The sequence below is a fragment of the Cryptomeria japonica genome, chromosome 10 (genome assembly GCF_030272615.1).
Source record: "Cryptomeria japonica chromosome 10, Sugi_1.0, whole genome shotgun sequence".
Lineage (NCBI taxonomy): Eukaryota > Viridiplantae > Streptophyta > Pinopsida > Cupressales > Cupressaceae > Cryptomeria > Cryptomeria japonica.
In genome coordinates this window covers 669,776,457-669,920,635 of record NC_081414.1, presented here as the reverse complement: position 1 = coordinate 669,920,635, position 144,179 = coordinate 669,776,457, and positions in this window count along the sequence as shown.

Genomic DNA, 144,179 nt, shown 5'->3' with positions numbered 1-144,179 from the left:
TGAACTGATGAGGCAGAAAGAAGTCTTAGAAGGAGAACTAGACACTACAAATCAACATAAAGAAAAATTCAAGAAAAGCTTAGAGGAACTTGGTAACTTGCTGAAGAATCAAAAACCTAAAGGTGACACTTCTGGAATTGGCTTTGAAGTTGGTGAAAGCTCCGGTACTGCAAACACTCAGGATCATAGAAAACTGGTAAGGCAACCTAATGCTTATAAATTCAATGGAAAATGCTTTAACTGTAATAAGTATGGTCATAGAGAAAATGAATGTAGATCTAAAAATTATCAGAATATCAACACACCCACCGGTCAATGTTCAAAATGCAACAAAGTTGGTCACAACTCTGAAAATTGCAAAATGAATGTGAGATGTTATGTTTGTGGAAGATTTGGACATTTATCTAATCAATACATAACACAAACCGGCATAGGTTATGGGAAAGCTATTCAGAAAAATAATGTGACTTGTTATGCATGTAACAAGATTGGGCATATTGCAAAATTCTATAGAAGTAAAGGATCATCGGAACACAACAAAGGTCCTAGTTTGAAAGGAAAAGAAAAAGTTTAAGAGGTTAAGCAAGAATTCTCAAAGCAATGGATTAGAAAGTCAGACCTAAATATTGTTGGGAATACTCCTCCACCGGTAGAACCAATCATCACTCCACTGGTAGGACCGAGTAGTGCTTCACTGGTAGGACAGAGTAATACTCCATCGACAGGAAGCTCTTCATCAAATTGAAGAAAATTTTCTTGAGGGTTTGACAATCAATGAGACATATGCTATAATTCCCTCGGTAAATGGTGAGAAGTTGGAAATTACTTCTATACCGGTAGACAATGTTAAGTGACTACTTAACCAGCATACATTAAATGTGGTAGTTGGCAGTTCGACATTATAAATTTGTGGTTTTGGCTCCATTTCATTTCACCGATATTTCAAACATTCGAAGAGCGTGAAATTTGTAGAGCGAAGGCATTTCGAGCAAAGAGGCAAAGCACTTCAGAAATCAATCCATCCAAAGGCAGAAAAAGGTATTTATCATGGCATCCTCCTCTGCACATGAATTCATAGAAAACCCTACAGTAGTCAAGGTTATAAAATGCCCTAGGCCCGTATTTCAACTAGTTCCCAAGGTAGCTAAGAAAGATGACAATGTAGGTGCTTTTTCCCAAATTCCAAAAGGAGTTGTTTTTGCAGAAGATCCCAGAATATACACCCATTGCAACATAGAGGAATTAGGAGATGGAGAAATTAAAAACAAGTATAAGATTGTTATATGTAACAATTCCAAAAATGTAAAACCTGAACATAAAATTGTTGAAACCCTAGGATTCACTAAAATCCTCTACATTCTTGAATTTCCCTAGGAAGTGATTAGGATAGTTTTAAGCAAGGTACATGGTTCATTATTTTGGCTTGATTCAATTCACAAAATTACAAAGGAAGCTGTGAAAGTAGTAACAGGGTTACCTTCCACTGGTAACAGACCAAACAAGACTAAGAAGGTCTCTAATGACCTTGTAATGAACTTAACTGGTGCAACATCAGACAGAAGGTCTTTGAGGGTTAATGATGTGACCGATATAAATGTGAGATTTGTTAGCATGATTTTAGGTTACAAAGAAACTCATGCAAACAGACTTAACTCAATTTCCAGTTTATGCATTAAGAGTGCTTATGACATGGTTAAAGACAATGTGAAAATTGATGTATGTGAATGGTTAAAAGATGAGTTGATTGATAACTTAGGAAAAATCAAGAAGGATAAGAAAGGAACATTCAAATTTGGAAATCTACTTGTATGCTTGATGCTACACACAACTAAATAGGTTCCCGGTATTGGCCATAAGAACCTTGGATTTGATATACCAGTAGGAAAACAGTTAACAGACCTATTCAACAACATGGGTGAAAACAAAGAAAAGAATATTCATGACTATTTTCAAGCACTAAAGGTTAGGATGAAGAAAAGGGTCAGACTATCACAGGAAATTGTTAACAAATACAAGGATGATATATGTTTTATAATAAAAAAAGGATGAGATATGGATGGAAGCAGTCATCCCAAGAACAATTTGGGTAACAAAGATGGGTTATAAGACCAATGATCATATCATTGAGACTTATGCTAAAGCACTTCTAGAAGCACCAAATGAACCTAAGGAAGAAGTATTTGGTAGTGCTGAGACCATAGAAAAACAAATTCAATCTAAGAAGATAGTGAAATAGGTTGAAGTAGTTGTGAGAAGAGGTTATAGATAGGCTAAGGCTACTAGAGAAGATATACTGAAACAGACCGGTATCACTGAGGATGAGTTAGGAACTCTATAGCCTGAGACTCACCTATCACTAGTAGCTACTTCTTTGGAGAATGATATGCCTGCAACTTTCAAAAGAGTTGTAAGTAAAAGGGATCCTTCACCGACATCCACACCCTCACCTAGAAGGACTAGACAAAAACAACAGGCAGTGAGGTCTCTGGTTAGAAAGACAACACCAAAGAAAAAGTTGACACCAAAGAAGAAGAAGACTAAGCAAAACATGGCCCCTCTTGACAAATTGATAAATGAAATCACAGAAGAAGGGAAACTCAAGAACATAGGAAAGGTCTATGACACATTGTTAGTAGATGAAAAAGAACAAGTTAAAAACAATGTCATTTTGCACATGGACATCTATAAGAAGTTCTTGATGGAAGTGATAGATGATCTACCAGATGAATTGTTCAAAAGAGTGGAAGCAAGAAGACAAGCTATTGTAGAGCTTGATAAGAAAATCAAAATTGAAAAGTTACTTGTTGTTTACCTAGTAAACTCACCTAAGGAGATAGATGACTTAATTGCACAAGCCAAACGATCAGTATTCTCTACTGCACAATGGCATATTGCATTAATGGTTGGAAGAGTGAATGAAGTAACAGAGGAAACAGAAAATGCATGGGACACATTCCTTGTTGAGAAAGAAAAACAAGAAGAGTACAGGAACCCCAAACCATTAAAGGTATACTAGAAGGAGAAGGACAAAGGAAAAGGAAAGGTTGGTGGACCTCCGAGCATCAAAGTAAAAGACAACTTACTCCCACCACCTCCAATTACATCACCAGTAACAACTACTAAAGATCAACCGACAGATGAGAGAATAGACATAAAGGATACAAATCCTAACCCTGAGGTACTATACACAGTTGATGTTGATACACAAAAGGTCAACATTATGATAGACAAAGATACAACCGACAAGCAGATATGGCTAGTGAGCCACCGGCAACTGACAACATTGACAATACTTAAGGAAAAGCTGAAGTTGATAACATAGAGCAACAAGTAGAGACTCAAACTAAAACAGAGCAACAAACAGAGAGACAAGCAGAGCAACAGGCTTCGGAATAGGAACAGATTCATGTGGAAACAGTGCCACTGGCAATAGGAGAAGATAAAAAACAATTGCTTAAGGAAATGGAAACACAGACTGACCTACCAGAGGTCACTACAAGCTTGGTTACTTCCCCCATCAACGGAATTCAGAATGTTGGTTCCTCCTCAACAAGCTACAAATCAACAAATGTAACTGAATTACTTTTGTCCTCCATCAAAAGGATAACAAATTGTAGTTGATAGGCTTATAAAGCTATAGATGATACAATCCCAATTTTGAAGATGATAGCTCCTAACTGTAACATAGACAATAAGGATTCTTTAATCCAACTTAACACTTTTTGTAAATACATCACTGAGAACACAGTGACTGTTCAACAAATAAAGGAAGAGGCATTGAAGGATAAGTTAGAAATTGAAAAGCAAAAATTCTTTGAAGATCAGATAAAGAAGTGTACTAGGAAATTTGACACACTTCTATTGGAACTATGTAACTTATTGAAGGAATTTAAAACTCTGTACAAAGATACTTGCAAGACAAACTTTTTGACAGTAGACATAGATAAGAAAATGAGCAAGGTACAGGATGAAATCAATAAAATTGCTGATAATTTTGTTAACTCACCTGATACATTATTAGTTTTTGAACAAAGGATAAGAATTTTTGAGGCAGAACTACTTAAGTTAGAAAGAGAAAAGGAGAGAATAGTAAATAAGGCAAAGAATTTGAGACTAAGGCTAAGTTCAAGATTGGACTATCTAGCATCATTACGGAAGGAAATATCTGAGGCACTGGTATAGGGATAGAGAACACCGACAGAGCATATGCAACACCTCACCGGTATAGTTCAAAGAACAGAGATAGACATAAAGGACAACAAGAAGTTTATGAAAAGTATAAACTTAATTTTGGCAGATCTTTTTCAAATTGTAACCACACAGTTACAAGGTTGAGACTACAACTCTACTGACACCTTGACAACCTTTGTCATTGATGCCAAAGGGGGAGTAGTAGTATGAGAAAATAACCGGCAAAAGAGTTATCTGTTCAGGGGGATTCTTATATTTTTGGTAACATATTTTTGGAAACATTTTTGGATTACAAGTTTTGGATACACTTTTGAATTTTCTCATGAGTGTTGCCATCAATGCCAAAGAGGGACATTGTTGGCATATGCACACTCCAATGTGACATTGTAGATGATTGAAGGTTTTGTCATTGATGGCAACCTTACAATCCTATGGCATCGGCAAGGCATTACACCGACACTAGCAAGATCAAACTCTACACCAGCACTCAGACCACTTTCACCAGTAAAGAAAGGAAGCATACCGACACAAAGGCCGATAGGATTTTTGTTATATTATATTTTGTTTATTATTGTAAAATCTTTGTAAGCCGACTTGGCATCATTGTAAAATGACTCTTATATAAGAGAGATCATTGTAGAACATTTGAAAGCAAGAAAGTGGAATATATTAGGTGAAATAAGGCAGACCTATTATGCGAATTATAGGTTAAGGGTTTATGTAAGAAGTAGAGCAGAAACCGGTACTGGATCCGACATTATAGATGCTATTCTGAAGTAGTACAAGATACTGGATTTGTATAATCCTTTTGTAAGTTAGTGAGACTTCCCATTTTGTATTTGAGCAGTGAGCTCTAGGTAGTTGGCCTTCTTGCATGTGCAGGCCCCTCTTGTAGCAATAATATTCTCTTATTGGCCAGTAAGTGAATATTGTGGGTCACAAATCCCACCGAGGTTTTTCCCACACCGTGTTTCCTTGTTTAATCCTTGTGTCATGGTGTGCTTTTCATGTGGATGCTTTTAATTTTGTTTATTGCATTATTTCTTGCATACCGGTACATTGTTATAATATGTTCGACATGTTTTAAGTTAAAAAATTCAATTCACCAGTTAGATACTGATTCACCCCCCCTCTCAGTATCTGTGGGAATCCTAACAATAAATATGGTCATAACTCAGACAATTGCAGAATGAATGTGAAATGCTATGCTTGTGGTAGATTTGGACATCTATCTAATCAATGCAAAACTCAAACCGGGCAAGGTTATGGAAAAGCTATGCAAAGAAACAATATAACTTGTTATGCATGTAACAAGATTGGGCATATTGCAAAATTTTGCAAAAAGCAAGAATGTACCGAAAAACAATAAAGGATCTAATGACAAAGGCAAGGAAAAGGTAAATGAAATCAAGCAAGAATTCACTAAATAATGGGTCAAGAAGAGAGATAAGAGAAATGTTGAATCTATCTCTGCACCGACAAAATAGAGCAATCCTGCACCGACATGAGATTCTTCATCTAACTAAGGAATAATCCTTAGGGGTAAGGTAACTAATTGAAGATCATGCATTTTACCCTCAGATGGTGGTAAGAAGTCATAATTCTTCTTTACCTACGGATATGTTGAGTATTCACTTAACCGACAAAGCAGTTATTGTGGTTGTAAGTTAACTTTTTGGTTATAAAGCACTGTTATTTCTCATTTCGACTTACCAAGCATTCAAGTATTCAAAGAGCATAGAAGTTGAGCACTAACATTCAAGAAGCAAAGCAACAAGATTTTCTAGGGCATCCAAGGTTTTCAGTTAAAAGGTATTCATCTTACGAAATGGCTTCCTCATCTTTCATTCTTGAATTCATTGCAAACCCTACTATTGTGGAAAATATCGAGCGTCCTAGACCAGTCTTTAAAATAATCCCTAAGATAGCTAAGTTGGATGACTCCATTGGTGCATTTTCAAAAATCCCAAAGGGAGTTGCATTTGCTGAAGACCCTAGGGCATACATTCACTATAACATTGAAGATTTAGGGTCTGAGGATTTAAAGAACATGTTCATGAATATTATCACTGATAAACAAGGTGTAGTCAAACTGGAACACAAGATTGTGGAAGATTTAGGGTTCATAGACATCCTTCAAATTCTTGAATTTTCATATGAGATTGTCCGTTATGTTTTTAGCAGAGTTCACGGTGAATTTCTATGGCTAGATTCAATTTTCAAAATCACTAAGGAAGTGATTAAGGCTATTACTAGTTTACCTTCTACCGACACTAGGCCTGAGAAGAAAATAAAATTCCAAACAAAGAGGTTATGAACTTAACCGGCACAACATCAGATAACAGATCACTTAGGGTCAGCGATATAACTGTTAACAATGTCAAATATGCAAGTATGGTTATTTGATATAAAGTTGCTCATACTAATAGGCTGAATTTTGTTTCAAGTCTATGCATTCATAGTGCCTATGAGATGATAATGAACAATGCACAAATTGATATTTGTGAGTGGTTGAAAGATGAACTGATAGAAAATTTGGATAAGATTAAAGGTGATAAGAAGGGAACTTTCAAATTTGGCAATTTACTTGTATGTTTAATGCTATATTTCTCAAAGGAGATTCCTAGTATAGGCCACAAAGACTTTGCCTATGATATTTCCATTGGAAAATAGATAAAGGAGGCAATTACCGGCATGGGCTCAGATGGTGACAAGCAAGTAAAAGGATATTTCAAAGATTTTCAAGCAAAAATGAGACAAAGGGAAAGAACCCCTCAAAGCATTGTTGACAAAAATGACAAACATATATGCTTTGTAATTAAGAGAGATGAAGTATGGATGGAGGCAGTTAGACCTAGAACTGTCTGGGTAACTAAGATGGGTTATGAAGTGGATTCACACATCTTGGAATCTTATACCAAGATACTCCTAGATGCTCCACTAGAATCGACTAAAAAGATCTTTGGCAATGCTGAAACTATTGAGAAAGATGTTGAAATTCAGAAGCAGAGGAAGAAAAGAGACAAAATAATAAAAGATGCTTCAAAGTTTGTTGAAGTTGTTACAAAGGGATTGTTAAAACTTGACTTGATTTGTGGTGTTGCTACACAAGAAAGAAAATTAGAACAACAACCGGTAGCACATATTTCTCCTATTGCTACCTCATCCGATTCTGATAGTGATAAGGCTGCTGATTTCAAAAGGGTGGATAGGAAGAAGAAGAGAAAATCCTCACCAACACCTACTCCATCATCAAAGAAATCAAGGACTCTAAGAAAGAAATGATAGGCTGTGAGAGAGCCTAGTGGTCCCAAGAAGAAAGTCACATAGAAGAAACCGGAACAAAAGGAACCTGATGCACTTTCACCAAAAGATCTTATCAATGAAATAACTCAGAATGGCAATCTTGGAAATGTTAGTAAGTTCTATCATTCGTTTAAAGATTCTGATAAGGATACCATTGAGGAGAGTATAATTTTGTATCTAGATATATATAAGAAGGTTCTTATTGAAGTTATAGATGTTCTCCAAAATGATTTATATCTGAGACTTGAAGCCAAGAGAATGTCTACTATGGAACTAGATAAGAAATTGAAGGTTGAAGCATTATTAGCGATTCATCTTGTTAAATCTAAGAAAGAAATAGATGATTTAATAGCTAAAGCTAACATGATTGTTTTTGCAAGTGGCCACCAACAAGTTAGCCTCTTGGCCGACAGAATAAAAAAGATAGTAGATGAAACATCAGATAAGTGGGACATATTCTTTGTTGAGAAAGAGAAAAGGGAAGAAAAAGATAAACAAAAAGTTGACAAATCCTTCACTAAGGTATATCAAAAATAAAATAAGGGTAAGAGTAAGGTTAGCAGTGTTCTTGATTTCACAGTAAAAGATAACTTACCTCCATCAACACAAGATACCCCACCGGTAGTAGCAAAGGCACTGATAGAAATGAAAAATCAGCCTAAGGAGAAGTTAGAGGAAGTGAAAATAGATGATGTTGAGCCAAGGTCAAACATTCTATTCACAATGAATGTTGACACTCAGGACATGAATATTGTAATGGATAAGGAAATTGATGAGGAGAAGAAATCTGAATTTATAAATATTGAAACTGTCAACTCACCGGTCAAGACTGTTGAGACTCAGCTGAATATTGAGATACCAACAGAACAAGGATAGACAAAATCTGAACCTATAGAGAATAAGAGTGAGAATAAGGAAGAGAAAGTGAATAAGGAAGTGATTAAGGTGGTTGAACAGGTATTTGGAGAAGAGAAGAGAATTATTGCAGAACCTAGCACTTCTCCCAGTACTTCTACTATGGATTTCAGACTGACAACTGTCACCAAAGTACTTTTGGATTCTATTAAGAAAATAACTGAATGCAATGCCTTATCATTTAAGGCTATTAATGAATGCCTACCGATTTTGTAAATGATTGCTCCAATGTGCAAGGTAGATCACATTGTTGGTTTAATAGGTGAATTGGACACATTGTCCAAATTCATTTCTTCTAACATTCAGACAGTAGATAAAATAAATGAGGAAACTATTCAAGAAAGAGTTAATAAGGAAAAGGAAGATTTCTTTGACAAAACAATAAAGGATTGTATAGAACAAATTGATTCATTGATACCAACATTGAATTCCACCATTTTGGAATACAAGGAATTGTACTAGGAAGCCTACAAACCTCATCATTTAATAGAAGACATTGATGAAAAAATTAAGAAAACTCAGAAAGAGATTGATGACATTGCAGATAATATGATTGGTTCTTCAGAACTAACATCAGTTTTGGATCAAGAGATGGATATTCATAACAAGAAAATTGAAAATTTGGAAAGAGAGAAAGCAAGATTGAAGATGAAAACACAGGAGTTGAAGACTAAACTTGGTCCTAGATTGGATAATCTACTAACACACCAGAATGCACTATCCAAAGCAACTATTCAAGGAAAAATATCATCAGAGCAATAGATGAATTATCTCACTGGGATGATCAGGTAGACAAAGACACTAATTTTCGATAGTAAAAAGTTTTTGTAGAGTCTTAACCTGGTTTTGGTAGATATTTTTTAGATTGTACATAACCGACTATAGGTATCTAAGTAATTTTTGAATTTTTGAGACTTTTGATATCCTTTGTCATTGTTGTCAAAAGGGGGAGTGGTATATTGAGAAAAATGTACACACTAAGGCATGGTGACAAGTGAATAGAAGGAGATCATTTGCTCACAGGAGCACTTTCAGTTTTGGATATCAGTTTTGATTTTTCTCATGAGTGTTGCCATCAATGCCAAAGGAGGAGATTGTTGGCATTATACACTCAGATGAGAATGGTAGATGTTGTCATTGATGGCAACAAGGTTCATTGTGGCAAAAAAGTTGAAAGGTTCAACATGGTTCATAGGTTATACCGGCAATAGACTTCACCTACTGGCATCGTCATCCAGTTTACACCAGCTGTAGTTTACAAAGGAAAAAGATTATACCGACAGTCTAAGCCAACTTGGCAATAATATTGTTTGTAATGTAAATCATACTTGTATGGCCGGCATGATGTATTGTAAGGACTCATATATGTATGAGATCTTGTAGGTCATTTTAAAGGTAAGTAATGTAAGTAGGTATGTGTGTATGTAAGCGGTATATGTGATAAGATAGGGATATGATACCGGATAATTGTATATGCACTTTGATATATTTATTTTGAGAGCGAATAAGAAGTAGAGTAGAGCAAAGACTATTCTATGAAAGCAGAATCATTTATCGAAAAGGTTTTTGGCAGAGGTATCAGACAGAGCTTAAACCGGTACTAAATCCAACATTACAGATGCTATTTTGAAGCAGTACATTGTTATTGGATTTAACCATCCAATTGTGTAGTTAGTGGGACTCCATTTTGTTGTTGAGTAGTGAGCTTTAGGTAGTTGGCCTTCCTGCATGTGCAAGCCCCTATTGTACTGAGTAATATTTATTCATATTGGCCAGTGAGTACATATTGTGGGTCACAAATCCCATCGAGGTTTTTCCCCTATCGGGTTTCCTCGCCAAAAATATATGTGTTATGTTGTGCATTGATGTTGACTCTTTTATTTTTCTTTACTGCATTATTATTTACTTATCGGTATATTAATTTCAGTTATAAAGTTGCAAGCAAGTTTAAATATTTCATCTATCATTGCTGTGAGATGAGTCTATCACTGTTTTGTATAGACTAGTCCTGGAGAGTAAGTTTGATAGAGAAGCGAGCCCATTCGACAAGCTTAAGACAATTACAGAGCATATTATAAAGGATTTTCAATACTTGCAGCAGATATCAAACCGAGAAGCACTGGAGAAGTTCACACAGGCAAAAAGAGCTACATTTAATCAAGTGATTGAGTCTGAGAGGAAGAATATTGATGAAAATTTAAAACTAATAGACAATTCTTTAAAGCAGTGTACAAATATTTACAAAGTATGTTGTAACACAGATGTACTTATAGTTAACTTGGATAAGAGGATTAAGGAATCCCAGGAGAAAATTGCAAGTATATCTAGTTCTTTTGATGGATTGAATTCATTGACTACATCCATTGATGGTCAGATTTTGGTTTTGGAAGCCTAAATTTTTGTTCTTGAGAAATAAAAAGACAAAATCATAAGAAGAGCCATAAGTCTTAGAGGTTTGGTGAGTCCCCAATTGGATTCACTCAGTGTACATAAGAAAGAGTGTATGGATAAGGTTGGTAAGCCCACACTGGCAAAGTTAAATGAAAAAGTCATTTGCCCATATGATAAATGGACTTGCATCTATTTTTGATTGTTGGCATATGTACAGAGTATGTTGACATGATGATATTGTATGTTGTCATTGATGTCATTGATGTCAATATGATGAAGAGTGAACTAGTATATTGAAGTAAGCACTTGCAAGAGAACCGGTATATGTGAAAATGTGAAGCGGTATGGCTGTCCAAGTGAACCGGTATGTTAAAATGTGAACCAGTATATGTGAAAAAGTGAAGCAGTATGTTTGTCCAAATGAACTGGTATGTTGGAATGTGAACTGGTATATGGAATGTTTTGTATCAAGGTTTCATATGGTATGACTACCAGTTGGTAGTCTAAGCTTTAGAGTTTTCGGTTGAAGTGTTCTATGCCTGTGTGATTCAATTGATGACATCATGTGATGAGTTAGCATTGTAATGAAGAATAGATTGTGTTGCCACGTTAGCCTTGTGTGTGTGAAGGATATTGCATGAAGGAGATTGATCCTATCTACCTCGGGAATGTGCAAAGTCTTTGTAAACGGTGGAGAATGCGTGATGGGTTATCAGCCTCCAAGAAGCGGTGAAGAACGAATGTTGGAGAACATCATGAGATCTGTTCAAGGCTGTTATAATCAATGAAATGTGATCAATGGTTAGGATTGAACCGACTGAATTACTTCACCTAAATGTTTAGGGTTTAGGGTTTATGCTATCGACCTATCTGTTTCCTATAAGGTCGATGTTGTTTTTCATGTTGAGGTTGTTGGAAAATGTTGTGTGTGTATCTAAGTGCAAAGATACGTGGTTCTTGCCAGACCAGATAATAGAATAGATACCTGCAGAGTGTGAGTGCAAAAGGAAGGAACTAAAGCGGATTTGCATTAGCATTGAGTGTTGTTACTAGATCATTGTAATACCTGTTGATCTCTAACCACTTCAATAGTTGGAAAATCCCTTAACAGGGTAGCTTTAACCAGCTTGTTGTAAATCCTTTAATAGGGTAACTCAAAATCACTGAGTTCTAAAAATCCTCTAACAAGGCGATCTTTAATAGGGTTTAACCCTTAACCGGGTATTTTAGCCATCCCTTAACCGGGTGATCCCTAGCAAGATCTGTTCCTAACAGAACCTATTGTAAAGTCTTTAACTAGACTAGGCTCCTAACAGAGCAGACTTCAAAAGGGTTCAAAGAACAACTTGTGGGTATTCATCCCCACCGTGGTTTTTCCCAGTTGGGTTTCCACATGAAAAATATGTGTGTTATGTGTGATACTTTTCATGTGATGCTTTGTTATTCTCTGTCAAGCCATAAAGCATGTTGAGCCAGTAAGTCTTTACATTTCTGTTAAAGTAATACTAGTGTATGTATATGGGTGAAGAGGAAATAAGATGTTAGATTGTGTGGAAAGCTGAGTTACCGGTTTATGTCTTTCACTATGTTTAACTGGTAGTAATCTAGTTTAGACTGGTATTATTGCTTGCCAGTCAAGTGCAGGGTTTTTAGTCAAACCGGTTCAAGGAAAAGTGTTTTTCTCAGTACTGATTCACCCCCCCCCCCTCTCAATACCTGTTTGGTTCTAACTATTCATCATTGATTCATCAATTGGTATCAGAGCATCTTCCAGGTCCTCTATGTTGTAAGATTAACCGTTTGAGGTAAAGATCCTACTCTAATGATGAAGAGGGAAGGTCCAAATTTCAACAAAGACAACTTTAAAATATGGAAAGATAGAATAAAGATATACATCAGAAGCATGGGTGCTCAATATTGGAGCTATGTTGAGAATGCTTATGTTATCCCTACCGGTACTCTCACCGATGATCAAAAGAGAGAGACTCGGGAGAATGGGCAAGTCATGAAAGCCCTAGTTAGTAGTTTATCTGACATTGAGTTTATTGATGTTCAGGAGAAAGAGAATCCCAAAGAAGTATGGGATGCCCTTGAGAATATCTATGGTGGTGATGAGCATGTGAAACAAGATAAGGAAGAAAGCCTTAGGGGAAAGTTCGAAGACATGGAGATGGTTGAAGGAGAGACCATTCAACAATATGGAATAAGAATCAAAACTATTGTTGGATATATCAAGAGCGCGAGTGGTAAAATGGAAGATTCCACTATTGTTAGCAAAGTTTTGAGATCCTTATTACTGGTCTATGCTATAAGGGTTGCTACTATTCAGGAGTTGAGGTTTGTAGATAAGACAAAGGTATCCCTAGAATCCATCATTGCAAAGTTAATAGCTTATGAGCTAAATAATTATGGTGGTAGTATTCAGAAGACTGAATCATCCTTCAGAGCATCTGTTGCACCATCTAGGAAAGCCAAAGAATCTAGTACCAGTGGTGAACTAAGACAAAGTAGAGAGATGGATGATGAGGAGATCTTGAGGGAATTTGAAGCTCTTCTTGCCAAGAGACTTCCCAAGGGAACCGGTAAATAAAGAGGTAATATTCCTTTGAAATGCTTTTCTTGTAACCAGATAGGGCACATTGTTGTAAACTGCCCTAATGGTGACAACAAGGATAAACCAGAGAGGTTCAAGAAGTTCAAAGGAGAAAACCAGAGAAACTATTTTGTAGAAGTTGTTGAAGGTGTCACTGATGAGGAATCAGAAGATGAAGAAAATGAAGATATTGTGTTTGTAGCGGTCAAGGAAGATGTGTCAGACAAGAAGGCTCTTGTCTCCTGCTTTGATAATTCCAATGAGTGGATTATTGATAGTGGTTGTTCTCTCCATATGACTAATGATCAGAGTAAGTTTCTATCTCTGGAAGAGTATGGTGGTGGTGTGGTTCATTTTGGTAATGATGCACCATGTATGGTAAAAGGCAGAGGGTCCATCTCTTTGAATAGAAGAAGCAGTGCTGACAATGTGTATTGGGTAGAAGGTCTCAGGCACAAGCTTTTGAGTGTTGCTCAACTGAATGATAATGGACTCACTCTGGAATTCATAAATGGAGTGTGCAAAATCAAAGGAAAGAATGGTGAACTAATGGCTACTCGTATGCAGACCAAAGGAAACCTATTTCAGCTAAATGCTAATGTTAGTACATGTCCTATGGCTAAGTTTGAGGATAGCTAGATATGGCATAGGAGACTCTGCCATGTAAAATTTGACAATATTGTGAAGGCCAGTAAAATCAAGGCAGATAGAGGATTGCCTATCCTGAGAAAACCAAAAAATCCTTTGTGTAGAGAGTGTCAACTGGAGAAAATGTCTTCCTCAACCTTCAAAGGTAAACCTTTCACTGCAGACAATTTACTTGATCTTATGCATACTGATTTGTGTGGTCCTATAAAAACTAGGAGTGTGCAGGGAGATAGGTATTTTATGAATCTTACTGATGATTTATCAAGGATGATGTGGGTCACATTCTTTAAGGACAAATCTGAAGCTTTTGGAAAGTTCAAAGCCTTCAGAGCACTTGTAGAAAAAGAAAGTGGTAAGAGGATTAAGTGCTTAAGAACTAATTAAGGAGGAGAATTCACTTCTGGTGAATTCAACAAATACTATGAAGAGAATGGCATCAAGAGGCAATTGTCCACCCCCTAGACTCCATAGTAGAATGGCCTAGCAGAAAGAAACAACCAGACTGTGGCTGAAGCAGCTAGAACTATGTTGATCCAAGGAAAGGTTGCTCACACCTTTTGGAGAGAAGCGGCGAGCACTGCAATCTACACAATGATCTGGGTACTCATAAAAAAGAGTAAGGATAAAACACCTTATGAGTATTGGACCGGTAAGACACCAGTGGTAAGCTACTTTAGAGTGTTTGGTAGTAGATCTTATATCAAGAGGAGTGAACATCAGAGCAAGTTTGATGCTAAATGTGATGAGGGAATATTCCTAGGATATTCCACAAAGAGAAAAGCTCTCAAATGTTTCAATAATAGGACTCAGAGAATTGCTGAAAGCATCAATGTTAGAGTTGATGAAACCTCTGAGAAATCTGAGGAAACCAACAGTGAGCAAGTAGGAGATGAACCGGTAGTAACCTTCTAGGAACCGGTTGCAAAATAACCAAGCACCAGTAACAGTGCTCCTACACTGGTGGATGCTGATTCATATGAAGACGAGGATGAAGAAGAAAAGCAAGATGAAACAACTAAGATCATTCCTAGGTATGTAAAGCCGAATTAGGATTGAAAGCAGATCATAGGAGACAAGGATGCAGGAATTCTTACAAGAAGAAAGATCAGAGAAAACTCTTGCATGATCTCTGAATTTGAGCCTAAAACATTCAGAGAGGCACATAAAGATGAAGACTAGATCAAGGCAATGGAAGAGGAACTTGACTAGATAGAAAAGAATGGTACATGGTCTTTGGTATCCAGACTGGAGCATAAAAATGTCATTAGCACCAAATGGGTTTTCAAAAATAAGCTGAATGAAGATGGCTCAGTGGTTAGAAACAAATCCAGATTGGTGTGTAAAGGAGATACCCAAGAAGAAGGAGAAGACTATGGAGAAAGCTTTGCTCCAGTAGCTAGATTGGAAGGAGTTCGTATGCTTCTTGCATATGTAAAATTCAAGGGATTCAAAGTATATCAAATGGATGTAAATTCTGCATTCCTGAATGGAAAACTAGAAGCGGAGGTGTATATAGAGAAACCAGATGGGTTTGCCCTATCAAAAGATAGTGACATGGTGTGTAGGCTACATAAGGCCTTATATGGACTAAAGTAGGAACCTAGAGCATGGTATGAACGCTTGCACTCCCATCTTGTGAAGATTGGATTTGAGAGAACAAGTGAGGATAGTAATATTTACCTGAAGTCAGAAGGAGATCAGATTATGATCTGTGAGGTATTTGTTGATGACATAATCTTTAGAGGAGATGACAAGATGAGTCATGATTCTGCAGATGAGATGAAAAAGGAGTTTGAGATGTCACTTATAGGGGAGATTAAGTTCTTCATTGGACTACAAATTCAACAAATGAAAGATGGAATCTGTTGGTATTTTGGTATGGTTTTGTCATTGATGTCAACACCTACTAAAAGCACTTTGGAGATCCAGCAAACATTCATCGACAAGCAAGTAACTATTGCACAATTACTGGTATATGGTACACCGACATGATATAATGATCACCGATAGCTGGTATGGCATGGAAGACATTTGGAAATGTCAAAGACATCGTGTGGACATCTTATCTTGGAGAAGTAATCATTGGTATTCATATTTGCATATTTGCTTTTACCGACAAATAGGTCCAGGGTTACCTAGGGTTACATTGGCAGGTTTATCTTTTCCAGATCAGCATGGTACACTATGGAAATGATTAATTAATGTTGTAAATTCATTAAGCTGACATGTTCAATCGGTTATTGCATCAGATATTATATTGTTTGTAAAATGTTTTATTGTAATATCTTGTAGAGCCGACCTACTAAAATTGGTCTTAGGTTATGGTATAAATGTAAGATCTTAATTGTAAGATCAAGTGTGGAAAGTGAAGAAGGTATATTGTGAAGGGATATGCGAGATTAAGCAGAGCTATACATGAAGACATCATTTGAAGGTGAAGTTAGGGTTTTGTGAAGGCATATCAACATTACATCGGTACTGAATCTAGCTTATGAAGATGCTATTTCAAGCAGTACATTCTTATTGGATTTAACCATCCAAATTATAGTCAGTGTGACTCCCATTTGTGTTTGAGCAGTGAGCTCTAGGTGCTTGGCCTTTCTGCATGTGCAGAACCCATTTATGTACACTTACTATCTGCAGTAGTATCATCTGATTGTGGGTAAGGTTTCCCACCTTGGTTTTTCCCCTTACAGGGTTTCCATGTACAAATATTGGTGTTATGTGTTGTGGATGATTTTATGTTTTGATTTCATGTATTAATCTTTACCGGTATTGCATTTATCTGTTAAATCTATCCACCAGTATAACAGACTGTCTCATCGGTATTAAAGCAGTAATTGATTAAGTTGTTTTTGGTTTAAAGTTTTAGACAAATGAATAACCCCCCCGCTCTTAGTTGTCCCTGGGACCTAACAATTGGTACCAGAGCCAAGTCCTCTTTTGTAGAAGTTTAACAACTTGAGGAGATCCATTGTCTACTAATTATTTTAGGAAGGATAGTCCTAAACTTGATGGAACCAACTATGGGATATGGAAGATCAGAATGGAGACACATCTGAATTGCATTGGAAAGGAAATCTAGGATGTTACAAAGAATGGTTATATTGCTGCTACTCCAGGTCAGCCTACTCCAGCTAACTTGACTAAAGATGAAGAAAATGATTGCAAAGCAAGAGAAGCACTTTTGAGCGCATTATTAGATCAACAGATCATGGGACTATCAGATAGGTGTACTGCTAAAGCTATTTGGGATCATTTGGAAACATTGAATGAAGGAGATTCCACAGTCAAAATTGCAAAACTTGAAAGCTTCTGGGTTAGGCATGAAAATCTGAAAATGGAATAAGATGAAAGAATCTCTGCTTTTATGGAAAGAGTAAATGAAATTGTTATGGGTATAAAATGTTGTGGAGGAACTCTAAGCGAAGATGAAATTGTTTCAAATTTTTTAAGAGGATTGCCACCGGCATACAAAATGAAGGTTACTGCTATAAATGAATTAAGAACAATGCCTAATACATCAGTAACTAGGGATACACTGATTGGAAAACTTTCAGCCTTTGAAATTGAGGAATTTGGTCCTGTTGCTACTATAAAGACAGATTTAGCCTTCAAAGCGTCAACATCATCTGCATCATCATTTGACAAATCTGATTGGAAAGCCTTTTATGCAAGAGAACTTGAAGAAAGCAGGAAAGAACTTGAAGAACTTGAAGAACTTGAAGCACTATTTGCAAGAAAAATGCCTAAAGGTCCAGTTGGAAGTAAGTATGAAGGTAAAGCACCCCTTAAATGTTTTAACTACAATAAAATTAGTCATATGGCTTCAAGATGCCCTGATAGACATGCTAGACTAAGAGAAGAAGCCAGAAGGACATACAAACCTAACCGTAAATATCAAAGATACAAATTCAAGAAAAATAAGGACAAATCTTGTTATATAGCTGATGAAGGAGTGACTAATGATTCTGAAGAAGATCCGGCAAACAATGGATGGGTTTTTGTTGCTATAACAGAAGATCAACCGGCACCTGCAGTGCAACAGGTAGAACAAGCCTTGGCAGCTAAAATTGAGGTAAAAGATGAATGGATAATTGACTCTGGATGCTCACATCATATGATAGGTGATAAAGCTTGGTAAGATTTGGAGATGACAAAGCTTGTCAAATTAGAGGTAAGGGTTCAGTATCTCTTGATGGTAAACATAACACTGACAATGTCCACTATGTTGAAGGTTTAAAGCATAATCTTTTGAGTGTTGGTCAATTAGTAGAGAAAGGATTTCAGTTACAATTTAAGAATGGAAAATGCAAAATCATGAACAGAACTGGCTTAGAAATTGCAACCAGTAATCAGACTAGAGGTAATATCTTTCATTTGAATAACAGTGAAAAGTCATGCTTGATTGCACATATAGATGAAAGTTGGTTATGGCATAAGAGACTCTGTCATGTAAACTTTGATTGCATTGTAAAGATTAGTACTACTAAGGTAGTTAGAGACTTACCTAAGGTTGTCAAACCTCAAAATACAATATGTAAGGAATGTCAATTTAGAAAACAGGTTAGAGCTAGCTTCAAAAGCATTCCTGAAAAATCAAATAATGCTCTTGATTTAATTCACACTGATTTATGTTGTTCAGCTAGAACCAAAAGCTTAAAAGGTGATAGATATTTCATGCTAATCATTGATGACTATTCTAGAATGTGTTGGGTTACTTTTCTCAGAGAAAAATCTGAAGCACTTGAAAAATTTAAACTGTTCAAAGCAATGGTTGAAAATGAAACCGGTAAGAAAATTAAGTGCTTAAGATCAAATCAAGGAGGAGAATTCACATCTAAAGAGTTTAATACATTCAGTCAAGTGAATGGAATCAGAAGACAGCTATCAGCACCCTGGACACCTTAGCAAAATGGAGTTGTCGAAAGGAAAAACAAAACTATCTTGGATGCAGCAAGAAGTATGATATCAGAAGCAAATTTACCACATGTGTATTGGAGAGAAGCAGTCAGTACAACGGTCTATACATTCAACAAAGTTCACATCAAAGGTGAAACCGGTAAGACCCCTCATGAACTATGGTTTGGTATTACTCCTACTCTTAAATATTTCAAAATATTTGGAAGCAAATGTTACATTAGAAGAGATGAGTATATTGGGAAATTTGATGCTAGAAGTGATGAAAGTATATTTCTTGGTTATTCATCTAAGAGTAAAACATATAGATGTTTTAATAAGAGATTACAGAAAATTGTTGAAAGTACAAATGTAAAGATTGATGAACAATTCAGAGGAACTTCAAGGTACATAGATTCTGAATCGGCAATAGAAATTCTAATAAATGAACCTACACTGAATCCACTGGTATAGAGTGAAGATCTAGGTACAACAGTATCATCTGAAAATTCCACTGTGACTGAAGAACAACAACAAACAAAGACACCCCGGTATATAAAGCTGAAGATCAGATAATTGGAAATAAATACAAAGGAGTTATGATAAGAGGAAGATTGGAAAATGAAGAGGTATGTCTTATTTCTCAAATTGAACCATCATCAGTTAATGAGTCATGTGAAGATAAGTATTTGACTAAAGCTATGGAAGAAGAATTAGAACAAATTGAGAAAAACAATATTTGGACATTAGTTCCCCGGCCTAAAGATAAAAATACAATTGGAACCAAAAGGGTATTCAGAAACAAACTTAATGAAGATGGTAAAGTTATCAGAAATAAAGCAAGACTAGTGTGTAATGGATATTCTCAGAAAGAAGGAATTTATTACAATGAAACCTTTGCACCGGTAGCTAGAATTGAGGTAGTTAGATTATTTTTGGCTTTTGCAGCACAAAAGAACTACAAAGTATATCAGATGGATATTAAATGTGCATTTTTGAATGGAAATCTTGAAGAGGAAGTCTATATTGAACAACCTGATGGATTTTATTTGACAGATAACAATGATATGGTTTGCATGTTAAGGAAAGCTTTATATGGATTAAAGAAAGCTCCAAGAGCTTGGTATGCAAGATTGGATAAGTATCTTTTAAAAATTGGTTTTTCTAAAGGTAATGTTGACAGTAACACATACTATAAAGTGACTAATGATGACATCTTGGCTATTGAATTTTTTGTTGATGATATAGTTTTTGGAGGAGAAGATGGATTGTGTAAAGAATTTTCTATCAAAATGCAACAAGAATTTGAAATGTCTATGATTGGTGAAGTAAGATTCTTCTTAGGATTGCAGATTTCACAGACTGAAAAAGGTATATTCTTGAGTCAATCAAAATACTTAAAGGAGTTACTCAAGAAATTTGGGATGGAAAACTCTAAACTAGTAAGCACATCTATGACTACAAATGACAAACTATCTTTAAGAGATGAATCTACACCAGTTAATCCAACAAGGTACAAATCTATGGTAGGAGGTTTACTATATTTAACACAAACAAGACCTGATATCATGAATACAGTATGTATTGTTTCAAGATTTTAGATTAATCCCAGAGAAAATCATGAATCAACAATAAAAAAGATTTTCCGGTACTTACAAGGCACCCCAAATCCTGGGTTAAGGTACCCTAAAAATGAAAACTTTGAATTATGTGCATACACAGATGCAAATTGGGTAGAAGACATTAATGACAGAAAAAGCACCACTGGAGGAGCATTTTTTCTTGGAAATAGATTAGTTTCTTGGTTAAGTAAGAAACAAAGCTGTACATCATTATCAACAGCAGAATCAGAATATGTTGCAGCAACAACTAACTGTACACAGGTAATTTGGATTAAATAAATGTTGAAAGACCTAAAGGTAGAATGCAAAGAACCTATAACTATATATTGTGATAACACAACAGTAATTGATATATCTAAGAATCCGGTATTACATTCTAAAACAAAACATGTCTCTATCAAACTGAATTTTCTAAGGGAAAAAGTTGAAGCAAAAGAAATACAACTGGTTTATGTGAATACTAAAGAACAACTTGCAGATATTTTCACTAAACCTTTGCCTAAGGAGACCTTTGAATATCTTAGAGAACAGCTTGGGGTCATATCCCCACCGGTAGATACTTAGAGAGTTGATGTCTGTCATCAACCGATAGAATTAACATAGATATATTCTTACTCTGGCTTTGATGAGGAAGCTACTTCTCAGGGGGAGTAGTAGGTATAGTGAAATTGGTTGGTATTTTGTATAAAATAATTGGTATGTTACAAATTTGGCATTTGATGTCAAAGGGGGAGAGATATCTATGAAAAAACAAACACATTATCTTTTGAGGAAAGATTGGTATGGAAAAACTCTGGAAGTCACATGCTGCTCCCAAGGGGAGAAATTGTTATTTAGGAGAGAATTTGATTTCTAGTTATGATCTTTTTGGAGATTGTTTTTTTTGGGTACTTGGCATTTCTATTTTGGCATTCTGAGGGTTTTTCCATCTTGTGTTTCCATAAATGCCAAAGGGGGAGATTGTTGCTATTTTGGTATGGTTTTGTCATTGATGTTAACACCTACTAAAAGCACTTTGGAGATCCAACAAACATTCACAGGCAAGCAAGTAACAATTGCACAGTTACTGGTATATGGTACACAGATAGGATATAATGATCACCGGCACTTGATATGGCATGGAAGACATTTGGAAATGTCGAAGACATCGTGTGGACATCTTATCTTGGAGAAGTAATCATTGGTATATTCATATTTGCATATTTTCTTTTACCGACAAATAGGTCCAGGGTTACCTAGGGTTACACCGACAGGTTTATCTTTTCCAAATCAGCATGGCATGCTATGGAAATGATTAATTAATGTTGTAAATGCATTAAGCCAATATGTTCAATCGGTTATCGCATCAGATATTATATTGTTTGTAAAATGTTTTATTGTAATATCTTGTAGAGTCGACCTACTAAAAATGGTCTTAGGTTATGGTATAAATCTAAGATCTTAATTGTAAGATGAAGTGTTGAATGCGAAGAAGGTATATTGTGAAGGGATATGCAAGATTAAGCATAGCTATACACAAAGACATCATTTGAAGGTGAAGTAAGGGTTTTGTGAAGGCATATCAGCATTACACCGGTACTGAATCCAGCATATGAAGATGCTATTTCAAGCAGTACATTCTTATTGGATTTAACCATCCAAATTGTAGTCAGTGTGACTCCCATTTGTGTTTGAGCAGTGAGCTCTAGGTGCTTGACCTTTCTGCATGTGCAGACCCCATTTATGTACACTTACTATCTGCAGTAATATCATCTAAGTGTGGGTAACGTTTCCCACCGTGGTTTTTCCCCTTACAGGTGATAGTTCTGATACTTAATATTAAGTACAGATGCCAAGCTAATAAGATGAGAGGGGGGGTGAATCATACAACCTTAATCTTCCATAAAAAGAATAGATTCAACCTCGGTAACATATACTTAAGTAATATAACCAAAATTGCTAAACATGCAAACTCAAAAGCATATAAACATCATAAAACTCATAACACCAGATTTAAAGTGGAAACCCAAATAGGCAAAAACCACTGTGGGATTTCAGACCCACTAAGAAATATACTCTTCTAGACTATGCTCGGTTAAAAGCAAATCCTATAAAAGATTACAAACACATTGTTAGATGTGACCCGGTTAAGGGATTTCTCTCAGATCTGTTAGGATCTTCACATTGTTAGAGGTGACCTTGTTAAAGGATTTCAAACACTCAATCAGAATGTCACCTTGCTAGAGGTTTTTACAAATAAGACTGTTAAGTCCACTCGGTTAAGAGATTTTTTGTCACTTCACAAAATAACAATAATAAAAATCTATCTGCAACTTCACATCTAAAATGATAAAGCAGATTCTTATTTGCTCAATACAATCTAGGACTTATCTTGTCTATCTGCTGGGCTCTATACTCTATTAATCAAACAGGTTTTCAAGCTTCTGTGCTCGGTAATTACTATGTAGCATCCATGTGCATACAATGGCCCGCATACATTGTTTATCAACAATTCCTTATTTATAAACAATTGCTAACCACTTAATCTCCTTGATCACATTTCCCATAATCAATCATAGCAATTAGATCTTCAAACTTGACTAGGTTCAATGTATCCTTCGATCTGAAAATGTTTTACCCCACCTTGGAACTTGCATACATTTCTTGGAACTTGTACTAGGGTATTGCGGTTCAATCTACGTTGTAGATCTTCCTGCCGATTTTCCTTTGCCATAGATTCTTTAAGAAACTTCATGCACGCGTACCAATCATTTAATCAGTTCCAGCTCAACAGCTTCCTTCATTAAATAATGCTGTTATTCATTCAATGCATTCTGTTATTACTCGGTTGCAGCACGGTAAATACTAAACTTCACTTGGTAGACATTATGCCTTCATTAACCGATAGCGATAACCTTAGGGTTTACCGACCAGGTTCCTTAGGGTTTACCGACTAGGTTCTTTTCTCGGTAACATAGTATAGTATTAACCTTACAATTAAAAACATATGTAGGATATCAAAACAATCTAAACATCATGATCTCATCATTGTCTAACTTGGTAATACTTGCCCATTGAAAAACTTGTTCCTCCCCTTATTCATCACATTCTTTCTGTATCTTTTACCGATATCTTTGTACTCACCAAATCATACTTCTTAAGATATGCCAACATCATATTGAATTAGAAAATCAATTTCTTGACATCAATGACAAAATAATAATATTAAGACAGTAAACATCCTTAATCAGTTATATCCATAATCATCAACAACCTTCTCAATATCCTTATTGAAATGCCAACAATCTCCCTTTGACTATTATAATGCCAACAATCTCCCCCTTTGGCATTGATGGCAAAACCAATTGATTTGACCTAATTGATTCAGATTGCTGTGATTTTGAAATGCTGAAATGCTCTCCCCCTGTCATCAATCTTCTCCCCCATACATTAGTTTTCTCCTCTTTTCTTCAGTCTTCTCCCCCTTTGACAATGCCAAAAAGTAAAGAACGAAAACATAATTTCTTCCTATATGAAGTGATTTCCTGCTGTTGTGTGTCAACTTAGTCTCGGTCAGAGCATATTGTCTTCAATTCCTATTCCTTATTATTGTTTCCTGCACACCTTTAGAAAACATCCTAAAGTGTGTAAATCAACATCAACTCCTAAAAGACATTCTGCAGAGTCATTGAATTGATGCTTTCATCGAACTCGGTCAGTGAATGGAAGATAGGGGTAGGACCCCTAACTTACTTCTGAGATACTCAAAAGTGTCCCTTGGGAGTGGCTTGGTGAAAATATCTACTATTTGTTCCTTTGTGCTAACATACTCCAACACCACTTTCTTCTCTTAAGCTTCTTCTCTAAGATAATGATATTTGATAGAGATGTGCTTTGTCTTAGAGTGCACAACAAGATTCTTTGAAATATTAATGGCACTGGTATTGTCATAGAATATAGTTACTGGCTCGGTAACTTTCTCATTTATACCATCCAATAGTTGTTTGATGCATGCAATATTAGTACAATTCAATGCTGCAGCAACGTATTCAGCTCCTGCTGTCGACTATGAAACCCATCCTTGTTTCTCACTAAGCCAACTCACTAGTCTTTCTCCGAAAAAGAAGGCTCCTCCACTTGTGCTTTTCTTGTCATCAATGTTGCTTGCCCAATCAGCATCAGTATAAACTTTTAAATCAAAATTATTTCCTTTCTGATATACAAAGCCATAATCCTTAGTGCCTTTCAAGTATCTAAAAATTCTCTTGTTTGCTATCATGTGTGTTTCCTTGGGATCTGCAGAGAATCTTGCAACTATACCTACTACATGTGCTATGTATGGTCTATTGTGAACAACATATTGTAGCTTTCGAATCATGGATTGGTAAAGTGTCTCATCAACAGATGCAGATTCATCATTCTTTGATAATATATAGTTGGTAGTCATAGGAGTACTTACTGGTTTTGAATCCTCCATTCCAAATTTCTTCAAGATTTCCTTTATGTATTTCGATTGAGTAATGAAAATCTCATCTTTCATTTGCAGTATTCGTAAACTTATAAAATACTTTATCTCACCAATTAATGACATCTCAAATTCTTTGCTCATTTCATTTCCAAAGTTCTTGCATAGAGAGTCATTTCCACAAAATATAATATCATCAACAAATATGGCTAAGATCAGTATTCCATTTTCATCATTCTTTATGTACATATTGTTGTTTTCACTTGTCCTTATAAAACCAATCTTGATTAAATAAGAGTGCAATATTTCATACCATGCTCTAGGTTCTTGTTTCAAACCATATAAAGCTTTGTTCAATTTAAATACTTGATCTTTATTCTTGTCTTCAACAAATCCTTTAGGTTGTTCAATAAAAACTTCTTCTTCTAATATACCATTCAGAAATGCAGATTTGACATCCATGTGATATACCTTGAAATTTTTGTAAGCAACATATGCCAACAATGTTCTTACTCCTTCAAGTCTTGCCACAGGTGCAAAAGTTTCACCATAATCAATTCCCTCTTCTTGGGAATAACCTTTGCAAACTAGTCTTGCTTTATTTCTAATGACCTCACCTTTTTCATTTAGCTTATTTTTGAAAATCCACTTTGTACCGATTACATTTTTGTCCTTCAGTCTTGGGACCAGTGTCCATGTGTCATTCTTCTTGATTTGATCAATCTCTTCTGTCATAGCATTTATCCAATCTTCACTGTTAAATGCCTATTTCACTATCCTTGGTTCAAATTCAGATATCAGACATGTGTTCTGTCTTAGTTTGTTCCTTGTCATCACTGGATCATCCTTATCTCCTATAATCTGACTTGATGCATGATGTCTTCTAACATACTTGGCTAATATAGGCTCGGCAGGCTCTGTATGATCTTCTTCATCACTTGGTAACTAGATATTCTCTTCATTTTGTTCAACAGTTCTCTCGGTAAGACTTGTTGGTTGAACATAGACAAATTCATCATAATCTTCTGGTTCCTTGGAATTTCCTTCATCATTTCTTTCTGTAAATTCTTCAATTTTCACATTTTCACTTTCTACTATTTTGTTGGATGATTTGATCAGACATTTAAATGCTTTGCTTCTAGAGGAATAACCTAGAAATGTTCCTTCTTCACTTTTCTGATCAAACTTTCCATTTCTATCATCTTTGTATACATAGCATCTACTTCCAAAGATTTTGAAGTAACTTACATTAGGTTTCTTGTCATACAAGATTTCATATGGTGTCTTCAAAGTTCCTTTCTTCAGTTGTACTTGGTTCAGGGTGTAAACTGCTGTACTTATTGCTTCTCTCCAAAATGTTTGTGGCACTTTCTTTTCAATCATTAGGGTTCTGGCACAATCCATAATAGATCTATTTCTTCTCTCAGCTATCCCATTTTGTTGTGGAGTTCTCAGTGTAGAGACTTGTCTTTCAATACCATGATCATTGCAGAATAAGTTGAACTCATCAGATGTGAACTAACCTCCTCTATCAGATCTAAGACATTTTAGTTGTCTTGTTGTTTCATTTTCAGCTCTTGCCTTGTACCATTTAAACATTTGAAAAGCTTCTGATTTTTCTTTTAAAAACATAACTGACATCATCCTTGAGTAATCATCCACAAATAATATGAAATATTTGTCACCATAATAGCAGTGAACTTTCATAAGACCACAAAGATTAGTGTGCACAAGATCTAAAATTCCCTTAGAAGTGTAGGACTTACTTATAAAGCTTGATCTTGTCATCTTACCCATCTGGCATCCTTGACACATAGCATTCTTAGGCTTTTCCAAACTTGGTAGACCTCTTACTCGGTGCTTCTTAGTTATTTTGATCAGATTATCAAAATTTACATGACAAAACCTTTTATGTCATAACCAGGTATCATCTATCTTTGCATACAAACACTTGTTCTAAGTTGAGTCAAGGTGAAATGTGTTACCTTTTGTTTGTGTCCCGGTAACAGCTAACCTTCCATGCTTGTCATGAACTTTGACAACTCCTTTCTGAAATTCTATTTGGTAACCTGTGTTGTTTAGCTGTAATACACTCAAGAAATTGTATTTCAAACCTTCAACCCAATAAACATCATTGCATTTTTCATTGTCAAGAAGTGTTATAGATACTTTACCTTTTACTGGACATGGTGCATCATTACCAAATTTTACATAGCCTCCATCATAATCTTCTAATGTAACAAATTTGTGTTTATCACCTGTCATGTGATGTGAGCATCCACTATCTATGATCCAAGAACCATTAGTATTTATGTGAGATATTAGGGCTTTTACTTCATACCTTTCTTCATCTAATCCATCTTTCATAGCCACATAAACTACTTCCTCTGTATTAGTTTCATCTAAATTATCATCATTGGATTCCTCATCAGCTATTAGGCATGACTTTCTATCTCTTCTTTTGAAATCTCGGTGTCCCCTATAATGATTATCTTTCTGTCTGTCATCTCGGTAATCTCTCTTTTCAGTAGATTCTTTGTCAGGACAGTTAGAAGCCATATGCCCTATCTTATCACAATTGAAACATTTCAAAGGTAGTTTTCCTTTATACTTACCTTTGCCTCTCGGTAACCTTCTGGCTAATAGTGCTTCAAACACTTCTTGCTTTCTGATTTCCTCATACAGTTTGTGTACTTCTTCCATGTTCTTGCAAAATCTTTCACTTTCTCCAATGTGATCCTCTTTAGTGTACTTACTCATTCTATCATTGTAATCATCAGATTCACCAAGATGAAAAGAACTAAATGCAGATTCAACTTTATTTACCGAAGACCCACTGTTATCAAAATTACTTAACTGAAATGCATGTAGGTTACCAATAGTAGCATCCAAAGAAACTCGCATATTGGGTAAAAACCTCAATTCATTGATTGCAGAGACTCGGATTGCATAAGCTGGTAGAAGGGTTCTTAATAACTTACTTGTTATATCCTTTTCTTCAATAGTTCCACCTGCTCCTTTGATTTGATTGACAATCTCTTTTAGTCTTGTACTATACTGGGTTATGTTCTCACCTTCATTCATCCTCATAGATTCAAGTTGTCCTCTTAGACTATCCATTTTTTTTCTTTGAACATTTTCATCACTGCCATACACAAATATGAGCTTGTCCCGCATTGCCTTTGCATCATTGCAACCTTCTAGATCATTAAACTCTAAGTCATTCAATGCAGATGTTATTTCAATCATTGCTTGGATATGTTCTTGCTTTGCCTTTATCTCTTCCATTGTCAATGGATAGGTGCTTGGTGTAATGAAATCATTCTCCAGATAATATACATCATATCCTCCAACTCTTGATAGGTGCAGCTTAACCCTTTTCTGCCATGTAGAGAAACTTGACTTGTTCAACTTCGGTGTATCCCTCTTATACATCTTTGGATCTTTGCCTCAAGTACCTTTAAGCTTTTCTTCCAGAGTCCAAAGCTCTGATACCAATTGATAGTTCTCATACTTAATGTTAAGTACAAATGCCAAGCTAATAAGATGAGAGGCGGGGGGGGGGGGTGAATCATACAACCTTAATCTTCCATAAAAACAACAGTTTCAACCTCGGTAACATATACTTCAGTAATATAACCAAAACTGCTAAACATGCAAACTCAAAAGCATATAAACATCATAAAACTCATAACACCAGATTTAACGTGGAAACCCAAATAGGGAAAAACCACTGTGGGATTTCGGACCCACTAAGAAATATACTCTTCTAGAGTATGCTCGGTTAAAAGAAAATCCTATTAAAGATTACAAACACATTGGTAGATGTGACCTGGTTAAGGGATTTCCCTCAGATCTGTTAGGATCTTCACCTTGTTAGAGGTGACCTTGTTAAAGGATTTCAAACACTCAATAAGAATGTCACCTTGCTAGAGGGTTTTACAAATAAGACTGTTAAGACCACTCGGTTAAGAGATTTTCTGTCACTTCACAAAACAACAGTAATAAAAATCTATCTGCAACTTCACATCTAAAATGCTAAAGCAGATTCTTATTTGTTCAATACAATCTAGGACTTATCTTGTCCATCTATTGGGCTCTATACTCTGTTAATCAAATAGGTCTTCAAGCTTCTGTGCTCGGTAATTACTATGTAGCATCCCTGTGCATACACTTGCCCGCATACATTGTTTATCAATAATTCCTTATTTATAAAAAATTGCTAACTGCTTAATCTCCTTGATCACATTTCCTATGATCAATCATAGCCATCAGATCTTCAAACTTGACTAGGTTCAATGTATCCTTCGATCTGAAAATGTTTTACCCCACCTTGGAACTTGCATACATTTCTTGGAACTTTAGCTAGGGTATTGCGGTTCAATCTATGTTGTAGATCTTCCTGCGGATTTTCCTTTGCCATAGATTCTTTAACAAACTTCATGCATGACATACCAATCATTTAATCAGTTCTAGCTCATCAGCTTCCTTCATCAAATAATGCTTTTATTCATTCAATGCATTCTATTATTACTCAGTTGCAACTCGGTAAATACTAAACTTCACTCGGTAGACATTCTGCCTTCATTAACTGATAGCGATAACCTTAGGGCTTACCGACTAGGTTCCTTAGGGCTTACCGACTAGGTTCCTTAGGGTTTACCGACTAGGTTCTTTGCTCGGTAATATAGTATAGTATTAACCTTACAATTAACAACATATGTAGGATATCAAAACAATCTAAACATCATGATCTCATCATTGTCTAACTTGGTAATACTTGCCCATTGAAAAACTTATTCCTCCCCTTATTCATCACATTCTTTCTGTGTCTTTTATTGACATCTTTATACTCACCAAATCATACTTCTTAAGATATGGCAACATCATACTGAATTAGAAAATAAATTTCTTGACATCAATGACAAAATAATAATATTAAGACAATAAACATCCTTAATCATCAACAACCTTCTCAATATCCTTATTGAAATGCCAACAATCTCCCCCTTTGGCATTGATGAAAAAACCAATTGATTTGACCTAATTGATTCGGATTGCTGTGATTCTAAAATGCTAAAATGCTCTCCCCCTGTCATCAATCTTCTCCCCCATACATTAGTTTTCTCTTCTTTTCTTCAGTCTTCTCCCCCTTTGACAACAATGCCAAAAACTAAAGAACGAAAACATAATTTCTTCCTGTATGAAGTGATTTCTTGCTGTTATGTGTCAACTTAGTCTCGGTCAAAGCATTTTGTCTTCAATTCTTGTTCCCTGTTATTGTTTCTTGTACAGCTTTAGAAAACATCCTAAAGTGTGTAAATCAACATCAACTCCTGAAAGATATTCTGTAGAGTCATCGAATTGATGATTTCACCGAAAACGGTCAGTGAATGGAAGATAGGGGTAGGACCCCTAACTTACTTCTAAGATACTCAAAAGTGTCCCTTGGCAGTGGCTTGGTGAAGATATCTGCTATTTGTTCCTTTGTGCTAACATACTCCAACACCACTTTCTTCTCTTGAGCTTCTTCTCTAAGATAATGATATTTGATAGAGATGTGCTTTGTCTTAGAGTGCATAACAGGATTCTTTGAAATGTTAATGACTCTAGTATTGTCACAGAATATAGTTACTGGCTCGATAACTTTCTCATTTATACCATCCAATAGTTGTTTGATCCATGCTATATTAGTATAATTCAATGCTGCAGCAGCATATTCAGATTCTGCTGTCAACTGTGAAACACATCCTTGTTTCTCGCTAAGCCAACTCACTAGTCTTTCTCCTAAAAAGAAAGCTCCTCCACTTGTGCTTTTCCTTGTCATCAATGTTGCCTGCCCAATCAACATCAGTATAAACTTTTAAATCAAAATCATTTCCTTTCTGATATAGTAAGCCATAATCCTCAGTGCCTTTCAAGTATCTGAAAATTCTCTTGATTGCTATCATGTGTGTTTCCTTGGGATCTGCAGAGAATCTTGCAACTATACCTACTGCATGTGCTATGTCTGGTCTGTTGTGAACAACATATTGTATCTTTCCAATCATGGATCAGTAAAGTGTCTCATCAACAGATGCAGATTCATCATTCCTTGATAATTTACAGTTGGTAGTGATAGAAGTACTTACTGGTTTTGAATCCTCCATTCCAAATTTCTTCAAGATTTCCTTTATGTATTTCGATTGAGTAATGAAAATCTCATCTTTCATTTGTAGTATTTGTAAACCTATAAAATACTTTATCTCACCAATTAATGACATCTCAAATTCTTTGCTCATTTCATTTCCAAAGTTCTTGCATAGAGAGTCATTTCCACAAAATATAATATCATCAACAAATATGGCTGATATCAGTATTCCATTTTCATCATTCTTCATGTACATATTGTTGTTTTCACTTGTCCTTATAAGACCAATCTTGATTAAATAAGAGTGCAATCTTTCATACCATGCTCTAGGTGCTTGTTTCAAACCATATAAAGCTTTGTTCAATTTACATACCTGATCTTTATTCTTGTCTTCAACAAATCCTTTAGGTTGTTCAATAAAAACTTCTTCTTCTAATATACCATTCAGAAATGCAGATTTGACATCCATTTGATATACCTTGAAATTTTTGTAAGTAGCATATGCCAATAATGTTCTTACTCCTTCAAGTCTTGCCACAGCTACAAAAGTCTCACCATAATCAATTCCCTCTTCTTGGGCATAACCTTTGCAAACTAGTCTTGCTTTATTTCTAATGACCTCACCTTTTTCATTCAGCTTGTTTCTAAAAGTCCACATTGTACCGATTGCATTTTTGTCCTTCGATCTTGGGACCAGTGTCCATGTGTTATTCTTCTTGATTTGATCAATCTCTTCTGTCATAGCATTTATCCAATCTTCACTGTTAAATGCCTATTTCACTATCCTCGGTTCAAATTCAGATATCAGACATGTGTTCTGTCTTAGTTTGTTCCTTGTCATCACTGGATCATCCTTATCTCCTATAATCTGACTTGATGCATGATGTCTTCTGACATACTTGGCTAATACAAGCTCGGTAGGCTTTGCATGATCTTCTTCGTCAGTCGGTAACTAGATATTCTCTTCATTTTGTTCAACAGTCCTCTTGGTAAGACTTGTCAGTTGAACATAGACAAATTCATCATAATCTTCTGGTTCCTTGGAATTTCCTTCATCATTTCTTTCTGTAAATTCATCAATTTTCACATTTGCACTTTCTACTATTTTTTTAGATGATTTGATCAGACATTTAAATGCTTTGCTTCTAGAGGAATAACCTAGAAATGTTTCTTCTTCACTTTTCTAATCAAACTTTCCATTTCTATAATCTTTGTGTACATAGCATCTACTTCCAAAGATTTTGAAGTAACTTACATTAGGTTTCTTGTCATACCAGATTTCATATGGTGTCTTCAAAGTTCCTTTCTTCAGTTGTACTCGGTTCAGGGTGTAAACTGTTGTGCTTATTGCTTCTTTCCAAAATATTTGTGGCACTTTCTTTTCAATCATCAGGGTTCTGGCACAATCCACAATAGATCTGTTTCTTCTCTCAGCTATCCCATTTTGTTGTGGAGTTCGCGGTGCATAGACTTGTCTTTCAATACCATGATCATTGTAGAATAAGTTGAACTCATCAAATGTGAACTCACCTCCTCTATCAGATCTAAGACATTTCAGTTGTCTTGTTGTTTCATTTTCAACTCTTGCCTTGTACCATTTAAACATTTGAAAAGCTTCTGATTTTTCTTTTAAAAACATAACTGACATCATCCTTGAGTAATCATCCACAAATAATATGAAATATTTATCACCATAATAACTGTGAACTTTCATAGGACCACAAAGATCAGTGTGCACAAGATCTAAAATTCCCTTATAAGTTTAGGACTTACTTGTAAAGCTTGATCTTGTCATCTTACCCATCTGACATCCTCGACACATAGCATTCTCAGGCTTTTCCAAACTCGGTAGACCTCTTACTCAGTGCTTCTTACTTATTTTGATCAGATTATCAAAATTTACATGACAAAACCTTTTATGCCATAACCATGTATCATCTATCTTTGCATACAAACACTTGTTCCGAGTTGAGTAAAGGTGAAATGTGTTACCTTTTGTTTGTATCCCGGTAGCATCTAACTTTCCATGCTTGTCATGAACTTTGACAATTCCTTTATGAAATTCTATTCGGTAACCTATGCTACACTCAACAAATTGTATTTCAAACCTTCAACCCAATAAACATCATTGCATTTTACACTGTCAAGAAGTGTTATAGATCCTTTACCTTTTATCGGACATGGTGCATCATTACCAAATATTACATAGCCTCCATCATAATCTTCTAATGTAACAAATTTGTGTTTATCACCTGTCATGTGATGTGAGCATCCACTATCTATGATCCAAGAATCATTAGTATTTATGTGAGATATTAGGGCTTTTTCTTCATACCTTTCTTCATCTGATCCATCTTTGATAGCCACATAAACTACTTCCTTTGTATCGGTTTCATTTGATTTATCATCATTGGATTCCTCATCAGCCATTAGGCATGACTTTCTATCTCTTCTTCTAAAATCTCGGTGTCCCCTGTAATGATTATCTTTCTGTCTGTCATCTCGATAATCTATCTTTTGAGTAGATTCTTTATGAGGATAGTTAGAAGCCATATGTCCTATCTTATCACAATTGAAACATTTCAAAGGTAGTTTTCCTTTATACTTACCTTTGCCTCTCGGTAACCTTCTGGCTAATAGTACTTCAAACTCTTCTTGCTTTCTGATTTCCTCATACAGTTTGTGTACTTCTTCCATGTTCTTGTGAAATCTTTTACTTGCTCCACTGTGATCCCCTTTAGTGTACTTACTCATTCTATCATTGTGATCATCAAATTCACCAAGATGAAAAGAACTAAATGCAGATTCAACTTTATTTATAGAAGACCCACTGTTATCAAAATTACTTAACTCAAATGCATGTAGCTTACCAATAGTAGCATCCAAAGAAACTGACATATTGGGTACAAACCTCAATTCATTGATTGTAGAGACTCGGATTGCATAAGCTGGTAGAAGGGTTCTTAACAACTTACTTGTTATATCCTTTTCTTCAATAGTTCCACCTGCTCCTTTGATTTGATTGACAATCTCTTTTAGTCTTGTACTGTACTGGGTTATGTTCTCACCTTCATTCATCCTCATAGATTCAAGTTGTCCTCTTAGACTATCCACTTTTGCTCTTTGAACATGTTCATCATCGCCATACACAGATATGAGCTTGTCCCACATTTCCTTTGCATCATTGCAGCCTTCTAGATCATTAAACTCCGAGTCAGTCAATGCAGATGTTATTTCAATCATCGCTTGGATATGTTCTTGCTTTGCCTTTATCTCTTCCATTGTCAATGGATAGGTGCTCAGTGTAATGAAATCATTCTCCAGATAATATACAACATATTCTCCAACTCCTGATAGGTGCAACTTCATCCTTTTCTGCCATGTTGAGAAACTTGACCTGTTTAGCTTCGGTGCATCCCTCTTATACATCTTCAGATCTTTGCCTCAAGTACCTTTAAATTTTTCTTCCAAAGTCCAAAGCTTTGATACCAATTGATAGTTCTGATAATTAATATTAAGTATAGATGCCAATCTAATAAGATGAGAGGGGGGGTGGTGAATCATACAACCTTATTCTTCCATAAAAACAACAGATTCAATCTCGGTAACATATACTTCAGTAATATAACCAAAACTGCTAAACATGCAAACTCAAAAGCATATAAATATCATAAAACTCATAACACTAGATTTAACGTGGAAACCCAAATAGGGAAAAACCACTGTGGGATTTTGGACCCACTAAGAAATATACTCTTCTAGGGTATGCTCGGTTAAAAGAAAATCCTATTAAAGATTACAAACACATTGCTAGATGTGACCCGGTTAAGGGATTTCCCTCAGATCTGTTAGGATCTTCACCTTGTTAAAGGATTTCAAACACTCAATCAGAATGTCACCTTGCTGGAGGGTTTTACAAATAAGACTGTTAAGTCCACTCGGTTAAGATATTTTCTATCACTTCACAAAATAATAATAATAAAAATCTATCTGTAACTTCACATCTAAAATGCTAAAGCAGATTCTTATTTTCTCAATACAATCTAGGACTTATCTTTGTTAGGCCCAATATGGAAAGCTAATGTACTGAGAGGGGAGGGGTGAATCACTACTCCAAAACTTTTCTTCAATAATAACTTTACTGTTATGCATAAACCGAATAGTGCAGTAACATAATATAAAGATAAAACAAATAGATAACAATCATACATGATTCACTCCATAACACATATATTTTGGTTATGCAGAAACTCTTGGTTGCAGAGAAAAACTGTGGTGGGGATGGCACCCACAACTTCACTACTGCAATAATAAAGAGTGCTCGATTAGAGCTACATGTTTAGCTATTTCTGATACCTTACCCTGTTAGGAGTAACAAGATCTGTTAGATCTACCTTGCTAAAGGATTTCACAACACTTCATCTAAATGTTGCACCTGGTTAGAGGCTTTATAATTTATAGACTTGATTAGAGTCTTTTACCCTATTAAAGGTTTCTCTTACAACTTCAAAATATTACAATAAAATCATTATAAATATATGCAACTTTACATCTGGAATGTTATAGCAGATTCTATGTGCTTAGAATAAGTTACCTTGCTTATAGCATACCTCGGTAACCCATATAGTAACTTGGTAAACCCTTCTGTTTACTCTGTTCTTTAACTATTCTCTAAAAACCTTCTTGGTGACCTCTGCATCTCTATAACAGTCTTCTTACACTCATGCACACGCACACTTTTTAATTCTTAACTCATGCTGTATAAATAGATCTCTTATGATGGTGATCCATTCATTTCTTTGATCTTACAAATATGATTTATCGAGTGAATAACCATGAAAATTATTTCATTGGTTAGATGACCTCAAAATCATACACAATCTTTAAGTGCAATATCCAATGTGATAACGGTTAGATGTGCCTTGATCTTGTAACACGTTTTCATATGTATTTCCAGGTTCAATAAATCTAGTAACACGTTTCACTCAGTGTATATCAAATCAGTGTGTCATCTTTTCTGCTCGGTAGACATGAAATGATACTCAGTAGACAACTTGGTGTATACTACGTTTTGAGACTACTTTCTTCAATAATGACTAGACTGTGCATACTGACTGAATGTCTCGGTAGAGATAACCAACTAGAGTATATAGAATAACTTTGACATGAAATTAATGGCAACTTGATAAGTAGTAACAATCTCCCCTTTTGACATTAGTTGAGATGTTTGACAAAAACTACTTTCAAAGTTATAACTCAATAATCTATATACTTGCAAAATTTGACTATGTTGATAGTATATACAATAGTCAATAATATAATATATCTAGATATACTCCCCTTATCGATATACTGTACAAAACTCTGATTTTGCATGCTTGGTGATCTGTTCCATGTGCTTTGCTTCCTGTACTTTATACTACTCGGTGCACTGCTCTTGGATACTCTGCTTGCTCTGCTCGGTATACTCCCCCTGTATACTATACTCCTTTTGTTTGATACTTTGAATACTATATCACTCCTCTAATACTATAACATATTACTCCCCCTTTTTGGCAAACATCAAAACTTAATTACCATTTGGGGGTGGTAACTGGTCAAAAATGGATTTGTACTTGGTTTGAGCTTTGGTGAGAGCGACAGAGAGTGCATTCTTTACACTGTCCATTAAAGAATTATGTGCTTGAATATCAACCAATAATGATATTAAGCCATCTAGAGTGCTTCCTTCTTGTGTAGTAGATAAGGAGGTGGCTCGGTTGATCTGTTCTTGGACGGATGAAAGATGAGGAAGGAATAATGTGTGAAGTGTCATTATGCCCATCCGGATCTTGTGTTCTTCATTTCTTAGGTCCAATTGTTGAGCCATGAGCTGTTGTAGCTTTGTATAAAAATTCTGAATTGAATTTGGCTCTGTGGTCAACTTGCTTGAGAGATCGGTGATCTCTTTCTCAATTGCCTCTATTTTATTCTTAATGTCTTTAATGAATAAAGAAAATGTGCAGAGTTTCTGAAATAATTAAAGAATGTGCTTGAGTTGAGGAGTCAACTTAGCAATAAATTTGACAAGTTTAACTTTGCCAATAGCTATAGCTTTCTGTACCTCTTCTATCATTTTTGCAGTGAGCTCTTTGTCTTTTAGTTTTCTCAAATACTCTGATGCATCTACTCTAGATGTCTCCATCTTTGTTAGGACTTCATCCAGTTGAATGTGGATGGCTGCATCTGTTGATACTGTAGCTTTAGGTAGCATATCTATTAAGAGTGCTTTCACCTTCTGAAGTACTTTATTTTTCTTTTGAATGGCCATTTGCTTCTCTTGTTTGGCCTTTTCTTTGCATAGTTCACCAAAATCAATGCATGCTTGCCCCTTCAATTTTGATATGTCTACATTGGGCAGCACTATTGGTTTTGACAAATCAACTTTAAAACTATGCTTTTTCATTTTCTTTTCTTTATCTTTCACTGATGGAACTAAGACAAGGGCTTGTGAGGCTTGATGACCCTCGGTAGGTTGCTCAGTAGAGGCAACACTTTGATCGGTTTCTTTAGCCTCTGTAGAGTCCTTTGGTGTCTCGGTACTCAGTGTCTCAGTTTCAACATTCGTAGTGTTAGAAGGTGCTTGAGATGTCTATTCTTGAGTAGTACCTTCTCCTGTTGTAGACTTGTGACCTTCGGTGCCTTCCTCTGTGTCATGAGGGGTTTCAGTTGAGACAGGTTACCTGATCGGTGGATAAGGCTGAACTTGTTCCAAGACTGATTCACTAGATACAAGTTTTACATATGCATTGCCTTCTATCATTTCTTGTTCCGGTGCCTTTGTATCCATGACATCTTCATCTATTTGAATGGTGTCAGCAGGGTCTTTCTCGGTAACATCAAGATCTTGCTTGGTGACATCAACAATTTCAAGTGTAGCTTGCTCACTGGCATCCTTGACTTTAAATATTTCCTGCCACTTTGCTTTTGTCTCATTTTCAACTTCAATATACAGCCCATTCATCAGTTTTAAAGCTCTCTGCTTGACAAGAAACTTTGAATTGTAGGTTGTCAGATGTTCCTTTATTTCAGCTACTGACATGTCAAGAAAGAGATGAACTGGACTTCTCTCTCTGATCTATTTCTCTGAGTCCATTGCATACTTCCACCTATTATCAATATGCAAGTAAAGTTCATTTGGAAGTGACTTAGCTAGTTCCAATGGAGCTAACCGGAATTTTAAAAGTGTGCAGATGACAGCTTCTTCAATTTGTCTCTTCTCATCATTATTCCTGGTTTCATACTTGACATATCTGAATGATCCAAATCCTCCATATTCTTTCAAATTAGCACATAATTTTTCAACACTATGTATATTTACCTTCTTGCTCTTGACAATCTGGAATTTGCTTGCATCCTCTGATTCGGTATCACTAGACTCTTTTGCCAAAATGAGTCTCTGAGTAGATTTCTTGTATGTCTTTGTTACCTTGGGAGCAGTAACACTTTTTGTTTTCTTACTCGGTGAGGCTGCAGATGCTCTTGTGTTAGGTCGCTTTGGAGGTGGAGTCGGTGAGGCCTTTAATGTGTCCTATTTCTTTCTCTTCAACACTTTTCCCTTAGGCAATTCAGTGCTTAGTGTTATTGCTGCCTCTTGGGCTTCAGATTCCTCTTCGGTAATGGTAATGGTGCCTTTGACAGGTGTAGAGGAAGAGTCTTCTCCAAATTTCTCTGACAATGCCTTTATCATTTTTGTTGCCTTTCTTGTAGCTTTGGGTACTATAATGCTCATTTTTACCATTTCCTTTACTTCCTCACAGGTTCCATACCTTAGCTCAGTAGCATGCGTCGGTAATGTAAGAAATGCATCAATTTGCTGTTGTGTGATCTCAAAGTCAATCTCGTAACCCATTGGTGACAAAGATTGAGTCCTCGGTTCCACAACATTCACATAACAGTAATCGGTGTCAACTTCAAAACATATATCATTTTTGTATTTCTCCACTAGCTGGGGCAGAATCCTATATCTGTTATGCATTTTCTCCTAAAATTTACTGAAGTAGTCATCCATAATATTATTGAAATTATCACCTAACTTCTTGATGAAGTCATTTATCTGATGGGTGATTGGTCGGTGTAGTTCCCAAACAACTTTACCGACTGATGGAAAGAATTTTTCAAAATAGAAAAACATGCATACCAGTAATGATCCAAACTTTAGTGTATTAGCCAAGTTGTTTCTTCGGCTTCCTGATGGTATTCAGATTTTCAAATAGGTTCTTCAACAACACCTCACATAGGTCAATTTTCATTCCCTTTGTCACAATTTTGTAGGCTAGGTCTACTGCTACACAGGGTACACTATTTTCCCTTGCCGATTGGAAGAAACAATAGCCCATTACTATTATGGCAAATTTTAGTTCTTCATGAGTGACATTATTCAATTTCAATCCTCTACAATCTGATTCCACTCCGGTTAAACTAATCAATTCTTTCTGTGATATCATCTTTTGGGCTCGGGCATGATCATAAATGGGGTAACAGGTAATCAGATGATTGATTTCCTTGGTAATCTTAAATGGTTGCTCTTCTAGCCACATGAAATCATCGTGAACTCTTCTTAGAACAAACTTAACCCACTGGGGTTTGAACACATGGGGATAGGTTAGGGCTTCAGTTAATCACTTGATCTTGATGTGTTCATACTTGCTATTCAATTTACCATCTATGCACAACTCATCATAGGTGTCTCTGATTTCAACATGATCAAGTTCTTCAACACGACATTTGGTGAAGAATCTCACATCATCGACTAACAACACCCTTTCCGGGATGAGTGAAAAGGCGGTTTTGTCATTCGGTGTAAGGCCTTCCCCAAACCAAGATTTGATTAACTTAGTTGACCATGTTTGAAACTACTAATAAATGCTATATAATACAATAGAATGGACTGTATTAGACCGATAGATTTGTGAGAAAAGAAATTGAACCAAGTTATAGAGTTATTTCACCTGGTGGTATATATTTTCATGTGTTATGAATTTGAAATCCTAAAAGATCCATTGATTGGATAATCTCGATTTAATGTATGTCATCTATGTCTGGATTTAGAACTTATATGATTCCATGATTTGGATAACATTGATGAATGTTGATGCTTCATTTATATGCTTTATGATATAGAACTCAATATGATTCTAGAATAGGATAAATTTGAGATGATATATGCCACTATTGGATTTGCAAGACTTTACTACGATGATAGAAATAGGATGTATGTGTATGTATGGATCAAAATTATGAGATTATGATAATTCCTTATGTGGATTTATTTGGATATAAGATATATTGATTTGTTCAAATGTAAATTGTATGCAGAGTGTTTGATGTGTATTCTAATTCATGTGTTTTAATGTTATATGAGGTTATTTAAAATTACTAATGTGTAATTGAGTTGCGCAGGAAAGATTATCCATGTGACCATGGAAATATTGTGGAGAACCAAGCCTAGATCTATGTACATTCGTAAAACCAGGGTTTGTCTATTTGGAGAGACAACACCCCGTTTGTATCATATTTTATTCATGAAAGTGATTGTTGCATGAATGTTAAATTGAATTTTGTGTAATTGTGTAAATCCAACAAGAGACAAGATTTCATGTATGATTTTGTAAAAGTATTTTCTTTGTGTCACTTGACACATGTTGATTTATGTTTGAGTTTTTAAATTTGTCTCTTGAAGGGAGTTGTTTAACTATAGATTTTTCAATTAATCTAATATGATTCCATATATGCCTTGGGTAAAGAATCTTTGGGATGGTCAACTTAGGTTTGACCCGAAAATAAACTTCAGAGGGGTTTTAAAAGGGATAAATGGACTCCTAGGGGTAGTTTTTTAGGGTTTCCTAAAGCCCATAAGGTATACCTAAGGGTTAGGAGTAATTTTAGGCATGTTTCAACTATCATGTGACCATTTAGACACCCTAAAAAGAGGCTTTTCTAAGTTGTGCGAAAATTGAAATTAGAAGGCTTGAACTAAGTTGTGAACCTTCCTTTTCGAATGAGAGTTCCCTTTCCCATTTTACCTTACCTTCCTTTTCAGTTTTTAGAAACTTGTGAGAACTCTCACTAGGGTCTTCTTAAGCAAGAAGGAGAGATTTTGGGGGTAATCACCCACTCTCCATTTTTGGAGACAAAAAAATTTTGAAAAGAAAAAGATAGATTTGGGATATAGAATTTGGCTAAGGGTAGAAAGAAAAGACTTGTGGAGAGGGGTTGTTCATCCTCAACAAAACTAGCATACCTTTGGGCAATTTAAGGTTGGTTCTACCTTTCTTATAACGTTTTCTTATTGCATGTTGTTTTGAAAGGAATGCTTGTGTAAAAGACTAGTTTTCTTGCATGTATCTCTTGGAAGTTTATTTGGTGTTTGGTGCTTATGCAATGTATGTGTTTTGGGAGTAATCAAGACCTCCTACTCTTGGGAGAGAGGATGGTCTTGGGGGTGGTAGAAGTGATAACCCTCGAGTGAGAGGCTCTCGTTATGAGATTGATCACAAGGGATTTTATGTGACCCTTGCGGCATGGCTTGTTTATGCATTGGGGGTCATAAGGAGGGAAATAAGGTATGAATGCCTTGGGGGGCATAAGGAATGTGGGCTTGTTATACTTGAGGTATTTGGTTTGCCATGAGGTGGCTATATGTTTTACCATACTTGCAGTCTCCTCAGGGTACTTGGTCCACTACTACCCTTGAAAAGACATCATGAATGTGTGGTGTAGTGTAGCCCAGGTTGGGATTGTGTTTGAGATTTTGTTTTCCCTTTTCTTTTGTGTTTGTATGTGTGTTACCTATCTAGGGCTTGGTTCTCCGAGCTCGGGGGTGGCTACTAGTTAGCCTAGGTTGGGAGGTGAGCACTCCATGGTCATCTCTTTGATTGTAATTACAGGTTGTTAGAAGAAAATAGCAGGACAAGTAGATGTGGCTGGAAATGGTTGTTGAAGAAAAAATTTTGGATATGTATTTATCACTTTCCTCATTTATTAGAAATGAGAGTCCTAATTGTAATGTGACAAGAGTATCTTGGAAATAAGATTTGAATATTTGTAATAGTCATTTAAGTTGTATTGCACAAAAGAAAATGATTATTTCTGAAAGTAGTTCCTAAAGTTTTAAAATAAATATTTGTGGGTATAGGATATTTTGAAAAGGAAGAAAATTGTTATTTCCCATACGCATCTGAAAACAATTTATTGGAAAAGAAATGAATTTTGATTTGCATGCATGTAGGAGGCTGAAAATAAAAGCATTTAGATCAATCCATGGAAATGTAAAAGTCATTTTATTTAATTATGTGATTTTAGTTTATCTGTGATTTTTTTTTTATTTGCAGAAAATAAAAGCAAAAATTTTATAGCCATCTCTAAGGTTTTAGATTAATAAATTATAGCTATATTTAGTTGCTGTCAATTTTATTAAAATTGTCATTCAAATAGTTGCTGTAGAATTATCAAAGTCTGTCATTTTGTTTATTGCAGAAAATGAAAATCATAATTTATTATAGTGTTATTTTAATAAAATCTAGATTTATTTAGCTGCTGGTAAATTTATTAAAATTGGTCATTTATTAGTTGATGTTAGAATTTAGTATATACAGAAAATAAAATCTACAGTTAAACAGTTTAGATGAAATAATAAAATTACTTTACTTTTGCTATAAGTAAATCAGGATTTAAATAATCCATCTATTTTATCTTTGCATCTAGGAAATTTATGAAAATAAATAAATCAAAAGAAAATAATATAATACTTTAGTATTCTATTCGAATACATACCTGAAAACAAAATACTATGGTCTATTCATTATATAATTTATGTCATATATATATATATATATATATATATATATATATATATATATATATACTTATATACATATAAAAATGTATATATATATATAAATATATATATATATATATATACATATATATACATATATACATATATATATATACATATGTATATATATATATACATATGTATATATATATATACATATGTATATATATATATACATATGTATATATATATATATACATATGTATATATATATACATATATATATCTATATATATATATATATATATATATATATATATATATATATATATATATATATATATATATATAAGTATATTTTATTTTTTAAAATAAAAAATAAAAAACATAAAAAAAAAAATATATAGAAAAGAAAAAGAAAGAGGGGGCGGGTCGGGCCGAACCCTACTGTGTTTTCACACAGTGGGCGGCGTCGGCCGGGAGAGACTGCCATTCCCCCCCTCCCCTTCAAAAAAACAATTCCTCCGCCCATCTGCCATGGCCGCCGACCGAGGTTCCATTCGGCCCTGCATAAATCCTTAATCAACAACAAAAAAAAACAAACCCTAGCCTGGGTAGGGCTAGGGTAGAAATAAGAAATGGTAAATTATAAAATAGGGAGTATTTTATAATGCAAATTCCTAGTTAGGGTTTGCATGGTTTTGTTTTTATAAATTTGGGAAAATTGTTATATTAATTAAATATATGGCATAATATAAATATATATATATATATATTCATATATAAATATACATACATATATATATTCATATATAAATATACATACATATATATATATATATATATATATATATATATATATATATATATATATATATATATATATATATATATATATATATATATATATATATATATATATATATATAAAGAAAATTGTAGATATTAAAGAATAAAGCAAATCTTTAGATTTTAACATTTTATTTAGTGTTTGTAGAATTCTTATGAGTATATAAAATCAAGTGGGCAAACATTGATTTTTAATCAACCTAAGGGTATTTCTTTTTAAAAAAAAAAAAAGGGTTGAGATTTAATTAACATACTTGGATATAGGTTTTTGGAATTAAACCTTATAGGACGTTTTTCGTCATGGACTTAATTGTACCTTAGTTAATCTAATTTAAGCACATTTTAATTATGAATTAAAATGAATGCTAGAAGAATAAATTTAATTAGATTTCTAAAATCAATTAATGACTATCAAAGATTAATTTTGCCTACGCCATTTAATTATCTAAATTAGTTGATTGATTAAATTCGAGTAGACAATAAAACCATTCACTTAGAATTCCGCATTTAATTTTAATTATTTTTGAATACTTGAGCTAGTAGGTAAAGTTAACTCTAAACATAGTTAAGACAAAATATGTTTTAGTATTTCATATTTGTCAAATTTAGATTTAAGTTGTGATTTAAATTTTTTTTTTTTTTTATCCCGTTCTTGCCCTAAATTTTGGGCATGACATTTTGGTATCAGAGCCCTAGGTTCAAACACTGGGAAACATGGGCTACATTCATAACTTAGTTGAAACCAAACTATGGCTTGAAGTATAACACCTAGGTGAAAACTTGCGAAATAACAAAGTGAAACATAAGTGAAAATTCTTGTAAATCAATAGATCAACATATATCAATTCAAGGGGGTTCCAAGGGTCACTAAAAGCCCTGAAATTTGAACTTATTAGTCATAAGGTTAATGGCATAATAAAAACCCCAAAGGCTGTGAAAATTTTCAACTATTTATTAATATGAAGTAATTTCGGTGTTTATTAACGGAATTTAGTTCTTTAGTACTTATGGGGTTACCATTCAATTGGAACCTAAAACACAATAATTGCCCTAATCAAATCAAGTATGAGGAGTTAAAAACATACAATAAACTAGCTCTGATGGTAACTAAGAGAATGCCTTCCATCGAGATATGTTCTTGACATGGCAAGTCAAGCAAGATAGTTAAACCTAAGATAAAGGCACAATAAACAAGATAAATAAGATTGAGACAGTTCAAGTTAAGTTTTTTTTTTAAGCTATGTGAAATTATGATGGTTAAAAAGATCATGGCCGGTATAGAAGACATAAATGAAGAAGAGTTAAAAAGAACTCTTGCAAATCTCAGATAGGTACCTTAAGAATGTGGTTATGCTAGATTTCTTATAAAGAGCATTTGTTAGACAATTCTTGTAGCAATGCATTGAAGCTAGAGTTGGATAAACCTAAAGATAGAAATTAAACTGATGAATGGCAATCCCCCTTGATCAGAAAACCCTAGTGATTCTATAGGTGAGTTAAATAAGGAGAAAGGAGGCATGAACTTCTTGGGTTAAAACACGTAATTACAATAAACCCTAAGTTCATCCATGGTTATGTAATTGGGGAAACAAGCAAGTAAAACCTCAACTAGTCCCTTTATGGGAAGATAATCTTGGAGAAAGTAAATAGTGGTAGAGAGAGTAGAGCTAAATTGGGAATTGTACAAAAACAAAGAATCTCCATTGAAGTGCAAGGAGTATAAAAGTATTAGGATCTTATAATCTGGGAATGAGTAACTAATATTCATTCAGAAACTAAGGAGAAAAGTGCAACCCAATCATGGTTAGTCGCTAGGTACAAGACAGTATGTATCATAATATAACTACTAGGCACAATCGAAGAAGCTTTGCAAATTACGACACTCAAGTATGAAAGTATGCAAAAACATTAAATATGGATGAAGCAACATGCAGATGGAAATGGCTTAAGGAAGGATTGTATAACAATAATATAATACTAAAGTTTTAATGAGAATTAGTTGACAGTATAAAATGATTTATGAAAACTTTGATAAGGAGCCGAATTATGTGGTTAGCTAAGAATTTGGAAATTATGGGATCCTTAAGACATTGGTAATTGTTGGACATCCTTAGGTTATACCGTAATTGGGTAACTGGATATTAGGATGGTAAGATGGTTTGTTTAGATCAAAGAGATCGAAGGATGTGGTAGGTCGGAAATGGGCTAGTAAGTAAATATAAATAAGAAATAAGGAACGAGATAACTTCCCTTTTACTAAATTTTAATTAAAAGAGGGGTGTTGGTCACTTTTCGAGTGCACGCCCCCTTGATTTGATAGTTGCATAAGTAAAGTAGGAGAGGATAATTCCACTCTCTGAGTAGTCCAAAATATGTCATGAAATGTGTGGGTAGAAATTGTTGTCAACCGTTATCGATCTTACTTGACAATAATTCCACTCCAAATGGCTCTTAACCATAATTATTAGTAATTTGGCAACAAGCTCAAATCCTAAGTGGTTCTAAGTAAACAAGTGTCAATTTTGTACCGAACTATTAACCGTGTGTGTAAGACATGAAAATATCGATATTTGAGCTACCACGTAACATTGAATCAAGGTTTAGCATATTAAGATAATTAATAGAAGCCATACTAAATTAAGTTATTAAGGAAGGATGTATTAACATGATGGAGGAAACTGGATAATTATAAAATAATTGATATTGAACCAAGTAACTATATAAATGTCTATTTAGTAGAAGATGACCTAATTAAGTACTATTAAACGCAACTGTAATGAAAGAGACTTTTGAGTTAAATTATTATTGCCCTTATTAAATTTATTCGATCCACTTGATAATAGGAGTTATCGTAAATTGTTATGTTAGTAATTTTCTTAATCCTGTTGCCTAGGAGTTTTATCGAGACCAAAGGTTTCGTTGGGTCAGCTTGTTAAGCTTTAACCTCTAATTAAGTGTCCAAAAAGATTAGTGCAAGAGGAATGGACGGAGAATGGTAGAGTTAGTGCAAGCACCTGTTAGAATATAATTAAGGATGTTAATAACCCTGAATAGATAGTGGATTATATCGAAAAGTGTTGCTTGAAATAGTAAGCACGTGAAGGTTAAAATGGAACATGATTTATAAAAATGAATGCGATCTCTTGTGTATAAGAATTTATTTCATAAATCAATAAAGGATTATAAAGAATCTAAAATCTCAAGAGTCTAACAATCACTTCCTAACACACTCACGATGTGTGATCTTGGGTGATGTGCTACGGTTACTCCCTATAGCATGGCTAGAATGGTCATCTTGTTTCGAGTTTGATTCAACATTAATTTGGATTTTCTTTGAAAATTATATTGTGACACTGGGGCTAGAACTTTCCTTTTAGTTATTTTTTTTTTATGAAGAGAGGACCACTAAATTTATGTTTCTTTTTATATGAACTATGGCACTTGCCATGTTTCTAGCTTTAATATTTTTCAATTGCTGGCATTTTTCTTCTTTTTATTGGACTTGGTAGAAGTAACTTGTATTTTGATCTTGTAAAGTGTCAAAGTGGTCATTTTGATGGTTGATATAACTAGCCCTAGTGATGTGATTTGTGTAAATGTCTATCATGTTCGTTGAACCAGTGATAGTGTGTCACGGGAGAATACCGCAAGGAGTGAAATTAGGCACAATAATTAACAAAGAATGTGTTTTGTCAAATTAAGATAAAAGAAGGAATATCCTCCTAAGTAAAATTAATTGTGAGTAATCTGAAAGAGAAAAATTTATAACAATAGTGTGATCTAGACCTAATGAATTATGAAAATAATGATTGTCGACTGGTAAATTTGGCATGTGTATGGAGATGATTGCATGGATGATATCTAAAATAAGTATTAATAATTTCCATCACTCCCTTAGAATGGGATTGTTGTGTACCTTAATGTTTCGAAATGGTGAATAATGTTCCCTATAAAACTTAAACCTTGGAGCCTAGGAATATAAAAAACATTTTAATCCCTAGTGGTAGAAAACTACCCTATATAAGGGTGGAATTGAAGAACCTAAATTTGATTTTGCCTTGTCACCTAAGAAAGTTCGAAGAAATTATGCACCTAGGATGGTTTATCAAATAGTGTATTAACACCCTAATGAGGTGCCTCGAATGTAGAATAAGTAGATTCGTTGTGGTTAAGTGTGATGTCAATTTTCTTAAGTAACATGCATGGATGAGAATACAATAGGATAAACATGCTTTTAAACAAGTCCTAAACAAAGTAGAACTCCTAGAAAATTCAATATGTGTAACCTTGATTATGATTTGGAGGGTGCAATAATGTAAGTTGTTGAAAGATAGAACTTTGCAAACACCTACCTGAGATTTAAGGGAAATGTAATAAAAATACTAAGAATTTAACCTTGTGAAGATAGTAAGTTAATTACAATAATAAGTTGATTTTGGTATTTCATCCTTCTAGTAGGCAAGTTAAGATTTTGAGTAACTCATTGAAATTGAGGGAAATGTTATGTCCCTATTTCGTAAATCCTACTCACGCAACTTCCAGGAGTAAGTCGAACTCTAGGGGAGGAGGATGTAAGGCCTTCCCCAAACCAAGCTTTGATTATCTTAGTTGACCATGTTTGACCCTATTAATAAATGCTATATAATACAATAGATTGGACTGTGTTAGACTGATAGATTTGTGAGAAAATAAATTGAACCAAGTTATAGAGTTATTTCACCCGGTGGTGTATATTTTCATGTGTTATGAATTTGAAATCCTAAAAGATCCATTGATTGGATAATTTTGATTTAACGTATGTTAGCTATGTCTGGATTTAGAACTTATATGATTCCATGATTTGGATAATATTGATGAATGTTGATGCTTCATTTTTATGCTTTATGATATAGAACTCAATATGATTCTAGAATAGGATAAATTTGAGATGATATATGCCACTATTGGATTTGCAGGACTTTATTATGATGATAGAAATAGGATGTATGTGTATGTATGGATCAAAATTATGAGATTATGATAATTGGTTATGTGGATTTATTTGGATATAAGATATATTGATTTGTTCAAATGTAAATTGTATGCAGAGTGTTTGATGTGTATTCTAATTCATGCATTTTAATGTTATATGAGGTTATTTGAAATTACTAATGTGTAATTGAGTTGCGCAAGAAAGATTATCCATGTGACCATGGAAATATTATGGAGAACCAATCCTAGATCTATGTACGTTCGTAAAACTAGGGTTTGTCTATTTGGAGAGACAAAACCCCGTTTGTATCGTATTTTATTCGTGAAAGTGATTGTTGCATGAATGTTAAATTGAATTTTGTGTAATTGTGTAAATCCAACAAGAGACAAGATTTCATGTATGATTTTGTAAAAGTATTTTCTTTGTGTCACTTGACACATGTTGATTTATGTTTGAGTTTTTAAATTTGTCTCTTGAAGGGAGTTGTTTAACTATATATTTTTCAATTAATCTAATATGATTCCATATATGCCTTGGGTAAAGAATCTTTGGGATGGTCAACTTAGGTTTGACCCGAAAATAAACTTCAGAGGGGTTTAAAAAGGGATAAATGGACTCCTAGGATAGTTAATTAGGGTTTCCTAAAGCCCATAAGGTATACCTAAGGGTTAGGAGTAATTTTAGGCATGTTTCAACTCTCATGTGACCATTTAGACACCCTAAAAAGTGGCATTTCTAAGTTGTGTGAAAATTGAAATTAGAAGGCTTGAACTAAGTTGTGAACCTTCCTTTTTGAATGAGAGTTCCCTTTCCCATTTTACCTTACCTTCCTTTTCCGTTTTTAGAAACTTGTGAGAACTCTCACTAGGGTCTTCTTAAGCAAGAAGGAGAGATTTTGGGGGTAATCACCCACTCTCCATTTTTGGAGACAAAAGAATTTTGAAAAGAAAAAGATAGATTTGGTATATAGAATTTGGCTAAGGGTAGAAAGAAAAGACTTGTGGAGATGGGCTACTCATCCTCAACAAAACTAGCATACCTTTGGGCAGTTTAAGGTTGGTTCTACCTATTGTTCTCAAAATCTGATTCACTTTAACATCCTTACAATGATATGATAACTCTGTATGCAGGAGAGATATTAAAGAGAAGGAGACTTCCAGACAACATATGACAAGGTTTGATTAACCTTCTACACTTCAGACTTATTCAAAATCCAGGCGGGTATACCTTTGTGAACTAAATTCACACTTTTAAAAGATAAATCCACAGCAAACCAGTCCCAGAAACCACTGGATCTAATCACCTTAAAACTAACTGAAACAAAGGAATGAAAATAGTACTCATGTTCAGTATTGACCTACAAAATATGTAATAGACAACCTCGACCTATACCAGTGCCTTATCCAAGGTCACAGAGTCATCTAAGTTCAAACAATACTCTCACAATCAAATATCTCTACATATCCCTTTAGTTTGGCTTCTGTATATCCCTATATAGGCCTAACACATAAGAATTTATTCATATCAAATTAAACTACGCTCGTTAAGATTAAAAATATCTCACAAGGAATTTACTTGTAGAAGTGATTCCTGCATAGTTAATTCCCCTCCCGAAGAGGAAAGCTAAGAAACATATCTATTGAAAGTTACCTTACAACCCCTATTCAAACTAAATAACCCTGGATTATTTAGAATGAAACAGTAAACACTTGCAAACACATTTGAAGACAACATAAAGTTTTAACTCAAAACCAATGGTCTATATATTAATATTTTCTTCGAAAAAGTATTACAAGAAACCTTCAAATATTCTCCATTAAAACTTGGAAAAGCTCAGATAAATTTCTGCAGTGTTTTCTTACAATTCATTTTGCGATCCTTTTCTACTAGTCCTGGTATCCATTTATAACAATATGCATGCACATAGCTTTGGACTTTCCTAGGAGAGTTTGTTACAATGATTACCTCTCTAAAATAATTAGTTATAGAACCCTTTACAAAAGCGGTTACAAGTCCTTTTCAACCTCCACAGCTTCTTCTACTTGTTGTCCCATTGCAACCTCTTCTAACTATTCTACATCCTTTATGGCATATTTTCTTGTCCACTCATTGTATACATCATCAGCTGGCCACGCGAAGTTAATCACTTTTTCTTTTGCCTTGGCTAACCTTTTCCAGGAATTCCTCATTTTGTTAACTTCTGAATTGAGAAAACCATAATGGGATTTGATTCTCTCTATCTCCTCAATTTTTACAACAAAGAAGGAAGAATCTTCTAAGCTAATAATTCCTTTTATTCTAACTGACAATTTGGCTTCTAATTCTTTAAGCCATACTTGTTTGTCCTTCAATTGGTTAGGGCTGACAAAACCTCCTGGGAGCAATTCAAAAACCTGATCAGTGTACTCCTTGTACAAATTGATCTTCCTATCAGCATTATCTATTCCTTCTACTAACTTTACTAGATCCTTTGTGGTGTCACAAGTGGATTTGATGATAGGATCAACTCCTGCTTCATCATAGGATACACAAATAAGCTCCAAATCCTACTCTCTAGGCTTCCACTTGTCAAGAATAGGTATTAAAACAACCTTATCTCCATTAAGCCCATTCCACATATCTCGAATCTTTCTCATGTTGTTATACAATAATGAGGCCCCTATGGTGTTAGCAAAACTTAAAATTGTAGCCCTTACTCTTTCCTCATATTTCTTTGCATACAAGGCCTGAGCCTGTTTTAAATCCTCCAGCTCCTAAGGAGTGATCTCAACCAATTGAGAGCTAGAAGGTGCTGGAGATGGTGGAAACTCAATAATGGGGCTGGTAGGTGGAGGCCTTGCAGAAGAAGAGGAGATCATCAGTGTTGAAGACTCACCTTGATGGTACTGTCCTGCCAAATGGCTTTGTAGCTTGGCAATGATGCTATCTTTACCCCTTACCTCTTCCTTGGCACTATTATAGGCTTTTAAAACTATCTCTAGCTTAACTTGGAGATCTGCCTTTTCCTTAGCCTCCCTTTCTGCCACTACAACACTAAACTTTGCAATTTCTAGCACAATGCTAGCAGCTTCCACCACCCCAGTGCTCTGAACTCTTTTCACTATCATTCCACCAAGGTAACTTGACCCTGGGGTGTCCTTATTTCTCTTATTCTCATCTCTTTTAAGAGACCATATGACCAGTGCAGCATTGTCTTTGCTGAAGGTGACTCCTTCCATAGGTTTGGTCTCTTTTCTTACTACCTCCAATACCAAGGCATATGCTATGTCCTATTCAGAGAGAATGAGTACCCCAACCCATGCCACCATATCTCTTCCTTGCTTGGGAGTGATGGTCTTAAACTCATCAATCATTTCTTGCTTTATTTTCTCCTTAACCATAGCTGGATCTTTGTGAGGTTGCTCACCTTTTCTCTTTTCACACCTTGCATTATACTTGTCAATGTTTTGCTTCCACACAAACTGCATCAATGCTCTTGATGTAATAAAGTTATTGTCAGCCAAGAAATCTTCACTAGCCTGCGTAATCTCAGGATCCCACTCCTGGCCTTTGAACTCATTTGTAGTGATATTCATTTCAGCAGTAGGGGGCTCTTCTAGCATTCCCTCTTCTACTTTATCGTATGTGTATGCTATTTCTCCCAGATTGCCTAACTGTAAAAGTTGCTCAGCTGCTACCTATTCATCTCCTATATGAATAGGGGATTGAGATGGAGAGTACAAAGGTTCATCAGATTGTATTTCTTTTCCCACTCTTTGTTTCTTTGGGCTATCTTGAATGTCAGTGACATCCTGTATCTTCCTCTTCCCCTTTGAAGTAGAGGGCTCCCCTGTTGTAGGCATCAACACATTGTAATTGGACTTCTTATGCAACATGTAGTTACCAGGAGGGATTGCTCTAGTTGATGCAGACCTACTTAGAACCAGTCTGGATTTCTCAGGGTTGTTTTTAATTACAACCTCCCTCTTTTCTTTCAAAGTCTGCATCACATCCTCAAAACAAAGAATTAGGAACTTTATCTTTTCCTGAAAAGGGTGGAAGCTAGACAATGGGTCACAGCTGGTATCAAATTGGTGTATAATGTCTAAGGCCCTTTTGTAGGTCACCCACTTTTCCTTCCTCAGCTCTTGCTCATCTAGGTCAAACTCATTCCTAATGAGGTCTTCAAGAAACTAGAATTGATGGGGTCTACCTCTGCATATTGCCCTCTTTCTAAACATGCCATTGAATAAGTCTTCCGGGTCGGGACACCGGGATACTGCAGTTGACAAATGATATGGTTGAAGGAAATCTTCAAAACACTTCCAACCTCCTTTAATTATCACAAATTGGTGTGCTATGGTAACTGTAGGAAAAATGGTCCCTTTACCTCTGCCTGTTAACTCTGCCTCTTGCAAACCACCAATCTGCCTTAGGATCTCTGCAATTCCCATTTTAAGAGGGACCTAATAGGGTAACAAAAATGGAGTGCCTTTGAAACCATATACTCTGAAAACTATGGAGACAGGGTATAAGTAGATATCACCCCAATTGTGAACAATTTTTATATTCTCTGCAAACTCTTTTGGCCTAATAAATTCCAAAAGAACCTTGGGGACTCTTGGATTCTCTGAACAGAGGAGAGTCCTAATCTTAGATGCAAAATACTTATCAAACTTTAAGAAGCTTGCATCTTCTCTGTCCCATGACAGCACTGTACTCCATAACTGCACTGGCATCTTTTCTCCATCTTTCTCTTTTACAAGATCCATTCCACTTGCAAAATAATCACCACCCTTGAATAAAAATAAATGCATAAGGAGGGAATACCATCCAAAAGGCCTATCAACCTTCCCATTCTTTATTCCTATCAATCCTTCATGGATAGCATCAGTGATAAAGGAAGCATAATCAAAAGTCACTACAAGAGAAGGATTCAAGATTTGAGCAATCATTAACATGTAATGAGTGGGCATATTTGCCTCAGCATCCTCTCCTAAAATTTGGCAGAGTGACCAGTATAATCCCTTAGCCCTAAGGGTGAACAAGTTTAATAAGAAGGGCTCTTCAGTGTTGGGTCCTACAACTATCAACCCACCTATCTTCTCAAAGAATTCTTTAAGAGGCCCATTTCTAAGGTGGTTCCTTTGCACATTGTACACCTGAGCTAGTGATTTGAAATTAATAGGTTCTAGAAAATTGGTAAACTCACTAAGCCCAAAAGCATTTCTGAACTCCTCATTATTTATTTCAATGAGGGTTTTCCCATTTATATCTTTAACACTCCTTGTAATTGGGTCATAGTTGTGTGCAATTTGAGTTAGGAGATCCACATCCATGAATACTCCAGGGACCACTAATTTGCCAACATCCAACTCCCAGATACTGTTCTGCGGGTTGAGGAGTTTCTCATGCCAAATCCAACCTTGAATAACCCCAACCTAGACAACCCAACCTATGGGTCTCTCAGCCAGTTACCTTTATCATACAATCCCTCCCCTATTTTTAGGTGAGGAGCTCTAGGCACAAGTTCTTTTACCTTTGCGGCCACATTAGTTGACAATGTCAATTGTTCAAGGAAATCATCACAAATAGCCCTTTCCTGGTAGTTAACTTTTCCTGAGAATTCTCTCCTAGGTGCCATCTTAAAATTATGCAAGCAGTTTAACTATTACCCCCAACTGTTATGTGACAAATCAAGACCTTAATTTAAACACACTGTTAAGTGATTGCCAAACAAGAGTATAAGAGAACCTATTTTTTCTTGAAGGAATCCATTCTGCAACTGAATAAATTTGCTCTGTATTTGAAGAAAATAGCTCTGCAACTGCTTCTCTGCAACTATTCTTTAGAATGATACCTTCATTCAATTGATACGAGATCATATACGATACTTAGGCTCTTAACTACGACATTGATACTGCATGCTTTGGTCATCCCTTCAGAATTGAATTCATGAGAGAATTCAAAATTTTCGCTCCAACGGGTCACAACACACTTGCGCATTTTTTCCTTCCGCTCTTTCGCCATTTCACAAAGCATAACCTTCGAGCAATTTCGCCAAATGAAATCATGCTAGCCGTCCGATCAAATGGAACTTGATCGGTCTTTAAACTATCTTAACATCTCTGCCTTTGCATCGAGCCCCACCTCTTTTATCCACTTCACAGGCTTTATCCCGTGAGCACTTTTCTTTCGCAAAGCTATGCCAGGCATCAGATGGGACTCTAACCGCTCGACCTTTAACTCTTACCATGACCGTCAGCTTTTTTCACTAACCGTGCCTTATCTTGACGGCTAACGATTTTTTGCTATTTCGCATAGCTTAACCCGCTTTCAACTTTGGGCCACGAAACAATGTGAAGCGTTGGATCAATCCTGAGATGACCATCCTTTAAGCGAGACCTTTATGCTTGCATTTCTTACCCACTCTCCCACTGGTTAGCAAATAGCATGTGGCACTCAGCCATTAGCCTTGGAAAACTCTTCGAGCTTAGTTTAGAGTCAGCCACGTGTCCTATTTCCCTTATAACCGTCAGTTACAAATTGGCGGGCCCTAAATCCCTTTTAAACCACGTGTCAATTGAATCATCACCATCTAGCATTACATCAGGAAGAACCTTCTTTTCTCTTTCGCCATTTCATGAAGCATATCCCTCGGTTAGTTCGCATTCACGAAACAACATGAGCCCTTGTATCAAATCAGAGTTGATCCCCTTTTACCTTCATGCTTTATCTGTTCTTCGGGGCCCAAAAACCTTTCGCTGTTTTGGTGGTTTTAAAACACGAGCATTTTACCTTCGTGAATACACGCAGACCGTTAGATTATATTTGACTTACTCGATGCTTAACAACTTAATTGAATCTGGCAGACGTGGGCCCTCCGATTCAGCATTATCCACCTGGCATCTAGTCATTTCCGAACTGACATGACAACCTTTTATTCACTGAGAGGAAACATCTGATTCCACCTCATCCTTGCCACCTAGATCTGCCAAGTCACTTTTACATGCCGCGACATGAGTCATCCTCTTGGACCCACCTTTTAAGCCTTAGATCTGACTTGCTGACTACTTTGACTTTCTGCCACGTGTCTTTATTTGATTTGTCATCTCAACCAACTGGACTGCCTGCTTGGAGCGCCATGTCATTTCGCTACTTCGCGAAAGCTAACTGTCGAGCACCTTCCTCCTGCGAAGCTGCGCTAACCGTCGGATTAAATTGGACTTGCGCATCTGTTATGCTCCTATTAAAACCCCCCTTTTCCCAGGCCAAAAACCTTTTCGTTGCTTTGCAGGGCTTAACACGTGAGCATCTACCAGCCATGAAACAATGCGAACTGTCGATCTCTCTTGAACTTGATCACCTTTTAGCCGTTTGAAAAGTCTTCGCTGCAGGGTCCCGCCAAACCTTTTCGCCATTTCGTGAAAGGTATTTCACTTTCAAGTTTCGGCTGTGAATCAACGCCAGTTGTTAGATCTTGAGAGAGATGGAGTCTCGTTAAACCAGACCAAATGTGCACCATTGAACACGCTTTTCCCTTTTGCCATTTCGCAAGTCTTAAAACACGCACAACTTCGCCTAACGAAATAGCAAAAGCCATAGATCCGTTTGAGAGCTGCATGACACTTACTGGGACCGACAACATTAGACAGAAAAGACAAAAGACATAAATTTTTAAGATTAATTCAACGGCCGCCTAAGCAAATGACAAGGGGGGACACTTCATACGACCCCAAGACCCATTACTTAAGTGGATAAAGTAATGCGGGAATAGAAACCAGAGGGTTTTTTGATCAAACATTGAGCAATTTTAAAATTGAAACCCTAAACCCTTAAGACCTAACACAGACTTGAAGCAGTTGATAGTGTGTCTGACTCAAAATTTCAAAAACTTAGCCAATTATGGGAAAAGAAAACCCATTTCTCAAACAGTGATAACACTACCTTTCTTGTAATGTTTTCTTATTGCATGTTGTTTTGAAAGGAGTGCTTGTGTAAAAGACTAGTTTTCTTGCATGTATCTCTTAGAAATTTATTTGGTGTTTGGTGCTTATGCAATGTATGTGTTTTGTGAGTAATCAAGACCTCCTACTCTTGGGAGAGAGGATGGTCTTGGGGGTGGTAGAAGTGACAGCCCTCGAGTGAGAGGCTCTCATTATGAGAGTGATCACAAGGGATTTTATGTGACCCTTGCTGCATGGCTTGTTTATGCATTGGGGGTCATAAGGAGGGAAATAAGGCATGAATGCCTTGGGGGGCATAAGGAATGTGGGCTTGTTATACTTGAGGTATTTGGTTTGCCATGAGGTGGCTATATGTTTTGGTTTTCCATGAGGTGGCTATATGTTTTACCATACTTGCAATCTCCTTAGGGTACTTGGTCCACTACCACCCTTGAAAAGACATCACGAATGTGTGGTGCAGTGTAGCTCGGGTTGGGATTGTGTTTGAGATTTTGTTTTCCCTTGTCTTTTGTGTTTGCATGTATGTTACCTGTCTAGGGCTTGGTTCTCCGAGCTCGGGGATGGCTACTAGTTAGCCTAGGCTGGGAGGTGAGCACTCCATGGTCATCTCTTTGATTGTAATTGCAGGTTGTTAGAAGAAAATAGCAGGACAAGTAGATGTGGCTGGAAATGGTTGTTGAAGAAAAAAATTTGGATATGTATTTATCACTTTCCTCATTTATTAGAAATGAGAGTCATAATTGTAATGTGACAAGAGCATCTTGGAAATAAGATTTGAATATTTGTAATAGTCATTTAAGTTGTATTGCACAAAAGAAAATGATTATTTCTGAAAGTAGTTCCTAAAGTTTTGAAATAAATATTTGTGGGTATAGGATATTTTGAAAAGGAAGAAAATTGTTATTTCCCGTACGCATCTGAAAACAATTTATTGGAAAAGAAATGGATTTGATTTGCATGCATGTAGGAGGCTGAAAATAAAAGCATTTAGATCAATCCATTGAAATGTAAAAGTCATTTTATTTAATTCTATGATTTTATTTTATCTGTGATTTTTTTTTATTTGCAGAAAATAAGAGCAAAATTTTTATAGCCATCTCTAAGGTTTTAGATTAATAGATTATAGCTATATTTAGTTGCTGTCAATTTTATTAAAATTGTCATTCAAATAGTTGCTGTAGAATTATCAAAGTTTGTCATTTTGTTTATTGCAGAAAATGAAAATCATAATTTATTATAGTGTTATTTTAATAAAATCTAGATTTATTTAGCTGCTGGTAAATTTATTAAAATTGGTCATTTATATAGTTGATGTTAGAATTTAGTATATACAGAAAATAAAATCTATAGTTAAACAATTTAAATGAAATAATAAAATTACTTTACTTTTTCTATAAGTAAATTAGGATTTAAATAATCCACCTATTTTATCTTTGCATCTAGGAAATTTATGAAAAAAAAAAAATCAAAAGAAAACAATATAATACTTTAGTATTCTATTTGAATACATACCTGAAAACAAAATACTATGGTCTATTCATTATATAATTTATGTCATATATATATATATATATATATATATATATATATATATATATATATATATATATATATATATATATATAAATGTATATATATATATATATATAAATATATATATATATATAAATATATATAACTATATTTTATTTTTTAAAAATTAAAAAAAAAACATAAAAAAAAAAATTTATAGCAAAGAAAAAGAAAGAGGGGGCGGGTCGGGCCGAATCCCACTGTGTTTTCACACAGTGGGCGGCACCCTTGGCACCGCCACTGTGTGAGCACACAGTGAGCGGGTCCGGCCGGGAGAGACTGTCGTTCCCCCACCCCCTCCCCTTCAAAAAAACAATGCCTCTACCCATTTGCCATGGCCACTGGCCGAGGTCTCCATTCGGCCCTGCATAAATCCTTAATCAACAAAAAAAAAAAAAAACCCAAGCCCGGGTAGGGCTAGGGTAGAAATAAGAAATTGTAAATTATAAAATAGGGAGTATTTTATAATGCAAATTCCTAGTTAGGGTTTGCATGGTTTTGCTTTTATAAATTTGGGAAAATTGTTATATTGATTAAATTGTGGATATTAAAGAATAAAGCAAATCTTTAGATTTTAACATTTTATTTAGTGTTTGTAGAATTCTTACGAGTATATAAAATGAAGTGGGCAAACATTGATTTTTAATCAACCTAAGGGTATTTCTTTTTTTTTTTAAAAAGGGTTGAGATTTAATTAACATATTTAGATATAGGTTTTTGGAATTAAACCTTATAGGACGTTTTTCGTCATGGACTTAATTGTACCTTAGTTAATCTAATTTAAGCACATTTTAATTATGAATTAAAATGAATGCTAGAAGAATAAATTTAATTAGATTTCTAAAATCAATTAATGGCTATCAGAGATTAATTTTGCCTGCACCATTTAATTATCTAAATTAGTTGATTGATTAAATTCGAGTAGACAATAAAACCATTCACTTAGAATTCCACATTTAATTTTAATTATTTTTGAATACTTGAGCTAGTAGATAAAGTTAACTCTAAACATAGTTAAGACAAAATATGTTTTAGTATTTCATATTTGTCAAATTTAGATTTAAGTTGTGATTTAAAAAAAATAAAAAATAATCCCGTTCTTGCCCTAAATTTTGGGCATGACATCCGGTTCAGATGCAACTTTGGGAGTCAAAGAGTATTTTAGTGAGGGCTTCTCTACATTCTTGACAACTATGGGATCTTGGATCTTGGGCGCCATTGTAGATTACAGATAAAAGCTAACAAAGGATCCTTAGGGTTTCAGGATTTTCAAACGACTGACGCTTTATACTTAGCAGATAATGGTAACTAGATAAGAGCGGTAAACCAGCTTAACAATGAATTGAGATTGATGTAAATACCTTGAATTTTCTTTGTAGGAGGTTTGATCGCCTTGGATTCGCTTTGCTTTTCTCTCTCGAAAACTTGGTAAGTGTAAATAACTGGGAAAATGCTTTTAAGTACACCATATGCCTTATCGGGCTCTATGCAGGTTAGGTCAAAAACATTAAATGCACTCGGTTCCTCTTTAACCGATTTACTCTCCTTTTTCCATTTTAACTGAGTACCCAAACTTCCTTCATTTACTGACTAGACAAGTTTCTTGTATTCACCGACTTGATAGTTTTCCTGTATAGTGCTTCAAAAATATAATTTCAAACTTACTAATACATCTTAATTATGCAGATTTGAATGAAGTACATGATAAAATAGGAACTGTTAAGATTTTAACCTTAAGAGAATGCAGTCCCTTCATACCTTTACCGATTAATTTGGAATAGGTGCACCTAACTCGGTAGGTAAGGTGCTTTCTTCATTTGACACAATTTCCTTCTTTTTCCAAATCATCTTTAATTTGTGTTTTATTTCTTCAGTGTCTTTTCTAGGTTGATTTCTGCAATCTCCAGCTAAGTGTCCAACTTTGTGACAATGAAAACATGCCATACCAGGATTTCTCCATGATCTTCGGTTGTTCATTCCAAACCTTATAAAGCAGTTGGCACTTATATGTCCATATTTTCCACAACACTCACACCATATCCTTGTATTGTAATCCCATGGTACTACAAAATACTGTCGGTAAGGATGTGTGTGAGTTCGGCAACCTCTAGCATTTGCTCAGTGTGTAGACCACATATAGTTCTTTTGCTTAAGCCAACACTTCTCGGTACTATGTCCATATCTATTGCAGTTTTTACAAAACCCTTTGAATTTTGCCTTCTGATAATTGTTAACGGACTTGTCCTACATTGATTAGATGTGTGACCATATTTATTGCAATTGTAACAATAACCTTTGGACTTAGTGACATTTGGTTGCTTACCTTTTCTAATTTGGCACATGTTGGCAGTATGACCTTGATTTCCACAATAGTTGCAAATAGGCTTCTTTCTTTTGATGTTATTCTTGTTTCCAGCTTGGTTTGATGATTCTCCTCTCTCGGTAGTATGAAATCCCTTCTCGGTAGACTCTTTTCCTTTGTAATCGAGTCCTGCATCTTTGTTGGATCTTCTTGTATTCAGTTGCTCATCCAACATCTTTGATGCTTCATAACTCTTCTTGAGTGTTTCTTTGGATTTCTTCTCTGTTTCAAGTTCATCGGTCAACCTTGATACTTCAAGTTTCAATGCTTGATTCTCATCATTTTTCAGAATTGCTTCATGATGTGCATAACCTAGTTGATCTGACAGGTTTTGTTGAATTCCAGTCAACCTTTGTGATTTCATCATTCTTATCAGATGCTAAGACTTCAAGTTGTTGTTTCTCTCTTTCTAGATCTCTTACTTTATCCTCAGTTGTCCTCAATGCATCAAGATTTTCAGTCATTTGTGTGCTGAAATGTTCATGTTCTCTTTTCACTGCTTTCAGTTGATCAGCTAGTGCTTTGTTCTTTTCTTTCAATACTCCAATCATTTCTTCAGTTTCTTCAGATATACTATTCTTAGATGATGTCTCAATTTGTTCCATTAACTCTTGAGAGTGCTGCAAATCATCAGATAATCTTCTTCTTACTTTCAGAGATTTTTACATTTGTCTTTGTATGTCTGCAATTACTTGATTAGCATGATCCAGTTCTTCTTGTAGATATACAATCCTCTGAGATTGTTTATAGCCTTCCATTGATAAGATCTTTCTCTTTAGGCAGTTAAACCCTTTTCCAAGATTCAAGCTCTGATACCAATTGTTAGGCCCAATATGGAAAGCTAATGTACTGAGAGGGGAGGGCTGAATCAGTACTCCAAAATTTTTCTTCAATAATAACTTTACTGTTATGCATAAACCGAATAGTACAGTAACATAATATAAAGCTAAAACAAATAGATAACAATCATACATGATTCACTCCATAACACATATATTTTGGTTACGCAAAAACTCTTGGTTACAGAGAAAAACTGTGGTGGGGATGGCACCCACAACTTCACTGCTGCAATAATAAAGAGTGCTCGGTTAGAGCTACATGTTTATCTATTTCTAATACCTTACCCTGTTAGGAGTAACAAGATCTGTTAGATCTACCTTGGTAAAGGATTTCACAACACTTCATCTAAATGTTGCACCTGGTTAGAGGCTTTATAATTTATAGACTTGATTAGAATCTTTCACCCTGTTAAAGGTTTCTCTTACAACTTCAAAATATTACAATAAAATCATTACAAATATCTGCAACTTTACATTTGGAATGTTATAGCAAATTCAATGTGCTTAGAATAAGTTACCTTGCTTATAGCATACCTCGGTAACCCATATAGTAACTTGGTAAACCCTTCTGTTTACTCTGTTCTTTAACTGTTCTCTAAAAACCTTCTCGGTGACCTCTGTGTCTCTGTAACAGTCTTCTTACACTCATGCACACACACACTTTTTAATTCTTAACTCATACTGTATAAATAGATCTCTTATGATGGTGATCCATTCATTGCTTCGATCTTACAAATATGATTTATCGAGTGAATAACCATGCAAATTATTTCATTGGTTAGATGACCTCAAAATCATACACAATCTTTAAGTGCAATTTCCAATGTGATAACGGTTAGATGTGCCTCGATCTTGTAACACGTTTTCATATGTATGTCCAAGTTCAATAAATCTGGTAACACGATTCACTCGGTGTATATCAACTCGGTGTGTCATCTTTGTTGCTCGGTAGACATGAAATGATACTCGATAGATAGCTCGGTGTATACTATGTGTTGAGACTACTTTCTTCAATAACCGACTAGACTATGCATACCTACTGAATGTCTCGATAGAGATAACCGACTAGAGTATATAGAATAACTTTTACATGAAACTAATGGCAACTTGATAAGTAGTAAAAATCTTGTCCATCTGCTGGGCTCTATACTTTGTTCATCAAATAGGTCTTCAAGCTCATGTGCTCGGTAATTACTATGTAGCATCCCTATGCATACACTTTCCTGCATACATTGTTTATCAATAGCTCCTTATTTATAAACAATTGCTAACTGCTTAATCTCCTTGATCACATTTCCCATGATCAATCATAGCCATCAGATCTTCAAACTTAACTAGGTTCAATGTATCCTTCGATCTGAAAACATTTTACCCCACCTTGGAACTTGCATACATTTCTTGGAACTTGTGCTAGGGTATTGCGGTTCAATCTACGCTCTAGATCTTCCTGCCGATTTTCCTTTGCCATAGATTCTTTAACAAACTTCATGCATGGCATACCAATCATTTAATCAGTTCCAGCTCATCAACTTCCTTCATTAAATAATGCTTTTATTCATTCAATGCATTCTATTATTACTCGGTTGCAACTCGATAAATACTAAACTTCACTCGGTAGACATTCTGCCTTCATTAACCGATAGCGATAACCTTAGGGTTTACTGACTAGGTTCTTTGCTTGGTAACATAGTATAGTATTAACCTTACAATTAACAACATATGTAGGATATCAAAACAATCTAAACATCATGATCTCATCATTGTCTAACTCGGTAATAGTTGCCCATTGAAAAACTTATTCCTCCCCTTATTCATCACATTCTTTTTGTGTCTTTTACCGACATCTTTATACTCACCAAATCATACTTCTTAAGATATGCCAACATTATACTAAATTAGAAAATCAATTTCTTGACATCAATGAAAAAATAATAATATTAAGACAGTAAACATCCTTAATCAGTTATATCCATAATCATCAACAACCTTCTCAATATCCTTATTGAAATGCCAACAATCTCCCATTGTCTGTTATAATGCCAACAACATGGTTTCCATGTACAAATATTGGTGTCATGTGTTGTGGATGATTTTATGTTTTGATTTCATGCATTAATCTTTACCGGTATTGCATTTATCTGTTAAATCTATCCACCGGTATAACAAACTGTCTCACTGGTATTAAAACAGTAATTGATTAAGTTGTTTTTGGTTTAAAGTTTTAGACAACTGATTCACCCCCCCCTCTCAGTTGTCCCCGAGACCTAACATAATCTTTATCACTCAGTCCAAATATGTCAAAGAGGTGTTGAAGATCTTTGGCATGGAAGACAACAAACTAGTTGGTACACCGATGGTGACCGGTTGTAAATTATCCAAAGAGGATGACTCAAGGTTGGTAAATGAGAAGGAATACCGATCAATTATTGGTAAAATGCACTATGTAGTACATAGCAGACTAGACATTGCACATGCAGTGGGTATTGTTGCACGGTTCTAGAAAAGCACAAGAGAATCCTACTTGGTAGCAGTCAAGTGGATTTTGAGATATCTGAAGGGAACCATTGATTATGGATTATGGTATCCATACAGTAATTATTTCAACCTGAAAGTGTTTATAGATGCTGACTGGGTTGGTAATGTGGACGATTGGAAGAGCACAACCGGTGGCGCGTTCTTTCTTGGTGGAAGACTAGTCTCATGGATGAGTAAGAAACCTAGTTGTATCTTTCAATCTACAGCAGAAGCAGAGTATGTTGCAGCATTTATGAAATGAACCCAAACAATTTGGATGAAGCATGTATTAAATGGCTTCAAAGTTCCTATATCTGAACCGGTTAGTATATTTCGTGACAACACAAGTGTGGTTAACATCTCCAAGAATCTAGTTTTACATTCTAGAACCAAGCACTTTGAGCTTAAGTATCATTTCTTAAGGGAAAAGGTTCAAAACAAAGAAGTTGTACTAGAACATGTTTCCAGTAAGAAGCAGTTAACAGACATATTCACCAAGCCTCTACCAAAGGATACCTTTACCTATTTGAGAGGTGAATTAGGGGTGCTGCCCCTTCAAGAGGTGAACTAAAGGTGTGTGCTCCACATCAGTCAGAACTTACATTGATATATTTTTCTTGGGATTGGTGTGTTGAAGGATGCTACTCCTTAGGGGGAGCAACATAGTAGAACATAGATGCTTATGCCTTCACTTTGGCATTGTTGTCAAAGGGGGAGAAGATGTGAAGCAGAGAAGATATCTGTAGTATTGGGGGAGAAGTTGTGAAGCTCAGACATATCCTTGTATATTGCCATCAATGCCAAAGGGGGAGATTGTTGGCATATGTGCAGAGTATGTTGACATGATGATATTGTATGTTGTCATTGATGTCAACATGATGAAGAGTTAACCGGTATATGTGAAAAAGTGAAGTGGTATGGCTGTCCAAGTGAACTAGTATGTTGAAATGTGAACCGGTATATGTGAAAAAGTGAAGCGGTATGTTTGTCCAAGTGAACCGGTATGTTGGAATGTGAACCGGCATATGGAATGTTTTGTATCAAGGTTTCATATGGTATGACTACCGGTTGGTAGTCTTAGCTTCAGGGTTTTTGGTTGAAGTTTTCTATGCCTATGTGATTGAATCGATGACACCGTGTGATGAGTTAGCATTGTAATGAAGAACAGATTGTGTTACCACGTTAGCCTTCTATGCGTGAAGGAGATTGATCCTACCTACCTCAGGAATGAGAGAAGTCTTATTAAATAGTGGAGAACACGTGATGGGTTGTCAGCCTCCAAGAAGCGGTGAATAATGAACATTGGAGAACGTCTTGAGATCTATTCAAGACTGTTGTAATCAATGCAATATGATCAATAGTTAGGATTGAACTGATTGAATTGCTTAACCTAAATATTTAGGGTTTAGGGTTTATGCTACCAACCTATCTATTTCCTATAAGGTTGATGTTGTTTTTCATGTTGAGGTTGTTGGCAAATGTTGTGTGTGTATCTAAGTGCAAAGATACATGATTCTAGCCAGACCAGATAAGAGAATAGATACCTACAGAGTGTGAGTACAAAAGGAAGGAACTAAAGCGGATCAACATTGACATTGAGTGTTGTTACCAAATCATTGTAATACCTGTTGACCTCTAACCACTTCAACAATTGGAAAATCCCTTAAGAGGGTAGCTTTAACCAGCTTGTTGTAAATCCTTTAATAGGGTGACTCAAAATCATTGAGTTCAAAAAATCCTCTAACAAGGTGACCTTTAATAGGATTTAACCCTTAACCGGGTATTTTAGCCATCCCTTAACTGGGTGATCCCTAGCAAGATCAGTTCCTAACAGAACCTATTGTAAAGTCTTTAACTAGACTAGGCTCCTAACAGAGCGGACTTCAAAAGGGTTCAAAGAACAACTTGTGGGTATTCATCCCCACCATGGTTTTTCCCAGTTGGGTTTCCATGTGAAAAATATGTGTTTTATGTGTGATAATTTTCATGTGATGCTTTGTTATTCTCTGTTAAGTGGTAAAGCATGTTGAACAAGTAAGTCTTTACATTTCTATTAAAGTATTACTAGTGTATGCATATGGCTGAAGAGGAAATAAGATGCTAGATTGTGTGGAAAGTTGAGTTACCAGTTTATGTCTTTCAATGTGTTTAACCGGTAGTAATCTGGTTTAGATCGGTGTTATTGCTTGCCAGCCAAGTGCAATGTTTTCAGTCAAACCGGTTCAAGGAAAAGTGTTTTTCTCAGTATTGATTCACCCCCCCTCTTAGTACCAATTTGGTTCTAATTGTTCATCATTGATTCATCACCGACACTTTCAAATCTAGTTGGGATACTTATCTTGAGATATTGGAGAAGGCATATCCAAAAAATTTCAAATATGTTAAGCTTAGGGGGAGACATGGAGATATGAAGATATGGAGTATTTTGTATTGATGGATATTTAGCTCAGGGGGAGCAGGATAAGGATGAAATCGATAGATGAAACCATGATCATTTTTCACATGAGTGTTGCCATCAATGCCAAAGGGGGATATTGTTGTAAATTGACACTCAATTGGTTGGTTTCACTATGTTGTCATTGATGGTAACATGGTATCTTGTTCCGGCTTCATGTTTTGGTTCAGTTGTGTACCGGCACCAGCAGGAGGGAAGGATTTCTTTGGTTACCGGCAATGCAGGCCAACATGGTTTAGAATCAGGTTATCGGTATTGGAGGCCGACATCTTTTGGATCCAGCATCGACAATTGTTTTTGATATTCATGTATCTGTTAGGTCCCGGAGACAACTGAGAGGGGGAGGTGAATCAACTGTCCAATTAATTCAACCAAAATTAACTTAACCAAAACTTAATGCTTAATATCGGTAAACCAAACTTTATGCCGGTAGACAGTCTTAATAGTTAATTGCAATACCGGGAAAGATTAATGCGTAAAACAGAAAGTAAATAACATCCACAACACATAACACAATTATTTGTACGTGGAAACCCTGTAAGGGGAAAAACCACGGCGGGAAGCCTTACCCACAATAAAATGATACTACTGCAAATAGTATGTGTTTACAATATGGATTCTGCACATGCAGAAAGGCCAGCTTCCTAGAGCTCACTGCTCAGCCACAAATGAGAGTCACACTGACTACAATTGGATGGTTAAATCCATTGATAATGTACTGCATAAAATAGCATCTTCATATGTTGGATTCAGTACTGGTTTAGTTATGATTGCCTCCACAAGATCCTTCCTTCAACTGTCAAATGATGTCTGTGTGTATAGCTCTGCTTATTTTTGCATATACCATATTGCAATCCTTTTCACATTCACATATTAATCTCACAAATGAGATCTTACATTTATACCATAACCTAAGACCAATTGAATAGGTTGGCTCACTAAAAGATATTACAATAAAATCATTTACAAGTAAATCAATATCTGATGCATGATGTTGACTCAATGTATTTACAATAATAATAAATCATATCAATAATATGACGTACTGATCTGGAATAGATATGTCTATCGGTGCTTATCATCGACCTATTTTCCGGTAACAAAAAATATTCAAACCCGAATAAACAATTAACCAAATCGCCAAAACCAAGTGATCAAATAATGTCTTCGACATAACCAAGTAGTCTCCAAGTCATTCCAAGTGCCGATGAACAATATAATCTGTTGGTGAACCAAATTCCAGTGACTTTGCATAAGTCTCTGACTTGTCAGTGAACATAACCAAAATCTCCAAGTGCTGATAAGTGTTGACAAGCGATGACAAGTGTTGACATCAATGAAAAAACCATATCAACATATCCAAAATGCCAACAGTATCTATGTTATCTAGCCAACATGTATATTGATTTTGTAATTATCTTTGTAAGCCGACATAAGGCATGATAAATTGTATAGGGTATATAGGTCAGTTGGATTAGATCATTCTGTGATATATGATATGATGTGAATATGTAATTGGGAGGGAAATAATGAAGGAAATGTGAAATATCAGAGAGATTATGTATGTGAGGATATTTTTGTAAAGGGGCATTCTGGTAAAGGGTTTAGGGTTTCAGATCAGAACAGACAAAGCTTAAACAAAACTGTATTCAAGCATAGAAGATGATATCTTAGTAGTTCAATCATTTCTCCGGATTGTAGTCTAGATTTATATGTAGTCAATGAGGCTCCTTTTGTGATTGAGAAGTGTGCTCTAGGCTGTAAGCCTTCCTGCAAGTACAGACCCCTATATTTTGTAATATGTCTTCATATGGCCAGTGAATTGATATTGTGGGTCACGAATCTCACTGTGGTATTTCCTCTTTGAGGTTTTCCACGTATAATTATGTATGTTATAATATTTGTTTATGTGATTGGCTTATTGGTTGCTTTACTTCTTTCAATTCTATATGTACTAGTATACCAGTTGGTGTATACATGTTTTATTAATGTTAAAATTGATCATACTGGTAGAATACTAATTCACCCCCCCCTCTTAGTGTTATTGGATTCCAAGACTTTCTTAGTCCTTTTGACCCCAGATGCTTTATATTTTGGTCTGGTGATTGCAACATTTGGATAACATGTTCTTGTATTGTGGTGTGGTTCACCTCTCATTCCTTTCCATCGTGGGAATGTTTAGTGAAGACCTATTTTAAATAGTGCTTTATTATCTCCTTGGCTGACTTGGAAATTCTATTTTGAAGTTCGGTATATATAAATAATGGTTGTAATGAAATAAATATAAGAGGATTCATATAAGGAAGTTTATTATAAAATGAAGATCTATCTTTGTTGATGCGAAGTGGTTGATCAATATAGTTGAATGCTGATGCTATCTGGTATTGGTGGCAATGAGCCTAACGTTTCTTTAAGTATTACAATAGTGTGGTAGTTGTGCCTTTGTGGTGGATTCTTTCTTTCTTCCTTAGGGCAATGAGCCCTCTTTTTCTAGCGGTTTTAGCGAGGCAGTGAGCCATCTTTGCAAAAAACACCTTAACTGGTGTCACAATAAGTGTTTTCATATTGAGAACTAACATTCTCGGTGGTTTTTCCCTTCTTGGGTTTTCTATGTCGTATCTAATGTTTCATGTGTGTGTTATTTTATGTTCATATCTATTTATGCTTAAGTAATTGGACTTTTGATTTACCAAATCTATTTCTGTGGGAAAAGTGATATATTTTTATTATACAACTAATTCACTCCCCCTCTCAATTGTCCAGAATATTCAACAATTGGTATCAAAACTCTGGTTCCTAGAAAGTGAGAAAAATTTCTCGAGGAGATCCGATTGCACATAAATTGGCTGTTCATTCCTTTGAAGTATCCAACTATAGTTTATGGAGAGTAAAGATTTGAGGATATTTGATTTCTCTGAGTTAAAAAACCTCGAATTCTATGGAGACCAAGTATATGCTACTGGCAAATGGACCTACTACACCAGCTGAGATTGAAGCCTATGAAAAAAATGAGAAAGAAGGTATGCCATCTTTAGTTCTTTATCTAAAATTGAACTGGCAAAGGTTGTTTCTTTAGATATTGCTTATGAGGTTTGGGAAATATTGATCTATGAAGGAAATGAAAGAGTCAAGCTATATAAGATGCAGATTGCTAAAGGAAGTTATGATAATTTGAGAATGAGGAATGTGAAGGTGTAGAAAGATATTTTTAGAAGGTTGGTGCTATAAATGAGATCAGAGATCTTGGTGGTATCTTGGATGAGAAGGATACAATATAAAAGATCAGGAGGAATTTACTAGAATGTTTTGATTAGGGGGGGAAATAGGTTTTGAAGGGACTAGAAACCTTGTACATCAAGTTTTGAAGGGACTGGAAACCCTTGAATTTTTCATGGATTCAGAACCAACAAAGGAATGCTGCTAAAAGATACAATCCAACGTTACAAAGCATTGCAGCCATAGCCAACCAGATGTTCGAATCCAAGAATACTGAGAGGGGGGGGTGAATCAGTGTTTTGTCGGAATGTTCAAATTTAACCTTATTATAACATGCATTCACCAATCGGTAAACCGGTACATATATAATTAAAATAAGTAAAGTAATCAATGAACCAATCACACAAATGAACACCATAACACAGAGAATTTATGCATGGAAAACCTCAAAGAGGAAAAACCATGGTGGGATTTGGGACCCACAATATCAATCCACTGCCCATATGAATAGATATTACATAAAATGGGGGCCTACACATGTAGGAAGGCTTACCGCATAGAGCACAGTTCTCAACACAAAGGAGTCTCACTGACTACAATCACTTTGAATAAGAAAAAATAAAACTGAACGCATTTAATGCATCTGCTATACCTGATTGAGTTTCGATTCAATTTCTGACTATTCTAGTTTTGAAACCCTAAACCCTTACCGGAATAACCTTCGCATCCAAAATTATCTACAGATCATTATATAATATTGATCTCTACACAAATGACCTTATATACATGATCTTCGCATCACTTATCTAATCACACAACTTCATCTTCTTCCTTAATCAAAATGATCTAATAACTGACCTATATACCCTTACAATCCTTGATGACTTATATCAGCTTACATAGATAATATAAAATGATTATACATGTGTTGGTTAATAGATTTTCCTTTTCTTTAAATTTTATATGTTTTTAAAATAAAGACTCCTGCACACCCATTATGAAAAAGCAAATGTACCAACAATTGGGTGAACCAAGATTTGGTTTACCCTCTGCATAAGAGTGCAACTCCTCATAAGATGTTCAATAATTTTTTATGTAGATCACTCATGAAACTTACCCACTCTTAACCAGAAAGAGAGAAAGGCTTTCACACTCATTTGTCAACACAAAGGAATGCTGCAAAATATCTATTTAAAAGTATAAAGCTCACAGACTTTATCTCTGTACACATTCATTCAACATAAAATTTATTCCATCCATAATACTTAAAGTAATGAATATACTGATTGATTCTCACTCATGTCTCACATGACAAGGGGGATCAGAGTCATTCAAACAACTATGAAGTACTATGTAAACAAAGAAAACCAATGAATCCACAAACTTAGATAAAGTTGGTAATGAAGAAAATATATTCAGCGCATAAGCATACATCCCAACAGAGACTGCTAATCTTTCAAACCCACAAATTTGAAGATCAAACCACAATATTATTTTCATTCAAAAACCAGAATTGTCTATATTGAAAATCCAAAGAAAAACACAGTTTTTTGTCTCGTTCAATCAAAAAAAATCGACCATTAAAGGACTTATCCCACCATATAAATAGGCTCCAGGCTATAATAGTATGTTGCAAAATAACCCTAAACCTTTTAACTCTAACCTAGAGTCAAAGAAACTGTCTTCTTTGAACTTTATGAAACTAAATAAACAAAGGCCGTAGATAGGATGACAACTCATCTCTTAGCCGATCAGGACTCCATCGTGGAAGAAGCAGCTGCTGATTTGTCCTGCTTTTCCAGGACACCACACACATTACGCCACTCCAGATGCACTGCTGAAAAGTTCAAGATAACTTGAAAGTATGGGAGTCCGTTGTGTAGGATACGTTGTTTCCAAACTTCCTTGTCCATGTTCACCTGTGTAACTTTTTCTTTATGTGCCTCCAAGTGATCAAAGAAGACTGTCAGCATCGACTCTATCCTTGCCACTTTTGAAAAGTCATTGGTGGTCAGATTGTTTCTTTAACAAGTTGTATTCATCCTTTAAAGATCTTGGCCATGTCTGTAGTAGATTCAATTGTCTGCTCATCCTCCTTCATGAGTTGTATATCAATGCACTTTAAATCCTTCTGCATTGTATCAATCAGATCTTTCAATCCTTTAAGTAATTTAGCAGATTCCTCATGGCCTTGCCTAATGATAGAGTTTCTCCACTCAACATTCTTCCTTGACACATAAAGCACATTATCATCCAAGTTTTCCACTGGTTTCTTAGTTAGGAATTTCATCACACCAAACTTATGCACATCATTCATCTGTGCCAAGACTGCTACCCATTTGGCTCTTTCCTTATCCCATGCAACAGATTCTAGCTCTAATTATTTTCTCATAGTTATGGCATTAGCATATACTTTAAACAGACTAACAATATAGTTTGAACCCTATTGTACTATGGAATCAAGCCATTCATCGAATATTTCAGCTATCATGCGGCTCCTCTGGACTTGATCTAACAACTTTTGGTTCACTGGTGATTTGAGGTCAAAGGACAATATCATCTGAGATAGTGGTTGAGGGCTTGGATGGTGTATAGCGTTGATGTACTCTCCCATTTGAGTGATGACCTATTTCAGCTCCTTTTTATCTTTCTCATCCTTCCAAGACCTAGATATCATCCTTTTTGTGGAGGATTCCAGGTGTTTATCATCTACCGCCCTTGAAGCAACTCCCAAATCAATTTTCTCCATAGTAAAATCATCTTCGGTGGCCTTTTCTTGATCTTTACCTGAGATGGGTTTAGCTACTTCAACTACACAATGACCTGTTGCCTCATCCACTTCCACCATTGCCTGCATTTTGAGTTTCTTGGGTTTAGATATTTTTCCAAGGCACTTGCTCACCATATCCTCCATGGGAATTATAATAGGAACAATGTTACGTTTCTTCCCAATCAAAGCTCCTAGCCATCAAGAAGTGTTGGAAGTTTCTTTAGACTGTGGTGGTGTCTGAGCATTAGGGGGGTCAGTAATAGTTAGAGTGCTCATTGGGTTTGCCTCTCCTTTAGGTTCCTTACCTGCATTTGTATCCCACAATGGAGGGTTACACAACACTTGTTGATCCCTTGTCACTTTAGTTTCTTCACCCAGATCCAAGTCCACAACAATTTGATTCACCACTGGTTCTCTATTCTTCTTTTGGCTCCTCGAGCGAGTAACTCGAACTGCTAAATAATTCAGTGGATACCTCTTTGATCTTTTGGGTTGAACCTCTTTAATAATTGGCCTTGTGTCCCCTACAATATCAACAATCTTGTTAGAGGAGGAAGTAGGAATTTGAGTTGTAGCATGTGGACCAACTGTTAATTCATGAGGAGGCATGATTGAATCCTTTATAAACTTTCGATCCCTTAGACATTTTTCTATTCTTCTTATGACGTTGAAGGACTTGACTTGAAGGTTTTCTTCTTCTCTTTTATCCCAGACAATTTTAGGAATTGGTTGTCCTTGAACTCTTTCATTGAATTTAGGATCCAAGACATCTTCCCCTTCTTCTTCTTGTACATTTTATACATTAATGGGAAACTTTATAGTAATAACCTGTTGTAAGGTGAACCTTGACCACAATCTTCTCCTCACTTCAAATTCATCACCATAGTTTTCCTAGTAATCTTCTAACTGAGGTTCATGGAGGAAATGGTCATCCACATTCAAATTTTCTACTGTATATTCTCTACTGTCAAATTTTTGCCTGGCAATATAAGGTTGCAAATTCATTTTTTTGTACTCCAATTCTAAGTTCAAGGCATTAGATATAGATTTACAACTATAATAACCAAGTTCAATAGGAAAAACAACTCTAGATTTACCCTTTGTCCCTAACTGTTTGTCAATGTGAGCCAACTGTTGGCTTACTTCAATTAGCATATAACTGTGAAAAGAATATCTGAGTAATTTGAATGGCTCACCTTCAAAACCTCCCACCTGGGTATAAGTAAATCTGGAAACCTAAATGAAATAGCTTCCATATATGCTAATCAGGTCCATGGCCTCTCTCGACATTCTTTTATTAATGTCACCTTGCAATTCAAAGGCAAGCCTTCTTGTGAAAACATCATTCCATCTAGTGAAATACTCTACATATTTTTGTTGTTGCGGGTAAGGGTAATAGTCATAAACCTTCATACCATCGACCCAAGTCTCATTATGAAATCCTTTCCAGTCCCTAGTACAAGCCAAGATATAGAACAAGTATGAAGACATGTAGAAGTTGGACATTCCAACAAAGTTTCTCAAACCCTCATGGAGCCTTTTAGCGACAACCTGAGCATAGTCAAGGTATTTATCACCAGCTAATAACACCTAGATATAGAAATACATCTAGTCCTCCCAGTAGAAAGAGTGTGAGTTTCCTTTAAGTCTATTTAATAGTATGACAATATCTCGCACTTCTGTGATGAAATGTTCTCTGGCGAGAGGCTTAGGTAACTGAGACCCCCCTTTTTGAACCTTCAAAAGCTAATTCCTTACAATAACGCTTCTATATGTTCTTTTCTTCTCAGAGAAAAATGCATATGAGGTCCCAATTGACCAGTCTTCATATGGTTCCTTTTGCGGGATCCCCATCACAGCCATTATTGTCTCTTTGTTAATCTCCACCAACAACTCACCACTACTAGTTCTAATGCACCTGCTATCAGCATCATATCTATTCATGCACGTTATTACCAAATGTGGACAGGGAGCAGCGGTTGGAAAAGTGGCGGCTTCAATTAGGCCACTTCTAACTATCCTCTCCATCATTGAACCCGCCCCAGGGTTTTTTGCTCTCTCTAAGAAATTTCCCAAGTCATCTTGGGCCAAAGAGGTGTCGCTCAACTCTGGAAGTATACTCACCAAGCATGATGTGTGGCCAAGTTTTGGAAGATTTGGCCTCATTGTGGCCACTTTTACATTAATTAAACAATTCTTAAACAGGAAAAAATTCTATTCCAAAACAAAAGATTTCTCCTACACTGTCTGACCTTCTGAGCTAATAACACAATGGGGGAAAATTATTGAAGCTAACCTAGAACCACCATGAAACCAATGAAACCCTCAGAAGAATGAAGTTGAAATTACCTTCGGTGTCTTTGGCTCCTTCAATAATAGCGGCTACGCCTTTTACAACTTGAGAATTCACATGTTAAAGAAAAAAGGAAAACAACTGAGTAACATCTACACATGCCTCATAATGATTCATTCGAACATGTGAGATAACCAGTGAAATGATAGGAACCTGACACTTTCTTAATTACCCATCAACTCTGCACAAATGGTTAATGCTTTCATGATTTCTTTCCAAATTAAGAATTTTAAATTATAAGATGTCAGGTATATTCCTTTTGTCACGCCACCTTCAGTGTTATTAAAGTCTTTAGAGCCAACTTGGAATGAACCTTTTGAACTTTGAGCCAACTCACAAAGAGTTCAATGGTTCAAGTTCAATTCAAGGAGACAAAACAAAGAATTCTCAACCTGCGGCTCAACACGAATTCAACCTGCGGCTCAACACAACACTGGGAATGAGAAAATACCTTTAATAAATATAAAGGGAAGTTTTGAACCTTGAACCTTGAACAGATTTGTAAATAGTTCAAAGTTCAAGTTCAAAACCGACTTAACACATTAACACTTGCTTGTTAAATAACATTATTTTTGGCATTATGTGAACCGGTATGAGGACATGATGACATTGTATGTTGTCATTGATGTCAATATGTTGAAGAAGAGAGAACCGGTATGTTACCAAGAACCGGTATATGTGAGAACCGGCATAACATTATGAAGTGGTGTGTTTGTTCAAGGTGAACCAGCATGTGGATATGGGAGCCGATACATGGAAGCTTTGTATGACTATCGGTTGGTAGTCTCAACTTTAGGGTTTTCGGTTGAAGTGCTTCAAGCCTGTGTGACTCAACCAGTGAATTTGTGTGATGAGTTAGCATTGTAACAAAGAACAGATCGTGTTGCCACAACAGCCTTGTGTACGTGAAGGATCTTGCATGAAGGAGATTGTTCCTTTCTACCTCGGGAATGTGCAAAGTCTATAAACAATTAAAACACGTGATGGGTTATCAGCCGCCATGAAAGCGGTGGAAAATGAATGATGGAGAATGTCTTGAGATTGGTTCAAGACTATTGCATTTAATGCAATGTGCTTAATAGTCAGGATTGAACCATTTGAATTTCTTAACCTAACAAGTTTAGGGTTTAGGGTTTATGCTACCGACCTATCTGTTCCCTATAAGGTCGTTGTTGTGTTTCTTTCTGAGGTTGTTGGCAAAAGTTGTGTGTGTGTATCCAAGTGAAGAGATACATGATTTTTGCCAGACCAGAGGAGAGAAGTGATACCTGTAGAGTGTAAGTGCAGAAGGTGAAGAGGAGCTAAAGTGGATCTGCATTGGCATTGAGTGTTGTTACCAGATCATTGTAATACATGTTGATCTCTAACCACTTCAATAGTTGGGAAATCCCTTAATAGGGTAGCTTTAACCAGCTTACTGTAAATCCTTTGACTCAAAACCATTGAGTTCTTGAAATCCTCTAACAAGGTAACTTTTAACAGGGTTTAACCCTTAACCGGGTATTCTAGCCATCCCTTAACCGGGTGATCCCTAACAGGATCGGTTCCTAACAGAACCTATTGTATCAGTCTTTAACCGGACAAGGCTCCTAACAGAGTGGACTTCTAAAGAGTTCAAAAATAGCTTGTGGGTATTCATCCCCATCATGGTTTTTCCCAGTTGGGTTTCCACGTGAAAAATTTGTGTCATGTGTGGTGTTATTCATGTGATGGTTTAAGTGATGTGTGTCTAAAGGTAAATCATGTTGATCTAGCTGTTTATATTTTTGATGATAAATTACTTGTTCATGCACTAGGGTGAAATGGAAATGAAGTATTAGATTGTATGAAAAGATAAGTGTCAACCGGTTTATGCTTGTCTCAGTTATTCTGGGTTTTGCCGGTTGTACTCTATTTAAGACTGATGTTACTGTTTGTCTGCCAAAGCATAGTGTCTGCTGACAAGCCGGTTTTAGGAATGTGTTTTTGTCTGCACTGATTCACCCCCCCTCTTAGTACCTGTTTGGTACTATCCATTCATCATTGAGTTATCAATTACATAGCTGTGACTTGAATGCAAGAGAACCGGTTTACAACAATGTACTTGCCTTAACATAATACAGAGTCGCAAAGAGAATTATTTACAATGTGTTTTGAACCTTGAACCTTTGAACTATATAAAGGTTCAACAAGTTAGGTTCAAAGAAAGGAAACATAAGACCGAAAGAGGAAAAAAACACCGAAGGTGACCTCAGAGTTTGAAATTTTAATGAAAAATTGAGGGGATGCTAACAACATGTTAGCTCATTACATTTATATGAATTGCCAATTGCTAGATCCACCAATAGTGTCGACCTCCTATACCGGTACTCATAGAATCCTTCCTATCGGTAAAGATACTTGTCAGTGTTGGTGAAGTGTCTTTCATTGAAGTACCAAACCAAAGAATGAAGTCGGAGCATGTTGCCATCAATGAAATCATGTGAAACAAATCAAATGAGTGTCAATTGCCAACAATATCCCCCTTTGGCATTGATGGCAACACTCATGTGAAAAATGATAATTGTTTCCATCTATTGGATTCACCCTGAGACTGCTTCTCCTGAGTTGAATATTCGTCTGTAATCATGATTTGTATAAATACTCCATATCTCTTGATGTCAAGGATTTATTGTTCACCTATACCTCCCCCTTTGACATCAATACCAAAAAAAACCAAAAAATGGGATGAAGATTGAAATTTTGTACAAAGAATGTGTCCCAAAACACCTTACTGGAGCTGAATATACTTGAAATTTTTTGGATAGGCTTTCTCCAAAAGCTCTAGATAAGTGTCCCATCTAGATTTGAATTTACCAGATATTGATACAAGTCCATTAAGCATATGAGCATGGGGCTCTTTCTCCTTAAGCTCTTCTGGTGTGGGCTTGCCAATAATATCTATGTATTCCTTTTTATGTACACTCAAGGAGTCCAATTGGGGACTCACCAATCCTCCGAGCCCTTTAGCTCTCCTTATGATTTTGTCTCTTTCCCTTTCAAGAGATGAAATTTGAGCTTCTAACAACAAAATATGCCCATCAATAGATGTAATCAAAGAATTGGAACCCTCAAAAGAATTGACTATACCTACAATTTTATCCTAAGAATATTTAATGTATTTATCTATATCTATAGTAAGTAATCTGGTGTTACAACATACTCTATATATAATTGTACAGTGCCTTAAAGCATTATCAATTAACTTCAATTTGTCAGTAATCTCTTTCTTCTTTGATTCAATCAATTGATCAAAAGTGCCTCTCTTAGCTCGAGTGAATCTTTCCAATGCCTGTCGGTTAGATATTTGCTGCAATGATTGAAAATCCTTAGAAATGTGCTCAGTAATTATTTTGAACTTGTCAAATGGGCTTTCTCCTTTGTCAAATTGGCACTCTGGGACAAGTCTGTGCAAAATTAGAATTGACTGATCAATTATTCCCTTGTCCACTGATCCTTCCTTCATCATCTTTTGAGCAGCTATTATCATGAGCTCAGTAGAACTCATCTCAGTTATGCTATTATGCTCTACCTGGGAGGTGTCAATTGACAATAAAGATGTGTTGGTTATCAGTTCCCTTTTAGATTCCTTTCCCTTTTCCTCTGATGGTTTAATACTTTTAATAACATCCTCTTTTGCACCGGTGGCTTCACCACTTGGTGCAGTATATGTTACTATCGGTTCCTCATTAACTATATCCTCAACTTGTACATTCTATGTATCTGCTAGTATATGTACATTATCTACTTTTGTCGGTATCTCCCATTTGTCCTATACATTTAATTCCGTCAGGGGCTCTACATCCAATGCCTTAGTATCTTTCAAAATTGTGCATGAGGCACCCACCACACCTTTTCCTTTCCCTTCAGTTGGGATGTTAGTAGTCTTAATCTTGGCTTTTGGTTAAGATAAGAAACCAGGGTTGTCAACAAATAATTGAACCCATGCCTTGTGAGTTTCAGCGATTATTTCATTAGCCCTACCTGCCATAAGGCTAATTATCCTGTGCTTGCTGTGGAAAATTGTTTTGTCTGCAACTTCAAGGGTCATATCCAACTCATTTGGAGTAATTGAACCACAAGTAGTTAATAACTCTTTAATTTTTATGTGCTTGTCCTCCTCCATAGTGGATAATCTCCTAGCATCTAGATTGTTATACAGTTGTGTTGGTATTTTCTTTTCAATTTCTAATAAAGCCTTCTTAAATATATTTAGGTGTAACAAGAATGATTCTTCAATTTCTTTTTGCTCATCATCATCTAAATGTTTATAATAGTATTGTACATTTTTCAAAATTCCATCCTTGGTGATTTAATCTATCAATTCTGCACAAGTCTTGGGAGGGATTATAGATACATTACCGGTTACAATAGCAAGGTCTATGTCATCCTTTTTCTTTCTTCTGCCAGTACTGGATGTAATAGAAGGTGTAATAGATGTTTCCTTTGGATCTCTTTTCTTTTTAGGTTGACTGGTTAGTACCTTGATTGTGACCTTTCTTACCAGTTTCATCCTTGCCTCCTCCTTAGACTCCTCACCTTTCTTCCTCAATACCCTCTTGAATGCTAAAGGAGTGTCATCTTCAGTTCCAAAGTCTAATGGAATAGGCTCAATGAAGATTTCAGGCTCTTTCCTCTTCCTTCCTTTTGCCGGAACAACTTCCATGAAGTCCTTGTTGTCTTGGGATGCTTTTTCAACAAATTTGCTGGCATTACCTTGTTGTTTCTCCCTCTTCTTCCAATTGAATTCAATTTAAACCTCTTGCTTCTTTTGCTTTGCAGTACCAAAAGACTTTTTATCCTCATCAATTGGAGCATCAATCAACATTTTTGCATAAACATCCAGAATCATAGCATCAACCTCATACCCCATCTCCTCTATCCATATCTTTTGAGGTTTAACTGCTTCCATTAAGGTTTCATCCTTTTTGACCAAAAAGAAGATCTAGGTTTAGTATTTGTCAACAATGTGTTTGTGAACCCTCTCTCTGAATTTCATTGCTTTCTGAAATGCCTTTAAGTAACCCCATACCTTATCATCTCACTGGTTACCCAAGCTAGCAATAGATTACTTCAATTTTTTGCCTACCGAGATATCAAATGCCCACTATCTCTTCCCAAAATTTTGAGTTTAATTAAGGAAAAATAACATTAAGCAGACAATGAGATTCGCATACTTGAATATCCCCTTTTTTCTCTCCTTTAATATTTCCAAGGTTAATGATCAACTCATCATTCATCCATCCACAAAGATCTATTTTCTCATTTTCCTTCATAATTTTATGTGCGACATATATGTAGGAGCTAGAAACAAAATTGAGATAGTTGGATTGAGTTACCTTATACCCAATGATCATGTTGCCAAATCTGATGTCTCAATTAGTGATGGTGTTGACCCTCATCGATCGCCGGTCTAAAGTTGTGCCTGTAAGTTTGTTAACTTGATCATTTGAAATCTTTTTCTCCGGACGTTGACCAATCTGTGTAAAACTACTGATGGACCTAATGGCCTCCTTTGTGATCTTATATGGCCTGTCCAACCAAATGAAATCTCCATGAACCCTTCTCAATACATATTAGATGATCTCATCTTTGAATTCAGGTATATCAAGAATGCCAGTAAACCCTAGATCTTCAATGTGCTTATATTCAGGTTTGATCTTTCTAGAGTCACCCATCAACTCATTCATGTACATATTCTTGATACACTAGTACCCAAATCCTCAATGTGGTAGTGAATATATGCTCTGACGTCTTCTACATAAACAACTCCTTTTAGAACACGTGAAAATCAGGGATAACTTTAAGAAACCCCCCCCCTGGGCAACTGTGTAAAATTCTGGCAAATCAGACATTATTTTCGAGGGGAAATTTTCATATCGATGGCGAATTTTTTTTTTTAAATGACGAAAAAATTATTTTGTATTGGCGAATTTTTTTCTAGTGTGCGAAAATGCCATAAATTTCTGGTGAATAATACCTTGTTCTATGGGGAAAATATTTATTGTGGGAGGCGAATAATTATTGTTAAAAGGAACAAATATATAATTGTATGAGCGAAAATTTTTACTCCGAAGGAGAAATTATTTAAATGTATTGGCATTTTTTATCCACCGCTTGAAAATTATTTAAATGTATTGGAGAATATTTTGTTATTTATGGTATAATATATAATTCATTGGCAATTTCATAAATTCATTGCCATTAATAGACAAGGCACATCACATCACATCAGTACATCACATCACATAATACATTGAGTCCGAACTCTGCACGATGTATCAATAAGCGCGGCCTCTTTGACACGTAAAGGGTGACACATACCTAAAATCTATCAATGATTTTAAACCGTTCAATGATCGTATATCAATGGCTGAAGTTTTATTTCGGCCCAATTTTCTGAAGAGAACATAGCTCACCAGAAAGTGCTTGGAATGGAATTGGATTCAATAGACACGTATCAAATGTCACGAATCACGATCCATAATTTTGTTCATTTAATATATATCTTTTCACTTACGGCAATCCACTCTGTCCCCACGACTTCCAATGTGATACTTGCCAATTTGGTACTAGTTCATAGCTGTTTCCAATTTCGCACACTCGTGCATTTATGGGAAAGATTTGCAGAGATACAAAAGATTTAAATTTTTTTATAGCAGTTAATACTGTTAAAGAAGTAATTATTACAATCAAGAGCTTCAACAATTTATATACGATCTCTGCTTCTTTCATCTTCAATTAGCCTTTGCCATTTAGTAGATAAATCATCAGAGCTCACGGTATTTTAGGTTTATAGGCTCACTGCTTAGTGCTCAGGTTGTTTAATTTGTTAATCTGTTTTCTCAAGATGGACACTCCCATCCACTTGAGAAGCATTTCTGTAGAGGACCAGAGGGCCTTTCTAGGCTCCATTGGAGACCCAACCCTCCAATTAGTCTGTAAGGAGGTTAAGTCAATCACCAATGAAGCTGTGCGGATGGTGCTGGGCAGAGAATTTCTGCAAAATGAAAATAGGTACCGTGTTAACATGGACATTACATCTAGCTTCTTAGCGTCTCTTATGGACTTGGGAGGAGACAAGGTGGATATGTTGATTCTGTTGAGGAAGGTTTTTAAGGAAGACTTCCTCGGAGATGACATTACTCTTGTTGTTCTTGCAGAAGTAGGGGTGGGGATCCCTTGGGCGAGTGATTTATCCAAGCTTCTCCTCCCTGACCAAACACTGCCAGTGGCTAGGCAACCATTTCTCCTAAACCTGAATGTGGAGCAGCTGACGCGTCATAGAAAATGGGTGCGGATTGGCATGGACTTCCTTCGAAAATGGTTCCTCCTGGACGACTTTCCAAACTACATGTGGCTTGAAGAATTCTCTCAACTTATGCTATCTGAAGAATTCTACATGGAAGGAGGGATAGATTCATAGGGAAAAATTGTAAACAATTCCACTACTTGTAGTTTTTTTTTCCTATGTCCTTGAACCCTAACAGGCTGAGTGCCAGAGGCTCACTCATTTTGGTTTTTAAGTTTTTGGGCGACTCAAGTCTCTGACGAAAAAATTGTAAATTTCAAAAGCATAAATAATTTAATGATAATTTTTCAAATTCTAGTTTGTTTCACTTTGCCTCTTACATTCTTATGGATATAAAAATGCTTTCTATAATTCTATTTCATTTTTATTAATTAATTTCTTTCAAATGCTTTTTGTATATGAGCTACCGGCTACGTTATTTCAATTATTTGTTAAACAATGGAAATAAATTTAATACCGTGATCTTTTTATGTAATGCTATAAAAAAAAAAAATTCAATTCGTTCCATTAATTATTTGTACATTGATTATGGTTGATTATAATTTTATAAATATATACTATTACTATATAGTCATTCAAAATACAAAATTTCAAAAGTTGCAAGATACAAAAGTTTATCGGTCAAGGTTTTTTCATTCAATTAATTGAAACGTTTCAAGATACAAAATTTGTCCACAGCTTATAGCAAGCAAACAAAAAAACTAGTTCATTGCCGATAGGCCGCTCACTCAGTCTCACTATCCCCCTGGTCCTCCTAGTCCCTTCCCTCCTCAGAGGTCGATGCTTTGGCTTTCCCTTTTGCCGCTTCAGCTTTCATTTTTGGAATGCAGTTTAGGAACTCGAAGTCGGGGTCGCCCTCCAAGCTTTCCAGTAGCTGTATGGCCCTTCCTTCTTCAGCCCTATCTCTCAATGCCCTACCAACCTCCATCCTTGCCACCACATGCAAAGCATTCAGGACTTCATCCACCCTCGTTAATTTAACAAAGAGTTTCATCGCTTCCCACCCCACTCGGGCTCGTTCATGGCACTGGTATTTGATTTCATCCTCTGGGCCATGAATAAAAGGAAGCAATTCCTCCTTGTCATCCCCTTCCATAATTCGAATGCCAACTCCCGACACCACCCACTCCAAGATTGAATCCAGGTTAATCAAAAACTCCCCATCAATCAATTTGACCAATGTGAGTTTTACCTTTTCCAGCTCCGGTTTGAATTCATAGGCCCACGCCATAATCAGAGAGTAAACCTCCATGTTAGTTCGATATCAGTGACTGATATGTGCCACCTCCTCTGCAAGCATCAGTCGAGCTGCCGCCCACAACTTCTCCTCCTTAAACCTAAATAGTCCTTGCATTCATTTATCAGATACTTTGCCCAAAAAGGGCACCAACTTCTTGTCTATTCGAAGTGTGAAATTGGCCTCCATTGTCTTATAGAAGGTATGATTCTACGAATTATGAACTATAGATTTGTTCTGCACTTGCAGCTGCTTCAAAGCAAAAAGTGGTACATAGATGAAAAGGTAAAAAAATCTGCCTCCGTCTTAACTCTTATAGGCCGGGTAATGAATGTGCACAATAAGATATTAATGCCATGAGATCACGAAAAAGATTTCTTGCCATCCTCCCCTTCCTCCTTTCATGCGGCATGTCGTAGACAACTCCTTGTGCAACAATTAATCGCCACCTTGGCATTTGTACTTTCCAAATTTTCTCGCCTTAACAGGTTGAGGATTGTAGTTGCACATTTTTAAAAATTAATAGACTAAATTTATGTTGAAATTTTATATATATTTTTAAACTATTTTTGAAAATGATATATCGTAAACATATTTTCAAAGAATTTTGTTAAACGTTAAATTAATATTTTAGATTTAATATTGAATGTTTTCTTTTTAATATTAAACTTTTACCTTTCAAATTGCAGATCAAAATTTATATTTTTATTTAGTTATTTGTTTTTTTCTAGAAACTAAGTTTCATGTTTAATACTATTTTTGAATTTAAAATTTTTACAAATAATATTAACATTATTTTTAATAGTTATCTCAAACTATTGTCCAATGCCCGGAATTGAACATTTTAAATTTAATTAAATAGAATTAAGTGAAAGTCTATACTTAATACTTATAGTCTATGACTCTATAGACTATAAATCTCTTTTTCGGGAGGAATTTTAAAATGATTTAGTAGACTTTAAAAACAAACCAGTAAAGTAACAAGTATGGTGACGTGCCAGAAAAAATGGCAGAAGTCGTGGGACCCACTTCATCGAAAAATAGGTACCATCGACCATTGGATGAACAAAGATCAATGGCTAGGGTGGATTTTGGCCCGAATGTGGGAAGCGAACACCTTTCTAAGAACTTCGCCCGGAATTGGACATTTTAAATTTAATTAAATATAATTAATTCTAAAAATCTCTTTTTCGGGCGGAATTTTAAAATGATTAAATAGACTAAAAATCAAAGTAGAAAAGTGACGAGAGTATGGTGACGTGCCAGAAAAATGGCAAAAGTCATGGGACCCACTACATCTTAAAACAGGTAAGATCGACCCGCGACCGTTGGATGAACAAAGATCAACGGCTAGGGTGGATTTCGGCCCGAATGTGGGAAGTGAACACATTTGGGAGAACTTCGCTCAGAATTGGACATTTTAAATGTAATTAAATACAATTAAGTCTATAAAGCTTTTTTTCGGGCGGAGGTTTAAAATGATTAAATAGACTAAAAATCAAACCGGAAAAGTGACACAAGTATGGTTACGTGCCTGAAAACTGGCAGAAGTGATGGGACCCATGACAACTGACAACAGGTACCATCGTCTGTTGGATGAGCAAAGATCAATGGCTTAGGGTGGATTTCAGCCCGAATGTGGGAAGTGAACACATTTGGGAGAACGTCGCCCGGAATTGAAACGTTTTAAATTTAATTAAATTTAAGTAAGACTGTAAAGCACTTTTTCGGACGGAAGTTTAAAATTATTAAACATACTTAAAAAAATCACCCGTAAAGTCACAATAGGTACCTTGGTCCCTCGTCCGTTGGATCAGCAAAGATCAACGGCTTAAGGTGGATTTTGGCCCGAATGTGGGAAGTGAACACATTTGAGAGAACTTCACTTGGAATTGAATGTATTACATTTAATGTCCTTAGAAATTCAGAATTTATACTGAAGTATTGAATGTTTTATCCTTCGGCATCGAATAATTAATAATAATTAATAAAATTACAACATAGTTCTTAATGTCCTCAGAATTTATACTGAAGTAATGAATGTTTTGTCCTTCGGCATCGAATAGTTATTAATAGTAATTAATAAAATTACAACATGATTCTTGATATTTTGCCCTTTAGGTTTTACTTTTCTACTTTTTAGAGTTTTTAAAATAAGAGACTCGTAAATCATAATCGTCTTTCATTTCTTGGATAAACTTGTAAATCGAGGGAGATTTAGAAACAACTACTAGATTGAGGAATGCAAGTTGCAACAGAGACTGTTTGCGCCAATCTAGTGAAATAGAAATTCCAATTTTCGGGTAAAATCTAGAACACCTACATCCCACCTTTTTTGCTTTTGGTAATCTCGTGGTCCAATTTGAGGGTTAGCATTTTTAGGTTTTTATCTAGCTGCCTAGCATTATTTTGAATTATTAACAATAATAGTGATGGGGAAAACGGGAAGCAGTAGTTCAACAAGAAGCCAAGTGAAAAACAAAATGTACTTAACCGAACTGGTTAAAACACTAGGTTTCACTGATGAATATCATGATATTTATGACCTTGCTATCCATGGTGAAAAGCGTATCATAGATATTAGATATACATTGTCTAGTAAGGTGGCAGATGCATCCAGGGCAAAATTTTCTATTTTCAACCCAATGTTACAAAAAATAACAAATAAAATCGCATCGTGGGATGTTGGATTGGGAAGCATGGTGTTACCTGAAGTATTCCCTTGCCCTGATTTTGTCATGGTCTGCGCCAAAAATTATGATGAAGATAAAAAAGCAATTGTCAATAAAAATACAAAAGAGGAAATTCTATCCATAAACGAGGGAGAATTTGCTCGTTTGTTGAACCTAGAATTTGAAGCCCAAAATTCAAACGTCCAAATTGACCTTGAAAAGCTGGTAGGGAATTATGAGAGTCTCGATCTAAGTCGCAAAGATTCATTTATCAAAGGTCTAATAAAGATTGGTACTGGTATTGTGTTGGATCAGAATCATAAGCCTCCTTATGATTCTAAAATTTTTGTTCCATGGGTTGAGGACAGTATTTCCTTGCTGTCGTTTTGCCTGGGATTGGAAAATGATAGGGAAGTGGGTGCAAGCCTTCTTGAAATGATTTATAATATCCAATGTGCAAGTCAACCAGTAAGATATAATTTTATTGATCACATTGTAATATCCATGCAAAAACAATTACTTATGATCAAAAAAGGTTCTTGTAAGACATTTAGGTTCTCATCCTACTTGTGCTATCTCCTTCTATCCAAGTATCGTGCAATATTTGAGACCAACAAGATTCAAATTGTGAGCTATAAGATTGATGAGAAGACTGGGAAGAGAACAAACTATCCAATATACGATTGGAGCCCAAAGATAAGGATGCATGATAACAGAAAGAACTACAACCATTTTGTAGACTTCTTTTTGGCACCAATGTATAATGAAATTACAAGCACTCCAATGCCTAGGTTGCCTATGTCTTGTAGAGATTGCATTCAACTTGGAAGTCAAATAGAATTGGCTGACTGGTTCTTCATGGAAGAATTCACTATGTTAAGGTTTTATGGATCGACAGTAAAACCATACAGACTTCCAATACATGTGACAGAGAGGGTATTTGTATTAGAGTATATATGGGAATTCGATATCACAGATAGGCACTTCCATGGTCAGCAAAAGAAGAGCATATTTCCTTCCTTGCCTTTCTCATGTGGAGGGTTCGCATTTGAGAGAAAAGCATTCATTGTGGCACATGATTTCTTGACATTTTTTAACTTTGGTGACGAGGGTCTCTGGCAGTTTGATCCAATCGGTGTAGGTTAAGCAAGGCTTAAGAAAAATGGGAACTCTTCAGTGTTATGTCAACATGAAAGTAAACCATTGCTAGAAAGGCTTAGAAACAAGGACTCTTGGGATGAGGTTAAAAAAGAGATGGAGAAAATTGCAGCTAACAATAACATTTCAAATGAAGAAATTTCATCACAAATTATGGAGGGCCAAGGCAATGAGGGCATCCAAAATAGGAGGTCCTACAATATCTACATAAAATCTGCTAATCCATCTAAGAAAACTATTCCCAAATCAATTCTACACGAATGTAAAGAGAATTGCTGGACTCAAACCAAAATAAATGATTTTTGGACTATGAGGAGGAATCTCGGTGAACCAAAGACAAGTGCAGAATTTGAGAGCATCGACGAGGATAAAAAGTTTAGCAAATTGTGGGATATGGAGCATGGTGGGACTGAAGGTGATGATTATGAGCATGAGGTTGTCATTGAGCCCCCTCCAACAACTACTATAGTGCCTAAAATATTAGGTGGAGTCAGTGAGTCCATGAAAGACAAATATAGCAAAGGGGCAAACCTTGTGGAAAAAATGGGTTTTGAAGGTGGTGGTCTAGGTCCCAGAGGAGAGGGCATTTGGTATCCACTTCAGGTACAACTTCCATCACAGTCAAAATCAAAAGGTCCTTATAAACTAGTCATTGGACTTGATTCTTCAGATTCATCAGGGATAGGTACTACTCATTACCCTCAGGGTCCACCTACATTTGTTTTTGGTTCAAATCCACAACCACCACCACATCATGGTATTCCCATTGGTGGTGAATCAAGTGCCACTGCCACTGGTGGGGAATCTGGGGATAGTATTCCTATTATTGTTCAGTCAAGTGCCACTGTGATTGGTGGGTCAAAATCAAAAGGTCCTTATAAACCAGTCATTGGACTTGATTTTTCAAATTCGTCACTGATAGGTACTACTCATTACCCTCAGAATCCACCTACATTTGTTTCAAGTTCAAATCCACAACCACCACCATCATGGTATTCCCATTGGTGGTGAATCAAGTGCCACTGCCACTGGTGGGGAATCTGGGGATAGTATTCCTATTATTGTTCAGTCAAGTGCCACTATGATTGGTGATGTTGGCATGGGTACTACTACTGATACTAGTTGTCTTGGTGTTGGACAAGGGCAACAACAAAATATCTCTCGCAAGAGGCCACTAGAGGTAGATACTCAATCTCATACTATTGAGAATCCTATATCAAGTGCCACTGACACTACAAATCAATCATTTGCAGCTTTAGATCACACACCTCAAAAGACTATGAAAACTACACATGAAAGTGTCAGTGGGAGTGGGACAACATCACGAACTATTGTTGGTAATCCTAATCCTGGTCAAGCATTAGTTAAAACCATAGGAATAAGTGGAACTGGAGCCTATGGTATTCCTATGTCACCTTTCAAACATTCAATTGCTTCAGCAAGCCCAAATTTTCAATTTCGTGATTACTATGAAAAATATGAACACACAACAAAAACAAATAAAGAAAAAAAGAAAGCATTTCATAGGAATTCCGTGTCTGAAGTTGTAAATGAACAACCTGCAAGGAACAGGGTATTTCCAACATATGACCCACAGAAAGATATGACGGAGTTCATGGTTGTTATGCCCCCGGACACATCTAAAGATAAAAATCCACCACATAGTTAGATAGATCCCTCTCAATTTCAAGTTAGCACCCTCCAAATGGGATTTTCCAAAGTACATAATGTGGACAAAATTAGTGCGTCAAAAAGGACTAACGAAGTGGTCTACACTTCACTGCTAAAGGTGGAGAGAGAAAAAAATAAACTGGAGAAACAAATAGAAAAGTTACAAGCAGACCTGGAAAATGAAAAATCAAGGAGGAAAGCATCAGATAGCAAGTGCAATGAATTATAGAAAAGGATAAAAAATTCGGGCTTTGCAGTAGAAATTGCAGAGCAGGACAAGAAGGATGTAGAATTGAAGGACCTGACAGAAAAACTGGCTAAAAGCAGTAAAAAAATTGTTGAGGAAAAAGCCAGTTTTCAAAAATTATATAGAAGTTATGAGTCTGCTGCCACCGAAATGAAAAAATTATAGGACCTATTGGATCATGGGAAGGAAAAAGAAAAACATTTCCAAGAGGAAGTAGAGGAAGAAAGAAAAAAATGTGCACAAATGAAAGAAGACCTGCACAATGCAAATGATAAAATAAAAACTTTGGATGATAGATTCAAAGCTAATATGAAAAATACAACGAAGTATATACAAGAAAACATTTGGCGGGAAATAATGCAGAGGAGTGAGAAGTTGTGTGAATGGTTTCAATTGACTGAAAGTATGAGACAAATTTTTATAAAAATCAAATGGCACTATGAGAAGAGCACACATGTTTATTCAAAAGAGGAAATCACAAAAAAGATTCTGAAAGTAGTCTACAGTTCCAGTGACAGCTACTTGGCATCTAAGGGAATTAAGAGCTGCATTGATGCCACAGTTAAGACATCATCTATCATTCAAAAATGCCAGAAGCTAAGGGAAACATCAGAAGTTATGGACAGTTGTGGACAAAAGATAATGAAGCTGCAAGAAAAGAAAAATAATTTGATTAAACTTGGTTTTCCTAAGCCTGTTGACACAGAAAATAAATTCATTGGAGAAGAAGCTTACAAAGAAATCATGGAGAAAAAAATGAAGTCTAATTTAGACTTGCTTCCAAAGGACACAACTCCCAAAAGCTTTCTGGAATTCATCCAACCATTTACAACTCTAAATTCGCTATTGGATGAAACAGTGATGTCAAGTAAATCTTCTAAATATGGAATGTTGACGAAGTTGGAGTTGACTTTCCATAGTTTACAGAATATTGACCTTCCATCAGACGAAGAGTGGAGCACCCTACAAAAACTGGCACATAATTCTTAAGAATCATAGTATGTATTACACAATTTTCTTCTTTTATTCTTAATTTCAAGGTTTTTTTTTTTTCCTGTTTGCTATTTTGCTAATCCAGCCTATGAATCTAATTTATGAATAGGAAAAAAATAGCACTCGTTATTGCTATTTTGCTAATCCAACCTATGTATCTATGATGTACACTGCAAAACTCTAGCCAGTAAATTTGTATTCTCAAATTCTCCCTTGCTTTAACATTTATGCGTTTCTCTATTTCTGATTAGTAGGTTTTAGGCACTCCTATAGCTAGTATCTATGTTTAATTTGTCATGACTCATGGCGTGAATTAATATTTAATTTTGAACTCTATTTTTTGAACAGGAGACATCAAGCATGCAGCAGATGTTAAATTGCTAATACGGCATGTGATGGCCATATAAATATGTGCTGAGTTTGTGATTTTGATGTTCAGTGTTCACATGTTGCAAACTTGCAATTCGACCTGAAGCTGTTGTTGCTCCCTTGTTTCTATAAAAGGGAATTCAGGGTCATTTGCAATTTTACAAAGGGTTCTGAAACTTTGTATTCACTTTTGCATGGACATTGGAGAATCACACAGGAGTTGTTGTTGCTCTCTTGTTTCTATAAAAGGGAATTCAGGGTCATTTGCAAAGGGTTTTGACACTTTGTATTCACTTTTGCAATTGGCATGTAGAATCACACAGATTGGTGTATTACTATTGAATGAAATGTATCATATGGCTATATTTTGAAAGAATTAATGAAAATCTAAGTTCTCGACATGTGTATTACTATTGAATGAAATTTATCATATGGTTCTGAAATATATCACATAGATTTGAGACTCAAACATGTATAAATAAACAATAAACATCTCTGTATCAATAAACACATTATGGTTTTTTTTTATTATGCTATTTTAAATCTGGAAATAGAAAGTTGAAAAATAAAATTACAAATCAATATTAAATTCTAATTGCAAAAAGTAATATGCTTTTGTAATATGAATGATGAGATACAGTAATAAGATTAATAAATACCAATCTCTTACAGTTGCCATTCATCCTCATCAAATTCAGTGCTTTCTTGATTCTTGTATGTGGTTTCTTTACTCTGAGACCGAGTCTGCATATCTTCGCCGAACAACATCTCAATGCTACCAGTAGGTCCACTAGTCCCACTGGCACTTTGGTTTGAAGTGTTGCCCAAACCTCTTCTTTCACATTTGGACCTCCAGATTTGCAGTGCCCTATCGTAAGGAAAAGTGTGGACATCATACCTAGATGTATAGAGCCTCAAGCAATTTTACAAATTTTTGTCTAGTTTGTTTCTTAGCTTTGATTTTAGGAACCCCAAAGCACTGAAAACTCTCTCATCTTCCACCGAACCCAATATCATGGTAAGACATAAATCAGCAAGCTTCACATATTCTGGCATTGAATCACGCAAGGATGCGTTCTCAGCTATATATTTCCAAACCCTTGTTACTGATCCCTCTTCACGGGGGTTCCCCATTTTGGCATATTGTTGTTTCATAGTGTATGCAAAATGAGATGATTGCTCTCGAAGATGAGTTTTGTCTAATATTCCATTTATAGTTACTCCAATCAATTCTCTAGATGTGCAAAATTGTTTTATCAAAGTCAGTAGCTTAATTCAAAAATCAGATGCACTGTTGAGGCTCCAATAATGAGGAAACACAATAGACATGGCTTCGAGTAGGTTGTTAGGAGGGAATTTGCTTCTAATTTCTGAGGAAAGATCATATGCAATTTTCTTCACAGAAGTAGTTACAGTCTCAACAATCTTGTCGAAATCTTCCTTTGTAACTCTTGCTAGTTTCTTCCTAGGGTGCTTTCCTGGTTCCTCGGGGTCAACCGTGGCATAGAAGTGCATTGGTATCTCAACTCCCCGTACATTGGCACATACCTCCCCATCTGCACCGATTTGTAAAAAGTTATCAGGATTGTTAAATCTGTGAGTGTCCGCCACTTAACAAATTTTTCATCAGATAGTGTTGGTTCATTTCGATAGAGATTATCGAGGGTCATGCATGTCATCTTACACAGCATAGCATATTCTGCAATATACAAAGCTCTTTTTTGGGCAGCTTTCATAAAATTCCTCATTTCCTCTAGCATGGGCAGAAGAGTTGCTAAAGTTAAGAGTGTCTCTAAATTACTTCACCTGCCAAGAAATCTAGGAAATTTTGGTTGATCTGATTCATCACGAGTTGTGTGAAATAGTCCAATCAAGGATGGATATTCTGAAAAAAATCGATGCTCTGGACCATCCAAAGAGATCCATTTGATATCATTATCCTTGAGAAGCTTGTTCCCATTAGTTAATCCATCAGCAAAGTGTTGAAATTCCATAAATTGCTTGGGACTTCGACAGAAGTGTGAGTAGAGCTCTTTGATTAAAATTTCAATTTTTTTAACCGAAGCAAACTTGCTCACAATTCCAAAAGCTAGATTCATTCTATGAGCCATGCAGTGAATTGTAGTAATGTACGGTGCAAATGAAGTTTCAATCTTTGTACAAAAACCATTCCTGTGACCTTGCATTACTGAAGCTCCATCTGCTCCAACACAAACCAATTTTTTGGCTACCGTCATGTCATCCATACCTCCATATTCAGTTAAACTTCTCTTTACTAGTTGAAATAAATTTTCCGTTGTCGCACTCTCCTTCATTTTAGCAACAAATAGTAGATGAGGTTGGCGGGAATGATTCTTTATAGTATAAACATGCATGCATACCCATGAAGTATTGTCTACTGCCGTAACTTCGTCTAAAGAAAATGCAATGAAGTTTGACTCTCTTATTTTTCCTGTACATCTTCTATTTCAACCTCAGCAAGACAACTTGCCCATTCCCATCCACTGTTTACTGACCAGTGTCTATTAGGATAGTTAGAAACTTTCAAAAAGTATAATAAACCACTAGTTGATGGGAAATCTATCATAGCACGCCCTCTGCTCAAAATATGAAAAACAATGCTTAACTGAACAACTTTTCCCAGTTGTTCTATTTGCATTGCTTTTCCAAAAACAGCTTCAATAGAACCTTTAACTTCAGTAGGCTTCGTCTATAATTTCTCATGAAAATAATACTCTTCGACATTCCTCACATGCTTACATTCATTCTTTGTTTTCCATCTTATCACTGATTTTTCAACTTCGTCTATCATTTGTTTTTCATAAACTTTACCCATATGCTTTTCTATGGTGTCAAATTTTAGCTACAACCTAATTTTCTTTTTATTTTTCCAATTTCAAATCTTACACCTGCATTCTGTTGGAGGCTCGCCTTCAATTGGATTCTCCACTAGTTTAATGAATGGATAATTTGATGCCCAATTAATTTGAAAATTCCTGACTGACATATCCCACTCCCGATCCTTTTTTGATTGTGGTTCACCATTTTTTGATATGGCTTTTCTTTTCCCCTTCCATGCATTATCATCAATGGAATTATCACCCAAGTCGATTATATCATTCTGGCTAACTTGGGTATCTACCAAATAATCTTCTTCAAGATCATTTTGATCTGAGATATCAGGTTCGCCGCCATCTTCAACATGTGGTACAGGTGGCGAATTTTGTACTTGTACTTGTGATGATGTACCTTCCTGATTTTCACCAGTACCACAATCTTTTCCAATGCCAAAGTACAAAGACAACGTTCTAATTTTTGTTGGCCTCTCCTAGCCTTCCCCACATTCAGGTTTCCTACCCCTCTTCCTGTTCGACATCTCCAACGAAATAAAGGCTGCCAAAAAAATATCAATTTTCTGAAGAAGCAATAATAGACTATAATATATAATATACCAGTTCAAAAATATGATCACTCACCTTTAGGCTTTAGGTAACAGGCAGTCGCCAATACAATCAACAACAATGATTTTCCTTGGTCTGAAACTTCGCTATTGATCAGAATTCAGAGCCTAGAACCCACCAGATTGTGTTGAGATAGATCTGATCTTTGCATGTATTTATACCAATCCTTATATGGTGAATTCCGTGGGAATTTACTAGTATACAAATATTTGGCAAATCCTGTGTAATTATAACACGACTTATGTAATTTTTGAGGTGATTATAGGTCGTCCAAATACGACTTATGTAATTTTCGAGGCGATTATAGGTCGTCCAAATAATAGGCGAATAGCGAATACAATATAGTTGGCGAAAGTTAGGGTGACTAGAGACACGCGTCGGCAAGATGTCAGGTGAATTGGGTCCCCCCGGATAACAAATCTTCACATGCCTATAGGAAAATTAAGGTCATCTATTAAGGCAACCTCGGAGAGTGTAGGTGAAATAATTAAATTTACCGTGCGTCCACCATATATTGTATTGGCGAAATCATCGCATAGAAACATTTAATTGCATAAAACATATGGTGATCGGGCCGTGACGTTGACGTAAATTGATAATGTTCTGGCGACATGGCCACCCCCGTACAGTACAAAATATTCACCATTTTCGACAAGGCCGACGTGAAAAATTTGCCATTGGCAAATATTTGCCACTAAAGTAATCACTGGTGAAAATGAACCAATCGAATCATCCAAGGTGGCAATATGCAGACATTGCTTGAAATTTGGTCTGGGATGATCCTTAACCTTGACAACAGTTGGATTTGCAATGAAATTAGGTGCAGAGGATGATCCAACTTCCATGATGAAAGGTGATTGCAAGAAATTCCTGAGAAATGGTTGTCAGTGAATAACCCTAGAGAATTCTTCTGAGAGCTGGTGGAATCGTTGATGAAGATTTGTGATCACTTTGAATCTCTTTAGACTCGCTTTGTATCACTCTTAATCACTCTTAATGCAAGGTAATAAAAAATGAAGTGGATTCAACCTTTTAAGCTTTGAAAAACCCTAATTCTTCATTGGTATGAATGTCTTTTAGTGGAACATACTGGATCTTAGTCAGACATCTCCATGCTGGATAAACCTTTTCCAATGTCTGGAACTTCTTCTAGAACTCCTTCCTGGGGCTTATGCAATATTTTCATGAAATTTTTCTACCCCAAATGCATCTGCCTCAGTTACCAGATGAGCTTCCTGTTGGTCTAGGTGTAATGCCTGCCAAAATACCCTAAAGAAACTAAACAATAATATACAAATGGAGATAATTTTTTTTTTTTTAAAATTAACATCTAATAACAACTAATGCAACACATAACATCTCCATCTATTTACATGCATTCATCAATTAACCAATATGAACATATATCATTACTCATTTCATGAATTAACGCAAGCGGAAATATCACAACATCATTAATCTTTCCCTAGGGTACTTTAGCATCATTACTTAGATCCATTTCCACAATAGCATACTATGCATGTGAAAGGTGTATTTCACCTTCATTAATGCATCATAATATAATTATCTACTCGTGAGATATGCAACCTACAACATTACTTACTTCCCATGATATGCATAATTTTCTTTCTACCAATGCATCTATATGAATCATTCATGTTTACTAAATCCATTTAACATCCTATAACATATTCTTTTATTACTCCATGAACATTCCTCTTTCAAGATTATTTAACATTCTAACTAGCCTCTAATCATCCCATGAGATAATACAACTAATCCATAATGCAATTCCATTCTATTCCAACTATAATCCATTCATTTCCATGACTCATAAGATCACCTCTCTACAATAGTACAATACAAGTAGGCCTTAATTCCAATTTCCAACTACAATTCATCTACAAATATAAGTACATTAAATACATCATGAGCATAGCTCTTTCTACTACAAGATTCCATCTATGATATACAAAAGTACTACATTACATATATTTTATCTTATCCATTACATAAATCTTCTATAAGGTACATCCATAGTACATCATGAAGAAGAATCCACATCACGCAAGAAGAATCCAAAAGAACATCCCAATGGCTAAAAGCACCAACCTCCCGACCATGTGGAACCAAAGGAACCACCCCCTGTGCTAGGAGATGACACAAGGTCCCAACACACACTCTAAACCTAAGCTGGCACCTAAAACCAAGGAGACTAACCTCACAAAGACTCTCAAGCAAGAACTTACACAATATAACAAGAATGAACTCCCAAAGGCATAAAACGCATCAAGACATAAGTGCATCCAAAAGAATAACCATAAATCAATAAGGGAAACACATGTAGGAGTGGAGTGTCATCACATGCCATCCTCATAACACAATAACATAATAACACAAGGCACTAGCCTGATGGACATGTGGAGCCATCTCAACCTATGAGATACTAAGGGAGACTAGCTTACCATCTTCATGACCTTCACATGCTTATCCTGAAACATCCTCCCTAGGACTAAGTCATGAGGCACAATCAATTTATCATCTTATTAATTAATCTAACTACCCAACCCATCAATTATTAGGTTATCACTTATTTACAAATCATGGAAAACTCCAATGTGCCTTGGTGGTCTAGACTTCATGCATCCTTACAAGGAACCTCATGCAAGCCTATCTCTCGTGACCTCGGTCATCACAAGGAAGCCCACTCCCCCCTAACATGGTCTCAAACATGACAACACAAGAGACTCTAGAATCATAATTGGATCTGAGAATATACATAAATCTGAAATCACAAATAATCCATATGCAAACAACAATATCATCTCATAATCATGAAACATGTGAAAGTTAACATCATGAGAACCAAAAATCAATGAGCCTCTCGGCTAAATAAACATATCAAGGCCATAAGAAATGCCATCAAATCTAAAATGAATCATCACATAATCTTAGCAAGGCCTATCCACTTGCTGGCACATAATCACAAGAATCTCAATCTCTCTCTTGGTGCATCAACAAGAGAGGAAGCACGAAAAACTCAAATGGAGTAAAATGCATACAAAACTCAAAAATAAATCATATGAAGACATCACCAATCATAAATAAACATTAGACAACATCATAAATGCCCCCAAAAAGCCTCTGGTACAACCCCAAATCCAACTAACATCAAACAGACTTCAAACTGGACAAAACCTTAAAAATACACATAATGGCACATACGACTGATACTTTAGAGCATAAAAAAAGAAGTAAAGTTTGGCAGAAAACTACTTAAGTGCAGAATCAAAACTGGTCAAAATATAATCAGCCAAATATGACATATTTATACGCGTTGGAATCGGCACAAAATGAACTATAAGAATATGTGAACAAAATAAAATAATAAAATTCACCCAAGGAACTCCAATTGAAAACATAATGCAGACTTTTGGAGGAAGAACATCTCCAGCACTGTCAAAACTAAGGAAATACTCCACAACTTTGAAATCTAAAATATAGCCAACATAATATATGACTCAAAATACATTTAAAAAGACATTCCACATAACCAATAACATCCATACACAAGGGAATGAGTGAAAATAAAAAAAAAAAAGAAAAAAAAGTTCTGTGAGTCTCCTCTACAGTAGAGCCAGATTGGGAGCTCACAAAGACTCTCCTTTTCCCCAGATTCACAATCTCCATAAGAACTCATCTACCAGGTTAAAATCTCCTTAATATACAATAGAAATCTTATTAAAATAATTCACACAAGACATATACAAAATCTACAAGATATTCCTCATGTTGAACATTCACGATAATGCACAGGAAACATTATTTCCAGAACTATAAACCAAGCGAAGAATCTAAAATCCCATGGCTACCCATTCCAAATCTAGGAAGATTAAAGAGAATGCATAAACCAAATCCCCCTTTTTTTTAATCAAATCAAACACGGAGCATACAAGTTTCAAACTTTGAAAGAAAAACAAGAAACCAATGGAGAAGCCTCCAACCTGCAACCTATGTGATGGTTTGTAGTTGAAGAAGAGCTCCCATAAGCCAAACCAAAATCTAATCAAGCTCCAACCAAAAACCAAGAGTGCAGCAATCCAAAACCGAGGAAGAAAACTTGCTGGAGAAATTTCCAGAGAATAGCCAAAAATCAACTGAAAAACCTCACGGAAATGAAAATTAAAAGCAACAATAATCCAAAAACCCTAGCCTCAATTTCGGCCAATCAAAATATTTTATTTTGGAGTATATTTTACCAACCCACCATATAATATAATTTATTCACCCATTTTGAATTTAACCAATGAGAGTGAAGGGTAGGTAAAGTAAATAAAATATACTTATTCAACTAAGTGGGATTGTTTTTATTTCTTTATTTAATTTATTGTGCTCATACACCCCACTTAGAAATAAAAAGTCAAACTATTAAATAATATAATATGAAAATAAATTTTTACGTTAGGAAATAGGAAATCATCACAAGCAATATAAACATACTAATCATTAGCTCAATCACAAAAGTTAAACTGCAATGATCTATCCTAAACAACACTCAATAGAGACATGAAATAAAAACATTCAAAACTAGAAATTAAGCAAACCAAAGGTATGATTTGAATGCTCCTTCATGCGGCTCCATTGTTCTTCTTTCCTCTTCAAATGGTTTGGTTGTGGATCTCACCTACAAGTACACACACATAATTGAAAGCAAGTAGACAAGATTATTGATCAAGAGTACTAGAAATGTGATTAACTAGAAATTCGATAGCTTGATTACCAATTAAGAATCAAGGGGTTTGATTGAAGAAATTCATCCAATTTATAGACAAATTGGAGAGATGGATCAAATTAGCATGATTCAATTCAAATGGAAATTGCAAATCAATTATGTCAATTATGACAAATTATGACTGTAACGTCGTAAATTGTACGCACTTGCTAGGGTGGTACAATTTCACACCTAGTTTAGCACCCGCCTTGGCGCATTTTGTATTTTGCATTGCATTTCCCCTTTAGCACTTAATTAATTAAATTAATTAGGTCTAAGGTCCTATTTTATCATCTCCTACATCATAAAGTTGGGCCCTTTCACTAAAGTGTGCCCCTTTCATTTTATTCTTCCAATACATCATTTAATCAAAAACCCTAATTAGGTCCTATTTTGAACTTGGGGGCTTGATTTCGGGGGTCAAAACATCTCGAAATCACCTGTAACTTCGGGATTCTCTCTAAAATCATCATATCCGACGGCCCTGAAAATTTGGTGAAAAGTTGTCGGGACCATGGCACCCGGAGAGGACCATGGCGCCCAGAGTGCACATGGTCCCGGACATTTTTCCCGAAATTTTAAGAGCGCGATCCAATCATAAAATAAAGCTTAACCCCAAGAAATTGGCGGGAAATTCAATCTCTAGGTCGGCCAAAAGACGAAATTATGACCTAGGGTTTCATACATAAGAGCTCTCTTTCTTCATTTGAAGGGATGGGAATTTTTGGCTTTCAAGGACCTTCTATGTAGCAAAAGAGTAGATCTTTGAAGACTTCAACAACATTCAACATCCTTCTATCAAGCATTTATCAATTTCATTCATCCATTTAGGGCTTGGAAGACATTGAAGAACAATAGGAGATTACCGACTGAAGATTGGCTTGTACTCCTCCCTTGAGGGTTGGGTATGATTTCATGTTGTTTTCATGTCTTTGCATAAGCTTCAACATATCCTTTATTCATGCTTTAGATCACTTTGCATCTTGATTTAGAGCATTTACATTATCATTTATGAGCAATTAGGGTTTACTTTCTAGGTTGCTCTAGTTTGCTTACTTGCATCTTAGGACCTTGCACACACACTAGGTCTGCACACACAATACATTTTACAATACAACTTGGCTATTCGTGGAGGTGGAAATCACCGAAGCGGGGGTTTGACTAAGGAAAAACCCTATATAGCCGCCCAAACATCTTTTCAGATATAAGTGCAGGTTTCGGGACTCGGACGACGCCGCAGGTTGCAGATCCGGGAATAGCAGGTCGAGACAGCACTCCGCACCAAATTTCAGAGCAAAAGACCAGGACAGGGGCGTGGGGCACCCTAGTCCTACCAGGACAGGGGCGCTGGGTGCCCTGGTCCCTGGGACAGGGGCGCTAGGCGCCCTGGTCCTCCTGACAGACAACATTTTCAGCATTTTTGACAGCTTTTCCAGAGTGCAAAAACAATAGTTTTCGGAGCAGTTTCAGGGGCAGAATCAGGACAGTGGCGCCCGTGCCCCTGTCCTGAACATTTTCAGTCAGATTTTAACTCCGGGTACGCATTTACATTCTTTTCTTGTCCTTGTGTTTACAACTTTCCATTGTTTAAGTTCAATTCTGCAATCTTGTTATTAGTTCATACTTGCACTTTGGGGTTAGGGATTGAACTTGCATCATTTCATCTTTCAATTGCAACAAAGGAATAGAAATCCTAATAGGTAGCCTGTGGCTCTCTCTTCCACAAAAAGAAGTAGCCAATTGTGTGATCCCTCTAGGCTCTTTCGTATTCTACAAGTGTGTGGTTGAAAGTGAGATTAGGGCATGTTTGCTTAGTGTCACTTTTTCTCCTACACATTTTGGTGAACCCGACGTGAATCTATCATTGCTTCCTCTTGCATTGAATTTGTTAGATCTAGATCTAGATTTAGTGTGTTTTCATTTCATTTTCATTGAAAAGAAAAAAAATTAAAAAAAAGTGTGTTTCTTTGCATTGTGTGTTTAAAATTTTATGCAATTTCAAAATGTCAGATTTTTATTTGCAAGATGTTCATATTTGTGATGATTATTTGTTAGATGAAGCTTTAGATGAATTTTTGAAACCTAAATATACCAAACCTTCATTTTACCAAAAACTCATAAACATTGTTACTATGCCATTTCATTGTGATGAGAAAGATAAGTCGAATGATTCCCCTCAAGGGTACATTCCTATCAGCTCTTCCACTAAATCTAGTAACATGGTTGTTTTCAATGATCCCCTCTATGAAGAGATATCCCCTTTTGAATCAAAAGATAAACCTTTTAATAGATATGATCATGCTTTGTTGAATGATGCCCTTGATGCCTTTGTGTCTCCTAAAAAACACTCCCTTCATGAGGATCCTTTTGTGCAAGAAGATGACATTATCCCTACATTTCCTAGTGATGGCCTTTCCTTTTCCAACAAAATTCCCACTAGAGATGATGAATTCATGGTAAATGCTTACCCTTCTCCTAAAGTTGGTCTTACCCATAAGCATCCCTTAGAGAAAGAAGATGAAATAATAAGCAATTTCCTTAATTCTCTCTCCCCTATTGAACATATTTTGAGGAAAAAGGATGAGTTTAACACATCTATTGATGCTCTCCCTCCCAAGGATGAGGAATTAATAAACAATGTTATCTCCTCTCCCGAAATTGACAATACTTCAAACATTCCTTTCAACAACCTCACTATTTGGGATGAACCATTAGAAGAAGGTATAGATTATTCTCTACCCCTAGCCAAAGGGGATGAAATCAAGATTGAAAACTCCCTTGATAGTTTCTCACCTTCCTTGAATCTCAATTATTCTCCCTCTAAAAATAAAGCATCTCCCTCTCCTCAATTTGGTTCTACTCATAAGGATACCCTAGTTCAAAGCAAGATGGTTAACATCTCTTTCAAAGATCTCCCTCTCAAAAGTGAGACTTTAGAGAGTAATGTTGATCCTTCTCCTAGAGAGTTTATTCCCCATGTAGATCCTTTGATAGAGGATGATATGACTTTTCCTAGTATTACCCTTCCTACTAGAACATCAATGCCTATCCCTTATCTCTCTCCTAAAATTGATCTAATCTGTGATAAGATTTTAGTGCAAGAGAAGACTATCAATAATTCTTCCAACACTTTTGTTCATTCCTCTAAACCATCCTCAATCAATTTGATACATGTGAATGAAACACCTAACAAACCTCTCTTCACTGTCCAAGGTGCTTGTCCTTCTCAAAATTCTCAACCTTTAAATAAGCCTATCTTAGTGGTTCAAGGTGGTTATGCTAATGATTCTTTTTGCACTCTAAAGAAACCTGTTATTACTGTGCAAGGAGGTTATTACTCTAAGAGCCCTTATGAGTATGCTAAGCAATTGACTAGAGAGAGTTATCATGCGGTTGCCCATACTTATAATACTAGAAACAATAGGCAACCTAATCCTCCTCCAGTTATCCCAACTTCACTTCCTCCTTCCCAACCTATTCTTCCCCAAGCTCCACGTATTTCACAAGTTCTTGGTAAGGAATATGATCTCATAGAACAACTTAAAGCTACCCCTGCTAAGATATCCCTTTGGGATCTGATCCAAACTTCTTCCGCTCATCATGGAATGTTACAAGATGCCTTGAAAGATTTGAATGTTCCTCCACCTAATACATCTAGTAATATAGTGTCTTTGGTTAACTCTATGATGAATCCTAAAGCTCAAATTGTGTTTACTCAAGATGAGTTGCCTACTAGTGAAATTCAACATCAATATGATCCCTTAATGATTGTGGTTATCATAAATGACACTGCTATAAGACGAACATTAGTAGATAATGGCTCTGGCCTTAATGTGTGTAGCATTAATCTATTGCATAAGATGAATGTGGACACATCCCTTATTGAGCCTGACTCTCGTCCCATTCGAGGCTTTGATAATGTGGCTAAGTCTTCATTAGGTATTATCACCTTACCCATCACAGTGGGACCTATTACTTTGCCTACTCCTATCCATGTTATGTCGGGAAATCTAACATACAACTTGTTATTAGGGAGACCTTGGATTCACGGTATGCAAGTTGTCCCCTCTACATTGCATAGACAAGTTAAATTCATTTATAACAATAAGACATATACCTTGATAGGTGATACTAATCTTCAGGTTTGTTTGCAAACATCTACTTCTAAAGGGAGTTCTTCTAAGTCTTCCTCTTCTAGTGATGACTCGTTAAACAAGATACCTATGGATGAATCATCACCCTCTAATAATCAAAATTCTTTCGATGAGTCTGAAGCTCTTGAAGAAGATCCTTCTCGACTTGAGTCTACACATGAAGAGGCTTTTGATCTTGAGAAGGTTCTCGCAGAAGACGATTGGGGATCTCTTGATTTCAATCCCACCTTTGTAGGTGAGTATAGGGTTCCTCCTAGAGAGCTTAAAGTTAAAAAGAAGGAAGAAACTCGAGATCAATCAGTCTTACCTGAACCTATGAGTAATAATTTTGTGGCCACTTCTCAAACTTCTTCTCCTCACACTTCTAATTCTGAAGAGTTTGATTCTTTGTCTTATGAAAAACCGCCTTCTCTTTCTGAAATGGCTGATCGTTATGGTCGTGGTTTTTGCATTTTTGCTAAGCATGGGTATCATGGAAATGGTTGTGGCGCTCACGAACAAGGGATAAAGGTTCCTCTAGAGAATAATCTTCACAATTATGCCTTTGGACTTGGCTATAATCCCTGCAAGCCCACCAAAGCATCTAAAAGACCATCTCTCAGTGTGAATGCTATATTTAGTAGTGATGATGATCTCTCTTCAACTAAATCATCTTCTACTTCTATCAACTCTCATTCCCCTGGCGATGAACAAATCTCTTTATGACTCCCCTCAAATTTCTAAATCCACTTATGAATCTTTATCTCCTATTCATCATAAAGTCCTTTCCTCTAGGGATAAGGCTCTAATAAATTACACTCATCCCTCTTCTAAGATTTCTTGTGACTTTTCTTCTTCAATTTTTATCACTTTATACATGTTTTTGATCTCACTTATAGTTGAGCATTTAGCATGTCATATTCAAATACCTCATTCAATCTATCATGTCTTTAAATAACATTAATGGCTGTTATGTTGCTCATCATTATGTGACATTGGTAGCTCATTTACTGGGGGCTCATTGTCATTCATGATGGTACAATTTCAAGTGCAATCATATTTTTGAAGCAACATAATAGCCTAATTTTCTTGTTCCTAGGGGGACAAGAGTGATTTCATACATCTCTTCTTTTTATGGTTAAAATTTCCCTTTGGGGTAATAATGTGGAAATATTGATCATCTTTTCTTTAGAATCCTCTTTTCCTAGATATGGGAGAAGATGTGTATTCTCTTTCTTACCTTACCCACTTCTTGTGAGGAGCATTTTACATACACTAATGTCTTGCTTGCATGAACTCATGTCAGTATGTAGTACATTTTTCTTATGTCTAAATCTCTCCCTGGAAGATTGTGTAAGTCCTTCTCATTGACCTTATCCTTGGGAGGCAATGATCTTTCCTTATTTTTATCTAAGGATCCACTTTTTCCTATTTCGTGGATGGTGTGAACTTTATTACTTGATGTTATTCCTTCTATGCATTTGTTGTCGTTTGTTCAAGGATTCTCTCTTACAAGAGGTGTAAGTCCTTGACTACAACCTCTTTTGCACTTGGTAAAATACATCCATAATGAATTCACTCTCCCAATTGGGTTAAAAAGAGCATCATCTTTTATTAAGAATCACTTTCACCTCACAAAAGAAGGAAGTATTGCATTCTTATTCTCTTCTTTGTATTATTCTAGAAGATGTTATATTTGTCTAAGACAATTCCTCTCGAGGATAGGTGTCTTTTGTACAAAGATCTCTTCTCCTCTAAGGATCTCCTTTACACATACTACAAGATATCCCTTTTCAATTATCTTATCCTTGCTTAAAGAGTGCAAAACTCTCTTGCTTGGATCTACGACATTGTTGCATGTTTGGGGTATCTTCTTTTGTGATGAAGGTAGGCATCCTTGTTCTACTTTGCTTATGATATAAACATTACACTTTTTGAGCAATGGGTCATTCTCGGAACCAGAGCACAAACTCTTAGAGCGAGATGTCTCCATTTTTTCTTTTATGCAAGGTGATTATTCTCGGAACCAGAGCACAGACTCTTAGAGCGAGATGTCATGCTTTTGTACTATACATATACAGGTTGTAGCATACTCGGGCATAGACTCCTATGAGATGCTTCTAACCTCACTTACACACACATGCACGAGGTTGAGTGGAACTAGCAGCATAAGGCTAGACTTTCTCACTCTCCTCTCTTACATGGATCACCTAGACAGACTCTAGGGGCTAGTTTTCCATGTCCTTTTTCCCATGGATCGCCTAGACGAGATCTAGGGGCGAGAAGTCCATGTTTACATCCTTCATCTTGTGTTAGAGAACTCTCAAATCCTCACACTCTTTGTTGTGTTGGAATTGAGATGTAGTCCTCTTTCTTACCAAATGATTCTCCATTAGTTTTTGATCTCATATCAAATCTTCTTGTGAGCATTTGTCATCAATATTCTTTAACAATTCGAAGTGGTAAACATGATACCCTGTTTCAACTCACTAAAATTAGCAAGCCGAAACAGGGGGGGGCATATAGCTACCCTCGAATTTTCATCACCTTCCTTAGTAAGCATTAGGTGATTTTGTGATCTAACGTGTGTTTTGTAGGGTGTGGTTCCTAACTGTGTACTGCAGATACCGCTGGGGGCATCGTTGGACAGACTTATGGATATATCCTTTTTCAAGTAATGTTTACTTTTCTGTACTTTAGCTTGCATATGCACGTAGTGTTCATATGACCGCTAAAGTGGGGGCTAAATGTAACGTCGTAAATTGTACGCACTTGCTAGGGTGGTACAATTTCACACCTAGTTTAGCACCCGCCTTGGCGCATTTTGTATTTTGCATTGCATTTCCCCTTTAGCACTTAATTAATTAAATTAATTAGGTCTAAGGTCCTATTTTATCATCTCCTACATCATAAAGTTGGGCCCTTTCATTAAAGTGTGCCCCTTTCATTTTATTCTTCCAATACATCATTTAATCAAAAACCCTAATTAGGTCCTATTTTGAACTTGGGGGCTTGATTTCAGGGGTCAAAACATCTCGAAATCACCTGTAACTTCGGGATTCTCTCTAAAATCATCATATCCGACGGGCCTGAAAATTTGGTGAAAAGTTGTCGGGACCATGGCGCCCGGAGAGGACCATGGCGCCCGGAGTGCACATGGTCCTGGACATTTTTCCCGAAATTTTAGGAGCGCGATCCAATCATAAAATAAAGCTTAACCCCAAGAAATTGGCGGGAAATTCAATCTCTAGGTCGGCCAAAAGATGAAATTACGACCTAGGGTTTCATACATAAGAGCTCTCTTTCTTCATTTGAAGGGATGGGAATTTTTGGCTTTCAAGGACCTTCTATGCAGCAAAAGAGCAGATCTTTGAAGACTTCAACAACATTCAACATCCTTCTATCAAGCATTTATCAATTTCATTCATCCATTTAGGGCTTGGAAGACATTGAAGAACAATAGGAGATTACCGACTGAAGATTGGCTTGTACTCCTCCCTTGAGGGTTGGGTATGATTTCATGTTGTTTTCATGTCTTTGCATAAGCTTCAACATATCCTTTATTCATCCTTTAGATCACTTTGCATCTTGATTTAGAGCATTTACATTATCATTTATGAGCAATTAGGGTTTACTTTCTAGGTTGCTCTAGTTTGCTTACTTGCATCTTAGGACCTTGCACACACACTAGGTCTGCACACACAATACATTTTACAATACAACTTGGCTATTCGTGCAGGTGGAAATCACCGAAGCGGGGGTTTGACTAAGGCAAAACCCTATATAGCCACCCAAACATCTTTTCAGATATAAGTGCAGGTTTCGGAACTCGGACAACGCCGCAGGTTGCAGATCCGGGAATAGCAGGTCGAGACAGCACTCCGCACCAAATTTCAGAGCAAAAGACCAGGATAGGGGCGTGGGGCACCCTGGTCCTGCCAAGACAGGGGCGCTGGGTGCCCTGGTCCCTGGGACAGGGGCGCTGGGTGCCCTGGTCCTCCTGACAGACAGCATTTTCAGCATTTTTGACAGCTTTTCCAGAGTGCAAAAACAACAGTTTTCGGAGCAGTTTCAGGGGCAGAATCAGGACAGTGGCGCCCGTGCCCCCGTCCCGAACATTTTCAGTCAGATTTTAACTCCGGGTACGCATTTACATTCTTGTCTTGTCCTTGTGTTTACAACTTTACATTGGTTAAGTTCAATTCTGCAATCTTGTTATTAGTTCATACTTGCACTTTGGGGTTAGGGATTGAACTTGCATCATTTCATCTTTCAATTGCAACAAAGGAATAGAAATCCTAATAGGTAGCCCGTGGCTCTCTCTTCCACAAAAAGAAGTAGCCAATTGTGTGATACCTCTAGGCTCTTTCGTATTCCACAAGTGTGTGGTTGAAAGTGAGATTAGGGCATGTTTGCTTAGTGTCACTTTTTCTCCTACACAATGACAAATTATGCACTTTCTATGCAAAATTGATTGATTGATGATTATGACAAAATTATGACAAATTGCTATGCAAGGATTTATGACAAGATTTTGAAATAGAAATAGACATTTAGGAATTTAGGAGAAATTAGAAAATTAAGTTGGAAATAATGACTTGGAAATTAGGAAATTGATGAAAAATAGGTAAATTAATTAATAATTTCTCATTCATTAATTAATTTACAAAAATAGGAGGAAATTAATTAGCCAATTAAATAAACATTTAATTGCAACAAGAAGACCTAGGATAAATAAATAAATTATTTAACCTAGAGGGAAAATGCCAAACAAGATTAAATGAATAAATCATAAAACCTTGGAAGATGAATTAGAAATGCAAGGATGACAATTAGGTCTTGAAAAAGGATAGTTGATATTGATTCGATCATGATTTTGAATTGATAAATGACCAGTGTTGATAAATGATTTGATTGAGATTGGTTGACAAAAATCAATGACAAATTGACCAAATTGACATGATTGAAAAGGACAAGGATCGATGACGAATCGATCGCAATATGACAAGATTGAAAAGGACAAAGATCGACCCAAAATCATGATTGAAGATTGTTGTTGACAAGACCAAATTCGAAAGCGAGACCAATGAAGAATGAAAAAAAAAGACTCGATGCTCGTAAATGATAAAGACCAAGTGCAAATCATAGGAGAAATGTTAATGCGATGCAAAAACCTAAAATGAGGCAATGCGCAAATGTTAAAGTATGACTCCGCAAGCGTTGACCATTTTTAGATGTCTACATTTTGCCCCTCTTTGAGACAATGCGATTTTAAGCGTTGTTTCAAAGAACAATAATGAAAATGCCCCAGACAATAATAATGACATATGCATGCCCCCTTGAGGAATTGGTCGAAAACATGCAGAGAAGAGGCCAATTGATCGATAAAAATGACAGAAGATGATAGGAGCAAACAGACTGACAAGACTGACGGAAGAAATGTTAGTAGGCAGAAATTAGATAGAGGACAGGTAGAGATGAAGAAAAACTTGCTTTCAGTAATGCACTTTGTAGGTGAGAACCTTTATTTTTATGTAGCAAAATGGATGCGTAGCATCATGGCATTGAAGGCCAGAGCTGAAATGCAACCTTTTTTGCAAAAGACAGACACATCACAGACAAACAACAATCACAATCAAGAAAAGGACCATGATCAATCTCGGTCACTCTAAATCACTCAGTGACATCATCAAGCAACATAGGAACATGACCGAAGCCAAAGATAAACCAATAAAAAGATAAGATGCACAAATTCCAACAAATCAAACAAACATCTTGATCTTCATTGTCAAAAGTTGAAAGTGCTGATAGGACGATCATGTTGTCTGGTTTCAGGGAATGTGGTACCCCGTCTAAGATAGGACACAGTCTGGTTTCGAGTATACCACACCCTGTATAAGACCCATGATAGTGTGCCAAGGACGAATGATTTTGATAGTAACGTTTGATTGATAAGACAATTTTGATCAGTTTGAATATCTGGTTTAAGTAAAAAGTTCATCTGTTTAAGCGTGATTTCATTAAAGCACATTGTGCGATTGCGAGTTGTTAGATGTATACTCAGTGATCTGTCTTATGCACAAAAAGGATCAGTTATTGCAAAATGCTTGTTTTTGGATTTTAATGTTTTGAAATTTTTTTGGGTTCATTTTTTCAGGACTTTATTTGACTTTTTAGGGAGTTTTTCAGGACATTTTTCGATTTTTTTGAAGATTTTTATTTCAGGACATTGTTCGATTTTTTATGAGATTTTTTTCAGGACATTTTTCAATTTTTATGATCTTTCTTCAAGACATTTTTCAATTGTTTATGAGCTTTCTTCAGGACATTTTTCAATTTTTATAAGAGATTTTTTTCAGGACGTTTTGCAATTTTTTAATGATTTTGCCCCCAGTGTCTAGCAAGGCAAGGAATATGATAGGTGAATAAATAGGCTTGCTGAAATGATGGTGGATAGAGGGAAGACAAAGGCCTTTTATCATGGAGACAATACGGATGCAATTTTCAAGGGCTATTGCGTGATGGGACAAGAGACTGGATATGACAATGTAAAACAGGAACATGGCATGAGGGACATGTCAAGAGGTTTTTGAAACCGTGTTTAAATTTTTCGTCCTTATTACAGATCAAGATCAAGGAATGAAAAAGAGTGTATGGATAGTGATAAGATATGGATAGGATAAGCAAGACCAAGAATGGATAAGGGACATGGACTGAAGGTCGGGATAGGCTAAGGGATAGTGGCAAAAAGTTTCAATAAGACAGGGAATATGAATGAAAGGTTGTAATAAGCAAATGGATAAAGACCAAAAGCTATGATGGACTAAAAGCTACAAACAAGATGCGTGATGCTCATGAAGATCCTCAGCCTTGTCAAGATCAAAGGTGGAAAGGGAAACTGGACATGAGGGACAATAGGATAATGGAGGGTAATGACATGGTATGATAGGATAAAACCTGCCCCCAAGTGTGGTGTGCAAGAAGTTCATAAATTATGCATGACGCCTGTTTGCTAGGTTTTCATCATGGTACTTGCCCAAGGCGCCTGTTTGCCAGGTTTTCACCAGTGGACGAATTATTTTTGCTTTACTTTTTTTTTCTTTTTTTTGTCTCTTTTTTCAATTTTTTTTTTTTACTTTTTTTTTCAATTTTTTTTTGTATTTTTTTTGTATTTTGACTTTTTCAATAGAAGATGGACACATGATAGGGGATGGAAGAAGGACTCAAACATCTTTTTTTTTTGGATAATAGCCTTGAAATAAATGGACCATGACCTTTAAAATTATGCTCAAAGACGTTGGTAGGATAAGGACATGGAAAATGAGATGAAACTAAGGCAATGATTTATGCAAAGGATTGGATCAGAGGGATCGAAGGATGGAAAATATGCATTGGATAATGGATAGGGTATTGGAAGAATTGTGCTTGAGTGGATAGAAATGTTGGCAAGATCGACATTGGCACACACCTTGAGGGGTGATGGACTGATGGAGGAAAAGTGGGTTTTGGATATGGAGATTTTGTTGAAGGAATAGCTAGGGATTTGCGGACATAAGGGCCCAAAATGGATGAAGAAGGTGATGGAGGGACAAATTTGAGAGGTTTGGATGGAGGAATAGCAACTTTGGATGCCAAGTTGGATGTTTCTTTAGGCTTTTGTGCTTCAAGGAGCCGCTTAGGGATCCACATGGTTTTTGATTTTTCATGCCTTTGTGGTTCCTTGGAGTGCATTGCTTGCACAAGGGATTTAGGAACCCATATATATATTGACTTTGCTATATTTTGCTCAGTGGGCCTTTGTGGCCTTTTGGATTTTTCTTTTTCTTTATAGATCATATTGTTCTTTGCTTTGACATGTCGATTATATTGGACATGTTGATCCTTAAATACATGTGGATTGCTAGACTTATGACGTTTATACTTGGCATCCAAATTGCTTGGAGGGGGAAAGGAATGCATGGATGGATATGAATGAAATGGAGTTATTTTGGATTGATGAAATTTACTCAAGGATGTGTGCCTTTGCTGACCTTGCATAGAGGATGAAGGGATATAGGGACCTAAGATGGATGTAAAGTATGATGGGGAAGGGATAGGTTTTGATTTTGATGGAGGGATACCAACGTCTTGAGAGTGAGTTTTGTAGACATGACCCTTAAGATCTTCTTTGATATGGAGGGATTCTTTCTCATGAAGGTCTACTCCTTTGCCTTTATGAATATCTTGACTTGTAGGATACTCTTTTCTTTGGGAAGAAGACGTGAGTCCATTATGAGGTGGATATGATATGAGAGAAATAATGAGATCTTGAAGTGGATCGGATTGCACCAAAGTGGAAGAACCCATTATGCATGTCGAGGGTTCATGAACATCTTGCACTGACACGTTAGGATCATAAGGGGGATTAGGATCATGAGGGGGACTAGGATTGTGTAGTGGACGTGGTTCAATGACAGGCTCTTCAAGAGATGGAATGGGAGAAATAATGGGATCATCAAAAGAAATGAGATTAGGACAAGGAGATGGAGGAACAGAAGGATCTTGTGGAGGATTTAAAGGAATAATTTGATTTTGACAAGGAGGAAGATCATTGGAATCCTCTTTAAAGGTGCTTTTCTCTTGACTTTCAATGGGATCATCGGAAAAGATGGAAAGGATATCTTGATCTTTCTTAGGAAGTGGAATGTCAATGGGATTTAAAAGGACATATTTTTCATGAAATGGAAGGGGATTGTTTTGGATTGGATGGACTGGCATATCTTGATCTTGCTCAGGGAATAGAGTGTCAATAGGACTTTGGATAGGATGGACAAGAATAGGGGAATCATCGTGAGTGCCTGGGAACTTGGGGTCCTGGTCAACAATTGGATGGGATGATAAGGTTTTGGGATCTTGATCTTGATTTTCTTTAGGACACGTTTCTTCATGCTCTAAATTATCCTCTTGACATGAGGTTGGAATTTTGATATGCATGGAGGATTCTGGCAAGGGCTCAATGTTTTGGGATGAAGGAAATGCACTTTGAACATTTGTGATGGATTCTGACAAGGAATCAATGCTTGAACATGAGGAAGAGGGACTTCGAATAGGGTCCTCTAAAACAGGTAATGACATTAAAGTGCATGGTGGCATTGGTTCTAGTATTTTTGAAACATGACAAGGATGTGCATCATGAATTGGATTATTTTGGCAATCAATTATGGATATCCCTTGGATAATTGCATCCTTGGGTGTATTGTTTGATGAGGACAATATGGAAGGTTCTTGTGAAACCTCTAGAGGTGTAGGGATAGATGCCACTGGAGAGTCAATTTGCTTGTGAGGGGATGAGGCATTGCTAGACAGAATTGTATTATTTTGATCTTCCTCAATAAACTCACTTGGTAATTTCCTAAAGAGCATTGCAATAAAGCCACCTTTCTTTCGAGGTTTTGACATGGTTGTATCTGGAATTTGAACTTGTTTGGAAAGGAGTTGGTTCTGATTTGATGTCATGTTTTGATTTTTGACTTGGTTCAATTACTCTGACATGTTTGAAACTTGGGTTGGTGTGTGCTGCAACCTTTGTTTTTGAATGTTGGGTTGTGGTTGTTGACATTGATATTCCACCATTGGTTGAACCATTTGTTGACATTGTATAGTTGGTTGGACATATTGTTGAAATTGGACCATTGGTTGTGATGGTTGAAAATCTGATTGATAGTAAACACCTTCTTGTTCTTGTTGTGGAGGCACATAATGTTGAAATTGATGTTGTCTCTTTTCTTGAAATTGTTTCATCATCTCTATTTGGGAGAGGAGAGCTAGTATGTCTGATCGTTCGATAAGAGACCTTACATCAATTGGCTCAATATTTGGATTTTGACCTGGAAGTTTTTGAAACATTTTGGACATTTGTGATCTATTCTTCACAATGTTTTCACTCTTTGTTCCAAAATCTCATTTTCTTGAGCTAGTTTCTCCTCTAGTTTTTGTATTTGGAGACTTGTTTCATCATAAAAAGTTTGATCAATATTGCCTTATTGTTGGGTTGGATAGAATTGTGATTGCATTGTCGGTTGATATGTCAAACTTTGTTGCATCATTGGTGCTTGGAACCTTGTTTCAATAGACATGTCACTATGCAAATGCAACATTTTTGGAATTTTTCAAGGATGATATATGATATGCAACTAAATGCAAACTAAATAAATGAAAATTTAATCTATGGCAAGAATGCAACCTATGTTTTTGGGTGCTTGGAACCTTAGGAAATTGAAATGATGTCTAGACCTCAAAGGACAAAAGGACCAAGTGACAAAAGGACAAAATGACAAAGTCTCCCCTATATGCTTGGATACTAAGCTAGGTTTGACCAAATGACAATAATGACATAAAGAGAAAAGGCTTGATAAGGTCTAGACTTCTTAACAATGACTTAGGGTTTATCAAAGATTTGGATTACTCAAGTATGGCAAAACCTAGTTTTGACACTATATGCAAAGGGACAATTACTATGCAAATGACCCTAATATGATATGATAGTGACCTAAGCTTAATGAAGAGACCTAGGGTATGAAAATATGAATGTATGACAATGGTATGCCTTTAATGCAAGAGGACACATGCAAATGGATGACCCTTATTGATATGCAAAGGAGTATGACTTAGGTGAAACCTAACCTTGGTACTTGACAATGAACTTTGCAAAATGCAACCTAGGATGAACCTAAATGTAAGTGATATGAATGTTCAGACAAGATTTTGAACAATGTTTGACAACCATGTTTGAAAGTGCTTGAACTTTGTTGGATGAAATGTTCTTATGTTTAACCTTGTTTTGAATCAATTCATTTTGCTTTTGAAATGAGATGCAATTCAACTTTTGACAAGTAAAGAATACAAGATATTGCAACTTAGACTCAAGACAATCATGCTCATTTCCACATTTCTTATGGTAGGAAAGGACATTAGGTACTTGAGAGGTAGACTCATTATGGGATTCAAGGAGAATACATAGATGCTTGACCCCACAGGCTCCCCTCCACGACACTCACTTCTCAGGGCAGCCAAGCATCAGTCCCCATGGAAATCTCCCCATGGCGAACTTAGTATCTCTTCCAAGTATCCGAACTTGTCCTTCTCAAGCAACTAGAAGGGTTTTTGGCCTCTAAAAACAAGGTGTTTAGTAAGGATTTCTGTTAAGTGTTACTCCTTGATGTCACGCAAGCGTGATTGAGACATTAAGCCCATCAAGATACCAAACAAATGTAGTCGCACAAGCACGATTTAGACCAAGAGGCCCTACTTAGATGTTGATATGAGAAAGAGTTCAAGGGTCATCACTTCCCAAGTAACTGCAATTCCCACGTAACCCTTCCTTCAAAGCTTTTGCCTATTAGGTATTTGTTTATAGTGAGTTAGAATGCCAAGGTATTCTAGCCGTACTCACTTTGGGTCGTTCCCTTCTCACGATTATCACTTGCTTGCAAAAGCAAAGTGGTCGGGAAGGTAGGCCCTCTAAAGGTGACACACAATCAAAGACATGAGCATGGTATCGAAGATCTGGATTTTTGATCACCCTAAGAAGGATGAGAGCATACTCTCCTACTCCAATGTCACACTCAACAATCAAAGCAAAAACATGCATTCATTCCATCCTATTTAGAAATCACTAGGTGCCTAAATATTAATTGCAAACACAAAGTTTAGTTGTAGTCCAAGGCAACCTGCAAAACCACCAAGTTAGAAGTTTGATATGTTTGGTCTTTGACTAGCGAACCTGCAAACAATTCATTAGTAGTTTGTGAAATAATTCTTTGTCAAGCGTTTCGCCACAAAGCTACCAATAATGTTAGAGAATCAAGAAAAATGAATCACCATCAAAATTAATCCATAAAAGTTGTGATTCTTTGTCCTCTTAGATTAATCTATGTGAAATTTATCAAATTTACCACCCTAGATTAATCTAGATAAAATTTGCATGAATGCATGATTAATTTGCCAAGCAAAATTAATCTAGGTGAAGGTTGCATGATTTTGTTTTTGAAAATTTTGACCATTTACAGCAGCATAATTAAAAACGTCATAACTTCTTCAATATTTATCCAAATCACAAACCGTAAAATGATCTGGAAAGCTAAAAACGTGATCTAATATACCCAGAAATCTTTTATTTTAATTCTGCACGAAATTTTTTACATGATCAATTGATTATGACTATTTTTTTCTTAGAAGAAAAATCTGCAATTTCTCCACAAAAAAATCTGCAACTTCACAAAACATTCAAAAAAATATTAGATCCAAGTATGTTCACGTCGGGTTCACCAATTAATGTAGCTTAGGAAATTATAAATCATCACAAGCAATATAAACATACTAATCATAAGCTCAATCACAAAAGTTAAATTGCAATGATCTATCCTAAACAACACTCAATAGAGACATGAAATAAAAACATTCAAAACTAGAAATTAAGCAAACCAAAGGTATGATTTGAATGCTCCTTCATGCGGCTCCATTGTTCTTCTTTCCTCTTCAAATGGTTTGGTTGTGGATCTCACCTACAAGTACACACACATAATTGAAAGCAAGTAGACAAGATTATTGATCAAGAGTACTAGAAATGTGATTAACTAGAAATTCGATAGCCTGATTACCAATTAAGAATCAAGGGGTTTGATTGAAGAAATTCATCCAATTTATAGACAAATTGGAGAGATGGATCAAATTAGCATGATTCAATTCAAATGGAAATTGCAAATCAATTATGTCAATTATGACAAATTATGACAAATTATGCACTTTCTATGCAAAATTGATTGATTGATGATTATGACAAAATTATGACAAATTGCTATGCAAGGATTTATGACAAGATTTTGAAATAGAAATAGACATTTAGGAATTTAGGAGAAATTAGAAAATTAAGTTGGAAATAATGACTTGGAAATTAGGAAATTGATGAAAAATAGGTAAATTAATTAATAATTTCTCATTCATTAATTAATTTACAAAAATAGGAGGAAATTAATTAGCCAATTAAATAAACATTTAATTGCAACAAGAAGACCTAGGATAAATAAATAAATTATTTAACCTAGAGGGAAAATGCCGAACAAGATTAAATGAATAAATCATAAAACTTTGGAAGATGAATTAGAAATGCAAGGATGGCAATTAGGTCTTGACAAAGGATAGTTGATATTGATTCGATCATGATTTTGAATTGATAAATGACCAGTGTTGATAAATGATTTGTTGAAGATTGGTTGACAAAAATCAATGACAAATTGACCAAATTGACATGATTGAAAAGGACAAGGATCGATGACGAATCAATCGCAATATGACAAGATTGAAAAGGACAAAGATCGACCCAAAATCATGATTGAAGATTGTTGTCGACAAGACCAAATTCGAAAGCGAGACCAATGAAGAATGCAGAAGAAAGACTCGATGGTCGCAAATGATTAAGACCAAGTGCAAATCATAGGAGAAATGTTAATGCGATGCAAAAACCTAAAATGAGGCAATGTGCAAATGTTAAAGTATGACTCCGCAAGCATTGACCATTTTTAGGTGTCTACAAAATTTAATCCAAAAGGGAATTAAAATCAAATAAACCAAAAGCTAATAAAATAAATTAAAGAACCAAATAGATAAAAATGTCAAATAAATGTTAAACCATATAAAGTCAAATAAATAATTAAATAGTCAAATACCATTAAAGATTAAATCGCAAATATTAAATAAATATTAAACAACAATAAAACTTATCAAATTTTAAAATAATCATAAAATCAATAAATGTTAATTATAAAATTAATATAAATATCAAATAATTAAATATTGAAAACTTATAATTTAAATACATTAAAATAAACATTTCCAAATAGAAAACTACACATAATTACTCTAACATCATCAAGTAAATCAACCGGCATAAACTAGACTCACAATACCAAAGGACCAAGTTTACTAACTGACATGGTGAATTATGCCAAGATGTTGACTAAACATGGTGAACAACTTAGACCTAGAGTATGTGAGGGGAATCTCATGCCATCTCCGAACCACATAAGCCATTGGAACTAAGACATGCTCAGACCTGTAAAGCCAAGTGGAGTTGATGTCTGGTACTTGCAAAATCCTGGAACCACAAAACGACAATACCACATATACATATACATATATAGAACAAGCAAGTGATAGAGAATCATGATGACACATCCTGCTCGCAATGAGTGATGTGGAATCATCTCTATCACGAAGATAGCCAAACAATAGTCAAACACATCTCATAAACATCTCATCTTATGTAATCACAAAGTAGGGTTAGTGTAATCATAATCATCATCAAAAACCATGATAAATATAATCTATCAATAATCCATCACATAGTGAGCATATAAATTCTATCAAGTACATGTATCATCAAATCACATGATGAATCATGATAATACCAACATCCATATAGATCATCAAAATAGCATATGTCCAATAGTATCTAACATCAATCATAAGTGACTGAAGCACATGAGTAATCATCATCCAAATCATCAAAATATAGTCTAGATAAGTCTATCAAGTGAAATATAAAAGTCAACTATAGTCAAAATAAGTTGAATCAAGGGTGGACACTACACCAGGAGCAATATCCTTTGCCGGTTGAGTACCCAAAGCAGTTCCATTTTTTGATTGATCATCTGACTTCCTAGCCCATTTCTTGGTATGATCTTGCTGGATTTCATTGATCATCTCTTTCCTTTATCAGTTGATCCATCATTGTTAACCGATGGATGTTTGCTTCTACAAAACTTAGCTATGTGTCCAATCTTGTTGTATGTATAACATGTAACATTGTTATTTTGAATTTCTTTGCTATAATCGATATAATTTCTTGACCTGCATTGATTCGCCATATGTCCAAATTTTCCACATGCATGACATTTTAATTTCATTCTTCAATCTTTTGTCTTGTGACCATACTTATTTCATTTGGAACATTGATTGGGAGTGTAATTATAGTTTTGATTTTCTCCATTTTTACACTGCCTAGCCATATGACCAACTCTATTACAAACAAAGCATCTACCATTAAATTTATAAGCATTACACTGCCTTACCGGTGTCCTCTGGTTCTGGTTGTTCTGATCTTCATTTGCAGTAACAGAGCTTTGACCTTGTTCAAACCACTAGAATCTTCATTCTGTCTTTGTCTTTTCAATAGTTTGTCAAGATATGATGAACTAACCTTGAATTTTTCCTTGTAGTCATTTGCAATAGCCAGATCATCTCTTAGGATTATCATCTATCTTTCAAGTTCTTGTTCATTGCTTTGGGATTGAACTAATTATGTTCTCAACATATCATTTTCATGAGGCAGCCAGATTCATTCTTTAGATCTATCTTTCAGAGATCTCCCAAGGTTTTCTTCATTCATCTTCCAGTCTTCAATCTCCTTTGACATCCTCATAGCTAGAGCTTGCATTTCATTCCTCATGACAACATTCTCCTGACTCAGCTTCTGACATTTTTCATTAAGGGCATATTTCTCTTCATTATCCTGATTTTGTAGAAGTTCTTTCCTCCTAGCTTGAACAGATGACAACCTCTCCTGTAGGATAAGAATGAATTCCTTTGCATAATTTAATTCATCTTGTGCCTTCAAGTTCTTCATCCTTTCAGCATCATAATCTTCAAGTACTACCTCAAGTTGCTTCTCCATACTCATTTCCATGGATTCTAGATTTAGGATCTCCCTCAAGCTATTAGACTTCCTCCAAGACACAAGGCTCTAATACCAATTGTTGGAATCCAAGAACACTGAGAGGGGGTGAATTAGTATTTTGCCAAAATGTTCAAATTTAACCTTATTATAACATGCATTCACCAACCGATAAACTGGTACATATATAATTGAAAGAAGTAAAGCACTCAATAAACCAATCACAGAATTGAACACCGTAACACAAAGAATTTATACGTGGAAAACCTCAAAGAGGAAAAACCACGGTGGGATTTGTTACCCACAATATCAATCCACTGGCCATATGAATAAATATTACATAAAATGGGGGCCTACACATGCAGGAAGGCTTACCGCCTAGAGCACACTGCTCAACACAAAGGAGTCTCACTGACTACAATCACTTTGAATAAGAAAACATAAAATTCAACTCATTTAATGCATCTGCTATGCCTGATTGAGTTCTAATTCAAGCTCTGACTGTTCCAGTTCTAAAACCCTAAACCCTTATCGGAATAACCTTCGCATCCAAAATCATCTACAAATCATTACAGAATATTTATCTCTACACAAATGACCTCATATACATGATCTTTGCATTACTTATCTAATCACACAACTTCATCTTCTTCCTTAATCAAAATTATCTAATAACTGACGTATATACCCTTACAATCCTTCATGACTTATGTTGTCTTACATAGATAATACAAAATGATTATACATGTCGGCTCATTGCATATATACATAAATAAAAAAATGAATTCATGATTATTGGATTCACCAATGATGTCGGCCTCCTATATCGTTACTCATAGAATAATTCCTATTGGTGAAGATACATGTCGGTGCAAGTGAAGTGTCTGTCAGTGAAGTACAAAACCAAAGAATGAGGCTGGAGCATGTTGCCATCAATGACAACATATGAAACCAATCAAATGAGTGTCAATTGCCAACAATCTCCCCCTTTGGCATTGATGTCAACACTCATGTGAAAAATGATAATGGTTTCCATCTGTTGGATTCACCTTGAGGTTGCTCCCCTTGAGCTGAATATTAATTTGTAATCATGATCTATACAAATACTTCATATCTCTTGATGTCAAGGATTTTTTTTCACCTATATCTCACCCTTTGACATCAATGCCAAAAAACACCAAAAACCGAGATGAATGAAATTATGTACAAAGTATGTGTCCCAAAACACCTTACCAAAGCCCTCCCAAGGTTCCATCCCACAAAACTCAACCCACCACTCTTTCCCTCAAAAGAAGGATGATCCACCTCTATAGGACAAGATGAGAAAAGCAGAAGGATGAAAGCCTAAAAACAATAGAGAACATATTGAAAAAATTAGGAAAAATGGCGCACCCACAACCATCAAGAGGAATCTAGGAAAGGAAACACAACAAGGACAAGAAGGCCCCCACATAGAGTCCCCCTACAGCAACAAAACCAATTCCAAGATAAAAAGACAACTCGAGGGAAGAGAAGAACCAAATAACCCAAGTAAGAGCCAAGAAATGATAGCTTCACTAGAATCCTAGACTCCTCCCCTCCCCCACTCCCAAACTTTACCAGAATGCTATAGTGACAAGATTTCAACTATTGAGGAAACCTATGATCCATCAAAATTCACTAGAGAAAAATTGTTTGGGACTTTGACTATATTTGAGATGAGAGAGTTTGGTAGAGACAAAGAAAAATAAAAAATAGCCTTTAAAGAATCAAAACTATAGATGAAGATTCTGGTGATGAGGAGAGCCTGGATGAAAAGGAAGAAAACTTTGTGAGAAAGATAAAGAGAGGAACCAAAAAATATAAAGGTATGTTACCCCTTAAATGTTTTAAATGTGAAAAGATAGGTCATTATGCATCTAGATGTTCAAAAAGAGGATAAAAATAGAAGTTTAAGGAAAAAAAGGAAAATTCAATAAGAAAGCCTACTATGTTAGAGATGATGATGGTATTTTAAATGATGAGTCAAATTATGAGGATGGTGATTGTTTATTCTTAGTAGAGAAAGATGGACCTAAACCTAATAATTGTAAGATTGTTGAGACTGCTGCTTCAACATTGCATGTTAGGAGAGATAGAAATGAATGGTTGATTGATAGTGGATGTTCAAATCATATGACTACTGACAAAAGTAAGTTTGTAATGCTGAAAAAATATGATGGTTATTCTATTACATTTGGAAATTATCAGACTGCTCAAATTGTTGGAATTGGATCTATTACTTTTGATGGAAAGCATAACACTAACAATATTTACTATGTGAAAGGATTACATCATAATCTCTTGAGAGTTAGATAGATGTGCAAAAATTGTTACAATGTTGTCTTTTAAGATGGCGGCTATGAGATCCATAAGGGATCCATAACTGTTATTGTTCCGGGGTAAAAGATAGGTGGAAACAAGTATCAACTGGAAGCTAATATAGGACATTGGTTATTATCATAGATCAATGAGAGTAGGCTATGACACCAAAAGATGTGTCATATCAACTTTGAGAAATTGGTGATTATATTAGTATGATAAAAGTTGTTAGAGATTTACTAATACTAAATAAACTAGATAATAGTATTTGTAAAGAATGTCAAGTGGTAAAGTAGAAAAAGTGAACATTCAGAGGAAAAGAAAAATTAGAACAATCGTCTACAGGATCACTGGATTTGATACACATAGACCTATGTGGACCGACTAGAACAAGGAGTTTGCAAGGTGAGAGTTATTTCATGTTCTTAATTGATGATCATTCTAGAATGAACTAGGTTGCATTTCTAAGAGAGAAGTCAAAAGCATTAGAAAAATCCAAGATATTTAAAGCTAGAGTTGAGAATGAAGGTTTAAGTGTCTAAAATCTAATAGAGGAGGAGAATTTATTTTTAATGAATTTCATACTTTCTATAAGAAATATGGAATTAGAAGACATTTGTCATCTCCTAGGACACCTTAGCAGAATGACGTAGTTGAAATAATGAACAAGACTATTCAAGAGGTGGCAAGAACTATGATCATAGAAGCAAATCTACGAGAAGTGTATTGGGGAGAAGCTATATACACAACTATGTATACCCTTAATAGAGTTCTATTTAAAAAGAATTATGGGAAGACATCATATGATTTATGGTATGGAAGGATCCCATCTGTAAAGTACTTTAAAGTTTTTGGAAGTAAATGCTATATCAGAAGACATGAATGATATCTTGGAAAGTTTGATAGCAGAGTAGATGAAGGTATATTTCTTGGTTACTTTGCAAAGAGAAAAGATTATAGATGCTATAACAAGAGGTTGAATAAAATTGTTGAAAGTGAAAATATAAAAATTGATGAGAACATTTCAAAAGAAATAGGTATTCAAGCAAGGTATGAATCTAATCAAGAAGAAGAAAAGAACAAAGATGAAGACAAGTAAGAAGAAACTCAGGTTGCTTTGGAAACTGTATCAAAAAATCCAAGATATGTGTAGAAAAATCACTCTAAGAATCAAATTATAGGAGACAAAAACAAAGAAACAAAGCTATTGAAGAGAAAGTTCTTCTATATTTACTCTCTGAGTCCAAACCTATGACAATTCAAGAAGCCTACAAATATTAGAATTAAATGAAAGCAATGAAGGGAGAGCTAGATCAAATCAAGAAAAATTAGACTAGGGAACTAGTATCTAGATTGATAGATAAGAATATTATTGAAACAAAGTGGGTATTCCAAGATAAGCTGGATGAATATGGTTAGGTTGTAAGAAACAAAGAAAGATTGCAAAGTTTACACATAGGTTGAAGGAATTGATTTTCAAGAAAATTATTCTCATGTTGCTAGAATTGATCCTACCTGGATGTGTATGGATTTTGTAGCATATAAGGATTTCAAAGTCTATCAAATGGATGTGAAGATAGCATTTATGAATGGAGAGTTGAAAGAAGAATTATGCATTGAGCAACTGGAAGGATTCAAGTTATCAGATGATCTGAATATTGTTTGTGTTAGGATAAACGGTGAACAACTGAGGGGGGGGGGGTGAATCAGTTGTCAACAGATTATAAAACTTTAAGCTCACAAAACCTTCTACCATAATGCATAAACCAAATACCGAAATAGCAGATGTAACTGTTAAGCATAAAAAAATAAATTATAGAATAATTAACCAACCATCCATAACACATAACACCAAGATTTGTAGATGGAAAACCCAGTAAAAGGAAAAGCCATGGTGGGAATCCTACCCACAGTCAAATAATACTTTTGTAGTAAATATATGATTACATTAAGAGGGGCCTGTACATGCAAGAAGGCACATTACCTAGAGCACATTTCTCATCACAAAAGGAGCCTCACTAACTACAAAGAAATATAGACTACAATCCGAAAAGATGAGTGAACTACAAGAATAAAATCTCCTTTCCCTGAGTACAATTCTGGTTAAGCTCAATACCGGAGGTCTTAAACCTCTTTCACAAACCCAATTTGATCACCTATGATCGACCAAAACCTTTGGATATGATTATGATGCAGAGGCCTTCTTACACCTAAGGACAAGTCCAAAAGGTTAGGGTCTGACCCTTCAAATGACAAAAATGTCCCTACAAGGAATGACTCCACATCTTAAGGTTTTTAACTACTCTCCACTACTCAAGCCCAACACCTGCTCAAGATGAGTAAATGGCTTCAAATTCTCTAACATGCCTCACTGGTGACTCATGCTCTTGGGGACCCTGGATTTGGTGTATTCATGCCATCTAGGAACTATTCCTAACATTGATTTTTGACTTAGGCATCAGTGCCCTATATCTCCTTTGGAAACCTACCCCCTAGGCTAGTAGCCCTCCTAGACCAGTATTTTGCCTTTAACACCAAAATATTGAGCACAACTTGGGAAAATATTTACCATTCCAAATACCCTTTACAGAGTTACACTCATCCCCAAAAGGGATTGGCAAGATCTACAACCTAAGGGTCTGAATCCCTTAGAAGCCTAGAAATCTAATTAGGGCAATTAGGCCTAAATTGCAAAGCAATCCCCATTACCGATTTCCCAACTGCAAAACCAACTTTATGAGCATGTGGGGGATGTTGAATAACCTCTAATTCTAGAGTTACACACCTAGAATCCATGACTATCATATTTTAAGGTGATTGTCCTAATTTTGCTTAAGGTAGTCACATGGAGATGCTTACCTAGACTCATTTCAAGTGCCTCACAACCAAGACTTACCTAAAATAACCCATAAAAACCTTAATGTACACTAACCAATATTGCACTCCACCAAAGGAATTAACTTCTAGAGGAAGGAGATGCAAGATATGGCCATTTTCAAGGAAAACCCTAGCCAAACCCTTATTTTCCGGCTAGCAATCAACAAAATGAAGGGTTCTCACTACTCACAAACATTCAGGACCTCAGACCACCACCAAATCAAAGTTGATTCATCGCTCCAACTACTCCATGAATTTTTTTATACAACTCAATCCGTACAAGGACGTACAATCTCTGCAAACTTAGAATTTCTGGGAAACCCCTATTTTTTCAGTGTTTAATTGCTTCCAAACTTCAAACCACAACAAATATCACCTTGGGAACCATGTACACAAGGCTTATATCCCTCTCCAATGGTTAAAAACCAAATTTGGAGGAATTTGGAGCCATTGAAAGGCTTACATCAACCGCATTTTGAAAAGTTACACTTTTTCTCTCAAAAGTTGCATTTTTGCATAAAAGTTGTCAAACACTACAAGTTTGGGATCCACACAAATTGGATCAACCAAACACCACTAAGAAATCCTAGAAACCTATAAAACACAAAAACATACATCCTACTACCCCTATTGACCACATTGTCCCAATTGGCTTATCAATTGCCTAATCAGTGACATTGGTTTACATGGTGGGGTCTTTATTGAATACATGAAACTTGCATAAACACACGACACTAAGACAAATAATATTATCCTAGTCTTCATCCTCAGATCCATAATTTTCTTGTTGAAGAGGTGCTCCTACACCATACTCCCCGAGAGAATAGATCTCAAGCCCACTTGAGATCAGAGTTTGTAGGTTTGCACCATGGTTGGAAATTTGTTTGTCTGTCATACAAACTCCCTCAGAGTCTGGTTTGTCCTGCCAAGCCACTAAATACTCAATGTAATCCTTGTCCTCTTTGTGATTGTAGTGTCTAGAATCTTGCTCAACTTTGGTGATTCATGCCTTGGAATATCATTGTGTGCTACAAGTTGCATTGGTTCTTCCACTTCATTGCCATTACCTTTGGAAAGTGTAAGATCACACACATTGAAAATTGGTGACAATCTAAGATCAGGAGGAAGTTGGATATCATAAGCATTCTACCCACATTTCTTGAAAATATGACATGGGCCAATCTTCCTCTGCATGAGCTTGGTGTGCTTACCCTTTGGGAGTATCTCCTTCTTCAAATGTACCCATACGAAGTCCCTAATACTAAACTACACATCCCTCTTTTTCTTGTCAACATAAGCCTTGTACTTCTTTGCAGATTGTTGGAGATGAGACTTCACTTGGTCATGTACCTCCTTGATGGCTGATGCAAAAGATTCACCATCTATAGTAATGGGCTCTTCCTTAGGAAAATCCCTCAACTCCAATACACCCCTTGGGTGGATTCCATACACAATTTGAAAAGGAGACTTCCCTATGCTTCTATGTATGGTGTCATTGTATGAGAACTTTGCCTGTGATAGTATATTGTCCCATTTCTCTCCATGTTGTCTTGTGAAACATCTTAATAGGTTCCCCAAGGACCTATTGACAAGTTCGGTTTGCCCATCCGTTTGGGGATGGTAGGTTGATGAGAAAGCTAGGTTAGTTCCCAGCTTCTTCCAAAGGGTCCTCCAAAAGTGATCTATGAACTTCACATCCTTGTCTGAAAATATGTTTAGTGGAAACCCATGTATCCAAACTATTTCTTTGAAAAACAAGTCTGCAACATATGAGACATCACCAGAGGTTTTACATGGCAAGAAATGAGCCATTTTGCTAAAACTGTCCACCACTACAAAAACACTGTCAAAACCCCTCCTTGTCCTAGGCAGACCCAACACAAAATCCATGCTTATGCTCTCCCATAGCCTAGAAGGAATGGGTAAGGGTTGGTACAAGCCTGCATTGGTGGATTTCCCCTTGGCTTTTTGACAGATTACACATGTCTCTACAAACTTCCTTACATCTACCTGCAACTTAGGCCAATAATAATGTCTTTTCATAAGGTCAAGGGTCTTGTCAAGACCAAAATGACCTACCATTGCTCCACAATGCTTCTCCCTAATGATATTCAGTCTCATTGAACACTTAGGAATGCATAATTGTCCACCTTTAAATAGCAATCCATCTTGTATCAGAAATTTAGAAAATTCAACATGATACCAGTCACCAAAAGACTCACATACCTTGTAATCTCTCCAAAGTCTTCATTGGCATCATACATGTTCTTCAAGGAGTCAATGCCAACACTTTCCATCTTGATTTGATTGATAGTTAAGACCCTCCCACTCAAGGCATCTGCAACTTTTTGCTTGACCCCCTTCTTGTGATTGAGGTTGAAGGTGAAGGCTTGTAGGGTCTCTACCCACTTCATGTGTCTATGGTTTAACTTCTCTTGACTGTTTATGAAACAGAGTGCCAGATTATCAGTAAAAACTATGAACTCCTTAGCCAATAAAATGTGCCTCCATTTCTTCAATGACTAAACGAAAGCATACATCTCCAAGTCATAGGATGAGTATCTCCTCTTAGCATCATTTATCTTTTCACTAAAAAAGGCAATTGGCCTTCCTTCCTGACTGAGTACTACTCTAATAGCCGTGTGGCTTGCATCACATTCAACCTGAAATATCTTGTTGAAGTCTAGTAAGGCAAGGACTGGTTGCTCTGCAACTTTCTTCTTCAAGGTTTCAAATGAGTCATCTGCCTCCTTGGTCCAACTGAACCTACACTTTTGTCCTCCCTTTATGGTGTTAAGAATTGGTGCACAAACATGACTAAATCCCCTTACAAACTTCCTATAAAAAGTTTCTAAGCTATGGAAACTCCAGACATCATTCATATTTTTAGGTGTAGGCCAAGACAATATGGCACTTACCTTCTCCTCGTCCATTTTCACCTCACCTTGTGAGATTACAAAGCCCAAGTAGATGATCTCCTCCTGCATGAACAAACACTTATCCAAATTTATCATTAGCTGCTCTTCATGTAACCTTTTGAGGACCATATCTATATGTTTGAGGTTCTTTTCCCTTGAGTGGCTAAAGATCAAGATATCACCAAGGTATACTATCATAGATTCACAAACTTGCCTCTGAACTCCACCAAGACCTCACTCATCAACCTCATAAAGGTAATAGGGGTGTTGGATAACCCAAATGGCATGACCTTCCATTCAGACAACCCCTCATTGGTCTTAAAAGTTGTTTTCCATTCATCCCCTAGCCTTATTCTAATCTGATGGTATCCACTCTTTAGATCCATTTTGGTGAAATATTTTGCACTTCCCAAGCAATCAAGTAAATCATCTATCCTAGGATTTGGGAACCTATACCTTACATTCATCTTGTTGATGGCCCTTGATTTTGTGCATAGCCACCAAGTTCCTTCTTTCTTGGGTGCAAGGATAGCCAACACTGCACATGGGCTTAAGATTTTTCCAATTAGCCTTGATTCAAGAAACTCCTCAATTTGTCTTGCCATCTCTACATTCTGATCTGGAGTAAGTTTGTATGTTGCTTTATTTGGTAGGTTAGATCTAGGGATCAGATCTATGCAATGACTTATGTCTCTCACCAGTGGCAGGGATCTTGGCATTCCATCAGAGATGATGCCTTTGTACTTGTTAAGTAACTATCTGACTATAGGTTCTATGTGCCTTTGTCCTTCTTCTTTCCCTTCTACAAACTGCTCCTTCTTTGTCACCTTCAACTTAGGGGATGAGGGCATAGCAAACTGCACCCTTCTCTGCAATCTCCTTCATGAACTACTTGCCTTCTACCAACAACAATTTGGCATCCTTTCCCTTCTATTCTATCTCACTCTCCATCAGAGGTAAAAGTTCTATCACCTTACCATATTTGGTGATTCAATAGGTTTTTCTAACCCCATCATGGTAAGCCTTCAAATCAAACTACCAGGGTCTCCCAAATAGGAGATGACACGCATCCATCTTGGCTATATCAAATACCAACCTATCCTTTTATGATCCAATCTAAAACTCTACCCAAGTCTTCTCTTCTACCACTGCTTGTTGACCTTGGGTAAGCCATGAGACCTTGTAGGGGTAAGGATATGGCAACCTTCTCAACTTAAGCTTCTCTACTATTTCAAGAGACACAAAATTTTCAGTAGACCCAGAGTCTATCAAGACCTTGCATACCTTTCCTCCTGCCTTGCAGGTAGTTTTGAAAATAGACTTTCTTTGTGGGGGATCCTTATCAGGTACTTTCATGGTGGTCACTTATCTCCTCATTATCAAAGCCTCTCCTCTTTCAGGGTAGCCATGGCTATCATGAGCATTAACACTTTGATAGGTATTTGCACTTGCCACACTTTAGCAATTAGATTCCTGCACCAAGTATCTCCTCCTTTCTCCCATGGAGCTTGTAGCCTTCTTTGGACACTTATTTTCCATTTGCCCCTCTTGGTTTCAGTTGTAGCATCTAGGAGGTCCTCTGCCTTGGGATATTCCTCTATAGGGTGGTCTTTTTCCCCTAAAGTTCCCTCTTTGATTTTAGCCTCCTCATTGGTTGTAACTGCTCTCTCCTTTGGCGCCTTCTTGACTAGAATCACCTTGGTATCCAAAACCATTTCCTCTACCTCTGAAAGGGCCTCTTCCCCCTCTTTGTTGTCTCCCTTTGCCTTTGTTATTTTTTTCTTGTCTCCTCTTTAGCTTCTCCTCCACCTTAAGTGCCAATTGAAAGCATTTTTGGATTGTCTGCAGGGTGTGGAGATTCAAATCTTCTTGGATGGAAATCTCAGTCCATTAAGATATCTCGATACCTTCTCATCTTCACTCTCCTTTAGCTTGGTCTTCACACATAATTTCATGAACTCCTCTGTGTAGGAGCTCACGTCCATCTCCTTCTGCTTCAAGTTTTCCCGTCTCTTATGCAATTGGACATTATAGTCCACTAGAACATAGGCTTCCTTCACCAAAGTCATCATCTTCTTCCAAGTAGCCACTTTTTTCTTTCCCTCTTTCACCCTCTCATCTTGGATGAAAGTCCACCAAGTCAGTGCAACCCCTTTCATTTTATATTAGGCCATCTTCAATCTTTGGTGCTCTGGTATGTCTTCACTCTCAAAGAAATTATCCAAGGAGTCTATCCACTCCATCACTATATCAGGCTCCATTTTGCCTGCAAACACTAGCAGATCCAACTTCACATCCATTGTTCTTCTTTCCATGCACTTGAGGACATTCATCAATGGTCTTTGGTTTGTAGGAACCTCTAGTTCTTCATGCCTAGGGATCTCCTCTTCATCCCCTTCTTCATCTCCTCCAGAGTCTCTCTCTCCCCTCTTCACTTTTCCCTTCAACTGGTCCATTTCATTCCTCAAGGCCTAATTCTCAGCCCTGACTTCTCTTCTCTCTGCCATCTACTTATTTACCAAGATAGCCAACTTAGCATTGGTCATCCTTGATGGGATATCTTGGGATCCCTCTTCCTCTGACATCTTGTCTTCTCCTTCTATCCAAAGGACACTCCTAACCTCCGATACCACTTGATGCAAAGGCCCTCTTACACCTAAGGAAAAGTCCAAAAGGTTAAGGTCCGACCCTTCAAATGACAAAAATGACCCTACAAGGAAGGACTCCACATCTTAAGGTTTTGAACTACTCTCCACTACTCAAACCCAACACCTACTCAAGATGATTAAATGCTTCAACTTCTCTAACATGCCTCACCAGTGACCCATCTCTTGAGGACCTTAGATTTGGTCTATTCATGCCATCTAGGAACTATTCCTAACATTGATTTTGGACTTAGGCATCAGTGCCCTATATCTCCTTTGGAAACCTACCCCCTAGGCTAGTAGCCCTCCTAGACCAATATTTTGCCTTTAACTCCAAAATAATGAACACAACCTGGGAAAATATTTATCATTCCAGATACCCTTTATGGAGTTACACTCATCCCCAAAAGGGATTGGCAAGATCTGCAATCTAAGGGTTTGAATCCTTTAGAAGCCTAGAGACCTAATTAGGGTGATAGGCCTAAATTGCAAAGCAACCCACACTACCAGTTTCCCAACTACAAAACCAACTTTATGAGCATGTGGGGGATGGTGAATAACCTCTAATTCTAGGGTTACATGCCTAGAATCCACTACTATCATCTTTTAAGGTGACTGTCCTAATTTTGCTTAAGGTAGTCACATGGAGATGCCTACCTAGACTCACTTCAAGCGCCTCACAACCAAGCCTTCCCTAAAATAACCCATGAAAACCTAAATTTAAACTGACCAATATTGCACTCCACCAAAGGAATTAACTTCTAGAGGAAGGAGATGCAAGATATGACCATTTTCAAGGAAAACCCTAGCCAAACCCTTATTTTCTGGGTAGCAGTCAGCAAAATGAAGAATTCTCACTACTCACAAATGTTCAAGACCTCATACCACCACCAAATAAAAGGTGATTCATCCCTGTAACTACTCCATGAATGGTTTTGTCCATCTCAATCTGTACAAGGATGTACAATCTCTGCAAGCTCAGAATTTTTGGGAAAACTCAGTTTATTCAATGTTCAATTGCTTTCAAACTTAAAACCACAACTCTCACCTTGGGAACCATGTCCACAAGTCTTATATCCCTCTCGAATGGTCTTAACCTAATTTGGAGGAAGTTGGAGCTAAAAGGCTTACATCAACTGCATTTTGAAAAGTTGCATTTTTGCATAAAGGTTGCCAAACACTACAAGTTTGGGATCCACACAACTTGGATCAACCAGAAACTGCTAAAACATCCTAAAAACGTATTAGACAAAAAAATAGACATCCTACTACCCCTATTGACCACATTGTCCCAATTGGCTTATCAAGTTGCCTAATCAGTGGCATGGGTTTACATGGTGGGGTCTTTATTGAATACATGAAACTTGCATAAACACAAGACACTAAGACAAAAAATATGATCCTAGTCTTAATCCTTGTAGAGTGGCCGAAGTGTTGTAGAGATTGTTTATCAGATTTAAGGCCCAAACTGTTAGAATCAGAGATCACTGAGAGTGAGGGGTGAACTAGTGATCTACTAAAAATCAAATCCACAAACTTATTTTTTGTCCACCGATTAGCAATGCATAACAGAAAAGAACATAAATATGCAACACAGAATACACAAATCCACAACACCAAAATCTTTACGTGGAAACTCGAAAAGGGGAAAAACACGGTGGGGCTGGAACCCACAATATTCATATACTATGGCCAAGAGTACATAAATATTACATAGATAGAGAATGCATTTGCATTCAGGAGCACTACCTAGAGCTCATTGCTCAAATATAGTTGCTCGAGTGGCTACAACATTCAAGGAAGTCTCATTGACATATAATTTGATTAAAATGAGAAAATACAATAAAATGAACTCTCAAGTAGCATCTGACTATGCAAGAATGAGTTCCAGTTAAGAATTGAATCTCTGAATGTTTTCGCTCTGTTGAATACTGTATTTCTGCCTTAGTCAGCTACCAGTTGGTTTGAAAGTAAAGTGCAGATATGAAACTATGCTCAATCACACCAAAACGGATCACCATACCACTAACACACCAAAAATCAATCGCCAACGTGATCTTATATATCTGGTCTTAACACAAAAGCAATCCCCTTCAAGTGGGCTTCAAGAAGTGTACCATGTTGCTCCAAGTTGACATCAATCTTGAATGAAACATAGCACCAGACCAAAAGATTATAATCACATTCTTCCTAAGAGTCTTCCCAATCACTGAGATCACAAAAACAATCAAAAAAAATACCCCAATCATCGGAAATCATTTTGGACCAAAATATTACTGAAATACCCTATTTTATCGGTCAATTCTAGGTTCCAGATAAGATGAATCACAATTGCCAGATCGAATCTCCAAGAAGAGTTGCCATTAATGACAACCCTAGACAATAAATCAAGCATCAAAGATCACCAGATGAGTGTCAATTGCCAACAATTTCCCCCTTTGACATTAATGGCAACACCTGTGAAAAATAACTAAGTGTAGAAACGTGTGCACTGGATCAAGAATGGAAGTATTATAAGGCTCCCCTTTAGATCAACAGTCCTAAAATTTGCATCACCAAACTATACACTCTATACACAATTAGTCTATACATTTTTCACCTCATCTCTCCCCCTTTGACAACAATGCCAAAGATGGGGTGCTGCCCAAAATTGATATACAGATGACAAACATTTTACAAATACTTGAAGAGGTCAACATAAACAGTCTTAAAAAATCCCAGGTGAGTTTCCCAACCACTCTTCAGGTTATCCAAAATTGTGATAAATGCATTAAGTACAGTAGTATGAATTCCAAATTCTCTCAAATTTGATGATACAAGCTAGGCCATTTCCTTCATGTAGTCTGCCTTATTACTTAGCATAGTATCTAACCAGATGGCAATCAAGTTCTGAAGTTCACCCACTTTACTCAGAAATTTCTCCTTATCCGTTTGAAGGCTTGAGATCTGATCATTTAAGGCTACAATATGTCCTTCAATACTTCTTGTTAATGTTACATTAGGGTCAAAATATTGAGAAATATTAGCAAGCGTACCCTAGCAGACACCTATCTATTAATCTATATCAATAGCGAAATTAGGCAAAATGAGGCAAGATTTATAAACAATTTACCAGCTTTTGACAATGTGTCAGAAATAGTCTACAATCTCTTATTTAGTGTTACCCTATCATCTTCAATCATTTTCAGGAATGTTTGTTTTCTGACTTCCTTAAACCTGTCCAAAACTTTCTGAGTTGTTGTCTTCTCCAAAGAATCAAAATTGGTATTTACACTATTAATCAACTGTAATAATTTACCAGAGGGGCTGTCATTTAAGTATAACTGTACATTGGAATCCACCTTCTGTAATGTTGGCAAGTGCACACTCCAATGAGAAATTGTAGGTGATTGAAGGTTTTTTCATTGATGGCAACCTTGCAATCATATGATACCGGCAAGATAGGATACCGACACCGACAACGACAAACTCTACACTGGTACACAGAACACTGACAGTGAAAGGAAGGATATGGACACCCTGGCCGACAAGAATTTTGTTTATAATGTATTTTGTAATTAATTGTAAAATCATTGTAAGATGACATGGTGAGTTGTAATATGACTCATATATGTATGAGATCATTTTGTAATAGGAAATGTGTGTGATAGGATGCGAGATAAGAAGACCTAATATGCGAATTATAGGTTAAGGGTTTATGTATTTAGCAAAGCTTAAACTGGTACTAGATCTAGCATAGAAGATGCTAATATGAAGCAGTACAAGACATTGGATTAATATAATCCATTTTGTAAGTCAGTGTGACTTCTTTTTGAGCACTGAGCTCTATGCACTTGGCCTTCCTGCATGTGTAGGCCCCTATTGTAAGAGTAATATTCCCTTATTGGCTAGTAAGCGAATATTGTGGGTCACAAATCCCATTGAGGTTTTTCCCACACCGGGTTTCCTCATTAAAATACTATCTTATGGTGTGCTTCTCATGTGTTTGTTGTTATTCATGTTTACTGCATTATTTCTTGTTTATCGGTACACAATTTTAATATGCTTTTCATGTTTTAAGTCAAGTAAATTTACTAACTAGTCAAATATTGGTTCAGCCCCCTCTCAGTATCTTTTGGAACCCTAATCCTAACAATTGGTATCAGAGCCTGGTCCCCTATTTTCAGAAGCCTAACAGCTTGAGGAAGATCTTGTCACCGGTAAAGATGGAAAACTTGAGAGAACAATTGAAAACATCTCTTCCAGACTATGATGTAGAAAAGGTGAAGAATATCAAACTTGAAGATGATCTAAAGGCTGATCAGGATATCATTCAAGCACTTCAAGAAAATCTTACCATTGCAAGAAATAAGAGAAGATAACTTTGTGAAAAGATGCAGAATGAGAATGATGAAAAGGAAACTCTTAATGATTTGGTAAATAAGCTAACACAAGAGATCAGTACAACACATAATGAGATGCAGGATATGACTATGAGATTTTGTAAAGAAATTGAAGATAGAAAGAAGAATGAAGAAGACTAAATGATGCTAGAAATGAAAACACAAGACTCAGTCATGAAAATGATATGTTAAAGACAGATCTAATGCACACAAAAAATGATAGAACTGAACTCATAAGACAGAAAGGAATCTTGGAAAGTGAACTAACTACTGCAAATCATCACAAGGAAAATTCAAGAAAATTTCAGAAGAACTTGGTGACATGTTGAAGAATCAGAAACCTAATGGTGATACAAATGTCCTTGGCTTTGAAGTTGGTGAAAGCTCTGGTACTGCAAACAAACATGATCATAGAAAATCGGTAATACAACCTACTGCTTACAAGTTTAATGGCAAATGCTTTAACTGTAACAAGTATGGTCATAGAGAAAATCAGTGTAGATCTAGAAATTATCAGAACACTAATACACTCACCGGTCAATATTCTAAATGCAACAAAATTGGTCATAATTCAGAAAAATTGTAGAATGAATGTGAGATGTTATGTTTGTGGAATATTTGGGCACTTATCTAATCAATGTAGAACACATACCGGCATAGGATATGGGAAAGTTATTCAGAAGAACAATGTGACTTGTAATGCCTGTAACAAGATTGGACATATTGCTAAATTTTGTAAAATTTAAAACATCACCGCCAAATAACAAAGGTCTTAGTTTGAAAGGTAAAGAAAAAGTTGAAGAGGTGAAGCAAGAATTTTCAAAATAATGGATCAGAAAGTCAAATTAGAATGTTGATGTGATTACTCCTCCACCGGCAAAATGGAGTAACACTCCACCGATAGGAGACTCTTCAGCTAACTGAAGAAAATTCTTTTGGGGGTTTAGCAGCAAAATGAAAAACATGCTTTTATTCCCTCGGTTGATGGTGAGAAGTTGAAATTACTTCTATACTGGCAGACGACTTAAGTTGTGACTTAACTAGCAAGCATTAGATGTGGTAGTTGGCAAAAATAACATTATAAAGAAAGTGTTTTGGCTCCTTTTTCATTCACCAAGCATTCAAATCTTTGAGAACGCGAAAATTCCAGAGCGAAGGTACTCCAAGCAAAGAAGTGAAGTAATCCATCAAAGCATTCATACTTAAGGCAGATTGAAGTATTTATAGCTATGGAATCTTCATCCACTCCTGAATTTATTGCAAACCCTACTATTGTTGAAGTTGTTAAATGACCTAGACCCATTTTTCAGCTAGTTCCCAAAATTGCTAAGAAAGATGACAGCATAGGTGCATTCTCTGAAATCCCTAAAGGAGTAATATATGTTGAAAACCCTAGAATGTGTATACATTGTCATATTGATGAAATAGGTGATGATGAAATTAAAAATATGTATGAGACTGTAATCTATGATGAAATTGGAAATGTTAAACCTGAACATAAGATAGTAGAAACCTTAGGTTTCACTGAAATACTTAGTATCCCAGATTTCCCCAAGGATATCATAAGGATTGTGTTAAGCAGAGTACATGTTGAATTCTTCTGGTTAGACTCTATTCATAAAATCACAAAAGAAGTAGTAAAAGTTGTAATAGGGTTACCCTCCACCAACAACAGACCTGAGAAAACTAAGAAGGTCTCAAATGACTTAGTGACAATCCTAACCGGTGCAACATTTGATAAGAGATCTCTAAGGGGAAAAGATGTGAAGGATACAAATATCAGATTTATCAGTATGATCTTAGTTTATAAGGCTACACATGCAAATAGGTTAAAATTGGTTTCTAGCCTATGTATTAAGAGTGCCTATGATATGGTAAATGATAATGCAAGAATAGACATATGTGAATGGCTCAAAGATGAGTTGATAGACAATTTGGGTAAGATCAAAAGAGACAAAAAGGGGACATTCAGATTTGGAAACCTACTTTCTTGCTTGATGCTATACATAACCAAACAAGTACCCAGTATTAGTTCTAGAGATTTTGGTTTTGATATACCAGTAGGAAAGCAACTATCAGAACTATTAAACAATATGGGAGAGAACGGGGAGAAAAACATAAATAAGCATTTTCAAGCATTTAAGGCTCAAATGAATAATGGAGTAAGACTATCACAAGCTATTGTAGATAAGTATGAAAAGGAAATCTGTTTTGTGATCAAGAAAGATGAAATTTGGATGGAGGCAGTTATCCCTAGAACCAACTGGGTAACTAAAATGGGCTATGAGACAAATCATAACATCATAGAAATTTATGCAAAAGCCCTCCTTGAAGCTCCTAATGAACCAGAAGAGAAAGTATTTGGTAGTGCAGAAACAATTGAGAGAACTATACAATCAAGGAAAAGAGTTAAGAAGGTAGAAGCAACCGTTAGAAAAGGAACCCGACAGGCAAAGGAAATCAAGGAAGATGTGCTAAAACAAACTGGTATAACTGAAAGTGAGTTTGAAGCACTTCAACCAGAAACTCACCTTTCACCGATTGGATCTTCTTCAGAAAGTGACATACCTGTTGTATTCAAGAGAGTTGAGAGGAAAAGAAAACCTTCACCGGCACCTTCTCCTACACCAAAAAGGACAAGGCAGAAGCAACAGGCAGTAAAGCCTCCCACAAAGAAGATGACTCTTAAGAAGAAGATGAAACAAACTATTGCCCCCATTGACAAACTTCTTAGTGAAATTACAGAGGATGGTAAGCTGAAGTACATCAATAAAATGTACAATACACTATCAGCTGATGATAAGGAAAGTATAGAGAACAGTGTAATTCTACACTTAGATATATACAAGAAATTTTTGATGCAAATTGTTGATGAAATTCCAAATGACTTGTATAGGAGATTAGAAGGTAGAAGATTATCTATTGTTGAACTATATAAAAAGATTAAAATTGAAAAATTATTGGCAGTGCATCCAGTTAACTCACCTGATAAAATAGACAAATTAATCAGTGAGGCTAATTGGACAGTATTCTCCACTGCTCACTGACATGTAGCATTAATGGTTGGCAAAGTAACTGAAGTATCTGAGGAAACAACTGATGGATGGGATATTTTCTTTGTGGAGAAAGAAAAAGAGGAAGAATTATTCAGACCTAAAACTATCAGAGTATATCAAAAGGATAGAGACAAGGGTAAAGGCAAGGTAGGTGGACCACCAAGTTTAAAAATAACTGACAATATGCCCCCACCTCCTTCAGATACTACACCGGTAGACACTATTGCAAATCAACCAGCCACTGAGAGTATGGAGACTCCAATAGAAGATATAAACCCTGAATCAGAAATTTTGTATACTGTAAATGTAGATACTCAGGAAGTTAATGTCGTGGTTGACAAAGAGACCACTGAGGATAAGGAGAAAGATGTGACCACTGAGTCACCGACTGCAGAGGTTGAGTTAAACATAGAAAAACCTACACAGACAGAGCAACCAACAAAGGATGCAACTGAGAAAATGATAGATATAATAGATAAACCATCTGAAGAACTGGCTAAGCAAAGTTCAGAGGCTCAAACTGAGGAACCGGCAGCTGAAAGCTCAAAGAAACCATCTGAGACACATTTGGAGAAACCCAAACTGGTACAAGTTGAAGCACAGGTACAAATAGAGACAGTGACACCCGGCCAAACTGAAAAGCCTAAAACTTTGTTTGTGGAAATGCAAACTCAGACATACCTACCAAAGGTCGAACCAAGCAAGGAAATAACTACAACTGGTAGCATGGCTATTGTAAAAATTGTTGGACAAACATTTGGTACAACTATGATAGAATTCAAACCTACTAATGTAACTGAGGTCTTATTAGATTCAATAAAGAAGATCATGAAATGCAATGCACAAGCCTATAAGCCTATTGATAATACTATACCAATTCTTAAATTGATAGCACCAAAGTGCAGTGTTGAGAATAAAGATTCTTTAGGTCAACTAGACACATTGTCTAAGTTTATCACCAGCAATCTAATAACTATTGATCAAATAAATGAGGATACATTTAAGGAGAGAATGATAAAAGAAAAAGAGAAATTATTTGAGGATATTGTAAATAAGAACAAGGAGAAAATGGATACTCTATTACCGGAACTTGGAGAAATAATTCTCGACTTCAAGAAACTATATAGGGATACTTGCAAAATAAATGTCTTAACAGAGGATCTTGACAAGGAGATCAACAAAGCTCAAGACAAGTGAAATAATATTGCTGACAATTTGATTGGAACATCAGATTCATTTTTGGAATTAGAAAAGAAAATTGTAGAGCAGGAAGAGAAAATCAAGAAACTGGAGAAAGACAAATAGGGAATAAAGGTTAAGGCAAAGGACTTAAAATGCAGACTTAGTCGAAGACTAGAGTATCTTATTTCCTTGAGAAAAGAAATATATGAGGCTCTGGTTCCCAAAATAAAGACACTAGAAGAGTAAATGCGCATACTCACTGATACAGTGCAAAGAACACAAGAGGCAATAAAAGACTGCAAAACATTCAGCAATGGCATAAATTTAGTTTTGAGAGATATCTTTTATATTGTAACCCATCAGTTACAAGAATCCATGTAGGACTCCACTGACAGTGAATGACAACCTTTTTCATTGATGTCAAAGGGGGAGTAGTGGGATGAGAAAAATGGTCAGAAGGAAGGGACTTCATCTGCTCAGGGGGAGCATACAGTTTTGGTAAGACAATTTTGGTAGACTATTTTTGGATATCATTTTGAACACTTTTTTTCTCATGTGTTGCCATCAATGCCAAAGGGGGATATTGTTGGCAAATGCACACTCCAATGAGAAATTGTAGGTGATTGAAGGTTTTGTCATTGATGGCAACCTTGCAATCATATGATACCAGCACCGGCAATGACAAACTCTACACCGACACAAAGAACACCAGTAGTGAAAGGAAGGATACCGACACCCTGGCCAACAGGAATTTTGTTTATAATTTATTTTGTAATTAATTGTAAAATCATTGTAAGCCGACATGGCGAGTTGTAATATGACTCATATATGTATGAGATCATTTTATAATAGGAAATGTGTGTGATAGGATACAAGATAAGAAGACCTAATATGCAAATTATAGGTCAAGGGTTTATGTATGTAGTAGAGCTTAAACCGATACTGGATCTGGCATAGAAGATGCTAATCTGAAGCAGTACAAGACATTGGATTAATATAATCCATTTTTTAAGTCAGTGTGACTTTTTTTTGAGCAGTGAGCTCTAGGCACTTGGCCTTCCTGCATGTGTAGGCCCCTATTGTAAGAGTAATATTCCCTTATTGGCCAGTAAGTGAATATTGTGGGTCACAAATCCCACCGAGGTTTTTCCCACACCAGGTTTCCTCATTAAAATACTATGTTATGGTGTGCTTCTCATGTGTTTGTTGTTATTCCTATTTTGCATTACTTCTTGTTTACCGGTACACAGTTTTAATATGCTTTTCATGTTTTAAGTCAAGTAAATTTACAAACCGGTCAGATGCTGATTCACCCCCCCTCTCAGTATCTTTGGGAATCCTAATCCTAACATGCAAAACATCTATAAACATTAAAATTAGCTTTTTGTCTTCAATCTCTGATTTCATTAGATCTTGACTGACTTGGGCTTGTACTGCAGTAGAAAGCATAAGCTTTTCGGTAGGATACATATTCTCAAGATCAATAGAGCCATCGAGATTGATCAGAATCTGAGGCGGGATCCCTATAATCAGAGGAGTGGCAATTGCCGGATCAGCTATGCCTTTACCTTTGTTTACCTTACTTACATCAACCTCTCCTGACACAGCATCCTTCTTCTCTCCCTTGTCCCCATAATCAATCTGTTGAATCACAGGGGCTGTAGAGCTATCTATCACTGGAGGATTGTCATCGGTCTCATCATAAAATGTGGTATTACCTTGGTCTTTCGGTTGATCTTCACACTGAGTCTCAACCTACTGACTTCCACAATCACCTTTCTTATCTTCTGGCTGAGATGGTCTAAATGCATCTTTGTACAGAGGGTCATTCTGAATAATCTTTTTCCATATTTCCTCTGTTTGTTTCCTCACCTCCTCTACATTCCCAATCATTAATCTATTAATTATGTTCTTACTTTTAAATTCCTTTTTGTTTGCCTCTTCAATTATCCTCTTTGCTTTGTCATGAGTAATACAAGTATATTTATTTAGTAGCTCTCTCTCTTTCATTACTCTATCAATTTTGCTTGCATTCATTCTTCTAGCATCTATTAAACTATACAAGTCCTTTGGAATGGATGTTTCTAATTCAATTAATGTCTTACTAAAATTATCTCTCCAAAATATAGTAGCTAATGAACTAGATGAACTTGAACTGTTAGTCTCCATAGAATCTTCCCCTAGTAGTTAAGCTTCTATTGAGAGGACTAGTGCTCTGATACCAATTGTTAGATAGTTCAAATAACTGGAAGACAACTGAGAGGGGGGGTGAATCAGTTGTCCCCAGATTACCAGAACCTTAAGAGATTAAAACTTTAATAACAGAACCCAAAAAATCGATACCAGAATGCATAAACCAATTACCGAAATAGCGGATATACCAATTAAGCACAAGAAACAATTAGAGAATAAATACCATCCACATGACACCAAGATTTGTACGAGGAAAACCCCATAAAGGGAATAACCATGGTGGGAAGCCTACCCATAGCCAGATAATACTTCTACAGTAAATATGTGATTACAAATGAGGGGCATGCACTTGCAGGATGGCCAACAACCTAGAGCACACTTCTCATTACAAAAGGAGTCTCACTGACTACATAAAAATCCAGACTACAATCTGGAAGAGAGAATGAACTCCAATGATAGCATCTCCTATGTCTGAGTACAACTCTGGTTAAGCTCAATATCAAAGGACTAAATCCTCTTACATTAACCTAACTCGATCACTAATGATCGACCAAATCCTTTGCATGAATGATTATTACATTATTTGCTCCGATACATCCATTTAATCCTCACATATGATCTACAATGAGATCTTACATCATATATATATAAACCCTTGACCATAAACAATCAGTCCATCCACCAGACAATAAAGCAATTACATGATTAAAAAATATGTCGGCCTGAGACCAAACAAATAATATCCAACCCATAAGACATCCTAGAAACACATCGATAAGTCCAATCAACACATTACATTAAGCCGGTCCATAACCTAAATAAACTGGACCCAATTTAGGTCCACACATACTAAAGCAATGATCCCAATCAACCAAGTCTCAAACATGATCACCATCAGCATCCTGAATCTCTACTAGAAGCTGCACCAACACCACTTATGCATAACATCAAAGATCTTCAACAACGCTCTGTCATTGAAACCCTCATCGGATCAACAAACCAAGCTTACCAGCATACAAGATAGCATCCAATCACCAAATCAAAACCAATTGACTGAACATGAATTTGAGTAGCATGAATAGAAGATCTAAGACAATTCCAAAAGCCAAAACATACCAGAGCATACCAGATCATCATGATCTAATCCAACTAGAAACCAAACAACTTACCAGGACCAGAAGGATATTAGTAAAGCAACCAAAACAACTAGTGTTTATATCAATAACAAAAAATCAATGCAACAGATAATCAATTTCTCCAAATGGCCAACAATCTCCCCCTTTGGCATTGATGGTAACACTAGATGTGAAAAACATCCAAATGCCAAGAAATGCGAAACAAATCTCCCACACTAAATATAGCAATGAAGTTCTGATCCATACTCTCCCTCTAGATGATATCTCACTTAATTTTTGCAAACTTCTCCCCCTAATGTATATATCCCTTAAGTTTTTCACATGAATATCTCTTCCCCTTTGACATCAATGCCATAAATCTAACAAAAATATCAAAGCAAAAATATAAACCACTGAATCACAAGGCTAACTACTCCCCCCGAGTAGTAGAATCACCACATCAATCTAGAATGAATAATATCTCTGATAATGCATACCGGACTAATGCCAAATGGCATCAATTATTTCTCTATCAGAGGGAAAGAAACCCCTGACCTGTCTCTGAGATAATCAAATGATTCTTTAGGCAAAGGTTTAGTGAAAATATCTACAATCTTCTCTAAGGTGTTCACATAAACTAGTCTAACTTCATTTTCCTCCACCTTCTCCTTCAAAAAGTTATTCTTGATAGATATGTTCTTTGTCTTAGAGTGAAATACCGGATTCTTCAATATGTCTATAGCAATAGAGTTATCATAGTAAATAACTACTAGTCCATTGCAATACACTTTAATGTCCTTCAACATTTTCTTCATCCATAGAAATTGTGAACAATTAGTAGTAGCAGAAACATACCTAGCTTCAACAGTAGATAAAGAAGTACATGATTGTTTCTTGTTGATCCATGAAACAAGTTTCTTTCCAAGAAATAAAGCTCCACCAGAAGTACTTTTATGGTCATCAACATCACTTGCCCAATCCACATCTATATATGCACATAAAGTAAACTCATCATCCTTAGAGTACCACAAACCATATTCAGATGTACCTTGCAAGTATCTAAAAATTCTTTTCACCGCACTCTCATGATTTTCTCTAGGATAACTTTGATATCTTGATGCAATGCAAACAACATTCATTATATCAGGCCTAGTCTGAGTCAAATATAGCAAACCTCCAATCATAGACTTGTATCTTGTAGGATTTACCAGTGCAAATTCATCTTTCCTTGTCAATTTCTCACTTGTAACCATAGGAGTACTTACCGGTTTAGAGTCTACCTTACCAAATTTCTTCAACAATTCCCTAGTATTCTTAGTTTGACAGATGAAAATACCTTTATCAGTCTGAGTAATCTGCAAACCTATCAAAAATTTCATTTCCCCAATCATAGACATTTTAGATTCTTTCTCCATATTTTTAGAAAATTCGATGCACAACTTATCTTCACCTTCAAAAATGATGTCATCAACAAAAACCTCAATAATTAGTATATCATCATCAATGACTTTATAATATAGATTACTGTCAGCATTACCTTTAGTAAAACCAAGCATCAAAAGATATTTATCTAACCTTGCATAGAAAGCTCTAGGTGCATGTTCCAATCCATATAAAGCTTTCCTTAACCTACAAACCATGTTTTTAGCATCTAAAAGTGAAAAACTATCAGATTGCTCAATATAAACTTCCTCATCAACTTCCTCATAAAATATGTCAGCCTGAGACCAAACAAATAATATCCAACCCATAAGACATCCCAGAAACACATCAAGAAGTCTAATCAACACGTTACATTGAGTCGGTCCATAACCTAAATAAATCAGACCCAATTTAGGTCCTCACACACTAATGCAATGATCCCAATCAACCAAGTCTTGAACACGATCACCATTAGCATCCTGAATCTCTACTAGAAGCTGCACCAACACCACTTATGCATAACACCAAATACCTTCAACAAAGCTTTGCCAGTGAAACCCTCACCGAATCAACAAACCAAGCTTACCAGCATACAGGATAGCATTCGATCGCCAAATCAAAACCAACTGACTAAACATGAATCTGAGTAGCAAGAATATAAGATCTAGGACAATTCAAAAAGACAAAACATACTGAAGCATACCAGATCATCATGATCTAATCCAATCAGAAACCAAACAACTTACCGAGACCAAAAGGATAGTAGTAAAGCAACCAAAACAGCTAGTGTTGACATCAATGACAAAACATCAATGCAACACATAATCATTTCCTTCAAATGGCCAACATAATGCACAAATCATACCTCTTATCTTCCTTGAGAATTTGGTACATAGAGTAGATAGCAGTACTGGACATAGAATTGTACCACCTAGACTAGTAAACCCTGTATCCGACTACCAGATCCATTCTGCCTCATCAAACAGTGGAAAATCTATGAACTGTGAGACACCCTTATCTTGCAACACCTTATATTTGGGTTTGAGATTTCCCAAACCGTCAGCCAAATGCTTGTTGTATAGGTCCAACATGTCTGCATTCCCAAGCTCTTCAAGGTCACAATGAATGTAGGCCATGATATCTTCATTATGTAGCACACCATAGGGCACGGATGAGAATGCACCTTCTAAATCATCCTTGATTGGTTTAAATGGATGTTTCTTAAGGACTGGACTAGCCCTATCCTTAATTTCAACCACCAGAGGAGCCACAATACCAGAAAATGAAGCTATTTCAAATCCTAGGGTTTGCAAAAAATTGAAAATTTGAATAGATAGATACCTTGCTTCACAATCGGGCATTAAAATTCACTTAGAAGTTGCTGAAATTGTTGTTGAGATCACCAAATTGATTTTCTCTCTCCCTTGCTCTTACTCGCTTGATTGCATTGTGACAAATGAAGTCTTGAGATGCATTTTTATCCTTTGAAAACC